Source organism: Dysidea avara, chromosome 4, assembly GCF_963678975.1.
Source record: "Dysidea avara chromosome 4, odDysAvar1.4, whole genome shotgun sequence".
Lineage (NCBI taxonomy): Eukaryota > Metazoa > Porifera > Demospongiae > Dictyoceratida > Dysideidae > Dysidea > Dysidea avara.
Window position 1 is genome coordinate 27,946,704 of NC_089275.1, and position 144,179 is coordinate 28,090,882.

Genomic DNA, 144,179 nt, shown 5'->3' on the forward strand with positions numbered 1-144,179 from the left:
ACAAGGTGATTTCTTCTAGCTGAACTATCTCTTTCCGTAGTTGAAATCCCTACAAGGTAGCTGATCTTTCTACAGGGTGGATTGTTTGTAGCTGATCTCTCTACAGGGTGACTTGTATGTAGCTGATCTCTATACAGGTTACTTGTTTCTAGCTGATCTCTTGAATTCTCTTCAGGATGACTGCTCTATTAGGATGACTGCTCTATTAGAGTATCTCGATCTTTCACTTGCTACACCAAGTTGGATTCCGTGTTATAACTCCGTGGCTTTAACTCTGATTCTTCTACATCATTGAAGAGCCTTTCTAAGATGATTACTCCATCTGTACAGTGATTTTCAAAGCATTACCCCAAGCGGTTTTTCTGGTAGGCGTGACAAATAGTCTTTTGTTATTAGCTAATCTCGATTGCCTAATTGTTACACACTGTTAGTTTTTTCATTGTATCTTCCTGGTTTTTAGCTCGATTTCTTTCAAACCACAAAAGGTTTGAGGTTCAATAGTTAACCTATTCACCCACCGATTTTCAGCTTCTTCCCATACGCGGTTTACCCTGTAGGCGTGACAACATATTGGTGTTATTTTTCGTGAATAATCGCTGATAACTTATTGCCTGTTTATCATATTTCAGCCAATGTTGGTACCGAGATGCACCTTTATACCTCCCTTCTGTGTGCCAAATTTCAAGGCAATCGGATATGGCGTTTGCGTTTTATAGCAGTGTTTGTAAGTTAAGACAAGAGGAAGAAAAATAAGAAGAAAAAACGAAGAAACTAAGCCAATTTGTGAAGTCGCATATCTCTGAAACACTTGAAGCGATTTCACTCAAATTTGGAATATGGAGTGCTGAAGTTGGAGGGCGTGTCCACAGCAAAAATCGTCTTGTTTCATTAAGGCAGCACAGAGCTACGGAGGTGCGAAACGTGCGTTTTCGTTCTTCCTGTCAATATACTCACGGGTGTTGCGCGCCGGCTTCTTGGGCCACATGACATACTACCGTGTGTCTTGATGTACATGTGTTATGATTATTCATGAACAGGTGGACAAAGTTGTGTTGATACAGTCAATGTTAACCGACCAGGAAATGATAGCCAACTAGGAAATTTTGATCGTTTACAAGTGATACTTCCAAACACTACATTTTTATGTAATGGAACAATAACTGGTTATACCATTAGTCTGAATCGATTTGGTAACGGTAATCTTTATCCTACTATTCAACTATGGCGTCCTACAAGTACAACAACCTATGATCGGATAAGTCTATATCAGCTTGTTTCTGGTAATATACCTAGTATTAACAATGGAGATTATTACTTGGCTAATGTGTTTCTTACTGGTGATGACAGAGTTGAGTTTCAGTCAGGTGATATTATTGGATACACTCTGCAACAGCATGGGAATAACTATTATACTGTTTGGAATATTCATAGAGATGAGTATATTTCTTACACCACAACATTTGATGGCAGCAATATACCCGAAACATTTGCTATCACAGATAATACAAAGAGTTATCATTTGCAGCCTTTAATTAAAGTGATATTTGGTGAGATCTTATGGTAGAATGTAGTAATAATAATTACGTATAGTAAATTATTTTATTTTGTTCCACTGTTAAAATATAATTGTTGGTATTTTATTACAAGCTTGTATACAATGATAAGTCTGACAAGGTTTTGTATAATAACCACATTGTCAATCTTTTAATTTTTGTGACCACAGTAAGGCATTGTGGACTGATATCAAACAATTTTGCAGTGAACAAAACACACCTCTATAGTCAGTACCATCAATTACAGCAAATATTGATTTCATCCAGTACACAACTTATGTAGTTGTAGCTCAGTAAAATTAATTGTAAAAGTTGGAGATATTAACATCGAGGAGATGAGCCTTTGCAAGTACAATAGATACAATATTTACTTAAACCCCAGTGCGTGGGAGTATCAAAGCGCCGCGCTGGGTTATAACTACCATACAGCTAGACAGAACGGCGCTGCTACTGTGCGATATATTAGTTATCACCCAGTGATAACTAACTTATCACCCTGTTGCGGAGCCACTCAGTCTCTTTCGTGACATCATAATAACCGCGAATGGCATTGTTTACCGATGGAACAAAGAGCCAAACAAGGAAATATTGATACAAAACACACCAATACAGCACTTAAAACTACCTAAATCTTACAAGAAAACTGTTAATCCTTTACACAATAACACTACAAGTTACCAATACGATAGTTTAACAAATGTCAAGAATATAGTACGTGACGATTTTCGCTCCAGCAATCAATCCCAACGGTCACTATGGTGAAGAACTAACTTCCTCTAGCTTCATCGTTCTATCGTGGACTATGGTAGCCACTTGTTGGTCTTTATTTTTCTCTTGCCCACCACGCCACACCATACCAATTTCTGACGAAAGCGAATCGTACCTGGAACCGCTGCTTCATAACACCGCCCTTCGCTACAGTTTAGTAGGCAGTATGTAAGGTCTCTCTTGTAGCTACGAAGTAGAATCTCCACACAATTCGGACGAAATCTTGAGCACAGTGACAGGAACTCAAACCGGAACTTAATTTACTATCCGTAAACTTCTGCGCACTCCCGCGCACTGGGATATAAAACAGTTATATCCCGTATACTCGGATGATATCATTGTTATTACACTCGTCCTCGGCTCCGCCTCGGATTCGTGTAATAACAATGATATCACCCTGTACCGGGATATAACTATAACATATGATACTAGTTACAGTATACAAAGGGGAGAAAAATGCCATAAACATGCACGTACATCAAGGTTGCTGTACATGTGGCATTCCAGCTCTCTTGGCTGCACGACTCACCACCATGTGTCTTGATGTTTCTAATGCAACCTTTTTAATACCCATGGCATTTCAAACTAGCCAATTAATTACATCAATTACATTCTGTGGCTTTTTGTTAAGTGCAAAGTACTTTGACACCTTTTATCCCAATTTAATGGTCCCTCCATTATCTGGCCATCAAATATCTGAACTTTCTGTTATTCGAACTGTGAATTGACTGTTCTATTAGAGTATTTTTCCTATAGTGTATTATTAGGGTACAAGAACACAACAATATTTGGAATTTTCAACTAAAGTAGGGACCATAGTAAATCAATAAAAAGTACTGAAACAAGCTGGAGTAGTGCACGATATTAAATCACAGTAAAACAATAACAAGTGTCATATGCTACATGAGTCATTGTTTAAGTCTGAGCCCTTGTAACTAGGTTAAGTAATCCTAAGGCTGTAGCACAAGTTGCTGTCAGACCTTCTGTGCTGGTCACTGTAAAGTGTTAATAATAATAAAAAAAAATTAAAATAAATCCCTATTGTGCTCAAGATACCATAATGGAAATGCACAGTAGGGATATACCACTTCTTATAGTTTTACTGTGATTTAATATCGTGCACTACTTCAGCTTGTTTCAGTACTTCTTATTGATGTGCTATGGTCCCCACTCTAGTTGAAAATTCCAAGTTCTTTTGTGTACTTGCTATAGTAGCAATGTATGGTCTTACCAGATAATCCAAAAAAATGGATTTGGATAAATTAGGCATATTAAACATCCTTTCAAACAAGGAAAAAAGATTCCTGAAAAAATCCACAGAACAAAAAGGATTGTTACATTAGGTCATTGAGTAAACCTATACTATAGTGAATCATTAGTGTTACAGTAAGCTCAAAAAAGTAGTGTGTAACCGCATTATGCTTTGACCTATTCTAGCAATACAATCATATTTTGAAGGCAGTCCCTACTCTTTACCTCCTTATTATTAAAATTTTAATATGTTTGTAAATACTTTACCTTACTGTGTGCACAGAAAATTCTAAGGAAAGTAGCAGCACTAACATAGTTGATTGTGAGGATTCCAACTCCTGTATGAATGGTGGAACTTGTACCGAAGTAGACGATCATAATCATTGTATATGTGTGGAAGGTTTTTCTGGTATACGTTGTGAAACTACCATAATATATTGTAATCTTCATCCTTGTATGAATAATGGAACTTGTACAGATAGAGTTAACTCTTTCACCTGTAATTGTGTGGATGGTTTTACTGGAGAGAATTGTACAACTAACATAGATGATTGTGATCCTAATCCTTGTATGAATAATGGAACTTGTACAGATGGAGTTAACTCTTTCACATGTAATTGTGTGGATGGTTTTACTAGAGAGAATTGTACAACTAACATAGATGATTGTGAGCCTAATCCTTGTATGAATAATGGTACTTGTACAGATGGAGTTAATTCTTTCAACTGCAATTGTGTGGATGGTTTTACTGGAGAGAATTGTACAACTAACATAGATGATTGTGCTCCTAATCCTTGTATGAATAATGGCACTTGTACAGAAGGAGTTAACTCTTTCACCTGTAATTGTGTGGATGGTTTTACTGGAGAGAATTGTACAACTAACATAGATGATTGTGCTCCTAATCCTTGTATGAATAATGGAACTTGTACAGATGGAGTTAATTCTTTCACCTGCAATTGTGTGGATGGTTTTACTGGAGAGAATTGTACAACTAACATAGATGATTGTGCTCCTAATCCTTGTATGAATAATGGAACTTGTACAGATGGAGTTAATTCTTTCATGTGCAATTGTGTGGATGGTTTTACTGGAGAGAATTGTACAACTAACATAGATGATTGTGCTCCTAATCCTTGTATGAATAATGGAACTTGTACAGATGGAGTTAACTCTTTCACCTGCAATTGTTTGAATGGATTTACTGGAGAGAATTATACAACTAACATAGATGATTGTGAGCCTAATCCTTGTATGAATAATGGAACCTGTACAGATGGAGTTAATTCTTTCATGTGCAATTGTGTGGATGGTTTTACTGGAGAGAATTGTACAACTAACATAGATGATTGTGCTCCTAATCCTTGTATGAATAATGGAACTTGTACAGATGGAGTTAACTCTTTCACCTGCAATTGTTTGAATGGATTTACTGGAGAGAATTGTACAACTAACATATATGATTGTGAGCCTAATCCTTGTATGAATAATGGAACTTGTACAGATGGAGTTAACTCTTTCACATGTAATTGTGTGGGTGGTTTTACTAGAGAGAATTGTACAACTAACATAGATGATTGTGTTCCTAATCCTTGTATGAATAATGGAACTTGTACAGATGGAGTTAATTCTTTCATGTGCAATTGTGTGGATGGTTTTACTGGAGAGAATTGTACAACTAACATAGATGATTGTGCACCTAATCCTTGTATGAATAATGGAACTTGTACAGATGGAGTTAACTCTTTCACCTGCAATTGTTTGAATGGTTTTACTGGAGAGAATTGTACAACTAACATAGATGATTGTGCACCTAATCCTTGTATGAATAATGGAACTTGTACAGATGGAGTTAATTCTTTCACCTGCAATTGTGTGGATGGTATTACTGGAGAGAATTGTACAACTAACATAGATGATTGTGCACCTAATCCTTGTATGAATAATGGAACTTGTACAGATGGAGTTAATTCTTTCACCTGCAATTGTGTGGATGGTTTTACTGGAGAGAATTGTACAACTAACATAGATGATTGTGCTCCTAATCCTTGTATGAATAATGGAACTTGTACAGATGGAGTTAACTCTTTCACCTGCAATTGTTTGAATGGATTTACTGGAGAGAATTGTACAACTAACATAGATGATTGTGAGCCTAATCCTTGTATGAATAATGGAACTTGTACAGATGGAGTTAACTCTTTCACATGTAATTGTGTGGATGGTTTTACTGGAGAGAATTGTACAACTAACATAGATGATTGTGAGCCTAATCCTTGTATGAATAATGGAACTTGTACAGATGGAGTTAACTCTTTCACCTGTAATTGTGTGGATGGTTTTACTGGAGAGAATTGTACAACTAACATAGATGATTGTGCACCTAATCCTTGTATGAATAATGGAACTTGTACAGATGGAGTTAATTCTTTCACCTGCAATTGTGTGGATGGTTTTACTGGAGAGAATTGTACAACTAACATAGATGATTGTGATCCTAATCCTTGTATGAATAATGGAACTTGTACAGATGGAGTTAATTCTTTCACCTGCAATTGTGTGGATGGTTTTACTGGAGAGAATTGTACAACTAACATAGATGATTGTGCTCCTAATCCTTGTATGAATAATGGCACTTGTACAGAAGGAGTTAACTCTTTCACCTGTAATTGTGTGGATGGTTTTACTGGAGAGAATTGTACAACTAACATAGATGATTGTGATCCTAATCCTTGTATGAATAATGGAACTTGTACAGATAGAGTTAACTCTTTCACCTGTAATTGTGTGGATGGTTTTACTGGAGAGAATTGTACAACTAACATAGATGATTGTGATCCTAATCCTTGTATGAATAATGGAACTTGTACAGATGGAGTTAACTCTTTCACATGTAATTGTGTGGATGATTTTACTAGAGAGAATTGTACAACTAACATAGATGATTGTGCTCCTAATCCTTGTATGAATAATGGAACTTGTACAGATGGAGTTAATTCTTTCACCTGCAATTGTGTGGATGGTTTTACTGGAGAGAATTGTACAACTAACATAGATGATTGTGCTCCTAATCCTTGTATGAATAATGGAACTTGTACAGATGGAGTTAATTCTTTCACCTGCAATTGTGTGGATGGTTTTACTGGAGAGAATTGTACAACTAACATAGATGATTGTGCTCCTAATCCTTGTATGAATAATGGAACTTGTACAGATGGAGTTAATTCTTTCATGTGCAATTGTGTGGATGGTTTTACTGGAGAGAATTGTACAACTAACATAGATGATTGTGCTCCTAATCCTTGTATGAATAATGGAACTTGTACAGATGGAGTTAACTCTTTCACCTGCAATTGTTTGAATGGATTTACTGGAGAGAATTGTACAACTAACATAGATGATTGTGAGCCTAATCCTTGTATGAATAATGGTACTTGTACAGATGGAGTTAACTCTTTCAAATGTAATTGTGTGGATGGTTTTACTGGAGAGAATTGTACAACTAACATAGATGATTGTGAACCTAATCCTTGTATGAATAATGGAACTTGTACAGATGGAGTTAACTCTTTCACCTGCAATTGTGTGGATGGTTTAACTGGAGAGAATTGTACAACTAACATAGATAATTGTGATCCTAATCCTTGCATAAATAATGGCACTTGTACAGAAGGAGTTAACTCTTTCACCTGCAATTGTTTGAATGGTTTTACTGGAGAGAATTGTACAACTAACATAGATGATTGTGCACCTAATCCTTGTATGAATAATGGAACTTGTACAGATGGAGTTAATTCTTTCACCTGCAATTGTGTGGGTGGTTTTACTGGAGAGAATTGTACAACTAACATAGATGATTGTGATCCTAATCCTTGTATGAATAATGGAACTTGTACAGATGGAGTTAATTCTTTCACCTGCAATTGTGTGGATGGTTTTACTGGAGAGAATTGTACAACTAACATAGATGATTGTGCTCCTAATCCTTGTATGAATAATGGCACTTGTACAGAAGGAGTTAACTCTTTCACCTGTAATTGTGTGGATGGTTTTACTGGAGAGAATTGTACAACTAACATAGATGATTGTGATCCTAATCCTTGTATGAATAATGGAACTTGTACAGATAGAGTTAACTCTTTCACCTGTAATTGTGTGGATGGTTTTACTGGAGAGAATTGTACAACTAACATAGATGATTGTGATCCTAATCCTTGTATGAATAATGGAACTTGTACAGATGGAGTTAACTCTTTCACATGTAATTGTGTGGATGGTTTTACTATAGAGAATTGTACAACTAACATAGATGATTGTGAGCCTAATCCTTGTATGAATAATGGAACTTGTACAGATGGAGTTAACTCTTTCACCTGCAATTGTTTGAATGGATTTACTGGAGAGAATTGTACAACTAACATAGATGATTGTGAGCCTAATCCTTGTATGAATAATGGAACTTGTACAGATGGAGTTAACTCTTTCACATGTAATTGTGTGGATGGTTTTACTGGAGAGAATTGTACAACTAACATAGATAATTGTGAGCCTAATCCTTGTATGAATAATGGAACTTGTACAGATGGAGTTAACTCTTTCACCTGTAATTGTGTGGATGGTTTTACTGGAGAGAATTGTACAACTAACATAGATGATTGTGCTCCTAATCCTTGTATGAATAATGGAACTTGTACAGATGGAGTTAACTGTTTCACCTGCAATTGTTTGAATGGATTTACTGGAGAGAATTGTACAACTAACATAGATGATTGTGGGCCTAATCCTTGTATGAATAATGGAACTTGTACAGATGGAGTTAACTCTTTCACCTGCAATTGTGTGGATGGTTTTACTGGAGAGAATTGTACAACTAACATAGATGATTGTGATCCTAATCCTTGCATAAATAATGGCACTTGTACAGAAGGAGTTAACTCTTTCACCTGCAATTGTTTGAATGGTTTTACTGGAGAGAATTGTACAACTAACATAGATGATTGTGCACCTAATCCTTGTATGAATAATGGAACTTGTACAGATGGAGTTAATTCTTTCACCTGCAATTGTGTGGATGGTTTTACTGGAGAGAATTGTACAACTAACATAGATGATTGTGATCCTAATCCTTGTATAAATAATGGAACTTGTACAGATGGAGTTAATTCTTTCACCTGCAATTGTGTGGATGGTTTTACTGGAGAGAATTGTACAACTAACATAGATGATTGTACTCCTAATCCTTGTATGAATAATGGCACTTGTACAGAAGGAGTTAACTCTTTCACCTGTAATTGTGTGGATGGTTTTACTGGAGAGAATTGTACAACTAACATAGATAATTGTGCTCCTAATCCTTGTATGAATAATGGAACTTGTACAGATGGAGTTAATTCTTTCATGTGCAATTGTGTGGATGGTTTTACTGGAGAGAATTGTACAACTAACATAGATGATTGTGCTCCTAATCCTTGTATGAATAATGGAACTTGTACAGATGGAGTTAACTCTTTCACCTGCAATTGTTTGAATGGATTTACTGGAGAGAATTGTACAACTAACATAGATGATTGTGAGCCTAATCCTTGTATGAATAATGGAACTTGTACAGATGGAGTTAATTCTTTCATGTGCAATTGTGTGGATGGTTTTACTGGAGAGAATTGTACAACTAACATAGATGATTGTGAACCTAATCCTTGTATGAATAATGGAACTTGTACAGATGGAGTTAATTCTTTCATGTGCAATTGTGTGGATGGTTTTACTGGAGAGAATTGTACAACTAACATAGATGATTGTGATCCTAATCCTTGTATGAATAATGGAACTTGTACAGATGGAGTTAACTCTTTCACATGTAATTGTGTGGATGGTTTTACTAGAGAGAATTGTACAACTAACATAGATGATTGTGAGCCTAATCCTTGTATGAATAATGGAACTTGTACAGATGGAGTTAACTCTTTCACCTGCAATTGTTTGAATGGATTTACTGGAGAGAATTGTACAACTAACATAGATGATTGTGAGCCTAATCCTTGTATGAATAATGGAACTTGTACAGATGGAGTTAACTCTTTCACATGTAATTGTGTGGATGGTTTTACTGGAGAGAATTGTACAACTAACATAGATGATTGTGAACCTAATCCTTGTATGAATAATGGAACTTGTACAGATGGAGTTAACTCTTTCACCTGTAATTGTGTGGATGGTTTTACTGGAGAGAATTGTACAACTAACATAGATGATTGTGCTCCTAATCCTTGTATGAATAATGGCACTTGTACAGATGGAGTTAACTGTTTCACCTGCAATTGTTTGAATGGATTTACTGGAGAGAATTGTACAACTAACATAGATGATTGTGCACCTAATCCTTGTATGAATAATGGAACTTGTACAGATGGAGTTAACTCTTTCACCTGCAATTGTGTGGATGGTTTTACTGGAGAGAATTGTACAACTAACATAGATGATTGTGATCCTAATCCTTGCATAAATAATGGAACTTGTACAGATGGAGTTAATTCTTTCACCTGCAATTGTGTGGATGGTTTTACTGGAGAGAATTGTACAACTAACATAGATGATTGTGCTCCTAATCCTTGTATGAATAATGGCACTTGTACAGAAGGAGTTAACTCTTTCACCTGTAATTGTGTGGATGGTTTTACTGGAGAGAATTGTACAACTAACATAGATGATTGTGATCCTAATCCTTGTATGAATAATGGAACTTGTACAGATAGAGTTAACTCTTTCACCTGTAATTGTGTGGATGGTTTTACTGGAGAGAATTGTACAACTAACATAGATGATTGTGATCCTAATCCTTGTATGAATAATGGAACTTGTACAGATGGAGTTAACTCTTTCACATGTAATTGTGTGGATGGTTTTACTATAGAGAATTGTACAACTAACATAGATGATTGTGAGCCTAATCCTTGTATGAATAATGGAACTTGTACAGATGGAGTTAACTCTTTCACCTGCAATTGTTTGAATGGATTTACTGGAGAGAATTGTACAACTAACATAGATGATTGTGCACCTAATCCTTGTATGAATAATGGAACTTGTACAGATGGAGTTAATTCTTTCACCTGCAATTGTGTGGATGGTTTTACTGGAGAGAATTGTACAACTAACATAGATGATTGTGATCCTAATCCTTGTATGAATAATGGAACTTGTACAGATGGAGTTAATTCTTTCACCTGCAATTGTGTGGATGGTTTTACTGGAGAGAATTGTACAACTAACATAGATGATTGTGCTCCTAATCCTTGTATGAATAATGGCACTTGTACAGAAGGAGTTAACTCTTTCACCTGTAATTGTGTGGATGGTTTTACTGGAGAGAATTGTACAACTAACATAGATAATTGTGATCCTAATCCTTGCATAAATAATGGCACTTGTACAGAAGGAGTTAACTCTTTCACCTGCAATTGTGTGGATGGTTTTACTGGAGAGAATTGTACAACTAACATAGATGATTGTGAACCTAATCCTTGTATGAATAATGGAACTTGTACAGATGGAGTTAACTCTTTCACATGTAATTGTGTGGATGGTTTTACTATAGAGAATTGTACAACTAACATAGATGATTGTGAGCCTAATCCTTGTATGAATAATGGAACTTGTACAGATGGAGTTAACTCTTTCACCTGCAATTGTTTGAATGGATTTACTGGAGAGAATTGTACAACTAACATAGATGATTGTGCACCTAATCCTTGTATGAATAATGGAACTTGTACAGATGGAGTTAATTCTTTCACCTGCAATTGTGTGGATGGTTTTACTGGAGAGAATTGTACAACTAACATAGATGATTGTGATCCTAATCCTTGTATGAATAATGGAACTTGTACAGATGGAGTTAATTCTTTCACCTGCAATTGTGTGGATGGTTTTACTGGAGAGAATTGTACAACTAACATAGATGATTGTGCTCCTAATCCTTGTATGAATAATGGCACTTGTACAGAAGGAGTTAACTCTTTCACCTGTAATTGTGTGGATGGTTTTACTGGAGAGAATTGTACAACTAACATAGATAATTGTGATCCTAATCCTTGCATAAATAATGGCACTTGTACAGAAGGAGTTAACTCTTTCACCTGCAATTGTGTGGATGGTTTTACTGGAGAGAATTGTACAACTAACATAGATGATTGTGAACCTAATCCTTGTATGAATAATGGAACTTGTACAGATGGAGTTAACTCTTTCACCTGCAATTGTGTGGATGGTTTTACTGGAGAGAATTGTACAACTAACATAGATGATTGTGCTCCTAATCCTTGTATGAATAATGGAACTTGTACAGATGGAGTTAACTCTTTCACCTGCAATTGTTTGAATGGTTTTACTGGAGAGAATTGTACAACTAACATAGATGATTGTGATCCTAATCCTTGTATGAATAATGGAACTTGTACAGATGGAGTTAACTCTTTCACATGTAATTGTGTGGATGGTTTTACTGGAGAGAATTGTTCAACTAACAAAGATGATTGTGATCCTAATCCTTGTATGAATAATGGAACTTGTACAGATGGAGTTAACTCTTTCACTTGTAAGTGTGTGAATGGTTTTACTGGAGAGAATTGTACAACTAACATAGATGATTGTGATCCTAATCCTTGTATGAATAATGGAACTTGTACAGATGGAGTTAATTCTTTCACTTGTAAGTGTTTGGATGGATTTACTGGAGATAATTGTACTACTAACATCGACGATTGTGATCCTAATCCTTGTATGAATAATGGAATTTGTACAGATGGAATTAACTCTTTTACATGTAATTGTGTGGATGGTTTTACTGGAGAGAATTGTTCAACTAACATAGATGATTGTGATCCTAATCCTTGTATGAATAATGGAACTTGTACAGATGGAGTTAACTCTTTTACATGTAATTGTGTGGATGGTTTTACTGGAGAGAATTGTTCAACTAACAAAGATGATTGTGATCCTAATCCTTGTATGAATAATGGAACTTGTACAGATGGAATTAACTCTTTCACATGCAATTGTGTGGATGGTTTTACTGGAGAGAATTGTACAACTAACATGGATGATTGTGATCATAATCCTTGTATGAATAATGGAACTTGTACAGATGGAGTTAACTCTTTTACCTGCGATTGTGTGGATGGTTTTACTGGAATGAAATGCAGCAATAGTGAGTTGAATGGTTTTGTTTTTTTCTCATTTATGCAATTAGTAGTACTTTTGTATATTTGCATTTTAGTATTGACAAAATTATTCATAGCAAGATAAATTGTGACTGAATTTAACAAAACAAGACTTCCACACACATCCAATTGTCTGACTTTTAGCAACTGTAACTTGACTACTCAGTAATCCATAATTCTAAAATTTTGACATAATTCTGCCATAGCATAGTAAAATAACTAGTCAAAATTTGAAACTGATCAAGACTCACGGTAGTGAGTCGTGTCGCCAAGAAACTGCAAAGTGCACACCCAATTAAAAGACGCGCGGCCACTACTGTGAGTTATTTACGTGTAGGGCCAGTTTTGCAATATTATTCCTAGATTATGCAACATCTCTCAATAGATTTGTATTGCGTTACGTGATAAAAAAATCTTTAGGAGTAGTTTTCTTGCGACCTCGCTAAAATAAAAAAGTAGCCATCGCAAAATAAAAAAAGGCGTATTTCACTTTATTTCTCTACCTTATGTTACAACTACTGTCATGTTATACCAGTCAACATAGCCGTGTTTGTACAGTCGATCTAACACTGACATTATCCAATTTAGGCCTGCGCCGATTATGCCAGCATAATTTGGAGCATAATAGGAAGCCAAAAGCATCAGCATAATGCCAACATATTAGGCAAAAAATTTGTACATTGGTTATGTGAGAAGCTGAAACTCTGCCTATTTTGTATGATGCAGAATAGGATAGTGTGCAAACATGGTAAAAATCAGATTTACAGCTACGTTGTGAAGAAAAGATTAGTTGAAGATCGATATACTCTAATAGAACAGTCCCTGCCTAATGAATGATCCTAATAGAACGTTCACAGATGCATTGGGTACTCTAATAGAGCAGTCAAGACACAATTTTATATGACCATATTTGGAGCATAATGGTACACAACTGGGCATAATTGGAGCATAATAGGGGAAATTTTGGAACAATGCTCAAAAGCATAATAGGCAATTTCAAAAGCATAATAGGCTCAGGCCTAATCCAATTCTGGTTTGCCTATACGCGTATTTTCTTCAATCAATCCTCTAATCCCTACAATAACTTTTAAAGACATGACGTGGACACAAACTCTAATGCCTGATAAATACGTTGTGACAGCGTGCTGAACCGTAAGTTCCCTAGGGGTGGCGTTTTAAGCAGAATCTTTTAAATTCTATTTAGTGCCACACCCCATGCGAGCGTTTATAGATCGCCAGATATCTTATGGTGTGAAGAACAAAATCACTAGCGAAGGAGCTTTAAGCATACTCTTCAATTCTCTATTTACATGTAATTTTTAATAGATTAACCACAAAGGCCGGTACAGTGAATACAAAATGTAACAAGCCTTTAGGGTTACCACCTCTATGTAGTGTGTACCATGGAGCTTGTGTTGTGGCTTTCATTAAGTATTATGCACACACAAATGGTGCAACAAAATTTTGTAATGGATTGCTCGAATATGGTTGGTGGTGTTGTGGCTCGTGGTTTGCCAGTGACCGTGTATGAATTGAGGTTGTTCCACACAACTCACACAATATTCAAATTTCATGATGGCCATGAAAATTGCTTTCCATATGGTAAACATACAACAATGTGTAACAACGTTAATCAACATCACATCAAGACATTACTAAAAATAGTTCAACAATAGTGATGATCTCTTGTATGTCAGCATGACGATACTGAAACCTGTAAAAGAATAAGAAGGCACTGAAGTTAACCTTAAATTAAACACTCATGCAACTGACCTGGAACATTGGTCGCAACACCAAAAACACTTGTTTCGATATCTGATGACACAATCCAGCAGGCACTGAATTAATAAGAGAATGTACAAAAAATCAATATGCCGGGCTGTATCAATAATAGCATGGATAATTAAAATGAACAAAATTATATCTCAGGCTAAGTGCATGAATAGCATAACTGTTGGGTAAGCATGTTAAACCAGAACATTAGTCAAACAAAAGTACACTATCACAACTTGGTCATAATACAATGTTTGTACCACTGGACTTCACACTGGTTGCCCAAAAATTGTGCCATTCCGGGACAACAGCATAATTATGAAACAAATAGTTACTACAACACAGAAGGCTTACTGTTGCACTGTCCACACTGATATACCATAATTTAAAAACATAACAGGTGGGCATTAAATACAATACACTTAACATCTGGGTACTAGAAAAAATCACTAAATCACAACATGTAAACTGACCTGGAAATTAACACCCTTGATGCCACTACAGTCTATACTGGATATTTGTTTGGACCCATCAACGCTATGTCCGATACATCTGAGTAGACTGACCTGCAAATTCACACCCTTCATGTCACTAGTATGCAATGATAATTGATAACTACAAAAACAATAATTGTAATAATACAATTCTTCTGTACGTCACCTGACCTGGAACATCGGTCACAACACCAAAGACACCTGTTTTGATATCTGATGAAACAATCCAGCAGATACTGAATTAAAAAGAGAATGTGCAAAAAATCAATATGCTAGTCTGTACCAATAATAGGATGGATAATCAAAATGAACTAATATATATATATATATATATATATATCCCATATGAAGGTTAAGTGAATGACATAACTGTTGGGTAAGCATGTAAACCAGAACATTAGGACATTAGTCAAACAAAAGAACGCTATCACAACCTGGTCACTGATAATTGATAAATACAAAAAGAACAATTACAATAATACAATTCCTCTGAATGTCAACTGACCTGAAATTCATGACACATGTATCTTTGTTCCTGCATGGTCTCAACTTACATATGTACCACGATCACATTCAACTGCTAGTGGATAAACCAGTATGACCAGATGGCCTGCCAAAACCAACAAGCAGGTATTAAATGCAATACACCTAAAGCCTGGAATATGAAAAATATTATATAAGCATTATTCCACACTGATATAGTAATCGATTATAGGAGGTTGTGGAACTTGCCTAAATGTGTAAACTTGAACATGAGGACAATTGCATAATCTGGACACTTGGAATTGTCCAATACCTGATGAACAAGTTGGTACTAATGACATTCACTTCAACATTTTATCCCAGCTGGGTGAATCTCTTGTAACTGAGTAAAAAGGTGTTTATTTTCCACCTGCAACCAAAGTTCTACATTTCTGTGGTTGAGTGTAAACTGACCTGGAAAATCAGTATGCCATAGGGGTATGGAAATGGTTCCTTTCCTTCTGTTGTGACATTACTTACAGCTGACTGGTAAATAATCATCGATGTCCCCGTGGACCCCAACACTGAATGAGTACATCAATAACTTCACAAGTTGGAATGAATTTCCTTTCAACATGTGGTGGAATGAGTTTCCTTTCAACATCTGGTGGACAGGTCCAAAAATCCTATCGCACAAACATGGTGAATTAGTGTGTGGCAATGTGACACGTTGCACAAACTTCACTCCTCGTTTCGTTAGCCTTCAAGACCGGAATATACCATAGAGTACCTCAGTATTCTTGACTCTTACTTCTTCAAGCGTTGCTCAAACGATGTAGTTTCTCATGAGGGGCTCGAGTTTCTCATTAAAATCGAGCCGATTAAAGTACACCTCACCATCCAGTTACACCACATATCACGTGTGCCCGCTTAAGGTAATTAGGGATTTTCCATGAGATTTCCCCTAAATAGATCACATGCTAGTTGTCAATCCGGTGGATTCTGGTGGTATACATGGTTCAACAACGCAGTAAGTGTACTTTAATATAGTATAAGCTGTCAATAATTGTTTGTGCACTGCTAAACTTAGTTATTTTTGTGTGATAAGCATGCTTGAGGAAGGGACTGGGGGATGAGACTAATGTTTTGACAGCAGTTGATGATGGATAGGCAAAGAACTGCGAAAAGAACTACTGTGATAGTAGGGAAAAATTCCCACCCCTATAGCTCTGCCTAGGGGCATTAACTAGCATTATCTACAGCTAGTCAGCTACTATTATTATGTTGCTGATATGTACATCCGGGCCAAGAATAAAGGTGAAAGTGGTAGTAAGGCTCAATCCTATTATTCTGCCAAACAGGCAAGGGAGTCTGGGACTTTGGGGCCATTACTCCCTCAGGAAAGTATAAATACTACAACTTTTTTGTTTTAATTGCTTCATCAAGTATAAAAAATTCAGTCAAAAGGTGATGATCGAGGCTCTGGTCTTATGCACTGGTTGGAGTGGTTGCATCAATGCTGCACTGTGACATCCTTGAAGGGTTAGTGCTGGCATTGTCCATGGCAATACTATTCCATCTCCCCGAGTCTTGATGACTGAGTCTTCCATTCCTTTCTCTGCTGCTCCAATCCTGAAGTTGTGACCACAGTCAAAAGGTGGTAATCGAGGCTCTGGTCTTGCATCTATACTGTACTGCAACACCCTTGAGGGGTTGGTACCAGCATTGTCCATCGCAATACTGTTCCATCTCCCATATACAAGTCTTGATGTTTGAGTCCTCTATTCCTTTCTCTGCTGCTCTAATCCTGAAGTTGTGACCAAAATATTAAGAAATGGTTATAACATGATAAATGATTATGATGATAACAATTACAATATATGTATTTATAGCTGTGTAGCAACTGTGAACTAATTAGGCACTTGCAAGTTTAATTAGGTGTCTGAAGCATTTAACATGCACAGATATGAGATATATTTGTCACACGCAGTAAAGATAGATTTACTCTAATAGAACAGTCATACTACACTGTAAATTCATACTTCCGAATTTATGGTGTTATGAAACACTCGTTATAATGTATGGATTTTACTGACTCTCCAAGATAATATTCTGCATTAATGTTAATTGCTCATTTCCAAAAAAATTCCTTTTAAACCAATTGTAGAGTCAATCACTGACAAAAATGAGTGATATCCACCCCAAAAACACCTTCGCTGTAAAAAAGGCGCGCCCAAGAAACTACAAGTACCTGGAACCCAATGTAAAAAAAACAACAAAAAAATAGCTCAGCTGAAATGAAAAGTAACTGGTAACTTAAAGAGCTGATATCTGAAGTGGCCAAGAATATAACTAACTACAATTACTAACGTTTAATCCATGCAAGAACACCTTGGTTATAAAACAGGTGTGTACATGAAAGTAACTGGCAACTGAAATGGCTGATATCTGAAGCAGCCAAGAATGAATGGTCATATACAACTAATTCAAAAATTTAACACTGAGCCTTTATAATTCAGCTGTGTTCTATATTCACTCTTGCTGCATCATAAAGTAATTTCTTTTAACTCTAATTGGCTGGTAATTTGGCCGCCTTTTTTTGTTCTGTTAAACTGACTATTAAAAAAAGGTGGCCAAATTACCAGCCAATTAGAGTTAAAAGAAATTACTTTAGGATGCAGCAAGAGTGAATATAGAACACAGCTGAATTATAAAGGTTCAGTGTTAAATTTTTGAATTAGTTGTATATGACCATTCATTCTTGGCTGCTTCAGATATCAGCCATTTCAGTTGCCAGTTACTTTCATGTACACACATGTTTTATAGCTGAGGTGTTCTTGCATGGATTAAACTTTTATTGTAGTTAGTTGTATTCTTGGCCACTTCAGATATCAGCTCTTTAAGTTACCAGTTACTTTTCTGAGCTGTTTTTTGTTTTTGTTTTTTTACATTTGGTTCCAGGTACTTGTAATTTCTTGGGCGCACCTTTTTTACAGCGAAGGTGTTTTTGGGGTGGCAGCATACTCCTACATTGGGTTATAGTTCTTCAACATCGTAAAACTGGATGTGTGTGGAAGCCTTGTTTTATCTTATTTGATCGTAATTTAAATATGCATCATTCTCGCTTTTAATTTTGCTACTTTTTGGTTATCAAACAGTACGATAGTACTGTTTAAGTAGGGATCCGGGTGGATTTGGCGCGCGCCTCAAATTTCGACCCCTCAAAAATCATCCTAGAATTATCTCACACAGTAAATAAACCTTTTACTAAAGAGTCTTCAAGTTTCTAACTTTATTTCTAGCGTTATATATCAGGAAACGACTAGAAATTTAAATTGCTGGAATTTTATTTCTAAAAAATCGCTAAAACAGAAATTTTCGTCTGCCTGCCAGCCTGCCTGCCTGACCACATTCGCAAGGCTACAGGCCAAACGAAGAGGCGAAGGATCACCATTCTTTGCCACAATATTTAACTCGCTGCTGGGATGTGCCTTTTCGGGTTCCGACGAGTGTCTGCCTTCTGCGCTTTGCCTTTCCTTTTATCTTCAATTACGGATCGTCTTCTTCTTTTCCAGTCACGGAGGCGTTAATAATTCGTATCGACACTTTCCTTAGAGCAGCCGTATTCGGACGCCACAAAACTAATAACGGATTCCGTACTGTAAGGGCAAGTAGATGCCTGAATAGCAACACTTGCAAAGCGATCAAACAGCCTAGTGAAGTAAGAACACACTGCCACGCCCTTATCAATCAGAGCGCGCGCTCGTACTTAACGATCAGTGGACCACGCCCATTATTAATGGTCCAGCTGTAACTAATTGTAGAAAACAGGAGATAGAAACCCTGCATGCCTTTCAATTTAGTAATTGAGCAGCTTGCATAAAGCAAGCAGCAAGATCGAGATACTCTAATAGAGCAGTCAGTGCCAAAGATCAATAATAGCTATATACCTATACCAAAAAAAGTTAACAAACTAGTGAATTTAAAAATTGTTAATTTAGAAATGGAAGTAGGGATCAAGCGATAAAAACTACTGAAACAAGTGATTTGAATGATGGCAACTATTACAACATAGCTTTGTGGGGAAATCCCTACTTTGGCATTGAACATATATGGTGACGTGGTGAGATACCAATGTAAGGATTTCCCCACAAAGCTATGTTGTAATAGTTGCCATCATTCAAATCACTTGTTTCAGTAGTTTTTATCGCTTGATCCCTACTTCCATTTCTAAATTAACAATTTTTAAATTCACTAGTGTACATATCATAACCCCACAAAACAGTTAACCTGAGAAAAAATGGTGTGTTCTTAAAAAGCCTGGATGAGGAAAGTTGAGAAATCAAAAGCAGTGGACAAAATTGGTTGCAATGATGTTAAAGGGACAGTGTGTCAGTATTGTTTACATGGTGAAGCCATTTAAGTTTATGATGCAACATTACCTAGCTAATTGCATGATGTGGAATAGCTAGGTAATGCCAACCTATTTTCACAACCAGGTGAATGATCAGACCGCTACCACCATCACTGCTGAAGCGCTACACAGAGATTTTCATGAGACGCCTGTTTATCATCTACTACAGTGCTGTGCAGCTGGAAAACGTATTAGACTATATCTTACGTGGCTAACTAGTAATGCACAAGCGTGGATCCTATTCCTGGTATACTTGCCGTAAAAGTGTGTATAATTCCGGGCTTTGATACCGGTGCACTGTCCCTTTACAGCCAGTAAATTTTACAATACACACAGCCTTTATTAAAGTTGATTAGCATCAACATCATTGCAAACATTTCTTTGGCCACCACCTTTTATTTCACAACTTTTTCACATAACACCACATTGTTTTATAGCTTGGCTGTTTTTGTTTGGATATCATCAAACAGTATGGTAGTACTGTTTAAGTAGGGATCCCTCAAAATTGTCATGCACTGCCTAATATTTTGTGTTTAAAAGATCATCTTTTACTCAGTGAAAATCACCTTTATGAAATAATATTAGTCCACCTAACATCAAATACAGCATTAAAACACAAAAACACTTACAGGTAGCTGAATATAGAATTATAAGAAATCACCAATACTCAAAACAACCTACCTGACCACACTTGCTAGGCTGGAGACAAAACGAAACTGCGTATGGGTGCCATTTTATACCACAATACAAACCCGCCATTGGCATGTGCTTTTTGGGTGCGCTTTGTCTTTCCTTTTATCTTCTATCAGGCTGGTCTTCATCTTTCTTCATGCAATGAAACCATAATGAGGTGTTAATTTTCCCTATCAATACTTTCCTTCAGCAGCATATTTAGATGCTTTATACTACATACTTATTTAAGTGTTTACACTCAGTAACTTCAATACCACACAATCTTGGTTGATTAATAAAGATCGAGCTACAAGACCACACCTCTTAGCAATCTATTTATTCGATCATGATGACACACCCCATCATTATTATTGATGTAGTTATATTCTTAATTGTAGCACAGTGAAAATATGAAATAGTGACACACACCCTGGTAGGTGAAAGTCTGACTTGAGATACTCTAATACAGCAGTCGCCCTAGTAGAATAGTTACATGTGCATAACTACCATATAGCTGGGTTTTGTCGCAAGCTTTAAATGTTGCTAGTACAAAAATTGCATAACTAATTTTCGCGAACATCTTGTTGCCACGAAAATAAAATCTCGCAACTATTTACTTACAATCACGTGAGATACGCACGAAAGGGGACTGAGAAAATGACCTTGGTATTCTGCAAAAGCTCTTGTATTCGTGGCTTCCACGTTTACAATGAAATATGGACTGCAGTGTTTGGAGAAAGATTATTTACTGAGAGGGAATTACACAACGTTGTAGATCGATATGCAGTGGCGGTGACAAAGGATTCAGGCGAAACTGTGGGACACCTGCCAAGAAAAATATCGAGATTATGTAGTATGTTTATAGAGCAAGGTGGTGATATAACGTGTGTGGTAGTGGGCAACAGAAGATATTCCTCTGACTTTGTTCAAGGAGGTTTGGAAATTCCTTGTACTCTAATTTTCCGCGGCAAAGAAAAGTTACTTCTGCAGCTCAAGAAATCAATGAGATTGAAGGAGCAGCTCATAACTGGTGGACATTAGTAGTAGGACTATAGCACTTAGGAAAACTATGATAACTTTCATATAATTGTGCTCAATGTGCTGGTATTTATTAAACTGTGAGAATTAGCTATTGTTTTACCGTATTATAGCTAGACATACTATGATGCATGCTATACTGCTTGCAAAAATTAGTGTATGTGTAATGCTTTTGGTTATCACTAGGTAGATACTGGCTGGTAGTCATGTTGTTAAAATGTGAAGCAATAATATCTCAAGTAGGTCTCCAGAACCATTTCTCTGGAGTTGTGCTAAAGGGCTGGAGATAGGCATAATTTTTACAGCATGAATTATTGTAGACATGATCACTAAACTAATAATATTTAACAACACAAACGATCACCGTAATTACGGTATTTAGCTTTATGATGTCAACAGTGTCAGTATATATGATATCAGTAACATCCTACGGTGTCCTAATCTAGACTTAAAATAATTGGATCATCACTTTGGATACATCTAGCAGTCTGAGCAGTATGTGGAACAACTTCCTCTTCTGATTGAGAATCACTATAAACATCCAACACTGACAATTGACGTTTCTCATTTCTCACTAGTATATCAATGTCAGTGTCTGATTCATCATCATAATCATCATCGCTTGTGGGATATTCTGGAAGGTCATCATCTTCATCTATCAGCCTTAGAGCATCATATATTCCTGCGTGATGGAAACCATGCACTATTATTTGTGGATTGTCCTCCAAGTGCTCATATAACTGCACAATCCACCTGCCACTCACGCACTTCATCCTGGCAGTCAACAAATCCACTGGTTCATCATCATCTTCAATGAACAATTCGGTCAATTCATCTGAGTACTACTCAGAAAATTTGGACCTTAAGAAAGACTTTACTACCTTATTGACCGAATGTCCATCGATTGCAACTTGCCAGTGTACGCAGCTGGTACAAGGACTGAGTGGATGTGGTTATCTTCTAGAGATTTCCTGATTTTATCTGTCAATTGGCCTTTAACATGGTCAAAAATTACAAGAGCCGGGTGATCATAATCCCGACCCAAGTCTTCACGTTTCCGGTTGACAAATGGTACGATGATCTCATTAATATACTTGATTATTGTCTATTCATTGGACCAGTGGTTATCGGTATGGACAATCTGCCAGTCTGCAGGAAACTTGTAAGTGGGGTGGCACCTGCTAGTTTTACCACCATACACTAGCTGAAAGGGAAGTAGTTCACCCACCAAACTACTGCACATTACAGCCGTAATTTGCCGTTTGTCCTGATACCCAGCTACATCAATTCTCTTTTTACCTTTCTTGTCTAATGTCCACAACGGTGTTGAAACCTGATTCCAGTGTGATCCCAGTTAAAAATGAGTTCAGGTGGTATGTCATTAAGTGCAACTGTATCCAGTATTTCCATAAGGAATGAATGCTTTTCCTCATCAAGGTCATGAGCTGGGTGACTACTTGGTGGACACTCTCCTCTTGGTGAAGTTCATTCTCTTGAGTAGTGATTTGGCCCATGAAATGGTCAGTGTTGCAGGTCCACCAGCTTCAGCTAGCCTAGTCCGGTCCATTGCTTGTGTTATTCCCTTAGCAGCAGCAACTACCAGGTAGGTATCAACTGGACATCCATACTCCCTCAGTTTTAAAACGTAATATTGTACAGCGGTATCAAGTTTCTTACCAAGCAGTAACTTTCTACCTCTCTTCTTAGGGTGCAGTTCGGTAACAGTAAGATCTTCCTCTCTCTGTCTTTTACCTTGGCGTTCATCTACACATGCTTTCTTAAAACTGCACACTGTACTTTCATTGATTTTAATTCCAGTTTTTCTTTTGTAGTATTTTGCTGCAACTGTTGGCCCATAAGTACATCCAAGTTTACCGATTTGGGTGCGTTCTCTGGAAGAATAAACTGTGTGTTTTATTCCTTTTCTTGACCCTGACCCTTGTGACCGTTGGGAAATGACATTTTCCACTGCTGCATTGGCTGATTCTATCGCTGAAGAAGGCATTACTTTCGGCAAAGGCCCTTTAGGATGGGATAACTGTCCTTTTTTACATTTTAAGTATTCTAACATAGACATTTCACTCAGTTAGTAAACATTCAACCCGATAAACTGAATGTACGCGCGTTTTTGTCACGTGATCATTACTATAAATAGATACACGCTTTGTGATAATAGTGGCGAGATTTTAATTGTAGTAGATTAAATTTTCGCGAATTCGTACTTGACGCAAAAATAAATTCCACGTGACAAAAACCAGCTATACGGTATATGCTATAGCAAAGCAAAACTAAACAAACAAGTGTATTAAAAGTCATTTAAAAATGAAGTAAGTATCCAAGTGATAAAAAGTAGTAAAGCAAGAGATAGATGATGGTATTGCAGCATAGCTCAGTAGTACAATTCCTACTTTGGCACTGAACAAAAGTATATCAAGATACACGGTAGTGTGTCGTGCGGCCCAAGAAGCCGGCGCGTAACACCCGTGAGTATATTGACAGGAAAAAAGAAAACGCAATTTTCGCACCTCCGTAGCTCTGTGCTTCCTTGATGAAACAAGACGATTTTTGCTGTGGACGTGCCCTCCAACTGCAGCACTCCACATTCCAAATTTGAGCGAAATCGCTTCAAGCGTTCCCGAGATATGCGACTTCAAAAATTGGCTCAGAGAGAGAGAACCATCACTAATAATTGATGAGAAAACATGCATGATTACAAACAAATTATATATGTGACCGGGCCTGCGATAATAGGGCATGTGGGCACATGATTTTTGCCTACTTTTTCACAGTTTCATCACTCATAACGTTTTGTACCATTATGCTATGGCATTGCAATTTTCAGCTCTTAGTAAGCATTTAATTGGCATCATGATGCAAGTTACAGAATGGAAATCAAGACACACGGTAGTGTGTCGTGCGGCCCAAGAAGCCGGCGCGTAACACCCGTGAGTATATTGACAGGAAGAAAGAAAACGCAATTTTCGCACCTCCGTAGCTCTGTGCTTCCTTGATGAAACAAGACGATTTTTGCTGTGGACATGCCCCCCAACTGCAGCACTCTACATTCCAAATTTGAGCGAAATCGCTTCGCGCGTTCCCGAGATATGCGACTTCAAAAATTGGCTGAGTTTCTTCGTTTTTTTCTTCTTCTTCTTCTTATTTTTCTTTTTCTTGTCGCACACTTACAAAAACTGCTATAAAACTCGAACGCGTTATCCGATTGCCTTGAAATTTGGCACACAGAAGGGGGGTATAAAGGCGCATCTCGGTACCAACTTTGGCTGGAATACCATAAACAGACAAAGAGTTATGAGCGATTATGCACGAAAAATAACACCAATATGTTGTCACGCCTACAGGGTAAACCGCGTATGGGAAGAAGCTGAAAATCGGTGGGTGAATAGGTTAACTATTGAACCTCAAACCTTTTGTGGTTTGAAAGAAATCGAGCTAAAAACCAGGAAGATACAGCGAAAAAATCAACAGTGTGTAACAATTACGCAATCGAGATTAGCTAATTTTTAATATTTTTATTTTATTATTATTATTATTATTATGCTTGCCACGCCTACCAGGTAAACCGCTTGGGGTAATGCTTTCAAAATCGCTGTACAGATGGAGTTATCATCTTAGAAAGGCTCTTCAATGGTGTAGAAGAATCAGACTTAAATCCACGGAGTTATAACACGAAATCCAACTTGGTGTAGCAAGTGCGAGATCGAGATACTCTAATAGAGCAGTCATCCTAATAGAGCAGTCACCCTGAACAGAATTAAAGAGATCAGTTAGAAATAAGTAACCTGTATAGAGATCAGCTACAAACAAATCACCCTGTAGAGAGTTCAGCTACAAACAATTCACCCTGTTAAAACATCAGTTAGAAGAAGATTTCTTGTAGAGAGTTCAGATACAAACAAATCACCCTGTTGAAAGATCAGCTAGAAGATGTCACCTTGTAGATAGTTCAGTTACAAAGAAACCACCATGTAGAGAATTCAGCTACAAACTAGTGACCCTGTAGATACATCAGCTAGAAGAAGTTACCTTGTAGAGAGTTCAGCTACAAAGAAACCATTCTGTAAAGAGCTCAGCTGCAAACAAATCACCTATACAGAATTCAGCTACAAACAAATCACCCTGTAGAGAGATCAGCTAGAAGAAGTTACCTTGTAGACAGTTCAGCTACAAACAAATCATCCTGTAGAGAGATCAGCTAGAAGAAGTTACCTTGTAGATAGTTCAGCTACAAACAATTCACCCTGTACAGAGCTCAGTTAAAAGAGGTTTCCTTGTAAAAAGTTCAGCTACAAACAAATCACCCTGTAGAGAGATAAGTAAGAAGAAGTTACCTTGTAGATCGTTCTGCTACAAACAATTCACCCTGTAAAGAGATCAGCTAGAAGAAGTTACCTTGTAGAGAGTTCAGCTACAAAGAAACCATCATGTAGAGAATTCAGCCGCAAACAAATCATGTATAGAGAGTTCAGCTACAAACAAATCTCCCTGTAGAGAGATCAGCTAGAAGAAGTTTCCTTGTAGAGAGTTCTGCTACAAACAAATCACCCTGTAGAAAGATCAGCTAGAAGAAATCACCTCGTAGAGAGTTCAGCTTCAAAGAAACAATCATGTGAGAGTTCAGGTACAAACAAATTGTCCTGTAGAGAGATCAGCTAGAAGAAGTTACCTTGTAGAGAGTTCAGCTACAAAGAAACCATCATGTAGATAGTTCAGGTACAAACAAATCACCCTGTAGAAAGATCAGCTATAGAAGAAATCACCTTGTAGAGAGTTCAGCTACAAAGAATCTATCGTGTAGAGAGTTTAACTACAAACAAATCACCCTGTAGAAAGATCAGCTATAGAAGAAATCACCTTGTAGAGAGTTCAGCTACAAAGAAACCATCATGTAGAGAGTTCAGCTACAAACAAATCGGCCTGTAGAGAGATCAGCTAGAAGAAATTACCTTGTAGAGAGTTCAGCTACAAAGAAACAATCATGTAGAGAGTTCAGCTGCAAACAAATCACCTGTAGAGAGTTCAGCTAGAAACAAGTCACCCTGTAGAGAGATCAGCTAGAAACAAGTCACCTTGTAGAGAGTTCAGCTAGAAGAAGTAACATTGTAGAGCTACAAAGAAGCTACCATGTAGAGTTCAGCTGCAAACAAATCACCCTGTAGAGAACTCAGCTACAAACAAATCGCCCTGTAGAAAGATTAGCTAGAAGAAGTTACTTTATAGGGAGTTCAGCTATGAACAGATCACCCTGTAGAGAGTTCAGCTACAAACAAATCACCCTGTAGAGAGTTAAGTTACAAAGAAACCACCATGTAGAGAGTTCAGCTGCAAAAAAAATCAATCACTCTGTAGAGAGTTCAGCTAGAAGAAGTCACCTTGTAGAGAGTTAAGCTGCAAATAAATCACCCTGTAGAGAATTCAGCTACAAACAAATCACCCTGTAGAAAGATCAGCTAGAAGAAGTTACCTTGTAGAGAGTTCAGCTACAAAGAAACCACCATGTAGAGAGTTCAGCTGCAAACAAATCACCTGTAGAGAATTCAGCTAGAAACAAGTCACCCTGTAGAGAGTTCAGCTAGAAACAAGTCACCCTGTAGAGAGTTCAGCTAGAAGAAGTCACATTGTAGAGAGTTCAGCTACAAAGAAACTACCACGTAGAGAATCCAGCTGCAAACAAATCATCCTGTAGAGAGTTCAGCTAGAAGAAGTCACCTTTTAGAGAGTTCAGCTACAAAGCAACCACCATGTAAAGAGTTCAGCTGCAAAAAACTCAATCACCTTGTAGAAAGATCGGCTAGAAGAAGTTACCTTGTAGAGAGTTCAGCTACAAAGAAACCACCATGTAGAGAGTTCAGCTGCAAACAAATCACCTGTAGAGAGTTCAGCTAGAAACAAGTCACCCTGTAGAGAGTTCAGCTAGAAGAAGTCACATTGTAGAGAGTTCAGCTACAATGAAACTCCCATGTAGAGAGTTCAGCTGCAAACAAATCACCCTGTAGAGAACTCAGCTACAAACAAATATGCAGTGAAAAAGATCAGCTAGAAGAAGTTACCTTGTAGAGAGTTCAGCTACAACGAAACCACCATGTAGAGAGTTCAGCTACAAACAAATCACCTGTAGAGAGTTCAGCTAGAAACAAGTCACCCTGTAGAGAGATCAGCTAGAAACAAGTCACCTTGTAGAGAGTTCAGCTAGAAGAAGTCACATTGTAGAGAGTTCAGCTACAAAGAAACCACCATTTAGAGAGTTCAGCTGCAAACAAATCACCCAGTAGAAAGTTCAGCTATGAACAGATCACCCTGTTGAGAGTTCAGTTAGAAACAAGGAATCCTGTAGAGAAATCACCTAGAAGTATCGCCTTGTAGAGTTCAGCTACAAACAAATCACCTGTAGAGAGTTCAGCTACAAACAAATCACCCTGTAGAGAGATCAGCTAGAAGAAGTTACCTTGTAGGGATTTCAGCTACAAACAAATCACCCTGTAGAGAGTTCAGCTACAAAGAAACTATTCTGTAAAGAGCTCAGCTGCAAACAAATCACTTGTACAGGATTCAGCTACAAACAAATTGCCCTGTAGAGAGATCAGCTAGAAGAAATTACCTTGTAGATAGTTCAGCTACAAACAAATCACCCTGTAGAAAGATCAGTTAGAAGAAGTTACCTTGGAGAAAGTTCAGCTACAAAGAAACCATTTTGTAAAGAGCTCAGCTGCAAACAAATCACCTGTACAGAATTCAACTACGAACAAATCACCCTGTAGAGATCAGCTAGAAGAAGTTACCTTGTAGATAGTTCAGCTACAAACAAATCTCCCTGTAGAGAGATCAGCTAGAAGAAATTACCTTGTAGAGAGTTCAGCTACAAAGAAACCACCATGTAGAGAGTTCAGCTGCAAAGAAATCACCCTGTAGAAAATTCTGCCAGAAACAAATTGCCCTGTAGAAAGATCAGTTAGAAGAAGTTACCTTTTAGAGAGTTCAGCTACAAAGAAACCATTCTGTAAAGAGCTCAGCTGCAAACAAATCACCTATACAAAATTCAGCTACAAACACATCACCTGTAGAGAGATCAGCTAGAAGAAGTTACCTTGTAGATCGTTCAGCTACAAACAATTCACCCTGTAGAGAGAGCAATTAGAAGAAGTCACCTTGTAGACTGTTCAGTTACAAAGAAACCACCATGGAGATTTCTGTAATCAATATATGTGACCGGATTTGCGAAAAGGGGTCTTCCACACACATCCAATTCCGTAAATGTTGGAGACCATAACTCAGTGTTCAAGTAACATAATTATTAACCTGAACATTTCACCATGTATTCAGCTATAGTGGTGCTCACCACTGCCCAAATATCAAGGCAATAGCTCTTTCCAATCTGAAGTTATCAATTGTCAAAGTTGGCAAATTGGACCCCTTTTCGCAAATCCGGTCACATATGTATTATACAGTATATATAATTTGTACATTTACTGATAAAATATTTAAAGTACATCTACTTCATCTTTTCTTCTTCCTGTAGTAAAGAAAAAAACATAGGTTAAAAAAGTCCCAAAGCTGGCCATAGGCCGGCTTTGGGGTATACAAATACAAAAAGAAATGAAATCTAATCCAAAACAGCCAAGCTGTAAAAAAAGTGTGCGGCCCTCAGAAAGGCTATGGTGAAAAAAGATGTGAAATCCAAGGTGGCGGCCAAGAAATGGCTGTGATGGTAGGTTAGTGGTAAAAATTTTAATAACGACAATTCAGGTGAATTTTTGTGAAGCGGCACAAAAATTCACCTGAATTGTCATTATTAAAATTTTTACCACTAACCTACCATCACAGCCATTTCTTGGCCGCCACCTTGGATTTCACATCTTTTTTCACCATAGCCTTTCTGAGGGCCGCACACTTTTTTTACAGCTTGGCTGTTTTGGATTAGATATACTTTTCCAGCACTGAGATATGACCTGTATAGTGATGGAGTGTAGTTTGTGCCCACATGCCCTGTTTTCGCAGGCCCGGTCACATATTATGTGTCCTCGGACAACATGCGACCACATGTCTGACCAACAGTGGACAGCATTTCTTCTTTCTTCTTCTTCTTATTTTTCTTTTTCTTGTCGCACACTTACAAAAACTGCTATAAAACTCGAACGCCATATCCGATTGCCTTGAAATTTGGTACACAGAAGGGGGATATAAAGGCGCATCTCGGTACCAACTTTGGCTGGAATACGATAAACAAGCAAAGAGTCATGAGCGATTATTCACGAAAAATAACACCAATATGTTGTCACGCCTACAGGGTAAACCACGTATGGGAAGAAGCTGAAAATCGGTGGGTGAATAGGTTAACTATTGAACCTCAAACCTTTTGTGGTTTGAAAGAAATCGAGCTAAAAAACAGGAAGATACAACGAAAAAACCAACAGTGTGTAACAATTACGCAATCGAGATTAGCTAATAAAAAACGACTGCTTGCCACGCCTACCAGATAAACCGCTTGGGGTAATGCTTTGAAAATCGTTGTACAGTTGGAGTAATGCTCTTAGAAAGGCTCATCAATGGTGTAGAAGAATCAGACTTAAAGCTACGGAGTTATAACACGAAATCCAACTTGGAGCAGTAAGTGCGAGATCGAGATACTCTAATAGAGCAGTCATCCTAATAGAGCAGTCACCCTGAAGAGAATTCAAGAGATCAGCTAGAAACAAGAAACCTGTATAGAGATCAGCTACACACAAGTCACCCTGTAGAGAGATCAGCTAGAAGAAGTTACCTTGTAGGGAGTTCATGCAACTATGGAAAGGGATAGTTCAGCTAGAAAAAATTAGCTTGTAGAGTTCAGCTACAAAGAAACCACCATGTAAAGAGTTCAGCTACAAACAAATCGCCCTGTGGAGAGATCAATAGAAGAAGTTACCTTGCAGAGAGTTCAGCTACAAAGAAACCATCATGTAGAGAGTTCAGCTACAAACAAATCTCCCTGTAGAGAGATTAGCTAGAAGAAGTTACCTTGTAGAGCGTTCAGCTGCAAAGAAACCATCATGTAGAGAGTTCAGCTACAAACAAATCTCCCTGTAGAGAGATCAGCTAGAAGAAGTTACCTTGTAGAGAGTTCAGCTTCAAACAAATCACCCTGTAGAAAGATCAGCTAGAAGAGGTCACCTTGTAGAGAGTTCAGTTACAAAGAAACCACCATGTAGAGAGCTCAGCTACAAACTAGTGACTTTGTAGAGACATCAGCTAAAAGAAGTTACCTTGTAGAGAGTTCAGCTACAAAAAAACCATTCTTTAAAGAGCTCAGCTGCAAACAAATCACCTGTATAGAATTCAGCTACAAATAAATCACCGTGAAGAAAGATGAGCTAGAAAAAGTTACCTTGTAGAGAGTTCAGTTACAAAGAAACCACCATGTAGAGAATTCAGCTACAAACTAGTGACCCTGTAAAGACATCAGCTAGAAGAAGTTACCTTGAAAGAGTTCAGCTACAAAGAAACCATTATTTAAAGAGCTCATCTGCAAACAAATCACCTATACAGAATTCAGCTACAAACAAATCACCATGTAGCGAGATCTGCTAGAAGAAGTTATCTTGTAGATAGTTCAGCTACAAGCAAATCACCCTGTAGAGAGATCAGCTAGAAGAAGTTTACTTGTAAAGAGTTCAGCTACAAAGAAACCATCATTTAGAGAGTTCAGCTTCAAACAAATCACCTGTAGAGAGTTCAGCTACAAACAAATCTCCCTGTAGAGAGATCAGCTAGAAGAAGTTACCTTGTAGAGAGTTCAGCTACAAACAAATCACCCTGTAGAAAGATCAGCTAGAAGAAGTCACCTTGTAGAAAGTTCAGTTACAAAGAAACCAAGATGTAGAGAGTTCAGCTACAAACTAGTCACCTTGTAGATACATCAGCTAGAAGAAGTTACCTTGTAGAGAGTTCAGCTACAAAGAAACCATTCTGTTTAGAGCTCAGCTGCAAACAAATCACCTGTACAGAATTCAGCTACAAACAAATCACCCTGTAGAGAGGTCAGTTAGGAGAAGTTACCTTGTAGAGACTTCAGCTACAAAGAAACTATTCTGTAAAGAGCTCAGCTGCAAACAAATCACCTGTACAGAATTCAGCTACAAACAAATCACCCTGTAGAGAGATCAGTTAGGAGAAGTTACCTTGTAGAGAGTTCAGTTACATAGAAACCATCATTTAGAGAGTTCAGCTTCAAACAAAACACCTGTAGAGAGTTCAGCTACAAACAAATCACCTTGTAGAGAGATCAGCTAGAAGAAGTTACCTTGTAGATCGTTCAGCTACAAACAAATCACCCTGTAGAGAGATCAGCTAGAAGAAATTACTTTGTAGAGAGTTCAGCTACAAAGAAACCACCATGTAGAGAGTTCAGCTGCAAAGAAATCACCCTGTATAAAATTCTGCCACAAGCAAATTGCCCTGTAGAAAGATCAGTTAGAAGAAGTTACCTTTTAGATAGTTCAGCTACTAACAGATCTCCCTGTAGAGAGATCAGCTAGAAGAAATTATCTTGTAGAGAGTTCAGCTACAAAGAAACCACCATGTAGAGAGTTCAGCTGCAAAGAAATCACCCTGTAGAAAATTCTGCCAGAAACAAATTGCCCTGTAGAAAGATCAGTTAGAAGAAGTTACCTTTTACAGAGTTCAGCTACAAAGAAACCATTCTGTAAAGAGCTCAACTGCAAACAAATCACCTGTACAGAATTCAGCTACAAACAAATCACCCTGTAGAGAGATCAGCTAGAAGAAGTTACCTTGTAGATAGTTCAGCTACAAACAAATCTCCCTGTAGAGAGATCAGCTAGAAGAAATTACCTTGTAGAGAGTTCAGCTGCAAAGAAATCACCACTGCCCAAATTTCAAGGCAATAGCTCTTTCCAATCTGAAGTTATCAATTGTCAAAGTTGGCAAATTGGATGTGTGGTAGGCATGAGGCTATTATGCTCCAAAAATTGAGCATTATGCTTTTGAGCAGTGCTCAAAAAATCACCTATTATGCTTTTGAGAATTGCCCATTATTCCCAAAATTATGCCACCATAATTGGCTAATAATGCCAGTTCATTGCTGTATCAGGCCATTTTCATTGATGTTTAAGCTTCAAATAGTCTTGAATTCTTTAGCTGGTTGCTGTATTAGAGTATTTCATTTCAATGTGACTGCTTTATTAGAGTAACTAATATTCAGTGACTGTTCTATTAGCGTTTCTGACTGCTCTATTAGACTATCTCGATCTTTTTTAATGGAATTGTGCAATCTGCAGATTTTCCTACTGTTAAAGCTTTATAATCACCTCAAAATGCTAGCATAATTCCTGATTCCCACACATACCTATTATTCCCGAAATTATGCCGGCATAATCGCCGCATCCCTAATGTGTGGAAGGCCCCTTTTCGCAAATCCGGTCACATATGTATTATATGTGACCGGATTTGCGAAAAAGGGTCTTCTACACACATCCAATTCTATGAACTTGAATGACCATACCTTTGTGCTCAAAGAAGATACTAACCTGAAATTTTGTTCATGTATTAACCTATGTTGTTACTCATCACTGTCCAAATTTCAAGGCAATACTATTTTCCTATCTGACATTATGAACTGCCAAAGATCGTAAATTGGATGTGTGTGGAAGACCCCTTTTCGCAAATCCGGTCACATATATATAATTTGTACATTTACTGATAAAATATTTAAAGTACATCTACTTCATCTTTTCTTCTTCCTATAGTAAAGAAAAAAAACATAGGTTAAAAATGTCCCAAAGCTGGCCATAGGCCGGCTTTGGGGTATACAAATACAAAGAGAAATGAAATCTAATCCAAAACAGCCAAGCTGTAAAAAAAGTGTGCGGCCCTCAGAAAGGCTATGGTGAAAAAAGATGTGAAATCCAAGGTGGCAGCCAAGAAATGGCTGTGATGGTAGGTTAATGGTAAAAATTTTAATAACGACAATTCAGGCGAATTTTTGTGCCGCTTCACAAAATTTACCTGAATTGTTATTATTAAAATTTTTACCATTAACCTACCATCACAGCCATTTCTTGGCCGCCACCTTGGATTTACATCTTTTTTCACCATAGCCTTTCTGAGGGCCACACACTTTTTTACAGCTTGGCTGTTTTGGATTAGATTGTTATAACATCCCACCTGTAATACCATCATTTATCTCTTGTTTCACCACTTTTATCGCTTGGATCCCTACTTCATTTTTAAATTAATAGTTTTATGTGACCGGGTTTGTAAAAAGGGATCTTCCACACACGTCCAATTCTATGAACTTGGAAGATCATAACTCAGTGCAAAACATATCAATCTGAAAAATATTTCCATCCACTAAGCTGTGTGAGTGTTCACAACCAACAAAAATTAATTTCAAGTCAATAACCTATTTGTATTTTATAAGGCCCCAAAACCAGCCTATGGCTGACTTCGGGGTTTGTTTTTACTCACATTTATTCAGACACTGATAATCAAGACACATGGTAGTGTGTCGTACAACCAAGAAAGCCGGCACATTGATTTTTTTTGCATACTTTGCAAAAATTGCTAAAGGTACCAAATGCAAATGTGTAACTCAATTGTCTTGATCTTTGGTACAAATGAAGAGCATGTAACAGTGGATTCACTTACCAAGTTTGCTGTGAATCTGAGGAATATCCAAGGAGTTATGAGCATTTATTGACGTAAAAAAATATCAAACATCTGTCATAGCTACAGGGTAAACCAAGTATAGGAATAACTTGAAATTGGTGTGTAGATAGGCTGATCATCGTAGCAGTGCCTTTTGGTAGTTTGAATACAACAGAGTTGCAGTGACAAAGTTATAAAGCAAAAACCAAACAAATATAAAGTTGTGGGATCAAAATACTCTAATAGAGCAGTCACCACGGAGTTGTACAAAAAATGTCATTAAAAAAACTTACCAGAGTGCACACTAGGGACCTCCATATCTAACATCTACATCCTTAACCACTGAACCACTGCTACCTTGGCTGATCACCTCATTTAATTTCTGCTTTATAAATTTGTGACAAAACAAGGCTTCCACACACATCCAATTGTCTGACTTTAACAAACTGTAACTTGACTATTCAGCAAGCTATTGGCCTAACATTTTCACAAAGTCCTTCCCTAGTATAGTAGAATACCAGGTTAAAAGTTGAAACTAATGGCATACTCCTACATTGAGTTATGGTACTTTATAAAGTCATAAAAGTGGATGTGTGTGGAAGCCTTGTTTTGTCAAATTAGGTGACATTTTATAAGTCTGTCTTCAATAATCATCATTGTATCTGCATAGAAAAGAAGAAATCTGAGTAAAAACAAACCTCAAAGTCAGCCATAGGCTGGTTTCAGAGTTTTATAAAGTACAAATCCACACAAAAACAGCCAAGCTGTGAAAAAATGGTGCAGCCTTAAAATCCTGTGTGAAAAAAGTTGTGAAATCAAAGGTGGCAGCCAAGAAACGGCTGCAATGATGTTAATGCTAATAAAATTTAATAATGGCTATGTGCATTGTTAAAATTAGGCTGTGCCTAGAGTCACGGCAATCACGTGAATAAAAAAAAACTTAGACAAAAAACCTAAGAAAATGAAAAAAATAAAAGTTTGGCTAAAGCTAGGATTGAACCCAGGACATCCTATACTCTAGCCCAGCGCTCTACCAGTGTATCACTGCGGTTCCAGCTACCCTACTCCCTTAGTTTGTACCTTATATATGTTATTCATGAAGAAGCCTATATAAATAACACCAATAAAGAAGAAACTAAACCTGAACCCTTACCCTAACCCTAAAGTACAAGGCGCATCCCCTAAAGTCGAATGCTCGGGGCATACTACCAGGCGCATCCCCTAAAGTTGAATGCTCGGGGAATACTACTAGGCGCGTGCCCTAAAGTCGAATGCTCGGGGAATACTAGACACTGCCAACCCTAGCTCGCCTCAAACTCAACAAAAACTTACCTTCATACAACTACTGTGTGAATTCTGGTTGACTGTGCCGTGACTTTAGCACCTGTCATGGTGCCGTGACTCTAGGCACAGCATTAAAATGAACATCATTGCAGCCATTTCTTGGCTGCCACCTTTGATTTAACAACTTTTTTCACCCAGGTTTTTTAAGGCCACACCATTTTTTCACAGCTTGGCTGTTTTGGTGTGGATTATTGAAGACAGAATTATAAATGTACCAATATTGGCACCTACTCTACTTACCTCACATAAAACATTTTAATCAGTGGCGTATCTAGACATTTTACTTTACCTGGGCACTGGGTGGGCACACCACTTAGCCAAGCAACACACATACACATGCTCATCTTCATATGGACATCAATATAGCGTCTAAAATATGTTGTGCATCACTATCTATGTGCTATACCTACATTAACCAGTGGTGGATCTAGGATTCTTAAAAGGGGTTTCTGAAAATTGGTATAGCTAAATAAGGCATCTGATAGCAATTCTCCAGAAAATTTTTGAGACTTTAGAAGCTTTGAGAGGGATTTTAAGCTATTTTTGGTTAGCAATTACAATATATTCAATGCTTTAAACTGTAAATAGTTACTAAGTACTATAGCTAACTATAGGGAAAATATGGTGACTACAAGCTGTAGCTTTGATTGCTCTATTAGAATAGTTACTTGACTGCTCTATTAGAGTATCTCGATCGTTTTTAATGTAGTGGGAGATGAAAAGTGAAGTGTTGCTGAGGGTTTAATAACTATAAATGGTGTTAGTTAAGTGCAACTGCATGCATGCTGCTGGTATATAGTTGTTTGCTATGACAAATTGTCAATACAATAATGTTTATGCATTGAGAATGCCACTAAGCTAAATTTAAACGGGGGTTTCTGTCGAAACTCCAGAAACCCATCTAAATCCGCCACTGTTAACTGCATGCAGGATAGCTAATAACACCCTACTTGATACAAACGTTAGCTACTATCGTCTTCTTCACACACAGTACGCTGGAGGAAACTTTGAAGTTTCACACAGCCACATCTCAAAACGTCTCAAAAGTTGCTCTTGTCTGTTCACATCTTCGTCTTGAATGGGCACTATTCACCACACATTCATTTGGTCTGTCACGATGCTGCAGTTGGTAGTCATGTGATCTTCCTTCTATTAAGTGCCATACATTGCCAATACCACAATCGAAACCAATGCAAGATCGCCGTTCTCCTCTGAAAAAGGCTTGAGTTGACATGGATTAGAGCTACGTAAGTTGTGCTAGTTATTCTTTACAATCAAAATTGCTATAAATGGTTACTCAACATTGATGTTGAATATCTTTTACCAGGGCACGATTCAAATTAACTAGGGCCCAGGCCTGGGTAGGCCCGGGTGTAGATACGCCACTGATTTTAATGCTGCCATGCATTAAACACCAGCACTGGTCATGTAGCTATGTAGCATGCAATGTTATCTAATCCAAAACAGCCAAGCTGTAAAAAAGGAGTGCGGCCCTCAAAAAGGCTATGGTTAAAACAGATGTGAAATCCAAAGTGGCGGCCAAGAAATGGCTGTGATGGTAGGTTAATGGTAAAACTTTTAATAACGACAATTCAGGTGAATTTTTGTGCCGCTTGGTCTTGGCACAAAATTCACCTGAATTGTTGTTATTAATTTTTTTACCATTAACCTACCATCACAGCCATTTCTTGGCCGCCACCTTGGATTTCACATCTATTTTCACCATAGCCTTTTTGAGGGCCGCACTCCGTTTTTACAGCTTGGCTGTTTTGGACTAGATTTCATTTCTATTTGTATATCCCAAAGCCGGCCTATGGCCGGCTTTGGGGCTTTTTTAACCTTTTTTTTTTCTTTGCCACAGGAAGAAGAAAAGATGAAGCAGATGTACTTTAAATATTTCTGATTTATCAGTAAATGTACAAATTATATAATTATATAATTCATATATTTATCGCATAACTTTCCATGGTGGTTTCTTTGTAACTGAATACTCTACAAGGTGACTTCTTCTAGCTGCTTTCTCTACAGGGTGAATTGTTTGTAGCTGAACGATCTACAAGGTAACTTCTTCTAGTTGATCTCTCTACAGGGTGATTTGTTTGTAGCTGAACTATCTACAAGGTAACTTCTTCTAGCTGCTCTTTCTACAGGGTGATTTGTTTGTAGCTGAATTCTGTACAGGTGATTTGTTTGCAGCTGAGCTGTTTACAGAATGGTTTCTTTGTAGCTGAACTCTCTACAAGGAAACTTCTTCTAGCTAATCTCTCTACAGGGAGATTTGTTTGTAGCTGAACTCTCTACAGGTGATTTATTTTCAGCTGAACTCTCTACATGATGGTTTCTTTGTAGCTGAACTCTCTACAAGGTAACTTCGTCTAGCTGATCTCTCTACAGGGCAATTTGTTTGTAGCTGAACTCTCTACAAGGTGACTTCTTCTAGCTGATCTGTCTATAGGGTGAATTGTTTGTAGCTGAACTATCTACAAAGTAATTTCTTCTAGCTGATCTCTCTACAGGGTGATTTGTTTGTAGCTGAATTCTGTACAGGTGATTTGTTTGTAGCTGAGCTCTTTACAGAATGGTTTCTTTGTAGCTGAACTCTCTACAAGGTAACTTCTTCTAGCTGAACTCTCTACATGGTGGTTTGTTTGTAGCTGAAATCTCTACAAGGTAACTTCTTCTAGCTGATCTTTCTACAAGGTGATTTGATTGTAGCTGAACTATCGACAAGGTAACATCTTCTAGCTGATCTCTCTACAGGGTGATTTGTTTGTAGCTGTCACGGATACGCGAAATAACTTGCCTACTGGCATAACTGATGTGAGTGATCAGGCCCAACAACATGAACAATCATGCCCTGCACATGTCAGCAATGACTCAGCAGAACAGTACATAGTGTAAATTTTTACTTTGTACTTAGTCAGCTTATTCTAGAATATTCTTTGTAAATAGTAACTAGTATAAAAGCAGAGTTGTATTGTTAGGAGTAGTGGAGAATCAGAGTGTATGACAGTGTGTGTAAGAATAAGAGAAGAAATATATGCTGACAATAGATAAGAAGATATAGATAACAGGCTTGATCGGGGCAATTCCTGTCGAGATCGCGACAGTAGCTAAACTCTCTACAAGGAAACTTCCTTCTAGTTGATCTCTCTACAGCAAGATTTGTTTGTAGCTGAACTCTCTACAGGTGATTTATTTTCAGCTGAACTCTCTACATGATGGTTTCTTTGTAGCTGAACTCTCTACAAGGTAACTTCTTCTAGCTGATCTCTCTACAGGGCGATTTGTTTGTAGCTGAACTCTCTACATGGTTGTTTCTTTGTAGCTGAATTCTACAAAGTAATTTCTTCTAGCCGATCTCTCTACAGGGTGATTTGTTTGTAGCTGAATTCTGTACAGGTGATTTGTTTCTAGCTGAACTCTCTACAAGGTAACTTCTTCTAGCTGATCTTTCTACAAGGTGATTTGTTTGTAGCTGAACTATCTACTAGGTAACATCTTCTAGCTGATCTCTGAACATGGTGGTTTGTTTGTAGCTGAACTCTCTACAAGGTAACTTCTTCTAGCTGATCTTTCTACAAGGTGATTTGTTTGTAGCTGAACTATCTACAAGGTAACATCTTCTAGCTGATCTCTGAACAGGGTGAATTGTTTGTAGCTGAACTCTCTACAAGGTAAATTCTTCAAGCTGATGTCTCTACAAGATCACTAGTTTGTAGCTGAACTCTCTACATGGTGGTTTCTTTGTAACTGAACTCTCTACAAGGTTACTTCTTCTAGCTGATCTTTCTACAGGGTGATTTGTTTGTAGCTGAACTCTCTACAAGGAAACTTCTTCTAGTTGATCTCTCTACATGGAGATTTGTTTGTAGTTGAACTCTCTACAGGTGATTTATTTTCAGCTGAACTCTCTACATGATGGTTTCTTTGTAGCTGAACTCTCTACAAGGTAACTTCTTCTAGCTGATCTCTCTACAGGGCGATTTGTTTCTAGCTGAACTCTCTACAGGTTGACTTGTTTGTAGCTGATCTCTGTACAGGTTACTTGTTTCTAGCTGATCTCTTGAATTCTCTTCAGGGTGACTGCTCTATTAGGATGACTGCTCTATTAGAGTATCTTGATCTTGCACTTGCTACACCAAGTTGGATTTCGTGTTATAAATCCGTGGCTTTAAGTCTGATTCTTCTACACCATTGAAGAGCCTTTCTAAGATGATTACTCCATCTGTACAGCGATTTTTCAAAGTATTACCCCAAGCGGTTTATCTGGTAGGCGTGACAAGTAGTCGTTTTTTATTAGCTAATCTCGATTGCATAATTGTTACATACTGTTGGTTTTTTCGTTGTATCTTCCTGGTTTTTAGCTCGATTTCTTTCAAACCACAAAAGGTTTGAGGTTCAATAGTTAATCTATTCACCCGCCGATTTTCAGCTTCTTCCCAAACGCGGTTTACCCTGTAGGCGTGACAACATATTGGTGTTATTTTTCGTGAATAATCGCTCATAACTCTTTGCCTGTTTATAGTATTTCAGCCAAAATTGGTACAGAGATGTGCCTTTATATCCCCCTGCTATGTGCCAAATTTCAAGGCAATCGGATATTGCGTTCGCATTTTATAGCAGTTTTTGTAAGTGTGCGAAAAGAGGAAGAAAAATTAGAAAAAAAAATGAAAAAACTAAGCCAATTTTTGAAGTAGAATATCTCGGGAACGCTTGAAGCAATTTCGCTCAAATTTGGAATGTGGAGTGCTGCAGTTGGAGGGCGTGTCCACAGCAAAAATTGTCTTGTTTTATCTAGGCAGCACAGAGCTACGGAGGTGCGAAAATTTCGTTTTCTTCCTGTCAATATACTCACGGGTGTTGTGCGCCGGCTTCTTGGGCCGCACTACACACTACCGTGTGTCTTGATGTTACTTTTAAAGATCACGAGGTATATATTGAAATTAATGATGCAATGTTTGTATGTAAGAGTTTAGCTCAATTATTCAGTGAGTCTTCATTACCAGTGCCTTCAACATGCTATAAAGAACAAACAAAAGCATTGGTACTTGCTTTTCATGCAGGACAACTAATGTAACATAATAATACATTAGGAACCAAAATTAATGTCCTATATTGTTGTGTAGCATGCATGTTGATAGTGCTTTAAAGTGAATATGCAGAGTTAGCTAAACTCAGTACATGCAAGCTGAATAGAGTTTGTGCATAAAAAATTGCATGGAACAAATAGAACAACAAGGTGCATCAAAAAGTCCTAAAAGAGAAAACATTATGACCTAGGTGGGGATCAAACCCAGGTTGGTTATGGGGTTAAGGAAGTTGCACAAATCACCACAGTTGTTTGTCTGTGGGTTTTGTCTGGAATATAGCTCAACGTTTCAGAGATCCTTATATACACCAGTACCTTCATTGCTTTATAAAGAACAAACAAAAGCCCATACTGATTTGCTACTGCAACACTCAAGCTGCCCGGCATGTAATTTCACTGAAATCCTGCTTTGAAATGTGCTTTGCTTGCCAAGATACTATCAGCTAAAAGTTGAGTTTTAAAAGATGTGTACAAAAGGTACTGAAAAAAATGTGCCAACATGAAGATTCGAACCCATGACCTCCTAGATGCTAGTCAGGTGTTGAACAGTTTGTGCTGTAGTTTTCAAAGGAATGTTGCTCAAGTTTTCTTTACACCTTGACCTTCTACATGCAGTAGAGAATGAACAGAAACATGCACAAACTTGTGACAATTTGAAGAGTAGCTGGATGATGAGTGCTTCATTATTAGAACTGATTGTGTTGATCTGAACTAAGTTTGGTGACTTAGCAGTATGGCAGTCAGACAGACAGACAGACGGATTTAAGCTTTATAATAGATAGTATTGCATGCTTTAGTTCAATATTTTTCTGTGAAAAGGGGTCTTATAGCCTTTCCAAATTTCCAAGTTTGACAGGTCATAACTCATCATGTGTTTAATCTATTGTCTTATCGCCCATGTCAGCAGATTCGATTTTTCACCAAGAGTGCAAAGCTACATGAATAAACTATCAAATTTCACAATCAGAACGAGGTGGTCTGCTTTTGCTGGCTGCTTTTCCCAAGCCCAGTGGAAATCTGTATGTGCGGTGTGGGGCCTTAATAGAGTTCTGGTCAGCCTGGGGATGGTTGTATAGCTCTGTGGTTTTGAATAAAGACCTGTGGTGTGAATTTCCTTTCATTTAACCCAGTTTTGATACCTGAATAGCCCATAACTTGGTCTAATTCATCTCTATGCCTTCCTTTACATTTTAAACAGCCTTCAGATCCCTGCCACCCTCCCCTTTTGGAGGTCACCTGATACATATTTAAAATGGTAGGTTGGCTATTTGCACAGTGGATTTCCTGGAAAGTAAGGAATTGGTGTAAACGTGTGAAAAATTAGTACACATAGCTTCAACCACTGGCGAGCTAAATACTTAAAACCAGCATTTCTTGATACTTTTAAAATGTTGGTTTTCCCAAACTGGGTCACAAATACAGTCTAAAGCAGTTATACAGGCACAATATGTAGTCTATAAACTCTCAGGTCTAAATATCTTGGTACCAAGTTTGGCTGGAATATGATAAACAGTCAAGGAGTTGTTAGTGATTATTCACAACAAAAATTATACCAACATGTTGTCATGCCTACAGGGTAAACTGCTTATGGGAAGAAGCTGAAATTCAGTATGTGGATAGGTTAATTATGGAGCCTCAAACATTTTGTAGTTTGAAAGAAATTTAGTTAAAGATCATGAAGATACAGCGAAAAAAAACCAACAGTGTGTAACATTTATGCAGTCAAGATTTGCTAATAAAAAGTGATTACTTACCACGCCTCCCAGATAAACTGCTAAAGGGAATGATTAGAAAATTGGAGTATAGATGGATTAATCATCTTAAAAGGGCCCTTCAACGGTTTAGAAGAATCAGACCTAAAGCCACTGAGTTATATGACAAAATCCAACTCCATGTAGAAAGTGTAGAGAGATCAGCTAGTAACAAGTCACCCTGTAGAGAGTTCAGCGAGAAACATGTCATCCTGTAAGAAAATGAGCTAGAAACAAGTCACCCTGTAAAGAGATTGGCTAGTAACAAGTCATTCTATGGATAATTCAACTACATTTCAAATCATCTTGTAGAGAGATCAGCTAGAAACAAGTCACAATGTGGAGAGTTTATCTGTATGCAAACACAAGTCAAAATGTAGAGAATTCAGCTAGAAACAAGTCATAAACAAGTGAGAGTCCAGTTACAGAAAGTCACTCTGTAGATAGTTCTGCTACTTACAAGTCAACCTTTTAATATAGAGAATTCAGCTAAAAACAAGTTAGAGAATTCACGATAACCTTTGGAAAGAGATAATGTGATTTGATATAGTAATCATTGTTAAAATGCATAAAATTTATTAAATTGCAGTTATCAACATATTAAATATTCAGCTCTTGATCAATTCCTCCTTTCTGAAGTAAAGAAAAAAGACAAGTAAAAGAAGCTCCAAAGCCACCAATAGGTTGGCTTTGGAGTATACAAATACAAAAAGAAGTGATATCTAAACAAAAACAGCCAAGCTGTGAAAAAAAGATGCAAAATTTTGGTTCCATTTGCTCTTGGCACCAAATTCACCTGAATGGTCATAATTAAAATTTTTAACATTTACCTGCCACAGGAGCTCTTTCCTGCCATCACAGCCATTTCTTGGTCACCACCTTGGATTTCACATTTATTTTACTCTGGATTTTTGGGGCTGCATCCTTTTTTCACAGCTTGGCTGTTTGTTTTTAGATAAAAATACATACATTGCTATCACCTTAGATTGTTTTGTAATTTCTTTATTGTTGCATTTCATTGCTGTTGAAGTGTAATATGAACAAAACAATTTTATTATCATTTTTGAATTCATAATAAGCATTTTAGTACCATTTACTTATGCTTATCTTTGTACAGTAGGCTGCTTGATGGAGCAAGATAGTACATGGAATATAAAATGGCAAGAAACTTTTGCTGGTGAAGAAGATAGTCAAACTTGCTCAGGTAATGGTAAGTGACCATTAAGTACTACGTAAATGTATATACACATTCAGCAATGTTAGAATAATTATTTTAAAACAACCTGTTTATTATAATTGCCAGATATGTATGTACCTAGTAAAGCCAAATACATGTTGATTCTTGCAGATGTGCTCGTTCATGGCAATATTGCACACTGACTACCTAATAGTTTTTAAAATACTTTTCATGGGCAACGTCAACTGAAAAAGTGTACTTTATTCTCCATTAGATGTTAAGTGTATTATTAACATGCTGATTGGTGTGGTAGCACCCTGGTGTAGTGTGCACTCGGAATATTCGAGCAGTGCACACCCCGGGTGCAATTACCACTTACCATGTATTTAGTATGTGTGCATACAAAATAGACATGACTGTATAATGTTTTCCTAACTATACAACCACCCTACGACCACACCTAGCTCTATTGCCTACTTTTTCTTAGTTCTAACCACAATAACATTTTCCACAAAGCCATAAAGTGTACGTAACAACACCAAACAAACAAACAGTCATGCAAATATCTACCATATAATACTGCACCATTGCCATAAATATATATACATAACAACACAAAACACAAATAACATTCATATACACAAGTACTTTGGGGAAAGGGCAACTGAGGAATTGTTGGAGTAGGGTGTAATAACCTTTGCACAAGCCACGCAGACAAGCATTGTGGATATGGCATAACTGGATTTACAGTTGACCACAAAGCAAATATGTATTCCAATTAGTACAAGATTGCAGCAACGCACCATATATGCATAGCAACACAACGTGATAGCAGCAACCAATGAATAATCATATAAGTTAAATTTAGCATAATTGGTTTGGTTTGGCCATGCACAGATAATTAGCACTTCATCCACCCAATTTCTCCCCAAACTTCCTCAGTTCCCTATCACTCTGTTATGGCAACACTATGCCATATTAGTTGGTAATGCACACACATAAAAGGGAAACAATGCATATATCCAATGGGCAAATACCTATAAAGCATGCATGGTGAAAATTATGCGCATTGCGAATATGTAACAGTCATAAGTAATGATGCTTGTTGCAGCAGAATGTGATTTATGTGAAATGAAATGATAAGTAGCTCTTAGTTCAACACATATTGTGCCAAAATGTGTATTGCGAAGGTCACAAATAACAAAAGCGAATCAGCAACACAAAGAGCAAAAGTCAAGTCATCCGTCTAGCCCAGAAACATGGTTGCTGACCACACGCATGCAGTATATAGGTAGCTGGAAATAGTATATTTATATGAGAGAATAAACTGCAGTAAATGTATTGCTAATGCAACAATTGACAAAATACAATGTGATTACGTTGCCTGGTAGGATGTAGCAAAACACAAGCAAACAGCTGGAGATCCCTGCAAGCAGGATCAAATATTGATGTCCTAATGATGTAATTTGTAGTCTAGTATGTATGGAAGTGAACAGATCATACTCATACTGCTAAAAGCAGAACATCACACATGCCAACGCAAATGAAGCAACATGCATGCCAACACAGTACAACAGCACACATGCAACAATACACATGCAATGACACACCTGCAGCAACATGCAGGAATGACACACCTGCAGCAACACGCAGGTAATAACACACCTGCAATGTCATGCATGTAATGATACGCTTGCAAAAACAGTACTGGAAGAAGTTATAGGAATGAACACGTAACATAGCTCACAAAAAAATTGCACTTAATTTAATGAGCGAAATCTGCGGGTATTGAGTTGGTGTATTATGCTCATAGATACTCGGAGAAGAGGTATGAGTGAATCACATATGCAAAGATAACATCAATCAGTTGTGTGTTTAGTGAAAACGGGAAAATTCAACACGGATAATCCAAAGCACTATGTAATTGACTTGCATAACCATATTGTGCAGTCCACATAGTGATGCAAGTGCGTGTATGTACATACACAAATATTTATTGTGTATGTGCAATTAACAATTATTTATTGTGTGTATTGTGTATGTACTATGCTTCCTAAACATGAATCAAGTAAACCATGCCTCGTGAATGCATGATTTATCTGCGTTAGAAGGAGGAATAACAATGCTCTTGCAAACACCTCTCATGCATTATTGAGGATAAATGACTGAGAGATATTCATTCGTTTACCCTAATGCCTGATCTCTTAAGCTTGATAAATATCAGGGAATGAGTGTAGTAAGACACCAATGCTAGCAGGAATGACAGAGAGCCTAAAAGCATATCCTGATGGTTCATATGTATCCCTTAGGACAGCTGCTGTAGGATATAATTAGCCTTCATCAGTCACAGGGGCAGACAAGGGCTGACAGCAGGCTGGTGTACCTGTTAGCACTCATGGCAGAGAGACAACAGGTTTTCCAATTGTAATTACATATTGAAATATTTAATAATACTTAAGACTAGTACATGATGTCCTGTGATCATGCCAGTTGTATGCTGAAATGTATGAAGAATGTGTGAAGAACGTGTGCTATGATGTACAAAAGTTGGGAACTGAGGGCATTGGATGGCATAGTGGTTGCACACAAAGGAAGTTGAATGCACAAGCTATCAAGTTTTTGTATCCTGTAAAACACCAAACACTTGCTATCACAGATAAAGCTAAACATGTAATAACAACGGTAACAGCGTACGTATAAGCAAAGAGGCAAGCAGCAGCCATAATAGCTTGTGATTATAACATTGATGAAGTATCACGCATGCAATAACACGCATGCAAGTATCATGCATGCAAATAACACGTATGCAAATACCACGCATACAAATAACACGCATGCAATATCATGCATGCAATAACACGCATGCAATAACCCGCATGCAAATAACATGCATGCAATAACACGCATGCAATAACACGCATGTAAATAACACTTATGCAAATAACACACATGCAATAACGTGCATGCAATAACACGCATGCAAATATCATGCATGCAAATAACACGCATGCAAATAACACGCATGCAAATAACATGCATGCAATAACACGCATGCAATAACACGCATGTAAATAACACTCATGCAAATAACACACATGCAATAACGTGCATGCAATAACACACATGCAAATATCATGCATGTAAATAACACGCATGCAAATAACAAGCATGCAATAACATGCATACAGATAACACGCATGCAATAACATGCATGCAAATAACATGCATGCAATAACACGCATGCAATAACACGCATGTAAATAACACTTATGCAAACAACACACATGCAATAACGTGCATGCAATAACACGCATGCAAATATCATGCATGCAAATAACACGCATGCAAATAACACGCATGCAAATAACACGCATGCAAATAACATGCATGCAATAACACGCATGCAATAACACGCATGTAAATAACACTCATGCAAATAACACACATGCAATAACGTGCATGCAATAACACACATGCAAATATCATGCATGTAAATAACACGCATGCAAATAACAAGCATGCAATAACATGCATACAGATAACACGCATGCAATAACATGCATGCAAATAACATGCATGCAATAACACGCATGCAAATAACACGCATGCAATAATACGCATACAGATAACACGCATGTAAATAACACTCATGCAAATAACACACATGCAATAACGTGCATGCAATAACACGCATGCAAATATCATGCATGCAAATAACAAGCATGCAAATAACATGCATGCAATAACACGCATGCAAATAACACGCATGCAATAACATGCATACAAATAACACGCATGCAATATCATGCATGCAATAACACGCATGCAAATAACACGCATGCAATAACATGCATACAAATAACACGCATGCAATATCATGCATGCAATAACATGCATGCAAATAACACGCATGCAATAACACGCATACAGATAACACGCATGTAAATAACACTCATGCAAATAACACACATGCAATAACGTGCATGCAATAACACACATGCAAATATCATGCATGCAAATAACATGCATGCAATAACACGCATACAGATAACACGCATGCAATGACACGCATACAGATAACACGCATGCAATAACATGCATACAGATAACACGCATGTAAATAACACTCATGCAAATAACACACATGCAATAACGTGCATGCAATAACATGCATACAGATAACACACATGCAATAACACGCATGCAATAACACGCATGCAATAACACGCATACAGATAACACGCATGTAAATAACACTCATGCAAATAACACTCATGCAATAACGTGCATGCAATAACATGCATACAGATAACACGCATGCAATAACGCGCATGCAAATAACATGCATGCAATAACACGCATACAGATAACACGCATGTAAATAACACTCATGCAAATAACACACATGCAATAACGTGCATGCAATAACACGCATACAGATAACACGCATGTAAATAACACTCATGCAAATAACACACATGCAATAACGTGCATGCAATAACATGCATACAGATAACACGCATGCAATAACACGCATACAGATAACACGCATGTAAATAACACTCATGCAAATAACACATGACACCTTTATAGCTATTCCTAGAACACCCTTAGGGAGTGTTGCAATGCCCTTGTAACACCTTTTAGTTGCTCCTAGAGCACCCCTGGGGAGTACTACAACTCCCTTCAAAGGAGTTTAATTTACACAGCAGTTAGAACTCCCCCAAGGGTGATTGGATTACACCCTATTTTTAACAGTGCACACTAGCACAGCCATTTTGTTTTGTGACGTCAGAAAACGTCATTGCGGATATCATCCATACTCCCATGTAAAGTACAATTAACATGCTGATTGGTGTACTGTTAAAAATCAGTTCTGCCATGAATACCCATCTGGGTGTTATAAGTGCTGTTACAATCAAGACCCTCAGTTGGTGTTCCACTTACACCCTTTAATGGTGTGAATAAAACACCCATAGGTGTTTCATGACCTTTAAAAGAATTGAATTACAACAGTTTCATCTTTGGTGCAATACGAACTGTAACAAGTATGAACATGTATGTCTGTATAATTATGGCAATTGATAAGCATTATAACTTTACAGTAATAACATTGTAACACATAACACATTTACTTGAAATGTTTCCTTACTCTATGTATGGTTTTCAGTTTGTATTTGAAACCTAACCACCAAACATCACTTCAATTGTGGGTTTCAGAACTTATTTACAAATTTTGTCACGTCAAACTGCAATAAGTGCCGTAAGGTTAGTATACTTCAATTATACTGTCATGATACATATTCTCACAACAATTAGCACCTAGGGTGTAATCTAACACCCCATTTCTGCTTCCATGAACACCCATTTTACTAATCACCTCAGAAGTGTACAATAATATACCCTAAAGGTGTGGGTGTATATAGAACTCCCGCATTAGGGTGTACTGGAACACCCCATTTTTAACAGTGTGTGGAAACACCCCCAAGGCAGTGTGCACTCGGCATATTTGAGCAATGCACACCCCCGGGGTGAAATCACCGCTTACCATGTATTTAGTATGTGTGCATACAAAATAGACACAACTATATAAATAAAGTTTAAGTTATTAAACACAGTTAATGTTGTGAAGCGTAGGCCATGCAAGTATCCAAAATATTAGCATGCAACTGTGGGCTCTAATAAGAACAACGCATGCGCAGCATCGTGAGCAGAACACGTTGGCAGTAATTCATACCTGTTGTAAGAAATCTCGCCAGTTGCAGTGGCTTTGAGTCTTCAAGATGGGTACTCGTTGTTCTCGCCTGCTGAGGAAGGAGAGGGTTGTCGTCCTTGGGAAGCTCGACTGCTGGATTGAGCAGGCGAGGAGCCGGCTTTGTCACGCCGGGGGAAGGACCGCCTCAAGGAACGGGTGTTCCGGGCAAGACAGCAACGCGACAGGATGTGACATTACAATACTAGTGGCTACCGTCAGGGTCGTCTCTAGAACTGGGTCACTTGCCTCGGCCCACGCACGGTATCACTGTCACCTGGGACAGCTCCATCGTTGCTGGACTCGTTGCTAACATCAGTGACTACAGCTCCACCTCGTGCCATAGCCAGTTCATCGGACGCCACCTAATCCACACAAAATGTAGAGAGATCATGTGGCGGGCATCAATCAGAATCTTCGGAAGGGAACTAGAACGCCCCGACTATCGCGAAATGGCCTCAGACGAGATGCTGCATCGGGTAAGCAACAGTATAACACCAATTGGTGTACTAGTATAAGCTTACACACTGTTCCCACACACCCTGTATATATATATGCATGTAATGAGTAGGGATGTACCGATTCATATCGTATCAGTGGCCAATATGGAGATTTCTGCCAATATCAGTTGGTCTCAATATAACCACCAAAACCGATATGATATATCGAAATAGTCTTTGCCATGGTAAAGCCACATTTTACCCTCTGTTATACAGCAAACAAGGCTGTGGAAATAGTAGTTTTTCTATATCCTTGAAAAGAAGCGCATATACTACGAGAAGCAATAGAAATACGCGCTTGACAAACATTCATTGTTACAATACTTACCAACCATACAACAAATGATCATAGTGGAGAGCTATAAAAAAGCAACCATGGGATGAATAAACTAGAAACACAGCTTGAAATAACCAGCCATCATTACAAGCCATTAAAATATGGAGTAGGTAATGTGGACTCATCTTGGTGGGAGCATGCATTAAAAATATATATATATATTTTGTGGGTGCCTCACTGTCTGGGCTGTTAATTGAGGCCACACCACCACAGGCAATCAAGCATTGTCAGTGATTATTAGCACTTGGAACTGCTTACTAAGTATATCTTATGCAAGTTAAAGTTTCCCAGTTTCTTCTAATCTAAATGTATAGCTACACTTTATTATATTGTGTCGGTGTCGGTGTTCTGACTCAGTATATCACTTTATATTGGATCAGTTCAGAAATTTCTCTATCGGTACACCTCTAGTAATGTGTGAAATAATAAGAGTTGCTTTGTACTGGTGAGCTTAGTAGTGAGCTCATACATAGATACAGTTTAGCCACCAATCACTGATGCTACTTTCAAAAAAAAAAAAGAAACGACTAAGTACCTGAATTCAGTGACATTAATTGTGCTTTTGAAGTCAAAAAATTCTATTTTGTGCAATTAAATTTAAAATAAATAAATAAATAATGCAACCACAGATGTGTATTAAATGTATTAATAGACTTCTGTATTCTACAGCATACTATATTGGTTTCTTCATTGCTGCTTATTGGCTTGTAGTCAGCATCAGCAGGACTTGGATAGTCAACTAGAGAATGCAGAATACAATGAAGTGTCAGCAAACTAGCTACATACATGTATATATAGCTAGTCACCGGCCTTAGAGGGTGACTGCATTAATGGTGGTATGAAGGTAACTTGGTACCAAAAAAAATAAAATAAAATAAATAAATCATAATAAAAAAATAAAAAAATAAAAATACGGTAATCATAAATTGTATGCAGAAAAGCAGCCAGGTGCATATTAGAACTTTGCATAGCAGTTTCACCGTGTTGTGTCAGCTTCTTGCACACCATACCCTTGAGTCTTATAATAGTCACAAAGAAAAGTCCATTTTATTGTTATTAAAGGAAACTTCAACCTATACAATTGCAATAGGAATCATTTCAAAACATGGTACTTGTTCTAATGTGTACATGATACAGTGTCTTCGTTATATATCTGTAGTTCTATGGTTAGGATGTGCTCCACAATTTTGCTAGGCAATTGGCATGGGACACACCATTGTGTTGTTAGTTGCATGTTAGTTTGCTTGTGTGTTATGTCTTCCTAATATTTATATTGTCACATTTGCTTGATATGCATGTCATCACCATTGCTTGTTTGTATACCAACGTATGTCACTTCCACTACTTGTTTCGTATGTTACCGTGGCTCGGTTTGCACATCATCTTCTGCATGTTGCAAGCATAGCTTATCGTGCATATTGCTAGATGTTGTCACCATCAAATTTCTGCACATTACATGGTCTAAATTAAATAAATAACCTTGATGCTTGGGGGGGTAGATCACCATATATATCTGTATATATATATAATATATTGTGACCTACCTATGGCCTCTATTGTAAAGAGTTTAGGACAGAGACACTTCTCTGCTCTAAACTCTTTCATTACCCAAGCATCAATAATCCAAAAGTACTTCCTACTTTGGCCCCGCTGGAATTACATAACCTTGCATAGGTCATATACCATGGCAGATGAGGCCCCTAGCACTTACCAAACCCCCTCCTCAATCAATGGATTGCTGGAGGTGAATAATGAAGATCTGAGGAACAGACCACATAAGTAGGTGAGTGGTAGCGTAACTAAGCATTAAATAAAGTTTAAGTTATTAAACACAGTTAATGTTGTGAAGCGTAGGCCATGCAAATATCCAAAATATTAGCATGCAACAGTGGGCTCTAATAAGAACAACGCATGCGCAGCATCGTAAGCAGAACACGTTGGCAGTAATTCATACCTGTTGTAAGAAATCTCCCCACCCTGTCCCTACCCACTGAACAGTTCACAAACTTCACTATAAGCAGGTGCTCTATGTTAATTGGCATTGTATGCCAGCAGATATCAATTCTAGTTAGTATTCCACTGTCAATAGTGGTACATATGTACATTTGTAGTGTAAGCAGTGGAGTAAGTAGACACATAATGTTGTTGTACTCTGTACTTCACTGTGCCTGCATTCAATTACTCAGAAACATTTACATGAAAGACTATTTGCTATTATATGCATTTTGTTGTGAGTTCTTCAGCTGCAGGTCTGACTGGATTCCTTCACCGTGCCAGCTGCTACCACAAGTAGAGATTGCTATTGAGGGATGCTCGCAGTTTAAATTTTTGTCAGGAGAGATGCTCTTTTATCCTACCTGCAGTCACCGACAGGCCCTCTAGTTCAGAGTGTCATCAGGAAACCAGGTTGCTAACAGCTGCTTGCCTCTCCCACCCAGATCAGTATTAGGAGATGTCTCCCCATCCAAATTGCTAACTAGAGACGCTCTCTCAACCAGATCACTAGCTGAAGATGCTCTCCCATCCAAATCAGTATTAGGAGACACTCTCCCATTCAAATCACTAACTAGAGATGCTCTCCCAACCAGATTGCTAGCCGGAGACGCTCTCCCATCCAGATCACTATCAGGAGAGACTCTCCCATCTACCAGAAGACACTTGCTGTCATGAACACTATCAAACATGACCCAGCTATAGAGTACCAACTAGCTAACCACCATAGAGGGACCACAGTGCTACTATCAAGTGTTGATGCTATTTCAGACAGTGCCACTCTCAACAGTGGATTGTGACAACTCTGAGAACAATGGTCACGCTCTGACTATTGTATCACCTGCGCACAGGTGTTGATGCTGTCACAATCTAGCTAAAGCCACGTGACACCAATTAGTGTTGCTAACAGCTGCTTGTCTCTCCCATCCAGATCAGTATCAGGAGATACCTTCCCATCCAAATTGCTAACTAGAGATGCTCTCTCAACCAGATCACTAGCCGAAGACGCTCTACCATCCAGATCAGTATTAGGAGACACTCTCCCATTCATATCGCTAACTAGAGATGCTCTCCCAATTGGATTGCTAGCTGGAGACGCTCTCCCATCCAGGTCACTATCAGGAGACACTCTCCCATCTGCCAGAAGACACTTTCTGTCATGAACGCTATCAAACATGACCCAGCTATAGAGTACCAACCAGCTAACCACCATAGAGGAACCACAGTGCTATTATCAAGTGTTGATGCTATTTCAGACAGTGCCACTCTCAACAGTGGATATTGATAACTCTGAGAACAACGGTCACGCCCTGACCATTCCATTGTATCACCTGCGCACAGGTGTTGATGCTGTCACTATCTGGCTAAAGCCATGTGACACAAATTAGTGGTGACCCGCAGGTCAACACATCACCTACCACTGCTATAAGCAGTTCGTCCATTCTCCTTAGAGGAGTCTGAGACAGCAAGGGGCCTCACTTAGGATATCTGCCTTATCCACTAGGTTCTCCCGTTTGCCTCTATTGTAAAGAGTTTAGGACAGAGACGCTTCTCTGCTCTAAACTCTTTCATTACCCAAGCATCAATAATCCAAAAGTACTTCCTACTTTGGCCCCGCTGGAATTACATAACCTTGCGTAGGCCATATACCGTGGCAGATGAGGCCCCTAGCACTTACCAAACCCCCTCCTCAATCAATGGATTGCTGGAGGTGAATAATGAAGATCTGAGGAACAGACCACATAAGTAGGTGAGTGGTAGCGTAACTAAACATTAATGTTTTCATAGCTATACACACCACCCTTCCACTGCACCTAGCTCTATTGCCTACTTTTTCCTAATTCTAATCACAATAACATTTTCCACAAAGCCATAAACTGTGCACAACAACACCAAACAAACAAACACTCATGCAAATATCTACCACATAACATTGCACCAACTGCCATAAATATGCATAACAGCACAAAACACAAATAACATTCACACAGATATCTATACACAAGTACTTTGGGGAAAGGGCAACTGAGGAAATTATTGGAGTAGGGTGTAATAACTTTTGCACAAGCCACACAGACAAGCATTGTGGATATGGCATAACTGGATTTACAGTTGACCACGAAGTAAATATGTGTTCCAATTAGTACAAGATTGCAGCAACGCACCATATATGCATAGCAGCAACCAATGAATAATCATACAAGTTAAAATTTAGCGTAATTAGTTTGGTTTGGCCATGCACAGATAATTAGCACTTCATCCATCCAATTTCTCCCAAAACTTCCTCAGTTCCCTATCACCCTGGTATAGCAACACTATGCCATATTAGTTGGTAATGTAATCACATAAAGGGAAACAATGTATATATCCAATGGAAAAATACCTATAAAATACGCATGGTGAAATTATGCACATTAGGAATATGTAACAGTCATAAGCAATGATGCTTGTTGCAGCAGAATGTCATTTATGTGAAATGAAATGATAAGTAGCTCTTAATTCAAACACATATCGTGTCAAAATGTGTATTGCGAAGGTCACAAATAACAAAAGCGAATCGGCAACACAAAGAGCAAAAAGTCAAGTCATCCGTCTAGCCCAGAAACATGGTTGCTGACCACACGCATGCAGTATATAGGTAGCTGGAAATAATATATTTATATGAGGGAATAAACTGCAGTAAATGTATTGCTATTGCAACAATTGACAAAATCCCATGGGATTATGTTGCCTGGTAGGATGTAGCAAAACACAAGCAAACAGCTGGAGATCCCTGCAAGCAGGATCAAATAGTGATGTCCTAATGATGTAATTTGTAGCCTTGTATATATGGAAGTGAACAGATCATAATCATACTGCTAAAAGCAGAACATCACACATGCCAACACAAATGCAGCAACATGCATGCCAACACAGCACGACAGCACACATGCAACAATAGTTACAATACGCATGCAATAACACACCTGCAATAACGCACCTGCAATGTCATGCATGTAATGATACAAACAGTACTGGAAGAAGTTATAGGAACGAACAAGTAGCATAGCTCACAAAAAATTACACCTAATTTAATGAGCAAAATCTGTGGGTATTGATTTGGTGTATTATGCTCATAGATATTCCGAGAAGAGGTATGAATGAATCACATATGCTAAGATAGCACCAATCAGTTGTATGTTTAGTGAAAATGGGAAAATTCAACACGGATAATCCAAAGCACTATGTAATTGACTTGCATAACCGTATTGTGGAGTCCACATAGTGATGCAAATGCGTGTATGTACAATTAACAAATACTTACTGTGTATGTGCAATTAATAACTGTTTTCCCAACACAATAGTACTGTACTTCCTAAACATGAATCAAGTAAACCATGCCTTGTGAATGCATGGTTTATCTGCATTAGAAGGAGGAATAACAATGCTCTTGCAAACACCTCTCATGCATTATTGACTGAGAGATATTCATTAGTTTACCCTAATCTAATCCAAAACAGCCAAGCTGTAAAAAAAGAGTGTGGCCCTCAGAAAAGCTATGGTGAAAAAAGATGTGAAATCCAAGGTGGCGGCCAAGAAATGGCTGTGATGGTAGGTTAATGGTAAAAATTTTAATAATGATAATTAAGATGAATTTGGTGCTGCTTGGTCTTGGCACAAAATTTACCTGAATTGTCGTTATTAAATTTTTTGCCATTAACCTACCATCACAGCCATTTGTTGGCCGCCACCTTGGATTTCGCATCTTTTTTCACCATAGCCTTTCTCAGGGCCGCAATCTTTTTTTACAGCTTGGCTGTTTTGGATTAGATTTCACTTCTTTTTGTATTTGTATACCCCAAAGCCGGCCTATGGCCGACTTTGGGGCTTTTTTAACCTATCTTTTTTTCTTTACCACAGGAAGAAGAGAAAGATGAAGAAGTTTTTGAATACTTTAACTAATTCTGATTTTATCGGTAAATGTACAAATTATATATATAGTAATACATTTATTACATGTTAATTATTCCCTACACATAACTTGTTTGCAACTCTCTACAGGGTGATTTGTTTGTAGCTGGACTCCCTACAAGGTAACTTCCTCTAGCTGATCTTTCTACAGGGCGATTTGTTTGTAGCTGAGTTCTCTACAGGGTGATTTGTTTGTAGCTGAACTCTCTACAGGTGATTTGTTTGTAGCTGAACTCTCTACAAGGTGATACTTCTAGCTGATCTCTCTACAGGATGACGTGTTTCTAACTGAACTCTCTACAGGGTGATCTGTTCACAGCTGAATTTTCTACTGCGTGATTTGTTTGCAGCTGAACTCTCTACATGGTGGTTTCTTTGTAGCTGAACTCTCTACAAGGTAACTTCTTCTAGCTAAACTTTTTACAGGGCATATTTGTTTGTAGCTGAGTTCTCTACAGGGTGATATGTTTGCAGCTGAACTCTGTACATGGTAGTTTCTTTGTAGCTGAACTCTCTACAATGTGACTTCTTCTAGCTGAACTCTCTACAGGGTGACTTGTTTCTAGCTGATCTCTGTACAGGGTGACTTGTTTCTAGCTGAACTCTCTACAGGTGATTTGTTTGCAACTGAATTCTCTACATGGTGGTTTCTTTGTAGCTGAACTCTCTACAAGGTGACTTCTTCTAGCTGATCTCTCTACAGGGTGACTTGTTTCTAGATGAACTCTCTACAGGGTGACTTGCATGTAGCTGAATTGTCTATCAGATTAACTGTTTGTAGCTGAATTCCGTACAGAATAACTTGCAATGTAATATAATTCTATAATGGAGTAAGTTGTAAACGTAGCTGAATGCTCTATTAGGGTGACTGTTCTATTAGAGTATCTCGATCTCGCATTTGCTACACGTTGTTGCCTTTCGAATCACAACTCAGTGGTTTGTAATCTGATTCTTCTGTACTACTGCAAGGACTTTCTATGATGATTATTCCACCTACGTACTGATTGTCAGCTCATTGCTCTAAGCGGTTTGCCTCGTAGACGTGAAAACTAATGGTCTTTTTATTCATAAAAATCGATCGCTTAATTTTGACACAGGTTGGGTTATGTGTCATATCTCCATGGTCGTTATCTCAATTCCTTTCAAACCACAAACGGCACTCCTACGATAGGTACTCCATCAATTTTCAATTCATTCCTCCAAGGGGTTTACCCTGTAGGCGTGACAGACCTTCGACCTTATTTTACGCACATAATCGGTCATCACTCCATGAACCTTCATCGGATTCCTACCAAAGGTGGTACTGAGATCCGCCTTAATGAGCCCTTCAATTGTGCAAAATTTCAGCCTGATTGGAGTACGCATTCGTGTTTTATGGCGAATTTTGCGAAATATGCGAAATGAAAAAATTTAATCGAAATTTGTTTGCTCGTATCTTGGAAGGCTGTTGCTATTGTTCCAGCAGTCACGTGAATAAAAATAAAACTTAGACAAAAAAAGGTCCTCAAACGAAAAAAGAAAAAGAAAAACACAAAATGCCTTGAGCAGGAATCGAACCTGGACCTCCAGTGCTTGAGCCCAGAGTCCTACCCACTGTGCTACATGGCTCCCAGCTACCCAATTCCCTTAGATTCTACCTTATATGTCTCTGAGTGGAGTAACTTCTATATAATATATATTGAAGGTGAAGAAGAAACTAAACCTGAACCCAACCCTAACCCTAACCCTAACATTAGAACTGCTTTTCGCGTTCCCTAAAGTTGAATGCTCGGGGCAACCTACTAGACGCGTTCCCTAAAGTTGGATACTTGGGGCAACCTACTAGACGTGTGCCCTGAAGTCGAATACTCGGGGCATAGCATACAATTAGTGTACTTGATAGTGAGAAATCTAGTGGACTGCCGGAACAATAGCACTGACAAAATATTTCCGGCTGCCGGAACAATAGCAACTTCGATCTCGGAAATGGCTGGACCGAGTTTCTTCAAATTTGGTATGTAGATTCCCTTAACTGGTCAGCATATCTGTAGCAAATTTGGTTCCAATCGGATAAGGGATCACAGAGCTACATAGGTGTGATAATTGCATTTTCTTTCTTCCTGTTAATATACTCACGGTGTGGCGCGCCGGCTTCTTGGGCCGCACGCATACTATCGTGTGTCTTGATGTAATTCAACTGTTCCATCAAAAGCATCCCGATCTCTTAAGCTTGATAAATATCAGGAAATGAGTGTAGTGAGACACCAATGCTAGCAGGAATTACATATCCTGATGGTCCATAAGTATCCCTTAGGACAGCTGGTGTAGGGTAGAATCAGCCTTCATCAGTCACAGGGACAGACAGGACTGACAATAAGCTGGTGTACCTGTTAGCACTCATGGCAGAGAGACAACAGGTTTTCCGGTTGTAATTGCATATTGAAATATTTAATAGTACTCGAGACTAGTACATGATTTCCTGTCATCATGCAGGCTGTATGCTGAAATGTATGAAGAGTGTGTGAAGGACGTGTGTTATGATGTACAAACATTTGCAACTGAGGGCATTGGATGGCATAGTGGTTGCACATAAAGGAAGTTGAATGCACAAGCTATCAAGTTTTGTATCCTGTAAAACACCAAAATTAATACTTGCTATCACAGATAAAAGCTAAACATGTAATAACAACGGTAATAGCATACGTATAAGCAAAGAGGCAAGCAGCAGCCATAATAGCTTGTGATTATAACATTCATGCAATATCACACATGCAATAACAAGCATGCAAATATCACGCATGCAAATAACACGCATGCAATAACATGCATACAATAATACGCATGCAGATAACACGCATGAAATAACATGCATGCAAATAACACACATGCAAATAACATGCATGCAATAACACGCATGTAAATAACATGCATGCAAATAACACACATGCATATAACACGCATGCAATAACACGCATGCAAATAACACGCATGCAAATAACAAGCATGCATATAACACGCATGCAATAACACGCATGCAAATAACACGCATGCAAATAACACGCATGCAAATAACACACATGCAATAACCCACATGCAAATAACACGCATGCAAATAACAAGCATGCAAATGACATGCATGTAAATGACACGCATGCAAATGACACGCTTGCAAATGATACCCATTCAAATGACTCGCATGCAAATGACACGCATTCAAATGACACGCATGCAAATGACACGCATGCAAATGATACGCATTCAAATGACACGCATGCAATCACATGCATGCAATCACACGCATACAGATAACACGCATGCAAATAACACGTATGCAATAACACGCATGCAATAACACGCATGGAATAACACGCATGCAATAACACGCATGGAATAACATGCATGCAATAACACGCATGGAATAACATGCATGCAATAACACGCATGGAATAACACGCATGCAAATAACACGCATGCAAATAACACGCATGCAAATGACACGCATGCAAATGACACCCATGTAAATGACACCCATGTAAATGACACGCATGCAAATGACACGCATGCAAATGACATGCATTCAAATGACACGCATGCAAATGACACGCATGCAAATGACATGCATGCAAATGACACCCATACAAATGACACACATTCAAATGACATGCATGCAAACGACACGCATGCAAATGACACGCATGCAAATGACACGCATGCAATAATACGCATGCAAATGACACGCATGCAAATATCATGCTGAATAAGCCATAAAGCAAATACAAGCTGCGTAGCTTGTGGTATTTATCGAAGCCACTGTTGAGTATTAAAGTTCCCGATAACACCATCCCTAACCCTCAGTAACCAACTGTACAATGATGTAGCAACAGTCCATGCATTAGTGTTGGTCAGTCACAACATTGGTCACAAAACCATGAGATGTGATATCAACAAAAAAAGTGCTTGTGGACTGATATAGGTGCTTACCTACCATGTGGAAAGTTAAGAAAGGTGCAGACCATGATGAACATAGCCGTATGCCTAACTATAGATAAGCCTGGCTGTAGGCTTGTGGAAGATAACGATAGTCTATATCTTCAAATTTACTATGAATGGTATGCTGAACTACACATCTACAACCAGTGTAGATAAATACCAATATGTACAATTGTTATGCATATGGGAGGCTTTTGCTCATCAAACAGTAATTGTATGTGTGGGCGGCTGACGAACGACCTTATTTTTCGAGCAGAGGTAAGACAACTTTGCACTACGCTACATAACGCTAAATTTGCTGACCAGTATAGATAAATACCAATTGTATGCATATGAGAGGCTTTTGGTCGTTAAACGCTAATTATATGTGTGGGCGACCAACGAATGACTTTATTTTTCAAGCAGAGGTAAGACAACTTTGCACTACTCTACAATAATGCTAAATTTGCTGAAAACACTGAAAACGCTCAGCCACAACAATACATTGTGTCAAACTAGACGCCAGCTCATTTTTGATTACACAATACTGATGACAGTTTAACATTTTGTAACCGCAACAGCACGTGGCAATTATATAAAAGTTTTATAATGGAACGGACTCATCGGGAATCATCAACGGTAGCCATCGCCTAACTGAGAAAATCTTATTCATCATTCATGGAATCGGTAGAAGGCTCTGCCTGCTCATCCTTCGCGCAGCCGAGCAACCACAATGTCCGTTTGATCCAGGTTTATCGCCGTGCCGCCTCCGCTAGACTTTACCAACTCTGCTCCAAATCGATCTTGAGTAGTAGTGACTCTCCATTGACACCAAGGACAAAAGTTTTTCTGTCCTCGAACACGCCATGCACTATGGCATGATCTCATGATCTCAAACCTGTCAAACAAGTTTATTACAATGAATCATTATGATGTCATTACATCTCATGTATCCTACAAGATTGGTTCAACTTTTACCTGAAACAAAAGTGTTGATTTCAGTTTGTGGTGCTAGCACTGCTAATATACAATGCCTCTCTAATGGACCTTACAGTCAACTCAAGGATTCTGTGTTGCTGAATTTAATTACTTTACTCAAAAGGCTAGTTTATCACTAAAGGATGCTGGCTTCATTTACTATGATATGGTACGTAGATTTGCACTGTATCCATTCTACACCCACACCAAGGCATGTTAATTTATTGCAATATACATTAAAGTTAGATACAGTAAGAAATAAATAGAGAATACTTTTGGGTACATAGTAATTTGATATTAACATGCATGCCTACTGTAGCTATACACACCAATCATCCAACTCTCAATGCTCTATCATGTATCAATAATGTTCCCTAGCCTGATGCACTACATATTGGGTCTTTATACACTTACTTTAAAACGTTGGCGTTGCCTTAGTTTTTAATCCACAAGATTCTCATGCTAGATCTCCGTAATTAGCATCGAGGCCAAGCATCAAGCACTCTATTATCTGTATAACACAAGCAAGATGGTACTTTGTAGTGGATTGAAGCTCAGTACATAAACGTGTTAACATGGCACATTTGCTGTACACTTACACATGTTAACGGTAGTCCAGGTGAGTGTAAAATGTTCAGGTCCATAATTATTGCTAGTGTTTCAGCTTACAACAAGCCTGCAATAACCATAAACCTCAGTAACTATCTGTGAATCAAGCTGATGATTACTGAATTCAAGTAGTAATGTTGATGGTGTCCAGCTGTCCTGAAGGTTGTTAACAACTGAATCTTGTGTATTTTAATTACTGTCATAACTACATTTCATTAAGCTTTGAATTTTCATAAAGTGCAGTTACTGGACAGTGAAGTACAGTACTGTTCACACCTCAATTGTACCTGTAAGTGGATTTTGTAAAGGAAAACTAGACTTATATTATGTCATATGCACCTGTTAAAACATTTCACAGAATTTCTTGTAATTCGAGGTACTGACTACTGATTCTAATCACTGTAAACTGTAATGCTGAGTAGAAGTTTGTAATGCCTTATTTTGTAGATCATAAATATTCCGGTTGTACATTAAGGCTGATTTTCCAAATTCTGGTCACAATGTATGGAAACTTTAGTACACTTTTTCATTTGTTGTTGCCCACACAAAGTTCTATTAAGTACATTTATATAACATTTCAGGAACTGCATACAGAAAATGCCTTCAAAATGGTCAGTGGGAAGAACCAGATGTGTCAGAATGCCATACACCAGCGATAAAAAAAATTGAGGCAGAAGTTGAATCATCACTTTGTAATGAAAACAGATCAGAACCAATAAGAGCAAACACTATCATTGGCATCACTAATGATTTGAGTAGTAGTTTGAACACTACACAGATGATATTTCCAAATGATGTTAATTCTGTAGCAAACATTTTGGAAACGGTTATTTTGTAAGTTGAATGGCCTCATGATAATTCACAACAATAATCCACCATTATGCTTGGCCTACTTTATTCCACGGACTGGACTGGACTCGCGGACTGGACTGGACTGGACTCGCTGACTTAACTGGAAACAGCCTTTAAACAATAATCCAGGAATTATCCATCTCTTGCAACCCTGGAAACACCACTATTGAGCTACAACTGTGCTGCTGCTGGCTCTTCCTTATAAGTCATGACACTAGAGCATACACGGACTGGACTTGTGGACTGAGCTGGAAACAGCGTTAAACAATAATCCAGGCATTATCCATCTCTTGCAACACTGGAGAAACCACTATCGAGCTATAACTGCTGGTACTGCTCTTCCTTACAAGTCAGATGACACTAGCATGTGCACTAATTGATTAGAATACACTTACGATAGACGTGTACTCGCAGTGATAAAGCGTGACAGAGGCTATTTCTGTAGCGTACATGTTTTCCTTTGTTGCTTCCATACTTAACACTAGCGTTAGGGTTGTAGTGATGAGCCATGTTATTTGTATAGCCCATCACCTTGCCTGGTGGTGCCACCTAGCTACCTGCTAAGAATAATTACTGGCTCATCTCTACAGCTGTAACACTAGTGCTAAAGCAAAAAAGGAAAACATTTATGCTACAAGAATAACCTCTATTACGCTGTATCACTGCTAGTACTCATGTATCGTAAGAGTATTCTAATTAATTAGTGCATACGCTAGTGTCATGACTTCTGAGGAAAAGCCAGCAGCAGCACAATTGTTTATTTTATTTATTTATTTATTTAGCTTTACAGCATGCATGCAAGTAAAAATCTAAATTGCATGCTGAAGGTATACCAGCAACAGGTGCTGACGTCCAAGGTGAAAAAAATAAATAAATAAATAAACAATTTTAGTTACCATTAATTACAGAATTATAGTTACAGTTCATTGAAGTTAACGGAGATAGGCAAACTGGAGCAATGATGGCATGGACAAAGGATGTGAAAAGTGCAGGCTCGATCAGAATTGAAATTATTTGGAAAAATGTGTCCATAGGTGTTGGATTAATTAGCGTTTGATAGTGCTAGCTAGTTGGTAATGAAATGTTAATAGCTGGGAGATAGTATGTAAAGTCGTATGATTCTATTGAAATAAAAGTGACGCTGTACCGCTGATGTTGTTCTAGGATGGGTTAGTTTGTGATGTGTCCCTGATCTAGCAGAGTTACTGGTACAGATAATATGGTCTCTGATTTCAAAGTTGTCTGATGGCGATTTCAATGATTTTATTAAGAACATAAGGTCATTTATTTCATAGATGTACATTAGTGGAAGGAGGTTTAGTTGTTCCAGTCTGGATTTATAGGTAGAGGTGTAGTCATTTAAAACATACTTAGTTGCTCTTCGCTGTATGCATTCTAGTGATGTTATGTCTTTTATTAATTGCGGTCTCCATATTTGCGAGCAGTAGATTAGTTGGGATGTTACTAATGAGATGTACAAGTTTTTCTTGGCTTCCATACAATTGGTTTTAGCTCGATAGTGGTGTCTCCAGTGTTGCAAGAGATGGATAATTCCTGGATTATTGTTTAATAGCTGTTTCCAGCTTAGTCCGCAAGTCCAGTACAATTCAGTCTGCGAGTCCAGTCCAGTCCAGTCCGTGGAATAAAGTAGGCCATTATGCTGTGTCATTTTACATTATTCAGTTACTAACACACAGGGTGACTGTACAAATTGATGATGAGGATGATAATAGCTCAATAGTACAGGAAGTGACTAAGGTATGTATTACATTTAGTATAGAGCCCTCTAGTTTTGTAATATTCAGACATTCATATCTATATAGCAGATGTAAATATCCTTGGGTGATTTTCAGTAGTTACTATAAGGTGCAACAGAGGAAGCGCCTATTCCAAGACTTCAGCCATATAGCATGATATTGGTCATTATACTTGATGCATATTAAGTTTTGAGGCTTCACTACAACCAACTACCTGCAAGTTATTTATTTAGTATTGCATTATTTTGTAAGTACATGCAGGTATCATGTAATGAGCAAGATCAACAGGCATTTACCTTTTATTACTTGTGTGATTAGTTTTATTAGTATTAATATTATTATTATGGAGCAGGACTGTCTGTGTCTACCAATGATGTATATTTAGGCAAAACAGTAATGATCTTTTTCAAAGCAACAGTCAGCAATGATTTAATCTCTTTTGAATATGTTACTACAAAGGATTGTCTAAGTACAATTTCTTTGTTGCAAATGACTTTTTACTTTGGTTTTAATTGATGAGTATTCCTACATAAGACTAACTGTATATCTGAGTCTCATTGTGGGTGTTGCTGTACATTTGTAATCCTTTACTGCACTAACATTTATGCACGTACTGTATCTTGTACATGAAAACTTACATGCTATAGAGTCTGGTTGTTAAGTACACATATATATAATTATTTTAAGAACATCATAGCATACTTGTTTCATAATCATGGTTGATAAGCGTAGGTGCACAAACATCAAATGAGGTGCAGCTATGCAAGAGAAAACTGTTAGAGGTTTGTCAATTGTGCTAGACTTGAAATCTCATGTGGTACATGGCCAATAGTAATGTGGATTTCACAAGCAAAACAGTCTTCTGCAGCATAGAAATCATGCACCATATGAAGGATTTACAGAGGAACTGGACTCCAAATAATATTATCAGTACACGTGGTGACTGCAAATCAACGCCATGCCAAGAGAGTTAATCCATGAACACTCACGATGAGGTTTTCTTATTAGGAACATTGCTTAACACATGCATGTTAATACTAAATTTTTCAGGAATTTTTTTTAAGCACATGTGCCTAACAGCCAGACTCTACAGTACTTTAGTACAGAATACCTCAGTTGTTTATGACCATAACTATTCCATTACTTGTAGGATATTACTGATGTGTTGGATATTCTATTTGATGAAGGAAATGATGCATCTTTTCAGCAATTAAGAAATAAGGTTTGATTACTTTTGTACCAATGTATGACAGCAATCCACACTTGTTACAGTACTATACCTTTGTATATACAGCTAGTTTGCATAATCTGTATAAAGTGAAACATCATGGGCTTCCTATATAATCAATGATAGCTTGATGGCCTTAAGAGGTGTATGCTAAATGAGGCTTTACTGTAATTAAAAGCTTTCATGTTGTGACTACTATTACATAGAGTATTGGAAATTTAGCAATGAATATGGCTATTATAAAAAGAAATTAGATGAGACATTTCTTTGTGTAATTCTGTTTTACCTTCATAATAGCCTATTCAAAACATGTGATTACTATCACATGATCAATTCCATGATCATCAGTTATCAATCATGTAGTCAGTTGTGCAAGAGCATATTTAAGGTTATCATTATGATCATCTGCACTTTAAATGTGCCTATGTTGGAATTAGGTAACTTATAGCTAATATGATGTGATCTCTCTGCAGGATGTAGTACAAACAACAGCAACAGCTAGTGAAAGATTACTAGCAAACTCTGAACAAACTAGCAGATTGTTAAGTACTACCCTAGATGTTAGTGATAATGAAACTGCCAGGACCAGTCTAGTAGGAAGAAGGAATAACATTGGTTAGGGAAATATATTTGTTGTGCACATGGTGGACACATAATAACACAGTTATCCACATCAGCTATAGAGCAATATACTCTCTTGTACCAATTTGAAGACAAGTTTCAATTCATCATAATTATTGTTTATGGTTGCCAACTAAAATCTATACCTATAAGCGATAGTTTCCTTTTAACTTTACCTCTTGCACTATGCTGCAGTGCTCAATAATCTGTTATACTCAAAATTATGTTCAATGTTCTGTTCTTAATATCCATGTTTTGTTACCTTATGATTATCTGTTGCCCACCGAAAATGTGTTGATTTGGCTTCTTTAAAACAGTCATAGTTATCTGGCTGACTGATCTCCATTAGCTAGGCCATGTCTTATGTTTTACAGATGTAGTGGGTCAGTATTTTCCAAAACTAGAAAGTTAATATAAATCACATAATCCCTTAGAGAGAGTTAAAATGGATGTAGACTCATGGATGTTGTGCAAAAAGATTTGCAATAAGGCTAGCAGAAAAGTGAAGGGAATTTAGGGAAATATAGTAGTACAGGTGTATATGGTTCCCCACAAAACATTTAGACCCTTTGGTGGTGGATTTTGGAGGTGTCTAAGTTACTTGGACCCTTTTCTTGTTCATTACATACATCAACAATGGTAGCGCTGGCAATGCATTACCACCTAAAAAATTATTTTAAACCCATAGTCACAGTTACGGGTGGAGTTTCTACTATATTTCCCCATTACAAGCAGCTGTCAAGAATGTTAAATATATAAAGGGTCTAAATAAGACCACAGGGTTCTACATAATTCAGTAACCATCAGGCCCTGCTGTATAATAATTATAGCACCTTTGCTTTACTTAGGCCCCACAACACCGGGCCATTGGGTTACTAAATTATGTGGCCTGAAGTCTAACTATTATACTTGGACGTTGACTCATAAGGTACTATGGAGTTTAGTAACCTGAAGGCCCTGTGTTGTGGTGCCCAATGGCAACTAAAGGGAGGGCACTACTACAGGGCCTGGGGGTCACAACATTTTGCAGAATCCTGTGTTTCAAAGTATAATGGATGTAATGTACACTTCATCTTGTTAAGAATGGTCTCTATAGGACATGAGTATTGTACTATGGGATTTAGAGACCACGTTTTCAGCCAATCAAGTTTCAGCAACAAGCTTATTGAATTCTAATTTAAGGTTGCATTTTAAAAAAATCAAATACTATACTCTGATAGAGCAGTCATATATACTCTAATAAAACAGTCAGTGGTAGATGATATTGATTCCAGTAAATTTATAGTTTTGTTTTTTTCAACCTGCTGGGTCACCACTAGAGGGTAAATAATTTGTGAAACATTTGGCATGGCCTGACTTGAATTTTACATTACTATGTATAAGGCTTAATTAGTCTACCTACCTATAATATGTTAAAATAATGCATGATGCTTCAGGTGCCTATAGCCAGCACAATCAACAGGTGCTTACAAAATTCCATACCATGTTTAAACATCCAGTATCACCACACACAAAGTGAGGGTATCTGGTTGGGGGCTGCATATTATAATCATTAAGCTAACTGTCACTTGAAGAAAGTTAAGCTTAGACTCCATTTAGGCTGTTTTGGGTGGGTAATAAATCTCATATACTCCACCTGGTTTTCTAATATACTCCACGCCTTCAGGCACAATATAACATATGCTCAAAACTAAGTGCATCCAATCAGTATGCATTTTTCATGTGCAGTGATGTAACAAGGGCACTTGTTTTGTCACGTGAGCATGAATATTTGCCATGGTGTTAGCATTATCATAAGAAAACCAGCTGCTTTTGCCAAGCCTACAGTAGAAACAGCCATGGCTGAAATGAGAAATAGAGTCTAAAACAATTATTCGGGCACAATGTGGAGTCTATGAAATTTATAAACCCAAAGGCCCGAGCTGTAGCACCCTCGCTTCACTCGTGTGCTACTAAGGGGCCTTCAAGTTTATAAATTTTGTAGACTCCACATTGTGCCAGTACAACTGCTTTAGACATTACACTCAGATTACTTACCTCATCGATGGTTGTTTCTGCTGTAGGCTCAGCAAAAGCGGCTTGTTTTCTTGTGATAATACAAATGCCATGGCAACTATGTATGCTCACACGACAAAATTAAGCACCCTCATTACATCACTGTATGTGAAAAATTCATACTGATTAGATAAACCTAGTTTTGAGCATATGTTGTATTGTGCCTGAAGGCATGGAGTATATTAGAAAACAAGGTGCAGCTGTGGAGTATATGAGATTTATTACCCACCCAGAGCAGCCTAAATAGAGTCTAAATAGTACTATTCCTACAGCATCTGATATATGATATCACATTATATATCCATATCACACCATACAGTAAATGTATGTACAGACTACAAAAAACTGTTGTGAGTTTGCTTACTTATCTTGTCACAGCTTGATCATTTATACATGTAATTATCTACTATTTTAGCAATTGAAGTAGTGATACCAACTGAAGAAAGTTTGATGACAATGGAAAACATCATGTTACCTAATACAAGCTCATCCACTTTTGAGAAAATGACACCAACGTTTCAAATACCAAGTACTGTGATATTAAACCAAATGAATAAAGAAGGTACTATTTTAGTATGGGTAACTAATAGAAAACTGTCCTTGAAATGCACAATGGAGTATAATTCTATAAAAATTTTTAAAGAAATTGGAATGAAAATACTTACTCTAAAGTAACAAAGCAATTGTGTTCAGATATATAACTAGGTTGTCACTAAAAATTGTTATAAGTTTAGTAATTTAATTATAATTTAGTAATTTAACTTTGTATCACTTTATTACACACTTAATACTTGTAGTAAACATGACAAATTTTCTTTGTTTGTGCATATAGGAAGAAGAGTTCCAGTCATTAGCACTGTTACTAGAAATTCACACCTACCTACAGATGAGGGGTATGCTGTCTTGAATACACAGGATATGATATCATACACATTTTCATGCAGGGTGAGATTGGAAAGCTTGATACTATCTATTCAAATATCAAGTAATGAACGGCCTAGAACAAGTCTTGGAAATGAAACTGTGTCTATGATATTTCATATTGGAAGTGTAAGTACATATTACAGTATGTACAGAAATATTTTCATGGAAACTTTACTGATGTACTGTATACATACATACTGTAACTTTGTTAACTGCTTGTGACATCTCACAGTGTGTGTAGTTTACTTTTAAACATTTGTATGTTTACATCATTACAAATGTTTTCTTTTTGTTCACCTCTGCAATGTAGCCGGGGAATAACACACGATTTAATAGTCGCTGTGCTTTTTTCGACTTATCAAAGTATGTACAGTATATCATTAAATCTTTTTCTACAAATATATATTTCACATCCTTAATGTAGTACTACCAATCAAAGTGGCAGGTTCTCAACTGATGGTATCATACAGAGTGACACAACTAATAACACATTTGTTCAGTGTTCTACTACCCACTTGACCAGTTTTGCTGTTCTGGTAGATGTGTCTGGAGTGAGTGCTACTTAAACTTGTAGCTCCTTTGTTATCATACATACACATGGGAAAGTGATCTGTATTATTTACCAATAACAACAAAATGCCTACATGTATATGATGTCATGGGAACATGGGAAATGTGTCAGAGCTCAAAATAACAGTCGGAAGTCTGCAGTTTTCCATTCAAATCCCTCCTACAACCGACCAATATTTGTTATGGTCAGCAGTTACTGCCTAGCATGTGGAATAATAACTTAGCTATTCATGTGTCATAATAGTGTAAAGCAAACATTCACAGTATTCTGCTGAAGTCACTCTCAGATTTGGCATGCCTCCAGGCCCCCTAGCTTAGCATCTGTAACACTGGTGTATGCCATCCTGGCTACATCCCTCATTATGCATAGTTGATAATGTAGCACCGCAAATCAATAGCCAGCAACCGCAGGGCAAATTTGGTTTTGATCTGCAGTCACTGCAGTACATATCTTTTTCATTATTGTGAGCACTGGTATGTAATATTAAATTTGATTATAGACTTCTAATTAAAGGCCTTAGGATGATGACTGCTAATTAGTGGTATGCGATATCAGGATTTTTATTTCGATATTATATCAATGCGATATTGGGGTAAATATCGAAATTTCGATACGATTTTCGATAATTTTTAATTATGTGGGTGGTGTAATTGCGTGGGCGGCCGATATTTATAAATATGCTTGAAATACAATTTGCACACAAACCATTGCATAAAACTAATAATAAGCCTAGAAAACTGGCAGACAAGTTTTAAAGTGGCTAGATAGTACAGAACCAACCTTTATTTCTAGCGTGATTGCAAAATCACACACTAAATGCTGTAGATTTATCGAAATATTCTTCGATATTTCGATAATTATCGCAAATTATTACATTTTTGATAAATATTGAAATCTGCCGAAGCAGTATCGAAAATCGATACGATAACGATATCGACAAAATTATTGCAAAATCGATATTTTTTCGATATATCGCACATCACTACTACTAATGTTACTGATATTGTGAACTACTTATACACTCTTTTGAAATGTTTATGTAATAGTTGTATCATGTACCCGAGTGATTTGCCTGATATGTACATCCAAGATCAAGGACCATCAGGCCCAAGAGCGTGGGTGTACATATCAGGCAAATTACGAGGGCATGTGATACAACTAATAGGTACCATGCCAATGCAAGCTTAGTCTGGAGGCGATTAATCACCCAAACCAATACGAGACCGACCACTGAATTCATTATATGGACCAACTTATTGAATTCAATTATGGGACAGCAGCAACGTTGTGACTACGTTTCTTAATATGAATGGGTAAGTCCTAACAGTATCACAGAAAGAGAGAGAAACCATCATTATTGATGAAAAAGGCATAAACAATATAAAAATTAATAAAGTGTGGTGTGTCCTCGGACTCATGCGACCACATATATTTCAATTAAGCAATTTTACAAGTATTTTAAAGCCACTGCATTGTTTACAGATCGTTTGCTACATTTACTAAACATCTATAGGGGTAAGCTTCGCTGTAGCGTGTTTATCTCATGTTACTCGAAAAGTGGGCATGTCCATATTCAAAAATGCAGTAAACCACTTATTATGCTATGGCACTTGTTCTCGCCTTAAACCAACGTTTCTCGACTCATAGGATGGCAAGGGTGACAAATCGCTTCCATCAGAGTGCTGTAGGAATGCAAAATTGAAAGCATGGTTTTCATCACGTGACCAATAATAAATTCCCTCAATCGATTTCGGCTCGAGTTTTTACATAAACAATTTGGCTATACTGCTCCCACATCAAGGGATGGTAGATTTAAAATGTACCATAGCCAGCTATGTTTTAACTTAAATGTACCATGGCCAGCCAAGGTTTATAAGACATGTATCCTGAAATTTGCCTTTGAAGTTAGGTGGCTTCATAATACATTTTATATTATGCAGTAATACTGTACAGAAAACAGACTGAGGCAATGAGAAAAATAATCATGTAATAGTTTCCTATCCAATAGAATAGCAATTTCACTTCTCCAAAATCTTGCTAAACATTATGATTGCATGCAGACATTATAGAAACTGTGAATAATTTTGAGAATAATACACAAACATTGGGAATAATAAAAAAGTAATGCGAACTTTTGGAATAGAATAATGAGGAAGTTTTGAGCATAATTCCCTGAGGTCTAATCATTAAGAAGTGTACATTGCTAAATAATAGTTAGACATCAAGAACCAGGGTTCTACAGGATTTAGAAAACTCAAAGGCCCTGCTTGGGTACAGCAAGGGTGCTATTAAGGGTCTGAGGGTTTCTAAATCCTGTAGAACCTATTGGTTCTTGACGTCTAACTTATTACACTACAACTTTTTATTGGGAGTGTATAAACAGTGGAATGGACTACTGGATGGTGGAATACTGGAATGGTGGAATGGAATTTTTTAAAGTTCAATATCATTTTTTACATCCAAATAAGTACAACTCCTCCTCTTAAGGTTACGGAATAGTTTAAAATGCGTGGGCGGAACAAATTACAAAACCTGCTTTAACAAAGCAGGGATAAATAATTTCACCAACTGTGTTGTGTTAGCAATGCAACTAATTGTACTTGTTTGTTTATACTGCAGAACAATGACTGTTCTTGGGTGTGTGGTCCACAAGAGAGCGATGTTTTATAAAAACACGCCTCCGAAAACCAGACTAACAGATTACCGAATCCTTATAATTTCAACACAAGTGATTAAACAACTGAAATACCTAGGTCCTGTGGAAGCGGTTTTTTAAGTTACTTATTGTATAGACGCTTTATTGAACTTTTAGTAGTTTTTTTGAGTGAAACAAGCTCTTTGAAGGCTTGTATCTAAGTCACTGGGAAGAAACACGCCAAAACGCTTCCACAGGACCTAATAAATTTAATACACAGTATCACTATGCCCCAGAAATGCCAATAGAGCCTACAGCTTTTGCTGTATTTGGCGGCGGAAAAACATGGTAGTGACAGCTGGGGCTGAGCGATGTACGGGCTGGCTTACTTGTGTTACTACAACAAATTGTAGTGTTTCACCTGCCTCAAACTACACTGTAGCTACATAAAAACATTAAATATGAAGGGCTTCACCTTCATTTAAAACTTTTCACGCTGCTAGACTGGTTTTATGGGCTTCTTAAAAAGTTTCGATAGGCATTCAAAATTTTGAATGATTGCCCGTGACTATACCGTAACCTTAAGTATGAAAAAAAATAGGATTCCTCATTGAAGTCAGCTCATTTAGCATACTTTTCCTCACCACAACACTTGTATGACTTATAATTCAATACTTTATTACTTGTCTGAACTAACTGTCATAATGAAGGTTCAGTTCAGTGTGCAATGTGGTACTGCCACAGCTTTCAAGATAGTCACGTTTCACTTTACCCAAAGATTTTTGCTTAGGCTTCTAGGTTAGTGGTAAACCCTGGTACAGGCTCTGACTTCTGTGTTTGCACCTAACTAGTAAAGTTGATAATAAATAAATGAATACTTCATTATACAGTGAATGTACTTTTACAATGCATACGTGTAATCAGCTAGCTAGCTAACTTTTTATCATTAATTGGGAACAAGGGTTAAGTCAGGAGTCTTCTTGGTATTCTCAATAAACTGCTATTGTGCATGTTCATAACTGACTTTACGGTACATTACATTGGTAAACTTTGTCTATAGTGAGGTGAATTATGCTAAAAGAGTTGACTTCAAGGGGAATCCAATTTATTTGCTTACTTAAGGGGAGGGGTTGTACTAAATTTGGATGTAAAAACTGATATTGAACTTTTAAAAATTCCATTCCACCATTCCAGTAGTCCATTCCACTGTTTATACACCCCCTTTTTATTGTACCTTGAGTTGACAGCTGCTTGTAGTGTCTTGTTAATTAGTACAAACAAACCCTCAACACCTCCCTCTAATTCAGCATGGCTGTTGCTATCCATTTAAACACCCATGCGTAGCCAATGTTACAGGTGGGTGCTTGCCATGTTTATGCTTTGAAGTATAACTAATTGGACTACAACTCATTGTTGTGCCTTAACAGCTGCTTTTAAATAGGAAATGTAGTGTTGATTAGTATAAACAAGCCCATTACACCTCCCTCTAATTCAGTACAGCTGTTACTACATATCTTTTAAATGCCCATGCATTGCCAATGTTACAGGCATGTAATTTTTGTCATGTTTCATATTGCCTCATAGTGTGTCCTCTATTGGACATGCACTACGGGATTTAAAGACCATGTTTTCAGCCAATCAAATTTCAGTATCACACTTGTTGTAGTCTAATTATTGGGAAGAGTAACAGTTTTGTGGTGTTTATTGTTTATAAATCTTCACTGAATAAAATACTCCAATTAATTATACTGTGTTGCACTGATAAGTTAAACAATTGTTAATAATATGCTATAATGCTAGAATGCATCTCCACTCTGCTGTGTTACAGGAAAATTCTGAATCTAAAGCTTTGACCATAATCAGCTACATCGGATGTACTGTGTCTATAGTGTGTCTAATAATTGCGGTGATTTTGTTCATTGCTCTAAGGTAATATGGTACAATACCATGTATTGGGAATGATTTGATGAAGAAAATATTTGCAAATACTCTATCCTTTTCTCATTTACATGTACCAGAAAACAATAGCAATTTATTGTGTAAAACAATTTGGGAGTCATGCCTACAATCGGTCAGTCATGGCCGCACATCTCATTGTGACATGTTGACTGTAAATTAAAGACTGTGACTTGTTGCATGGATGGGTATCACACATAATCTGCGACTTCTGATTTGTGCAGATAGAATTCACAATACTAAACAGATGATAGGCAAACCACTCTACAAGTTGATGAGTGAATCGGGTACAGTATATTTGCCCCATTTTCTCTTGAGTAACACCAATTTCCTTCCAATGTCACTGTATTAATACTGACATTTGCTTCTCTGATTGAATCACATGGTATTGTTGTGCATGACTGTGTAGCATTGTACACAGCATGATGTAAAAACTTAGTTGTTTGCGGTAATGATCAAAGCCAGCTACAATCATACTCACACCTCATGATGGGAAAAATATGCAAGACAATATTCCCAAATCAGGCCCATAGCCAGGGGGAGTTCAGGGGGTTCTGAAGAACTGCCCTCTTCGAAAAAAGTCCACAATTTCAGTAAAAGGTTCACAATTTTAGCAAAAAGGTCCATAATTTAACCAAAAGGTCCACAATTTTAGTATACAAGTCCAAATTTTCAGGAGCAAAAGTCCATTAGCTACAGTTTACTATAGATACTACTAATAAGAAGCTAAATTAAGTGCTCCGAGGAACTAATTCAGTGCTTATATTAAATGCAATGCGAGATCGAGATGCTCTAATAGAACAGTCAACCACTCTAATAGAACAATCACTCTAATAGAACAGTCACAATTACATTTTCTTTTAAAAACTACATGTAGATTGTCTAAACTGAGCTTTCATTAAAAATATAAGATCATGGTGGACAAACCCCTCCATGTAGAGCCCACCAATAGCATCCATGCTTCAACTCCATGCAATGTGTAAATTTCATTGTTTAAGACACCCTTTGTTCTGCTCCACTACCCTGTCGATCATGGCAGAGTGCTCAACCTTTCCCATTCTTATTCACTGTGACATTCCAATATATTATACTTAGATACATGCATGTGCAGATGGTATAATTACAGTAGCAGTAGAGATATTTTTCCAGATATCATCCATACAGCTGGTCTTCAGCTTACCTAAAAATTGTGATTTTTATTGACTGAAATGCCACTAAATTCAACCTTTTAGCATCTATTTTCAAAACATTTCCTGGGGGGGATGCCCCCAGACCCTCCTAGTTCCTGCATGCAAGTCTGAATCATGTCATATAAAAAGGTCCACTTTTCTTCTAAAAGAACCTACCCTGATAAAAGTCTAGCTATGGCCCTGCAGATACATCTGAAATCATGAATTCTGTGAACCTTTTCTTCTATGAATGATTCCCAATATGTGGTATATTTTATCTGTAAGGATTGTATCACATGCATTAAATATTTTGAACAGGAAAAGAGTGTTTAAACTGAAACAACACTTTATTCACACAAATCTTGCTATTGCACTACTGCTGGGACTTGTAGTTTTTGTTAGCGGTATTGAAACTGCTAGTGAGTACAGGGTAAGAGCATGTGTTTGTACTATGCATTCATGACAAGGTAGTCCACACCAAAAGGGTACATTAGTAAAACTTAAGAAGATGGTTAATTATATGTAGACTAAATGTAGGTAATAGCATTTTAATGTGATGTACGAAGCACTTAAGTATGCTGTTGTTATAGAGACTATAGGAACATGTCTTAAAATGTGGTGGCAAGCAATTTAGGTATCAGTGTAAGTTGCAAACAAATACATACTTGTGCGATCATTCAGTCATGACAAGTGTAGCTGATATAATCCTGGGTGTTCAGTGTGTAGTTAACTGGTTCAAATCCATATTGTAGCTTTTCAGCAATACGACTGATCTCAAAGGATATCCATACCAATTCAGCTAAAATTTTGTACAGAGGATTTCTCATACAACGATGTATTCTAGAGTGTGTGATAAGGAGAAACCTTTATCATGATAAGTGTTGATAGTTAGCAATGATAATAGCATACTAATAAGATAATACCACAGAATCAAGACACACAGTAGTGTGTCATGCAATGTTAGAAGCCAGCATGTCACACTAGTGTGTTATTAACAGGATGAAGAACAACAATGTGATTTTCATTGGTACATAGCCAGTGCTACCTTTACAAAATGGGACAGCTTTTCTATGGAAATTCCCTCACCTTTAGTAGTACACTTACCAACATGCGAAATCGCTCCAGGAATTCTTCAGATAAAATAGCTACTCCAAAATTGGCTTACAGGTTTTGGCAATTGAATTTGTCACTTTGGCAATTGAATTCATTACTTTTGCAAATGAATTTGTCCCTTTGGCAATTGAATTCGTAGCTTTGGCAATTAAATTCATCACTTTGGCAATCAAATTCGTCGCATTGGCACAAGAATTCGTCATAATTAAATTGTCTTCAAGAAAGCAACCACTCATCACTAAATGAATCATTTTCGCCATGGAGAGTTACGCTTGAGACACTAGAAGGTAACAACATTTTTTACAAAATAAAAATTTTTAAAAGCAAAGTAATAAATATTAACAATAAAATGTTACAACTAGCTACACTAACTAAACCTGTTTCGCTTGTAAAATAAAACAGAACTGAGTATTTGCAACCTATTTCGCTTGTGAATACTCATTCCATTTCATTTGGGATCAATACTTGCAAGTGAAATGGGTACCACGCCCTTTGATGAGTGAGCCACGCCCTTTGATGAGAGAGTTTTCTCTTACTCTCATGAGATGACTTTGCATTTGAGAGGTACTGTATATGTAGTGTATATATATGATCACACAAAAACAGCCAAGCAGTAAAAATATTGGTGCGGCCTACAGAATACTTGGTGAAAAAAGTAGTGAAAACAAAGGTGGTAGCCAAGAAATGGCTGAAATAATGTTATTGCTAATAAATTTCAATAGCAACTATTACTAAAATTTATTGCAATAACATCAATGCAGCCATTTCTTGGCTGCCACCTTTCTATTTTTTCACTAAGGCTTTTAAATGCTACACCTTTTTGTTTTGTGTGTGTGTGTGTGTATGTGTGTGTGTGTGCGTGTGCGTGTGTGTGTGTGTGTGTGTGTGTGTGTGTGTGTGTGTGTGTGTGTGTGTGTGTGTGTGTGTGTGTGTGGATTTTGCACTTCATAAGGCCCCAAATTTGGGATTGATTTTTCCCACATTTATTTTTATCTATACAAACATTATGATGATCATTGAAGACAGAAATATTAATTGCATGTTTTGTTTGAATATGTGTTGATCTAATAGAGCACACATTTTTTTGAAGACATCTAATAGAATGCATAATAATAAATGTTCTAGAACAATCTAGAATTTCCATTGGTAGATCTATGAAATTATACGTACAGTAAGTGTTTACTAGTAAGCAGACTTTAACTAGAATTTTTATTTGTAAAGTAGAAATTTGATTAAGTGAACAGCCAAGATAGCAGTGGCTCAGTGGTAAAGCATTTGGGTGTTAAGCCCTGGTTTGAACCCTAGTACAATTTTATTAAACTTTACCCCACAGTGATCGCTCCATTACAGTATCTTGACACCGCAATTTTGCACTCATTTGAGTTTTGTTTATATCCATTGTTTTTCAAACCATCAAAGGCACTGTTATAATCATCAGCCTATGTACACACCAAATTTCAAGTTTTACCCTATATATAGTAATGGCAAAAAGTTCAATCTCTTTTACATAAATAAATGTTTATAACACCATTATATCAGACTCATATCAAACTTAGTATGTGAATTTACCACTATTAACACCAAAGTTCAAGGCAACCAGGTTTCACATCAACAGTTTATAGCCATACATATTTGCAAAGTGTGTCGAAAGAAATCTAGACCCTTAAGGCTTTTCGAAGTAAAAATGAAGAAAAAAACATAATTATATATATATATATATATATTAAATTCCAATGTTGTGCAAGTGACCAGTATGGATTTAATCAAATTTGCTCTATGACCTGCCCTACCTGGCAGACAGCTACAGTACTACAGCATGCAAAATGGAGTGCTATGGAGAAGGGGCCATGGAACTATGCATGCATGAAAATTGTGTTTTCTTTTTTTTTTTCTGTCAATATACACATGATGTAGCATGCCAAATTTCTTGCTTATACAACACACTGCCATGTGTCTTGATACATACAAAAAACTGTTGTAATAGTCAAATGCATGTAACATTTTTTCTTCTTTTGTAGTAAAGGAAAAAGGCTAGTAAAAACCTCAACAACTTTGGAATATTATACAAATACAAAAAGTGATATCTAAATCAAAACAGCCAAGCTGTGAAAAAGGGGGTGGCCCCAAAAAAAAGCCACAGTGAAAGGTACCAATCATTTTTATGACCACCTTCACTAAAAATAATTGGCAATAACAACATTGCAGCCATTTTTTAGTTGTCATTATTGATCTTACATCTTTTTATCCTAGCTTGCATACCCCTATTCACAGTTTGACTGTTTTGGTTTAGATAGTTTTACAAACATAGTTCAGTTCAGTTCGCTGATTACATTAATATACTTTCTGAAATGGCTACTATTATCAAACGGCACGGTGGTACTGTTTAAATAAGGATCCCCCACCACAGTTGTAAGGCTGAAGGCCAAACGAAGCAGTGCACGACCACCATTTTATGCCACAATAAAAACTTACTAGTGGGATGTGCCTTTTGGGATTCCGATGAGTGTGTGCCTTCTGAGGCTTGTCTTTCCTTTTATCTTCAATCAGGCTGTCTTTGTCCTTCTTCATGCAAGAAAACCATATTGAGGCATTAATTTTCCACTTTGTGTGAGCAGCATATTTAGATGCTGCAAACTTATTAAGCATTTATGCGATACCAGTAACTTCTCAATAGGTTCAATACCATGCCTATTATCATGATCTTGGTTGATTAATAACAACCAAGCACCACCTGAGACTACACCTCTTAACAATATATTTACTCGATCACGATGACACACTCCGTTATTATTAGTCTAGCTGTATTCATAATGCTAACACAATGAAAATACCCCCTGGGTAGATGAAAGGCTGACTAGAGATACTCTAATACAGCAGTCACCCTAATAGAACAGTCATGCATGTATAGCTGTATAATACAGCAACAACAAAAAAAACTACTATATTAAAAAGTATTAATTTAAAAATGATGTAGGATTCAAATGATAAAAAGTAGTGAAACAATAGATGAATGATAGTATTACAGCATAGCTTGGAGGGAATTTCCTACTTTGGCATTGAACAAAATGATTGTTAAAACATGCCAATGTATAGGGATTTTCCCACTGAGCTATGCTGTAATACCATCATTCATCTCTTGCTTCACTACTTTCTATCACTTGGTTCTCTACCTCATTGCTAAATTAATATTTTTTAATATATATATTAGTATAATTATGTTATAACTAGTTGCAGACTTTATCACAATTGTAACTTGTGACTACCACTCATGCAACAATAGGGCTAATTTTTGTTGTTTCTGTTTTTTATTTGTTTTGTTTTTTCATCTATTTTTCCAGTAATTCTTTCTGTCACCTAATAATACTCAAAACGTATCTGTTTTTGTTCAACGTTTATAAAAGATTATCAAGGTCAAAAGCTTGTGTGACTGCTCTATTGGAAAATCTCATGATGTGTTCATTGTACTGTTAGAGTTCATGTTTTAGTTCTTCCTATAGCAGCAAGTTTCACGTTCTACAGTGTGACTGTTCTATTAGAGTAGTGTTTCAATCTTGTTTATATAAGTAAACAATACAGATGTTCTGTTCCCCAGTGTCCACTGTACGAAAAATTTACCATTTACTTTGCTTTTAAAAGCCTATTATATCCTGCACACTCTATACACAGTAGCCTAAAACAGTTTGCCATTATATTGTTATCTCAATAATATTAGATATGCATCATCACTTTTATTTAACAGTTTTATCCAGTTAAACTGAAGAGGAAGGACTACTGCTCCATGCTAATTATCTTGCTCTAGTCCTGTTTAATAACACGTGTGTCTATATTTTGTGGCATCACACACTACCATGTGTCTTGATATAATTAATACAAATCATGTGCGTGTTGGACTAGGTTAATAGTTTCCAATTTTACTTAGTTTGTAATCTTTACTGTCATACTAATTTTCTTTAAGGTTACCTGTCTCACTGTGGCCATCTTACTTCACTACTTCTTCATGGCTGCATTTAGCTGGATGCTTTGTGAAGGAATCCTCATGTTCATTATGATCAAACTTGTGTTCTATAATGGATTTTTTAAAAGTAAAAAGTTTTTCTCAGTTGTTGGCTGGGGTAAGTTTTACTATACTCAAGTGTCCAAACAGCCGAACATTGAATACATTTTATTATATATAGGTCTGCCTATTCCAATTGTTGCTGTATCAGCAGCAGTATCACATGAGCAGTATGGACTCAATGACAGGTACGTATATGTGCATACTATATAAGCAAAGAAGATTACTACTAATCAGTTGCTATGTACATACATCTATGAGTAGTATTACATAATTATGTATTGTATATAAAAACAAATAACCCAAATATTTAATTAAACGACTGATAAATATGTCATCACTATACATCATAATGTTGAATTGAAATCAGAACTTAAACATGGAATTAAATTAATTTGATTTGTTAAGCTCCACACAATTGACTAAGCTGCTCTTACTTGTAAGAGTGATAACAACGTATAGTTACAAAAAATACAAAACAAGACATAAGTACAATGTAATATCATGTAATTGAACACACAAGTACAAAACCGGTAGCAAGCACACAAAACCAGATAATTAATATACTGTAGATAATCACACAATTTGAGTACAATTATGGAATAACTGCATGAGTAAAAGCAAGAGTTCGTAGGGATCCACCTAAAATGATGCATGTTACCTAAAATGGTGTCTTTAAAAATCACCCTAGTACACGATGAAAATCACCTTTACAGAATAATATTAGTCCATCTAACATCAAAGAACAAGAAAGCACTTACAGGTGGCCGAATATAGATTCTTTTTTAAAAATTGCCCGAACTCGAATTTTTGTCTGCCTGACTGCTAGCCTACCTGCCAGCCTATCTGCCAGCCTACCTGCCTGCCTGACCACGGTCGCAAGGCTGGAGGCCAAATGAAGCGGCATACGGCCACCATTTATGCCACAATAACAAACTCACCAGTGGGGTGTGCCTTTTAGGGTTCTGATGAATGTGTGCCCTTTGCACCTTGTCTTTCCTTTTATCTTCAATCAAGTTAGTGTTACAGCTGACTGGTTGTAACGTTCTCAACTACCGATTCTAGTTAACACCCACTGCCCATCTGGGTGTGCACCCTTTATAATAATCAGAACATACAATAGTCAGTGTGTTGTGCAGCCAAAGACAGCCAGCATGGGCATGTGACACACAAGTGTGTGCTTTACAGTAACCAAGAAAATGCTGTTTTCACCTCGGTTTTCACCTCGGTTTTTACCTCGGTTTTCACGCATCCGTAGCTCGATAGTGCCTAACTAGAAATTAACCATTTTTGCTGTGGAAACTCCCTCAGGGTGGGACACCTCCCATTTCAAATAATTATGAGCAAACTACCACTGAAATATGCACCTTCAATGTTTGTCTTAGTTTCTTCGTATTTTCTTCTTCTACCCTCTTATTTTTCCTTGCAACACACTTAGAAAAACCTCTATAACTCATACATGCTTTAGTAAATTTTCTTCAAATATGGAGAGCAGTGAGACTGTAATGCAGCATGTTTATCGGGCAATCCAAATTTTGTACTGAGCTTTTCATACACATTGGATAACAAGGAAGTTATATGCAATTTTCGAAAAATGCGATAGCAATATTTTGTCACGGCCACAGTGTAAACCACTTGAAGGAATGACTTGAAAATTGGTCTGTACATGGAGTAACCATTGTAGTGCAAACCTTTTGTGGTTTGAAAGAAATCACACTAACAGTAATGGAGTTATAACAATATCACCAACCACCTGTAAAATTGCAGGATCGAGATACTCTAATAGAGCAGTCACCGCGGGGTTAAAAAAGGTGCACGAAAATTTTCAACAAAAACGTTTACCACCAGAGTTCAAACCAAGGACCTCCATACCTAACTCCCACATCCTTAGCCACTGAACCACTGCTATCTTGGTTGATCACCTCACTTAATTTCTGCTTTATAATGAAAAATTCTAGCTTATAAAATGTTTGTAATTCATAGAACTTGTAGATCTATCAGTGGAAATTCTAGAGCATTCTACATGCTTTGTATTGAAGTGCTCAGAAAAAAAATGTGTGCTCTATTAGAGTAGCTACTACAAAAATTATGAAAATAGCTTATATACGTAGCTATACCAGGTGTGTCATGCGGCCAAGTACAGCTGGTGAGGGTGGGAAACTTACTCATTTTACGGAACCAGAAAACGACGTTTTCATGTATCTGTAGCTCCATATAGTCTTCAACGGTATAATTAACCTTTTTAATGCTTTACAGAATAATACTTCTTAGGGTCTACCAGTGACCTACACTGATAGCCTAACATACATTAAATAATAACTATACACTAACGTCTATTATTTAATTACAAGTGGCTAAAATTGTTAGATGCAGGATTCTTGGAACAGGGACAAAGGTAATGGAAACAACAAGGAGAATTGTCAGAGTTAGCTAAGAAATGATTCCATATCAATTCCTTTAATTTCTGTTTTATTGTAGCTAATGATTGTATAAGATCAATTATTTGCAGAGAGTTCCATAGTCTACAGTGTAGGTAGGTGAAAAAATAGTTCATAGCTGCATTGGTATGGGCTGTCTTGTGGTGTAGTTTGGTGCCAGAAGATCTAGTAGAACCAGTATTGAAGCTGACATAGGCAAAGATATTGAACTTATCTGTAGGAGTTTTAAGTGATTTGATGAAAAAATGATGTCAGATATTTCATAAATATACATCAATGGCAACATACCAAGTTGGGTCAATCTAGTCCTGTAGTCTGAAGTGTAATCAGGGAGTATGAATGTAATAGCACATTCAGTGTCTTTCAACAAATAAGGTCTCCACAATGTGTTGAAAGACATTGAATTAATAGCATCCTTAGCCACCTATCCAGCTACAGCAGCTACCCAAGCACAGGTAGCAGAGGAAGAAATGTATACAAGCAGGCTGAGTAATACTGTGGATAGAGACATCAAAATAGGCAAAACTACCATGTTGATAATCAGGATGAAATATATCTCCTGCATTTATTGCATTCTACACTGTAATTAGGTTTGCACTAACATGTGGGATTCTTGCAGAATCAGTCACTTGTAAATTATTGTACTCATTTTTTTAGAATGATAGCTTTTAAGAGAAGGAGGTGATTTCATTCCATTATGGAATCTTTTGTGGTCTGGGCACCTTTTGCACTGTCAATTCTTAGATCCATTGCTTTTAGTAGTTCCACCTAAACTGGCTAGGAGAAACTTACATCAACAACTTTTCAGTGTGTTTATGTGGGAAAAACAATTATATGCCAAGATAATTTTATGATATTGGGCTCTACAAGGTTTGGATGATGACTTTCCCTCTTCCCCATAATCGTACTCTCTTAATTTACTATAGTTATGTATGTGTTTGTTATAGTTTGTAGTTATTATAGTCATACTTTGTTTGTAATTTTATGTTTCATCATGTAAAATAGGCGTGGTTTCCCCAGTAAATGCAATGCCAATATGGTTATAGGAAGGGTCTGGAAGATAAACTTACCCAGCAATGGATTCGCCTGCTTATGGAAAATCTGATGACACAAGTTGCATCTTGGCAGAGGACTACAACCATAAGTTATAACCATTTAATTAAGCACCTGTAGTTTATATTCTGTATTGTCTCTGGTTTCAGTTCTGTTATTACCACTTTGTAGCGCTGTAACTTCAACAGTGCTTGGCATGTAGAGCTGAAACTTTGGTTTACCATTCCTTTGGAAATCTAAAGAAAATGGGAATTCAAGAAATGTGACCGGATCTGCAAAAAGGGGTCTTAAAGCATTTCCAATTGCATGTACTTGGCAATTCATAATTTTACTTTTGAGTATGGTACCAGCCTGACATTTGGTCACGTTACTCTCCTAACATAGTACTATTCCTGGAAATAATTTTAAGACAATAGATTAAAAACAAGATGAGTTGTGACTCTCATCAAACTTGGAAATTTGGAAAGGATATAAGACCCCTTTTCACAGATCCAGTCACAAATGCACTAGTACTAATATCTGGGGTTCTTGCAGATCCGGTCACAATAATTGGCAACTGCTTGTTCTTTGCATGTGCTGATTGAAAACACATGGAAATCTTACACTGATATAAAACAAATTCTCCAAGGGGGATTTTTTTGGGACTTTGGATATGTTGTTCTGTGAGAAAAGGGCTTTAAAATGATACCAAACTTTCTGTTATACCATTTTTTTCCGGGTTGCAAGTGTCATCTATCAGACTACAGTATAAGTACAATAACAAATATAAGTACAACAACAAAAGTATCTACAGTCCTCTTGACATGGCATCTGCTAATACAATGTCCTTGCCTGGTTTGTGCTTAATAACCAAGTCATACCCTTGGAGTATTATGCTTCATCTTAACAATCATTGATTCTAGTCCCTGAGTCTATTCAAAGGGCTATGATCCGTAAATACTAATATTGGGTGCTAGGCAGCAGATAAGCAAAGCTCGAAGTGTTGGAGAGCTAGTATAAGTGCCAATGTTTCCTTCTCACTTGTACAACAATTTTGTTGGCTTATGTTGAACTTCTGTGAAAAATAAGCAATAGGGTGTTCTACACCACGATGATCTTCTTGTACCAACACAGTACCAACTCCAAGATCACTGGCATCAACCATCAACACGAAAAGGTTTGTAACACAGGTGCAGACATAAGCAAACTCATTATCTGCTGAAAAGCTGTGTACACTTCATACCCCAACCAAACTTCTGATCCTCATGAAGAAGATGTGTAAGTGGTCTGCCACAAGTGAGAAATTCTTACAAACTTTCTATAGTAGCCGGCCATTCCCAGAAAACACATTAGCTCTCATCCATTTGAAGGAACAGGGAACTTTGTAAAAGCCGCTACTTTAACATCTACTGGTATGACATGGCCTTGACCAACATGATCTAGTCTAGATGTTCTTCCCAGCTCTCTGCATAAATCATCACATCATCAATGTACCCTTCACATCCCTGGAGACCAGCAATGACCTTATCAGTCATTTGATCGGTCATTTGTTGAAATATTGCTGGGGCTTTTTTCATCCCGAATGGCATTACTGTATACAGAAAGAATCCATCTGGAGTTACAAAACAGAAATTTCCTACGCTCTAGCAGTTAAGGGTACCTGCCAGTAACCCTTAGCAGGTCAAACTTGTTTACAAACTTTGTGACACCAATTCAATCTATACAATCTTCTATTCTGGGTATTGGGTATGAATCAGATTTTGTCACAGCATTAACCTTCCGAAGGTCAGTGCAAAAATGGTAAACTCCATTACTCTTTGGAACAAGGACACAAGGTGAGCTCCATTTGCTACTGCTAGGCTCAATGATTCCATGGGCTCCTCACAAACTGAAGCATAACAGGGTTAACCCGGTTTGGATGTTGCTTGATTGGTGTTGCATCCATCACATCTACATCATGATGTACACAGGCTGTAATATCTCACTTCTATGCCCCTTGGGGACCACAATATGATGGACTATCTGCCATTTCTCATTGCCTGGTGCTGTAGCAGTTCACCACTTTCTCATTATCATAATAACATATACCCACATCTGATGCTTCTTCAGAACTAAATGCTTTGTCAGCTAATTTACACAGTTCGGGGTCATTATTCTGATCAGTCATCAATTGATCTCTTGATAGTGGTGAGCTCTGAGCTATTTCTGGAACAATCACAGCCTCTAGGTAGATCAGCAACAACAGTATCCAGGGATTGTTCCTGAGGACTGATCTCATTAGATTGTGGTAGTACTGTCTTCTTCATCTCTTCATTGTCTCTAGCCTTGCGTGCAGCATATCTTGATACAACACATGCTGGATAAATATCTGTCAGCTCAGTCTCTAGTGATGCCTGCAGCTTAGGCTGCTCTGGTTCATCAACAACTTGCAATTCAGGATGCAGATCAACTTTTCCACCTGCCAAGTCATTCCCCAGAATAAAGGCTTTGGATTGGTGACGTAGGTCTAATACCCACTGTAACTACTCCAGACACAAGATTGAACCTGAGATACACTTTCAGAACACCCAATTCAACTCCTTGGACTAACACACTGGCTCCTGTAGAAGACTTTTCTGGGTGGCCCCAGTATCACATAGTATCTTAACAGGTACAGAGGTTCCATCTGCAGTTACTGAACCACTGGACACAAATGGAAGGTAAATACTATCAGATGTAGTTCCCTGTGACTAACTTTCTGGCACACCTTATTCAGGTGCTATTTTGTATGCCTTAAGAGCAGCCTTCTTGACTAGGTCATATTGTAAAGTGTGTTCAATTGACATGGCAGAATAAACTTCACGGACTTTTCCCACTAAAATGCTTTGCAGCAATAACTTTCGAACATCTCTTGGCCACTCAAGACTGGTGGCAATTTTCTAAAGTATTTATCCACTTTCTTCTCTTGGAAAGGAGGTACGAACTTTATCTGCTTACTGACACCAAAAGCAGCACTAGTAGATTCTACAGGAATTCTTGGTTCCTTTGTCTTCTCCAATTCCTTCAATCGTAATTGAATACACAACTCTATCTCCAGTTCTTTCATCTTCAACTGGCTCTCTCTCTCTCTCTCTCTCTCTCCTTCTCTCACTTCTGAAACTCTAGGTGCTTAAGCTCTAGGATGTTGACTGAAGGTAGAGACAACTCTTCATCTTCTTCGGCCACTAACTCTTCATTAATTAAATATTCCTTAATTAGTTTCTTAATCTCCTTGAACCAGTTACTGATGACAGTTTGTAATGTTTTGCTATGGCTAACAATTCTTCCTTATAAAGGGAATCAAATGTGAGCAAAAATGGCTCCTCAGCAAATGATTCAACAGTAAATGCAGCCATCATGCACAAATTCTGTAAGTAGTACTTATACAATACTCACGATGCTGAAGACTATAGATATATGTGGCTGTCTCAATGAAACAAAGGTAGCCAGCGGCGACAAACAAAAATCACAACAAATCCTAGTAAAGAAATATGACAACAGACAGAACAGCTGATTAAGATAGGTGTACCTGCCATTTTTTTCCCGGTACCAAGGATTTTGACTTGTGGTTAAATTAAAATTGGCAGACTGCTACTAGAATCCTCTGGCACACTACAACTACGTACTCCACTCAATGGTGCCCAAATATGTCTCTTATTGTTGTCCGTCGTTTTCCTTCTGTCTTCATCCTTCTTGTAGCTTGTCTGCTTTCACTACTCCTCGGACAAGCCCCCAAGTTTATTACAACCAACTGGTCACCACGTTCTCAACTACCAATTCTAGTTAATGCCCGCTGCTCATCTAGGTGTGCACCCTTTTATAATAATAATATCACATGCAATACTATGCCCTATTACTTGTCGGCTTCTTCATGTAATGAAACCACATCAAGGTGTTAATTTTCCCTATAAACACTTCCCTTGAGTAGCATATTTTGATGCCACAAATTTATTGAAAGTGCTTACACTCAGTAGAATCTTCAACCATGCCCATTCACAATCTTAGTCGGTCGAGCACAGAGACCATACCTCTTAACAATCTATTTACTTGATCACAATGACCACACTCCTTATTATTGTCCTAAGTGTATTCATAAAGCTAGCACAGACACGTCCCCAAGTAAGTGAAACAAGGAGTCGAGATACTCTAATACAGCAGTCACCCTAATAGAACAGTCACACATGTATAGATAACAACAAAAATAACAAACAAACTAGTATATTAATTTAAAAAATGAAGTAGGGATCCAAGCGATACAAAGTAGTGGAACTAGAGATGAATGGTGATTATTGGATTTTCCACCGAACTACGCTGTAATACCATCATTCATCTCTTGTTTCACTATGTTTTATTGCTTGGATCCCTACGTCATTTTTAATTGAATAGTTTTTAATATACTAGTATAATACTGATGAGAGTGTCCTATTGTCATATACAAGGTACCCCTGTATGAAGGGTGAATCTTAATGTGATGATGTACCACTTCCGAAATCATCCATATCATTTGTATAACTAACCCTGTACAAAACAGTTTGGCTGTATAACAAGGTGCATCCATGTGAGTAAAAGTAATTGGAGACTAAAAGAGCTGCTATCTGGTGTGATAAAGAATGAATGTTAGTACAACTATGTAACTATACCTGTATTTTTCAAAATTCTAACATTGTTTTTTTACTGTTGGCTTGTGTGGTCTTGCTGCATTCCTAATTGATTCTTTTACTCTGTTATTGGATAGTACAGTATCTGGTCAGTAGGCAGTGTAGAGAATAAAATGTGGCAAAATTACTAGCCAATTACAGTTTTAAGGAATATTATATGGATGTAGCAAGACTGCACAAGTCTAGGACTAGTCTAGGACCAAAGTAAAGGACCAATGTTAGATATTTGTAAAATACAGGTATGGTTAGTTGTATTATGTAACATTCATTGTTGACCACACCAGATATCAGCTCTTGTAGTCAACTTTTACTTTTGTGGATTTGCCATTCTGTACAACCAAGACATTTTTGCATGAAGATTTCACTCATTATTTGTGAGTATCACATAGTACCCAAGAGGTAAGGTAGCTAATCAAGACACACAGTAGTGTGTCGTGTGGCCCAAGAAGCTGGCTCGCAACACCCGTGAGTATATTGACAAGAAGAAAGAAAATGCAATTTTCGCACCTCTGTAGCTCTGTGCTGCCTTGATGAAACAAGACGATTTTTGCTGTGAACATGCCTGCCAACTTCAGTACTCCACATTTCAAATTTGAGTGAAATCATTTAAAGCATTCCTGAGATATGCAACTTCAAAAATTGGTTTAGTTTCTTGGGTTTTATTTTCTTCTGCTTCTTATTTTTCTTCCTCTTTTCGCACACTTACAAAAACTGCCATAAAATGTGAACGCATTATCTGATTGCCTTGAAATTTGGCACATAGAAGGGGAGTATAAAGGCGCATCTTGGTACCATGTTTGGATGGAATACAGTAAACAGTCAAGGAGTTATTAGTGATTATTCACAAAAAATAACATCAATATGTTGTCACGCCTACAGGGTAAACCGCTTATGGGAAGAAGCTGAAAATCGGTGTGTGGATAGGTTAACTATTGACCCTCAAACCTTTTGTGGTTTGAAAGAAATTGAGCTAAAAACCACGAAGATACAGTAAAAAGACCAACAGTGTGTAGGTGGCAATTATGCAATCGAGATTAGCTAATAAAAAAAATGACTACTTGTCACACCTACCGGAAAAACCGCTTGGAGTAATGCTTTGAAAATTGCTGTACAGATGGAGTAATCATCTTAGAAATACTCTTCAATGATGTAGAAGAATCAGACTTAAAGCCACAGAGTTATAACACAAAATCAAACTTAGTGTAGGAAGTGCGAGATCGAGATACTCTAATAGAGCAGTCATCCTAATAGAGCAGTCACCCTGAAGAGAGATCAGATAGAAAGAAGTAACCCGTATAGAGATCAGCTACAAACAAATAACCCAGTAGAAATATGTGTTGGAAACAAATCACCATGTAGAGAGATCAGTTAGGAACAAGTCACCCAGTAGAGAGTTCAGCTAGAAACAAGGCACCCTGTAGAGAGATCAGCTACAAACAAGTTACTATAGAGAGATCAGATACAAGCAAATCACCCAGTAGAAATATGTGCTGGAAACAAATCACCATGTAGAGAGATCAGTTAGGAACAAGTCACCCAGTAGAGAGTTCAGCTAGAAACAAGTCACCCTGTAGAGAGATCAGCTACAAACAAATCACCCTGTAGAAGGATCAGCTGGAAACAAGTCACTCTGTAGAGATATCAGCTAGAAAAAAGTTACCCTATAGAGATATCAGCTACAAACAAATTACCCTGTAGAAATACGTGTTAGAAACAGATCACCATGTAGAGAGTTCAGCTAGAAACAAGCCACCCTGAAAAGAGTTCAAACTACAAACAATGAGAGTTTCAGCTACAGTTCAATTATGTAAAATCGCCTTATTACATACGTGATATCATTCAGTGTAAAATATACAAATATTTTAATCAGACAAAAAGGTATACACATAATTGCTTCTGGCTTTTGTTCCACAATTCCTGCAGTGAAGAAAAACAAACAAGTTAAAAGGAAGCACCAAAGTCTGTTGATGGCTGGCTTTGTGGCTTGCAATACAAAAAGAAGTGATATCTAAACCAAAACAGCCAAGCTGTAAAAAAAAGTGTGTGGCCCCCAAAAAGGCCAGGGTATGAAATCCAAGGTGGTGGCCAAGAAATGGCGGTTAATGTCAAAAATTTTAATAATGACAATTCAGGTGAATTTGGCGCTGAATCCTAGTGAAACGTGGAGGAGGCAATGCAAATTCAGCTGAATTGTCATTATTAAAATTTTTGCCATTAACCTACCATCACAGCCATTTCTTGGCTGCCACCTTGGATTTCACATCGTTTTTCACCCTGGCCTTTTTGGGGGCCGCACTCTTTTTACAGCTTGGCTGTTTTTGATTAGATTGTATAATTATAGAGAAATAACAAAGTACAGTACAAGTCAATTTTAATTACTCATGTAATGATATTTTGATCAAATGTGTGTTCCAATTCACTTGGATAGGCCACTCCAATTAGATTTTTTTCTGGTCCACTGCTGCATCCTTTCTGTAGGTGTAAAATTCCGTTCAAAATGCATGGCAAAATTCCCAAAGCCAGATTTCAGAGATTCACATTGGATATAGCTTTAACTTAGTCATATGTGACTGACTGAGCAATACCTTGTCATTTTCACGCATTCTTTTAGTTGCTTCTCTGTGAAATATGTTGAGACTTTAAATGATGTACAAAATCATTCATGGACCTTACTTTTACCAGAATACATCACATTCAATAGAGGCATTAACCATGGCCATGAGTACAAACTTACCGTGCCATTCACTAGAATTGATTCAGATAGATTCAGCATCTTCCCTTCCACTGTTATACTATGGAACAATTTACAACCAGAGACCATCCATGCTTCATCCACTACAGTGTTCAGCAACCTGCTAATTGTAAAATTGTAATTAGCTAGCTATATTGATTTGTTGAATTATTGTGTTTATACTCATGTGTGAGGTCTTGCATTTAAAATAATAATAAAAGTAATTAATGACAAAGGAGTGACAGTCAAAGTTTTAGCCTTTTATGATGAATAGTCTTGGAGTTATAAGGCTAGACAGTTGGAACAGGAATAAATTTAATTTGTACAGCAACAATACAGCAAATAAATTACAGGCGCTTATTTGATTGATCATAACTCATGATTGGAACATGTTATAAAGGCAGGACTTCGTTCAATCTGTTTACTATGAACTGGCAAATCCATCATAGTATAGTGTTTTCCCAGTACTTCCCCATGTGGACAGAGAAGAGGCCATCCCAACAAAAAATGATACCGGTAAACTTTATTTCTACCGCATTGTAAATAAGCATCCATAACTGATATGCTTTTTGCTGTACAAACACAAAGCAAAGATTTTCTTACTAACAAGCGAGTGTGATGTTGTTGTGATGTTGTGCTGTATTGTTGAAAAGAAGCGCACACCCCTAAGAGGGGTAGGGAATTAACTAGAATGTGGAGCGAAGTGAAACATGCACTGGCCATAACAGTGTATAGATATTATTGATTTGAATTTGTTTCAGTGTTCCAAAGCGATTAATTTTTTATGTAGCATTACCCAATAACAAAGTAGAATTTTGTGTAAAAAAACTTTCTTTTTTTCAGCCAGCCAACCTTATATATCATTAAGTAAATAAAGAAGAATGGTTCCATGATGGGAATTGCTAATAATAGAGGTCCTTAATGACAGAATGAAAAGAGGATGTGCTAGCAAATTGTTTCAAATTATTATAATCAATTAATTTCCTACAAAATATCTATCAACAATGCATTATACAGTAATACACAAGCGCAAAATTTTAATAAACTTAAGAATCTAATTGATTCCATATAGATAAAATATATACATACGTACAATATAGTGCTGAGCGACAGTAAAAATTTTACTATCACGATAGTTACTCATTAAATATCGCGATAGTGAATACTATCCCAATAGTTTATGAAACACTTTACTCTTAACAAAGTCTTAGTGGTATAGCTATGATTTGCAGTCATATAGAAAGTTATTTTGCATGTACAGGACATTTGTTAATTAACTGTGTGGGCGGCCGATGAATATGGACTATTGGTAAAGCATTTACAGGCCACTCCTTTGTAAGAAAGCTGGTAATACCAACTGTAAAACAGTATAGAAGGGTTGTTAATACCATTTTAATACAGATCTGAGGTTATCATAACTATCACGATAGTGATATCCCTACTATTACGATATCGATAGTGATTTACTATCTCGATATATCGCACTATCGATACTATTGCTCAGCCCTAGTACAATACCTGAGGATTGTTATGAAGTATTGTACTAATTATGTTGGTATTAATTTGTTCCACTTTACACAGATGTTGGATATCTGAAGAAAATGGTGCTATCTGGGCTTTTATTGGTCCTATGTTAGCAATCATACTGGTTAGTAAATTCTACTAACAATTTTGTACAGTGTAATTCACCTGAATAAATTTATTTGCAGGTGAACATGTTTTTTCTAATTATAGCCATTTATGAAGTATTTAAAAGTAATTACAGCAATATGACAACTGAGAAGATAACTAAACGTGAAACTGTGAAGTAAGTACTGTAACTTCACAATAGTATAATGCATTAGACCTTATGGGTTTATACATTAACCACCAGCAACTCAGCTAAAAAGCTACAGTGAATTATTCTGCAGAATGTGGTCTATTACAATAATGCACTTGATTTTTGTATGTGGAAAGATTGTACTGTGTATGCCAATATTTATCAACTGGCAACACTAACTAATGGTAGTATTGTAAAACAGGCAGCCTTAGAAGTCATTTCAAAGGTATAGAAAGAAACTCAAGACCTCCTCCAGCAATACAGTACCTCTGGCTAGATCAATTTAGTGGGAGAAATGCTTTTAATATTATCAAAATTCAACTAACGATGATAATAATCATGATACCATGTTATTTAGCCATAGAATATTAACACACTGGCTGCTTTTTTGCTTTAAAACATCAATTTACTCTTTTGTTGTCTTATTATCATGATGCTACTGGACAAGGACAATGCATTCAACAAATCATACTACAGCGTACTTTAACAAAGCAGTCAAACACTCTAACAGAACAGTCAATTATGTTATATAGTCAAGTGCAGGCTCACATACATGTATACATGTAGAATAAAGAGAGTGCTGGGGTGGGCACCAGTTAGGGATTGTACAAGGATAGCAGTAGCAAGCTCTAGGCCAAACTCTCATGGATATTGCTGGATGCCTTGCAATAACAAAATATTCAACTTTGCAGGCTGGCTATGCCAATAACGTTGTCTCCAATCATGTAGAGACCTGTGTGAGCTTTAGCACACACACACACACACACACACACACACACACACACACACACACACACACACACACACACACACATATATATCAAAGTCCAGTTTTAGGCAATGTTGATGTGAAAATCAGTGACCAGATGGTGTAGCTATCTGGTGGTCTTCAATATCAGTTCATGTTTTATGACTGGTTTCATAATACACTCACACTGCTTCATAATATAAAGACATTGTAATAATAATACTGCACACCATAATTAAAATTTATTAGCATTAATACCACTGCAGCCATTTTTTGGCCACACCACTACATTATAATTAACAACATAAATAAGTCAAATTATATTCCTGTAGATCATTACTGAAAGCAGCTGTATTATTTGTTCCCCTACTTGGAAGCACTTGGATTTTTGGAATATTATCTGTGAATGAAGACACTATTGTCTTTTCCTGGATATTTACAATTCTTAACTCATTACAGGTAAACATGATTGAAGTAAACTTACTTGTAAGTTTATAATTAGTGCTCTCAACAGGGTTTGTTCATCTTGATTCTACATGTGTTAAGAAATGAAAAGGTACAGTATGTAATACAGTTAGCCAGCCAAAAAATACTACCAAGTATAAACCACAAAAAACCTAGCCTACAATGAATATAATCATTAAATGCACCACATATTGAAATTTATATGACATTATTTTATAGTTTATAAACTTTGTTCAAAGAAAGTGGACCAGTGTTTCAAGAACTGACAGTTCACATGTATCTGTAAGTAAATATTCTGTATAGTACTAAAAGTATTAAACTTTTGATCCAGAGTAAGGAATCTACTTTCCCAACAAAAGCAAAGAAATACAGTAAGATTATTGATTAGCAATATTGTATGTCTAAATTAGTTTGTACAGCAATAATATTACAGAATGCTTTTATGGTTATTAAATAATAAATCTTTCTGCAGGTATTGTATTATATTGCTTGTATTCAATGTTGGCAAGAAATTAACTTCCTTGTTTCCTCGTAAGGCTGTAATTAAGTGATTAATGATTAATTCAATTAATGTAAGTTTTGGTCACTAGTACAGGGTACCAGTGGACCATCAGTGGTTTTAAACCAGCACTGTAAAGTTTTTAAGTATTAAAAGCGAGTTTACACATCATGCAACTCTAAAAACATATGATTTTCAAACTGATTGCATGATTTGTTGCATGAAGCAGGTACTCATGTGATCAAAATTTAGTATACAAACAATGACGATATATAAATCTTAATGGGTTGTTATCCAATATTTATTGCTTATTTGCAATGCAAGTTTTCTAATGAACTGATATTAAAGACACTCAGAATAGTAACCAGAGCATTTTACAGTATAATGGTTGGCCATTGGACCTTTACCGACCAATTAGCTTGAAGACCGACTGATATATCTACTAAACTGGTCAAAGATGGCTGACCACTTTCTGCTAAAAAGATTGATATCCATACAGTGTACTCTAATAGAACAATCAGCCACTCTAATAAAGCAGTCAAAGAGAGCATCCTGATCTAAAAAATCTTAAAAATGAAAAAAAAATCATTCCATTGGGGAATCGAACCTACAATACACCCTTTGGCAAAACGTATATTTTGCACCTTTATACCACATGTCCACACACTCTCCAAGTGACTTCAATAGCCTTTTTATGTCAGGTAGATTGTAATTGTTCACATCCTTACTAATTTCAACCACAGTATAACTCATGCTAGTGAATTTTATATTTTCTCTGTCAAATTCCAGCATAGATCTAGCTACTGTAACTACTCACAACTTTTATAACATGAGTAGTGAATTCATTCATAATAATGTTATCATTATTATTATAAATTCATTATACATCTGTGTGGCTTAACAATGATGCAGTGCATGGCTGCTGAAGGGATTTTGTGTGTCATAATACTCATAATTTGCAGTCTCAGAACATTGTAAATTTCCTGAGATACATGCCTCCAGATACCCCTAGCTTAGCATGCTCATGCATGCTTGATGTACTTTAAGCATTCATTGTTATACAATGTCAGGTAATGTCAGATCAACTTAAACTTTGATCTGACATAAAATCAGATCAATGGAAGCTAGTTATAATCAGCTCTGAGTGGAGCCAATAAAGTATTTATTAATTTGAAATACAGCAAATAGCATAGGTTGTCTTAAATTTGCTAAAATTCCTCTATCCAATATCGCCGCTTGATAGAGATGTGTCAATTTTGCCAGAAAAATACTTTTGGAATAATAGGTGGGTAATAACAAAAAAATTGGTACAGCTTTTTTTTGAAATGGATACTAGGGAATATAAACTTAGCAAAAAATTGAAATACTCTAATAGAACAGTCACATGTAATAACTACCTATTATACCAAAAATATTTTTTCAGGTTTGTGGCAAAATCGACACATCCCTATCAAGTGGAAATATTGGATAGAGGAATTTTAGCTGATTGTTATGGGAAGAACAAGATACTCCAATAGAACAGTCACAAATGATAAGAGCATAATGAAGATTACAATATTCTAATAAAACAATCACTTTGAAATGAAATGTGACCGGATTTCACATAACAAGGCTTCCACACACACAAAATCAAACTTACGATTTTACCATAAATGGATTGCTGGTCTAACACACCATCATATTTCACACTGTACTTCCTTCAGCACTAACAAGTCTGGTTCTGTAGCAGCTTTCTTCCGACCCTGTCAAAGCCACGAGTGTGAGATTGGCACCATTAAATGGCCATGGCTTTGTGATAATGGTGTGTAGTGAGCTGGGACTTCACAGAGAGCTCGCCAATAGTGTTCTCAGTGAATTTGGAGTAATTTGAGGGCCATGGAGGGCCAAGGAGAGCCCAAACTTGGCCTCTGGATTCCAATCGTCTTCTTATTTCATTTTATACCCGTATATTAAGACCGCCATCCACCCCCACCCTCCCACCCTATTACTATCACCTGTGATATTATTACCCGCTCGAAAAAAGCTGCTCAAAACAGGGCAAACTTTGGGTATCAGAAATGTATACACCCACTCAGTGATAGCTAGTGAACAGACGAACAATTGGTGCAAATTTTGTTTGCACAGCTGTAGGCACTGGGAAGTTATTACACAATGATTCCTTAAAATCGCCATATCTCCTAACAAAGCTTTGTGCGTCGAAGCCTTGTTTTGTCAAATTCAGTCACAAATTGTAGCTATGAAGTGTAGGCTTGTGTCAACTATACCAGTATAATTTTAGGCATAATAGGGGATGAAAAGCATAAAGCCTAATGCTGGCATAATGGAGCATAATTAGTAGCATAATAGGGTAAGTTTCTGCCACAATACAGTGTAAATATAACTTCTGCTATAACAGTAACTAAGTCAAGGGCTAACCTGTTTTGGATGGTGAAATGATTCCTGACAAGTAGAAACAATACACTGCAGTCTTGTTACAAGTTTACACTTGGCAGAATGTGTGTTTTCATTGTGGGTCTGCATTTTATAGGAGTCATGTGCCAACTAGTACCAAGGCATGGCAGCAGTTTATTTGAGCTTCGACCATTGAATTTGGCAGACCTCTCAACCTGGGAACAGACCTAGTCATGAGATTGTCAATCCTCATGCAGCTGTGAATCCTACCATCTTGTTGATGGGGTTCATGCACATACATTTGTTTTACCAAAATTGTTGAAAAGGCACAATTAACTAGTTACTGAGATGCTATACTGTTGTTTGCTGCAGCTTATTATAATATACTATGCTATGGTGTAGCCGTAACTACGATTTATAGTTATTGTAAACCTACGAACTTCATCTGACACACCTTGCTTAGTCACTTGATGTCCACAAATCCTTCATTCAGTATCACAACACATCACTGTCTCCACCATTCCATGACTTCTTGTGAGCTTCATTGTGGGTAATTTGTTTGTAGTTGAATTCTGTACAGGTGGTTTCTTTGTAGCTGAACTCTGTACATGATGGTTTCTTTGTAGCTGAACTCTTTACAAGGTGACTTCTTCTAGCTGAACTCTCTACGGGGTAATTTCTTTGTAGCTGAACTCTCTATATAATGGTTTCTTTGTAACTGAACTCTCTACAAGGTAACTTCTTCTAGCTGATCTTTCTACTGGGTGATTTGTTTGCAGCTGAACTCTCTACATGGTGGTTTCTTTGTTGCTGAACTCTCTACAAGGTGAATTCTTCTACCTGATCTCTCTACAGGGTGATTTGTTTGTAACTGAACTCTGTACAAGTGCGTTTTTGTGGGTGATCTCACTGCAGGTTGATTTGTTTGTAGCTGAACTCACTAAAGGGTGATTTTGCTTGTAGCTGAACTCCTTGCATTGTATCTAGTTTCTAGCTGATCTCTCTACAGGGTGATTTGTTTGTAGCTGATCTCTCTACAAGTTGATTTGTGTGTAGCTGATCTCTCTGCAGGTTGATTAATTTTCAGCCGATCTCTCTACAAGGTAATTTGTTTGTAGCTGAACTGTCTGTAAAGTGATTTATTTGTAGCTGATCTCTCTGCAGGTTGATTTGTTTTAGCTGAACTCTCTACAGGGTGATTTACTTGTAGCTGAACTCCTTACATTGTGTCTAGTTTCTAGCTGATCTTTCTACAGGGTGATTTGTTTGTAGCTGATCTCTCTACAAGTTGATTTGTGTGTAGCTGATCTTTCTACTGGTTGATTTGTTTGTAGCCGATCTCTCTACAGGGTAATTTGTTTGTAGCTGAACTCTGCACAAGGTGCTTTTTTGTAGGTGATCTCACTGCAGGTTGATTTGTTTGTAGCTGAACTCACTAAAGGGTGATTTGCTTGTAGCTGAACTCCTTACATTGTGTCTAGTTTCTAGCTGATCTCTCTACAGGGTGATTTGTTTGTAGCTGAACTCTCTATAAGGTGATTTGTTTGCAGCTGAACTCTCTACATGGTGGTTTCTTTGTTGCTGAACTCTCTACAGGGTGTTTTGCTTGTAGCTACTCTCTACAGGGTGATTTGTTTCTAGCTTATCTGTCTACAGGTTGATTTGTGTGTAACTGATCTCTCTACAAGCTGATTTGTTTGTAGCTGAATTCTCTGCAAAGTGTTTTGTTTGTAGCTGACCTCTCTTCAGGGTGATTTGTTTCTAGCTGATCTCTCTACAGGGTGATTTTTTTGTAGCTGACCTCTCTTCAGGGTGATTTGTTTCTAGCTGATATCTCTACAGGGTGATTTTTTGTAGCTGACCTCTCTTCAGGGTGATTTGTTTCTAGCTGATCGCTCTACAGGTTGGTTTGTTTGTAGTTGAACTCGCTACACGGTGATTTGCTTGTAGCTGAACTCCTTACATTGTGTCTAGTTTCTATCTGATCTCTCTACAGGGTGATTTGTTTGTAGCTGATCTCTCTACAAGTTGAATTGTGTGTAGCTGATCTCTCTGCAGGTTGATTTGTTTGTAGCCGATCTCTCTACAGGGTAATTTGTTTGTAGCTGAACTCTCTACATGGTGGTTTCTTTGTTGCTGAACTCTCTACAGTGTGTTTTGCTTGTAGCTGATCTCTCTACAGGGCAATTTGTTTGTAGCTGATCTCTCTACAGGGTGATTTTTTTGTAGCTGACCTCTCTTCAGGGTGATTTATTTCTAGCTGATCTCTCTACAGGGTGATTTTTTGTAGCTGACCTCTCTTCAGGGTGATTTGTTTCTAGCTGATTGCTCTACAGGTTGATTTGTTTGTAGATGAACTCTCTACAGGGTAATTTACTTGTAGCTGAACTCCTTACTTTGTGTCTAGTTTGTAGCTGATCTCTCTACAGGGTGATTTGTTTGTAGCTGAACTCCTTACATTGTGTGTAGTTTCTAGCTGATCTCTCTACAGGGTGATTTGTTTGTAGCTCATCTCTCTACAAGTTGATTTGTGTGTAGCTGATCTCTCTACAGGTTGATTTGTTTTTAGCCAATCTCTCTACAGGGTAATTTGTTTGTAGCTGAACTCTCTATAAGGTGATTTGTTTGTAGCTGATCTCACTGCAGGTTGATTTGTTTTAGCTGAACTCTCTACAGGGTGATTGCTTGTAGCTGAACTCCTTACATTGTGTCTAGTTTCTAGCTGATGTCTCTACAGGGTGATTTTTTGTAGCTGAACTCTCTACAGGGTGATTTGTTTCTAGCTTATCTCTCTACAGGTAGATTTGTGTTGATTTGTTCATTTTATCTCTCTACAGGTAGATTTGTGTTGATTTGTTCATTGCTGATCGCTCTAATGGTTGATTTGTTGTAGCTGAACACTCTGCAAAGTGTTTTGTTTGTAGCTGATCACTCTAAAGGGTAATTTGTTTGTAGCTGAACTCTCTCCACAGTGACTTGTGTGTAGCTGAATTCTGTGTAACTGAATTCTCTAGAGAGTGACTTAATTGTAGCTGAATTCTCTACACAGTGCATGACTTTTTTATAGCTGAACTTTCTTCAGTGTTACTTGTAATGTTCTGAATCTCTATAGTGATATATTTGCTTAACTCTCCACATGGTGACTGTCTTCTTGCTGAACTGTCTATAAGATTAACTGTTTGCAGCTGAACTCCCTACAGAATAACTTGTGATGTAATAAAATTCTATAATGGAGTAAATAAATTAGCCGAATGCTCTATTAGGGTGACTGTTCTATTAGAGTATCTCGAACTTGCATTTGCTACACGGAGTTGGCTTTCGAATCATAACTCAGTGGTTTGTAATCCGATTCTTCTGTACTACTGCAAGGACTTTCTATGAAGATTATTCCAGCTATGCACCGATTTTCAGCTCATTGCTCTAAGCGGTTTGCCTAGTAGGCGTGAAAACTAATACTTTTTTATTCATAAAAATCGATCGCGTAATTGTGACACAGGTTGGGTTTTGTGTCATATCTCCGTGGTCTTTATCTCGATTCCTTTCAAACCACCAAAAGGCACTCCTACGATGGTTACTCCATCTACATAGCAATTTTCAATTCATTCCATGAAGCGGTTTACCCTGTAGGCATGACAACAAATCGATCTTGTTTTACGCGAATAATCGGTCATAACTCCTGAACCATTCATCAGATTTGTACCAAATTTGATGCTAGGATTCGCCTTTGGACTCCCGTTCTGTGTGCCAAATTTCAAGGCGATCGGAGTACGCGTTTGCTTGTTATAGCAATTTTTGCAAGTGTGCGAAAAGACGAAGAAGAAGAAAAAAAAACGAAGAAAAAAAAACGAAACTTTGGCAGCTCGTATCTCGGAAATGGCTGGAGCGATTTCCTTCAAATTTGGAATGTAGACTTCCTTGGCTGGCGGGCAACTGTGTAGCAAATTTGGTTCCAATCAGATAAGTGATCACCGAGATACAAAGGTGTGAAAATGACGTTTTCGTTCTTCCTGTCAATATACTCACGGTGTGGCGCGCCGGCTTCTTGGGCCGCACGACACACTACCGTGTGTCTTGATTTCAGCTAGATAATTGGATTTGTAAACACCACAATTTAGCATATTCATAATTCATGAATTATTTTGTAATTCTGTAATTATGTTGCTATGTGCTGCTAACAAAGCGTAACTATAGTCCGTACGCATTCAGCTGAACCTACGCCAAATATAGTAATATCAAAGAGGCGAACATGTGCTCACTCCCAATGGTTTTATACTGGAACAAGCATGTTTTCATGTTGTAAACATGTTTGCATGCCTGAATCATCCATACTAAATGTATGGGATATTTTAAAGCCTCATAACTCATTTGTTCTTGCCCATATCAAAGCGCTTTTTGATTAACAGTTCTGGCATTTAAAGGGCCTCACAGTACTACTAAATGTTTGGGAAGCTGGCCCGTGTAACACTGAAGAGTTATATAAATGAGGGATCAGGTGAACTTGACACGAACAGACTATATAACAAACCACTTTAAACAGCAAATTAAACACAGCAGTATCTTCTCATTTGTTTTATAGTGTGGCTATCGTGTTTTCTCATGCATATTGTTTAGAGAAAGCCTTGAGGCTACCCTTCATTTTCGTTTGCATAAGTACGGGTAGCTTCCCTGGCTTTCTCAAAGGATACGCTATCTCCGGCAGCCTAAGAGGCCTTCAACATTGTTTTGAAGTTGTTAAACATCCATAAAACCAAAAAGGAAGACCGTTCATGAAGAATTGCCATACCCATATTTTGAATACACTTGCTTTTCTCAGGCCTGGGAGGAGTCAAACATTATTATCGTCATCTACAGCATCACCTTCACTGGTCACGACATGCTTGTGAAGTGCAGACGACTGCAACTCAATACAACTATCAGCACCTTCCTCACTCTCTTAATCACTGGAGGGTATATATACTTATTGAAGAACAGTCTTGTTTAGAGTGCATCACAATAAATACAACATGCAATATATATGACCACTAAAATGTACCGCGAAAATGAAGTTTGGATTACATGACACTTAGTAGTGACGTCACGGTAGTGTTTTGGGGGTGCGGTTAAGAATATTTCTGACTAATTGTGAAATGAACAAGCAGTCGTGAGATTAAGGCTGAAATTGTGTGTGTCATAACCAAATCGTGAAGGTTGAGAGGTCTGAATTTGGTATTATCTAATATGTCTCACCATAGATTTTGAGTAAAATGTGATATATGATGTTTATGATTATTGGAAGGCAATAGCTAGCTGGCTACGATGGAAGCTCTGATGATAAATTTGACCTACCGTGATTAGCTTTTTTTCGTCCTAAAATGATTTTCATATGCAAAACTTGTACAAAAACTATTTACACAAAAAAATTACAAAAGATCAAACTACTCTAATAGAGCAGTCCTTCATGTGAATCATACGAAAATAATTTTGCATAAAAATTTTTATTAGTTTTTTGTTATCTATAGGAACTGGACTGGCTAAGTTTCAGCTTCATAAGTTCAGCACTGTGGGAAATTATTATATTTTTATTTTATTTTATATTACTGGACAGACAGACAAGGTCTGATGTATCCAGGGGACTAGCCCAAAACAATACAATCATGATACATACAGTAGGAAGTCAACAGTGTTATTCACTAGTTAATTAAGAATTAATTGGTGCAAGCAGCCTGGGTCCGAATCAGAGAGAGGGATATGATTTCTTATCAATGCTATTAGAGGACCTGAGGTGGACCTGGGTTGAAGTGTAAAATTATGCTGCATGGGCTCAGTGGGAGGACGACGAGACACCATGTTTCTATTGCATATAATGAGATTAGTTTTACCACTTGATCTTCTTCTTTGAGTTCTGCAACAACTTTCTTGTGTCTTTCAAAATACAGCACTAGACAACCAAATGAGCAAATAGATCAATATATACAGCAGTCTTTGAGAAAAATATCTACAGGCACTTTCATAACTCACTGATACAATGGTGTACAGTATTAAATCTTGGCTGATTGTGTTTGTGATAAATTTGTGAATCCACCAAGGTAGAGTTTTTGCCCAAGGTATGTTTGTGTGTTTGAGAAGGAGGGTGAATTCACAGAAGAAAGATCATTGATAACTTCTTTCTTCACCACAACATAAACAAACATTTGTGACTCAGACATGGAGATAAAACAAGGATTTGTGAACTCCCTATGAACAGGTGAACACGTTGATGCCTAGGATTTATACATTGGAGTGTCAATTCATCCACCAATGAGGAAAAAAATGCTTGCATAATTGTTTTTCTGGAACTTGCATTTTTTCCCATTGTTTTTAAATTACAAAAGTACTATCGTGTAGAAATTAATGATTTTCCCAAGTTTAATCACTTAGTGTGGATTCAGATAACTAGTGAATGTATGGATATTGAAAATAGTTATGTCTGTAGTGAGACTGAAGTTAATAAAAATATTCCAAGATTCTGTAAAAGAACAGTCAAACACTCTAATAGAAGTCATTGCATGTAACAGAGAAAATGAAAATCATTTAAGTGTAGGAGGTTCTTGGCATGGTGCCGAAAATGTCCTTTGAATACCAATTGCTACAACGCAGAAAATTGATCAGAATTATACAGAAGCCATGCAAAATATTTTATAGCTACATAATTATTTGCATATAATACAAAACGATGATATTAGACAATAAATGCCTACAGCTTCTGAGGAACTATAGATATGCCACCAGGCTTCCTGCTCTAATATGCCTGTTAGTCTATATAGAGCGCATCCCCTTTACAAGCTATTGCTATTGTTTGTATGTTGCAGTTGGAGTGACACTTCTTCTCTGCACCAAGATAAACACACAAAATAAAAGCTTAATGCATTTTTGAAAAGCATAAAAATCATAGTAGGCAGAAAAATTTGGGAAATGCCAAAAACCATAATAGGCAAATTCTAGAGCATAATAAACTCAAGCTTAATGCAGTTAGAAGTGGTCAAATCAGTGGCGATCCTAGACCTGACCTACAGGGGGGCCAAGTAGGGAATAACAACATGACTATTGTTGTATGGCTGTAATATTAAGTAGAATGTCAGGGAGGTCTGAGAGTCCAACCCCCAGAAGCTGCAGGATTTTTGCAATTTGAAGGCTTCAAAACAGCCTAAAATTTATGCTAAAAACATGAAAAGTGCTAAAAATAACAATGCCAATCTATACTGCAACTTTTCCTCAAGATTTAAAAAAAGTTATTTTTCATCAGGGTAGCAATGGCCTCTCTGCCCCCCCCCCCCCCCCATTAGAATTACCTATGGGTCAAATAACATAAAGCAAAATGAATGTTTAAGCAAAATATGGAGTATAGTACGTAGATAAAAATAAAAGAATTACTGGAAAGAAAATAATTTTGAAAATAAGCAAAATAGACTCATCCCTATCACTTGGCTGCACAGCCATTTGAAACATTTCAGTGCTTTCATTGTACTTAATGTATACTACATTTCATATATTATTCAAGTGAAATTCCTGTTTAATAGACTTGCAATTGACCAATACTGATATCGGTAACAATACCGATAATCAGTCCTACTTATCATGTATAAAATTACAACATAATTGAGGGTATTTATTAGTTAATGGTTATTAATGTCCTACCATATTTCAAGCTTCTTATTCAGCATAGGTATACTCTACACTACAAACTACCAAGTGTCAAATTCAACTGTAGTATGCTTCACTAGTATCTTGTGAGAAAACAGCATCACAACCTCAATGATATGTACTTTTTAGATGACTTGTAGGAATGCATCAATTATGCTGGGAAATTTTTGGTGTAATAGGTGGGTAAATACAATGAGAAAAATGCTGGCATAATAGGTGCATTTTTTGCTCCATATGTTGCTGAAGATTTTCTGCATTAATTTTGTTTATCTGCACTAACTTTGTTAATTGATCATTTCTAACTGCATAGCTACATTCACCTTAAAGTGACTGTTCTATTAGAGTATCTTTGTCAGTATACAGTAGATTATAGCAAGTTACAGGCTTGTCATAAGTGACTGTTCTATTAGAGTATCTTGATCACCACTTTCTCTTCTAACAATAGTTAGCTATGAATCACTGATTAAGTTATAATTATTGTGTTGACATTAAGTTCACTTATTTATAGTGCACAATTTCTGTGTATTATTACAGCAAGTGACAACAGTAAATCAAGTGCAACAATCAAATCTGCAATACTACAAAGTTATCAAGATGATGTCCTTCAAAATAAATATGCTCAACCAGCTGATGATAATACTCCCACACAAGTGCAGTCATCCAATATTTGTGAGTGTAAAAGTAGTTGATGTATTGAAATTATATGCAATCATCTAGCTAACATGTACAGTGTTGTTGATCATCGTGAGACCACGTTTGTATCAGAGCATAATGATTCAGAACTTGATTTGGTATGGGAAAGCTCAAAGCATCATGAAGAATCTACTAAAGATACTTATCTTTAACTGTAATAATTTACATACCTTGCACTTGCACCAATCATGTAAGATAATTTAAGCTTATGGCTATTATACACATATGCACATATATACTTATTATGATTACAATGCTTTGTATCTGTACAATGTGTACTATGGACATACAATTTCAATGACTACCAACCAATAAAATTCAATACATTCATCACAGATTCCCAAGGTGAATTTATCAAGTTTATATCTCCAAATTTACTGATAAAATTCATGCCTCTTACTTAAAGCACAGTAGTTGTATTAGAGACTTTTGTAACTATGCATAATGCATTGGATTACTTTCATCTTTCTAATTTTGCCTTCTTCTGTTTAATTGATGTTGCAGAATTTACTTGCCCAATCAGTGACAATAATTTTAATCATAACCTGAACTAGTGAAATGAACCAGAATTTGATTATCACTTGTAAATTATACCTTTGTCTTTACGGATAAGCCTGTTTGTATTATAAACAGAACATTATCTAGCTAGAAATGGAGCAAAAGATTTTGACTAATGCTTGTCTAAGGTGATCAAAAGGCAACGTGGCATAATGTACAAGTACATATTTCAGTACAAAATTGATTAGCTGGCTATGGAGTCCCAAATTGTGTTGCAGAATCGTGTACCATACAACTGAATGAAGCAAATTGTTGTGATTGAGGATGAAACACTGAAAACATTAACATTACTTCAACTCATGATGGATCTGTAAATTCAGACTTCTGTTTGTGTGGGTTTTCTTTAGATTGTTGCTGATCATGCATGATTACCCAGTTGTTTTTGTTTTGGCTGGCTTACTTTGGAACATTTTTTATTATTTTTATGAAGGCTTTACAGCACAAGTGTTGAAGGTCTGTAGGACACCTGGTCCTACAGCCTGTTTAAAGTTGTTACAGAAAGTGTGTTTGAAAACGTGGAGAAAGGACAAAAAATCCATGACTGGACCTAGGCAGCCTCGAACCTGCAGCCATCCGATTAATGCTCAACATGACAAGTAGGTGTTTATACTGGAGTGATAAAACTCTCCCTAAAGAATTCCACCATTTTTTTCAGGCAATGTTACACACCACTTTATGCAAACCAGTAGCAATGCCGACACCTTAACCAACAAGAAATATGCAAAGTCAACACACTGAAAGTAAGTCGATTCAACTATACTACAAAAGCTATCTTGGTAAAAACAGAGTTGCTATAATATTTTCTTGAATTGTGTCAATATGTACTGCATTACTTTTCATGGAATGGCATCCTCAAATACAAGTAGGCCACACAATGCATTGTAAAAGTACATGTGCTCCTGATTTCACATAACTTTCAAATCATTTCCATGTAATTTTTTTGCTATCAATAAAAATTTTAGATGTAAATTACTACATAAATTGAATACTATTGTGATAGACTAGGGTCAAAGAAATAATAGGTAAAGGTAATAGCAGGGCCATGTGTCCACTGTAAATAGTATCCACACAAAAACAGCCAAGCATTGTTAAAATTTATTAGCATTAACATCATTGCAGCCATTTCTTGGCCGCCACCTTTGATTTCACAACTTTTTTCACCCAGGCTTTTTAAGGCCGCACCATTTTTTCACAGCTTGGCTGTTTTTTGTGTGGATTTCACTCCTTTTTGTACTTTACAAGGCCCCAAAACCAGCCTATGGCTGACTTTGAGGTTTGTCTTTACTCACATTTCTTCTTTTCTATGTAGATACAATGATGATTATTGAAGACAGACTTATAAATGTATTTCATTGCATGATTTAATTCAATATTTGATAATATTATTGTAATACTCTAATAGAGTGCACATTTTTTTGGAGGACTTCTAATAGAACATACATAGAATGTTCTAGAACAGTATAGAACTTCTATTGGTAGATCTATGAAATTACAAACGTAGCAGATTTCAACTAGAAATTTCATTTATAAAGCAGAAATTAAGTGAGGTGATCAGTCAAGGTAGCAGTGGTTCAGTGGTTAAGGATGGAGGTGTTAGGTATGGAGGTCCCTGGTTCGAACTCTGGTAAGTTGTTTTTTTTCGACATTTTTTGCACACCTTTTTTTACCCCGTGGTGACTGCTCTATTAGAGTATCTCGATCCCGCGATTTTACACTTGCTTAGTTTTTGCTTTATAACTTTGTCGCTGTAACTCTATGCTATTCAAACTATCAAAAGGCACTGCCACGATGATCAGCCTATCTACACACCAATTTTCAAGTTATTTCTATGCTTGGTTTACCCTGTAGCCGTGACAGAAGTTTGATCTGTTTTTACGTGAATAAACGCCCATAACTCCTTGAATACTACTCAGACTTACAACAAACTTGGTACGTGAATCCACCGTTACACGTTCTTAATTTGTGCCAAAGATCGAGGCAATCGAGTTACACGTTTGCATTTTATAGCAATTTTTGCAAAGTGTGCGTAAAGAAATCGAAGCCCCCGTACGGCATAAGAAGAAAAAAACGAAGAAATTAAAACGAAATTTTGGACGCCCATATCTCGCAAATGGCTGTTGCGAATTTAATCTACTTTGCTGTGTGGCGTACCCTACCTGGGGGACAGCTATAATGCAAAAATAGTGTGCTTTGGAGAAGAGGCCATGGAGCTATACATGCGTGAAAAAGCTGTTTTCTTTCTTCCTGTAAATATACTCACGGTGTGGTCGCCGGCTTTCTTGGCCGCACGACACACTACCGTGTGTCTTGATCCCATCCAAAAACAGCTTATAGCTGTAAAAAAAAAAGTGAACGTCTAAGTAAAGCAGAGTTAACTGCGACAAAAAGTAATGATATCATAATGCAGCCATGTGCGAGGTGTGCAAGTTGTAAAATTAATATTAGCTAATCAGATAATACAATGTTATTGTTAAAGTGTTAATGAGAACTATGTGATGCTGCTATTTTTAAGTGTGTGAGCATCTTCATAAATGCCACACAAATATAATTCTCAATAAAGCAATGTGTATAGATTCTCTGATAGCAATAAATAGTTTGAGTTTGGCCGTCTTTCCTGTATACGGCAATGCTACGAACAAAGGAAAGGTGGCCAAACTCAAACTATTTATTGCTATCAGAGAATCTATACACATTGCTTTATTGAGAATTATATTTGTGTGGCATTTATGAAGATGCTCACACACTTAAAAATAGCAGCATCACATAGTTCTCATTAACACTTTAACAATAACATTGTATTATCTGATTAGCTAATATTAATTTTAAAACTTGCACACCTCGCACATGGCCGCATTATGATATCATTACTTTTTGTCGCAGTTAACTCTGCTTTACTTGGACGCGCACTTTTTTACAGCTATAAGCTGTTTTTGGATTGGATTTCAATACTTTTTGTTAGAATAAGCAATGCACTGTTGATAACAGTGGGTGAGTTTCCATGGTTTTTACAGAAACCCCAGATTACAGTGACAGAATATAACTGTAATTTTAGTGGCCATGGCTGCCCACATGGGGGGGTAACTGTGGTATTTTTCCCCCTGTCCCATCCCGAAAGGGGCCCCTTGAATACCTGTTTAAAGAAAGATCGATATACTCTAATAGAGCAGTCAGGATCTAGACCCTTCCTTGCCCATGGGCCCCTCTTTAACTCTTTTCCCTGGGCTCTCTAATTTCTCTGGACGGCCCTGTTAGTGGCATGCAACTGCAGTCAACTACCACCCATTTTAACTAGTAAACCCTTAATAACACTTTGCCTTTCATCTTGCACTGCATTAAAATGATCAAGAATTAGATATTCTATTAGAGCAGTCACAAAACAGCTGTAACACAGCAATCAATATTATTTTAGCATAGTTACAACTTCTGCTTTTCATTGGATTGTATAGTTTAAATTACTAGCTACTTACAGACTTTACAGTATAAAAATATGGCACTTGTAGAAATGTGACTGTTCTATTAGAGTATCTCGATCTACTTCAAGCATTGACTAATTCAAGTGAAGAAGCTACGCCCCTGCCAAGAGGTCTTGTGAAATGAAATGAGAATAGTAAAGAAAAGGCAAGTATGTACAGAGACAATAGAAGGGCGCGTAATTATGTCCTGTTGTAAATAAACGCCTTTAAAATTTATATTACTACTAAATAAGCGCACCAGAATAGGCTTGTGAGGCTGTTGTCTCCAAGGTTGTCTCATTATTTGTCTTTTCGTGTTGAAGGGATTTAGTCACAATTGGTGAGTTTAACTATACATGTATTTGTGTTGTAAAACTTAATTGTAAAAAGGCGATTAGCACGTATCATGATAAACATGTACGTAGTTGCCATTCATCCGGTCCCGGAGCAACAGTTATTCTTCCGGCACTCATCACGTAATCTGTTGGGGTATTAATTACACTGAATTACGTGGCCCTCGAGGATCATGTGTGCTATTAACTCCGAGATGGACTTATTGTAGATTATCGTTTGTTCATGAGCGTAAGAATGGCCCCCCTTCATTCATTTTCTTGGAAGATTGAGATTCTCTAATAGAACAGTCAAGGGATATTTTTTTAATTCAGGCCATAATGGCACTCCCCTCCAAGAACTTTTCACATTCAGATGTGATTTATTGAATGATAAATGGACTGACATGAAATTTAGGTTGAATATTAGGGTAGATTCTGGCTATATAAGCTACTGCAACTGGGCTGCTAGGGGTGAATCTCAGCTGCTGCATGGACCATGCAAAGATGCTACAGTTACTACCCTTCATGTAGTTATGTAATTAGCTGACCATGCACTTTCTGGCTACAGTATGATTTTGATTGCAGTGAAACTCATCCAGGATACATGTATATTTTATTCATAATAAGGTGCCTGAATCCCATAGCTAGTTCAAATTACTATTGTAGAAAAATCCTAAAACCTTCGTTACAAAAACATGTTCCAAAGATGTTTGTTATGTTTGCTGAGTCACTAACGAATACCACTAGCACATGTACAAATAGAGCAAAACCACACAGAGGATGTAGTATCATCAAAAGTAACGCAAGAACGATGAAATGGCTTGGAACACTTAGAACATCTGATCATGGGATCTCCACCATCAGGTAAACGACACAAACAAAAAACATTTACTCTCCGCAGTATTGCCTTGCCTGGAACCTTCATTATATCTTCCTGTGGAAATTTATCGATTACTCTATTCTTTAGACATTGTAAAAAATGATTGCGAAACTCAGTTTGCTTGTATACTATTTTGGCAGGATCAATTCCACTGCACAGTGAATAGGCAAATGCCAAAGAAAAAGACCGCAACAAGAGCCACCATCCTGCTGTTGAACATCTTGAAATGTCAAGAAGAAATATGATTGTGGTGTCCTAATCATGGATCCGAAGCTATCGCTCTTTTCGTGTCCAAGGAAACATCTCCACTACGATTGCTATCATAAACCATGACTTGCTTTTCTTTGCAATCCTTATTTGTCACCAACACCCAGTGAGATTCATAACAATGTAATACCTGTATGAACTCTCCATCTTCTTGCTCAAAAGTGTTTGTTTGCATTTTCCCAACATCTCGAAAACCACCAAATTGAGGGAATTTCTTTTTAAGCAAATCCTGTCCAGCATTAACTAATCGTCTATTAAGCCAACCATTGGGATTTTTAAGAATATCAAAATCAGAATACAATACCCTTGACCCTGAGGTGACATTAAATGCTTCTTCTTTGTCACTTTGAGAACCTTCATCTGAACTAACTGTGATACAGCTGTCTGTTGCAACAGCTGGTGATCTATCAATTTGGATTTCTTATTGTCTTGCTTTGAGAAACGTTTATGTATTGACACTCCACCTCTGCTGCATTGGTGTTCTGCATGCACAGAACTTCTGCACAGATAGCAAAACCACTCCTTCTGTTTTGGGACTGCTTTTAATCCCGCACAACGCAAGTGTGCCAATTGTAAACATCCATCGCAGCAAATGGACAGTGATCCTTCCTCTTCCTCCAAATCACATTTGCACACAAGGCAATAATACTTCATACTTCTTTTTGATTCAATGGCTTGTAATACCTTGCTCCATGAAAGATCGGTGAAGTACTTTCTAATTCTAGATATGTTAATATTCTCATCAATACATGTGCTTGGTAAAATCATGGGTCTAAATTCAATCTCGTCTTCACTTAAGGGTAAGCCTTCATTCATGGCCTTGACAACAGAAGACTTGGAGACAAACCATTCCAGCATTGCTAAACAAAGGAAAATGAAAGTACATGCATCCATGTTTAGCAATTTAGAATACACAAATTTAGAATACACAGATCATGTTTCCATGAAAAATTTCAAGCAGAAATATAGGTCTATACACTGAAAGCATACAGTAACAATAAATTATGTAACTGCATGCATGCATTTGACAAAACCCAGCTTCCACGTACAAAGCTTTGTTAGTATTGTGGTATGCAAGCAAAAGAATTTACACCATTTATAAGCTGTGGGTGTATAAGTTTTTTTACAGACTGTTTTTCAAGAGGCATTGATATCACAGGTGTGGTGGGCTTGGGAGGACTTTATATAGGGGCAAATGAAGTGTCAAAGATGATTGTACTACTGAGGTCCACGTTTGACTCTCTACGGACTCTCCTTGTACTTCCAAATGATAAAGGACAAGACTGACAAGTCACACATAACACTTTTCCAGCAGAGCCATGGCCATTGAATGACACCAAACAACTACTTGTGGCTTCTACGGGGTCTGATGAAAAAACCAGACTCGTCACAACTCAGACAAGGACACAGTGGGAAATGATAGTCCAGTAGATTAGCTATCCTAAAAACGTCAGTTTGATTTTGTGTGCATGGAAATCAGGTTATCTTAAAAAGTTCAATTATGTAATAAACAAATTTCAGGGATTTTATTACTCAGCTATACTTTGGGTGGAATTATAATTTGTTGAACTCTGCCCCCTGAATATTTAGAAGAAAGAAGTCTGTATGTTTTAAGTCACATCTCACATGTCTCATAAACCATAGAATAAATACGAATAACTCACAAATGCTTGAATTTTAACACAAGGAGTGTACACGTGTTTAGAGAAAATGTGTGCCTTATGTTGTGTACAGTGGTGAAGAACTCACAATACACCTGCATATGTACCAAACAAACTGTAATATAACAGAAGGCATGCATGTGGAAATTAACTTGTAATATTACATCATTAATAGTACTCAATCATTAACCAACTTGCTTTAACCATTATTGGCTGAAATAAAAATTTTTACAAGACATCAGTCACAAAGTTTATTTTGAGTGAGCAAAGTGAGACTTCAAAGTGAGACGTCTTCTCCTATAATACATGCCAGCATGCTATATTTGATCACAACTCCTAACATAAATTACGTATAAAGTGTTGGATGTTAAATCAAAACAGATATCCAGTGGCTTCATTATCCTTGACATACTATGGATTTTTCAATATCTGGGTGGAGACTGATGAGTTTACTTCAAATATCAACACGTACTCTCCATCACCTTCACTCTGCCACCTGTATAATTTGACTATAACTGACAAACCTGGCATTGACACACAAAGCTTTGAGTATATGCTTAATTACATGCTTTGGGTAATTGTTTTATGCTGGTAGTAAAATAACACGTGGTAGAGATGGCGGTGGGTGTTCTATAGCACTAAAATAAATTAAAAGGCAAAAACCAAGAAGACAAATTTAGATTTTCTTTGTACTCATTCACTCAAACATAAAAAAGGATTTAATACGTGCTGGTCATTTCCATTATGTTGAGTTGTTGGGGAACCTACATTAACATTTTACATAACATTATACCTCTCTCTTGATCTCTAGGATGCATCTTAAGGAATGCAACAGGCTTGTTAAATGCTTTCTTCTTCTTTGGTAAGCCAACAACCGTCAAATCTCCACCTTTCGGTCTTCCCCTTTTCTTCATGGCACTAGGTAGCTGTACGGTAGATATGTCTATGGCTATGAAAAAAGTAGTATGCATGCACTGATGAATTAAATAAGGTATGCATGTACCTCCAGAACAATCGAGAGACTCAACAACAGTAGTAGCATCAGATGGATCTGTTTGAATATGCTGTTTCATAGTAACACTTTGAGACACTTCTGGATAGTCATGAAGGGAAATCTCATAACTTTGTTCGTTTGTAGAATCTTGTCTTGCAGCACTTCTTTCATTTTCTTCTGCAATGGATATATCATCAGGTGTGTCGTCATGGTCACTGTCGTGGTGCTCATTCGCACCATGATCCTCCACATTAGCTATCTCATCTAAAGCATCAACAGTGCTCAAATCATCTAAAATATCACACAAATTATAAGTTCAATGTACATAATATTGACTTTTTGAGTATGAAAATAAGAAGTAATTAATCAGGTAGCACCTAGCATAGAGTAATTAATAAAATTGTTAGAAATGGGTTGAGGGTTATGATTGCCTTAAAGATGTTTCTGTGTTGATTATCCATAAACAATTCTGCAAAATGTTCTAATAGATGAGCCTCGAACATCCACGATTCCTAAATACAGTACAGTAAATTTTATGAGTGATCATGTGAGTAATTACACGTGACTTGGTGGCAATTTCAAAAGTGTTAATATAGAATTAGTACACCAAAGCTCAAATTGAAAATTATTCACTCTAACAGAGTATTCATCACAATGAATATTCAAGTTCTCATCTTTACTTATTAGGTTACTAATCAATCACAAACAGAGCTTTATGGGGGTGCCACCAGCTCTAGAGACATTTTTTTCCTACAACAGTATATACCTTCACGGTATTCTACAACTTGAGCACGATTGTACTGTAGACATACAAATTTTCAAGGTGTATAATTATCAGTGTCTTAGCCAGGTAACTAACTTCCACAAAATTTTTATAACTAACCATCATTAGCTATACTTTCTACTCCATCACAACATTCCACTGACACATGATCCCCTCGCTCCCAAATTTTTGCAATCTCTTCTAAACAAGCAAGCCTTGAGTTGAAGTCCTTCATGGATACTTCCGATGCTAACGTAGCCAATCTCTGAGTAATCCTATTCGCTTTCCTAAACTTCTCATGCTAAGAAAGCACTGCACGCTTTGGCTGTGTAACCATGCTAACAGGGATAGAATCTCCATCCGTAAACACATAGTGTTCATTCTGATCCTGTAAAATAAGCTGGTTTGATCTGTAGTACTCTAGTGTCCAACGCTCCGCACACAATGCAGGCTGGAACAGTGGCAAATTAGACTTTTGGCAAACGGCTAATATATGCTTACATGGCAGCTGCATTGCTTTTCTAAAAGAACAATTACAATCTTCTGAAGATGTAGAAATGTGAATTTTGCTTGATGATTCACACTCGTATGTATCACCTTCCTCTGGTTTCAACTTAACCTTACTATCCAAATCAATCTGCTTTACTATGTAAGAGAGGGAGTGACCACCTGCATGTACTAACTCTTGACAGAACCTTTAGGAAATGGCTGGGAAGGAGTCTTCTGAAATAGTGTAATGGCTCTGTGGTCTCGTTCTACATGAAGACTTGACAGAACCTTCAACAATTCACGGCAAAACTGAGGGAGACGTGCAAACTTTGACATAACAGACTTCAACTTCTGGTTAATGCTCTCCACACGATTGTTGGTATGGTTTTGAAACATCAAGTTTTCATCTTTTAAGCCACACACCCACTCATCTCTTATTTCATGTCAATTGTCATTGAAATAATCCAGCACTATTTTGAGCTTAGTTTGTTTTAATTCTTCGTAAACACTAAAATAGGCTTCTTCGTTAGTAGCATATGACATTCTTTGCAAGATGTCTAGCACATGTGACCTCTCTGCTGCTGTAATGTCCATTTTGTTACTGGTGATCTCTCTCCGAAAGGTCCTTAAAACATGATACAAGCATATCAACAATTTAGCACCGGGGAACTCTTGCAGAAGCATATTTCTTTCCATAAAATCTTTGTCGGACATGATAGTTAGTGTTCTTACCCAATCTTTATTGTGGTTCTTGAATATCAATGCCATTGCTGTAATGGTAACTGCATCTTCATTTGCAACCAACCACAGTGATACAATCTGACTTTCTCCATTTCCATCTTCAACTAGTAAAACATATAAGGGCATTCTGAGTTCATTCAGTTTGTGTGTTGCATCGATGGACAACATCTCTGGGAATCGCTTATAGTTTTCAACCATATAAGCATCTTGAAAATAAATTCCAGATAACACGTTATCATCATTTACCGTGACTTCAACTATTGCACCTAGAAAAAGTTAATAAGTTATTTTAAATCAATACTATTACCAACCTGAGGACTTCTTTAATTCCTGTATAGCGTCTTCTAAGGCTTTGCTTTTGTCTGTTGCTGCTTGCGCACGAGTGGCTAAATTATGTATATCCTTCAGTATCACCACATTTCCACTCTTCGCCGACATATGTGACCGGGCCTGCGAAAACAGGGCATGTGGGCACAAACTACATCCCATTGCTCTACAGGTCATATCTCTGTACTGGAAAAGTATATTTCCATTCTGTAACTTGCATCATGATGCCACTTAAATGCTTACTAAGAGGTGAAAATTTCAATGCCATAGCGTAATGGTACAAAACATTATGAGTGATGAAAATGTGAAAAAGTAGGCAAAAAACATGTGCCCACATGCCCTATTATCGCAGGCCCGGTCACATATGTTGTTGCACTAGTTTCTTATCCGCTTTTAATTCTACTACCATGGTGGTAGCCTCATCTTGTAAAGTAACATCTAGTCGCCTCTGCTGGGGATAATGTCCAAATAACACCTAAAGCATGAAACAAGATGACAGTAAAAATGCAATCTAGAGCTTTCTCATACAAACTGCAGCGTCAAAACACTATCCATCAGCATTGTAAGTGGGTTGAGTCATTCAGATTATCTGGGACATTCGGGTCATATTTTGCTTGGGTCAAGTGGGTCTCTCATGCTTCATAGAATACATGAATGAAATCACATGCAATGACAAATTAGGAGCCACCCGCCACCTTACGATTCAAGAATGCATTTTGTTATTCTTGGAGATATGTACAGCCACACCCACTTATTGAAAAATGTGCTGCTCTACAGGTATATGCATGGAACTACCCCCACTTATCGTGTTGTTGTTTGTACATAACTATAGTGTGCCATCAAGTTTGTTGTAAGTTATGCTAACATGGAGCCACACCCAATTATTCGAGTACTAATCTAGTTATGTTTTGGTTGTTATGAATGATATTCTGAATAATGTATGGAATAAATGCATCATAATCCTGGGGAGATGGGAAATTTAACTTCAGATTTTGCTTAGGATCTACTACTCTTCCAAATTAATCTGGTCATACCCGGATCACTATATACCCTTTTGCAAATACGATAACAAGCCAAAGTAAAATTACTGACCTTGCTAAGTTTATGATTATGGTTGGAGTTGATTGAAGTCACTACCAGGTGCCTTCCATCCTGTGATGCCCGTATCTTAATCTCAGCTGGGCAATCCTTTTTAATAGTGCTAAAACAAAAATGCATTTAAATAATAAATAAGGCACCATAAAGTTATTTAGTTTGTCATCCTCTTTGCAACATTACAAGTGGACAGATTGAGCTGTATTTTTGTAGTCTAGTTGGATATCTCACATGACTCAGAATGCAAAATTCTTGTCTGTTCTATATAGCTAGTTACAAACTTTAAAGATGCCAAGAGGCTGCACTGAGACACCATTTCGGTAAACTTTCTGTGATGAGGTGGGAAATAGCAATGTGAATGGGAATGAGAGACTAACAATTAACTTTGTCTAACTAATTTTGCAATTAAATTTCTTGCCTTACGATAAAACATATATATTTACTGTATAGTCCAAATTAGAGCTGAGACAAATGGTTCAAAACTTCGAACCTTTGTTCGGTTTCACAACATTCGACTACTGCTTTAACCTTCCAAAGCTTTGTTACCATGGATACTAGCATGTTAAACTACGTAGTTCCTTGAGTATAAAACTTTAGTGGGTAACTTGTATTACATGTTGGTATAATTATAGAGTTTAAAAGTGGTTCTGCTAGAGCTGTAACAAAGTGAGAGCTTGTACTACAGTATACAAACTAATAACCATCAATTGTGTTCATTAATTGCTGACACTACATCTTCGAAGCTTCAGTAGCATTTCCAAAAGAAGCTTCGGAGAGTGCATTTGGACATTTATTTCAGCCCTAGTCCAAATCAAGATAGATATCTATGGAAGAAGGATAACAGCACTTGACTATTAAAAGATTTTCAATCACTCTTCAAATTTTATGTGCTTACACAAATTCCACAAACGATCTGCATTATTGTACCTTGCAAGTACAAATCAAATAAACCTGAATTCGCTTTAAGAACTCTAAAGTAGAGTTCACTACTCAAGACTAGCTACTTTTTCTTCCTTCTGCAAATAAATTCTAAAGGAGGCAACCACTTGACATTTTTGAAGTCACTAGTGGGGTAAATTTTAAGTTCAAATTAGATCAAACCCCCACTATTCTCCCATGTATGCCTGGGAGGGGGGGTAGGTGTATAAACACTGATGTGGACAGAAAGAAATAAAGGTGGCCTGTAATTTACAGCATTTTTCACTCAGATGCAAACTAATTTGCCCAGCAGAAACTAGTTATTCTATCATGATTATGTCATACACAATACAGCTGTGTGTCTCTTTCTCTCACTCTCACTCACACGCAAACTATGATAGCTACTTGCAGTAGCAAACATGATGTGCACAGTGAATAGCCACCGAGAGCCATGATGGCAACTTACAGTTGGTTAGGGCGCTCTCCTTTGCTTTCACTTCTGTACTTCTTTCCTCCTTCAACACAACAATAGGTGATTTCAGAATAGACCAAGCTGGGGTTAAAGGTTCTATTGGGTGCTCTCTGCTTGGCTGCTTTAATCGTTCTGCTGTCTCTAGTAGAAAACTGAACAAAATGCCGCTTCTGATAATTTTTATCTCCTGTTCTAAGGGCTGAAAATGACCCAAATTGACTTCCTACTTGTATATCGGAGCTTGTGTTGGTCATCACCTGCCTGGGAAATCCTTGACAGCCACCACGCGGTAAATCTCACGGTAAATAATAGATCACGTGAGTAAATTATAGATCACGTGATGAGTGCCGAAAGAATAACTGTTGCTCTGGGACCGGACGAATAGCAACTACGAAACACGTATTTGTCACAATAGTCGAATAGAGTCTCTCACGATTATTATACGAGACATTGGACCAGAGTAAAAAATTTACTGCTATATTTAGAGGTTGTAGCATTTGTATATCTTAGTATCTTAATAAATAATCCTCCATGATCACTAATTACTAATAGTACAGTGAAAACTGGTCATTATTCAGGCTGTAGGGACAAAAATTTTCTGACCTAGCTTTTTAAAGAGGTGACTGCATTTTGCAGCCTTAAAAAAGGTAAGAAGCATGCTGTTCTAACTGGCTATAGAGATGGATTTAGTGTGTGACAGCGTATGAGACAGTGAGTGCTGGCAGCAGGGGGCAGCCAATCTGTTAGAGCACCAAAGGCACTGCTTCAGACTTAGGCAGTTGGCTGTCAGCCCAAAGTGTAAAAGTTTCACTATTGGTCCTTATAAGCTCCTCATGAAGAAAGTGATGAAGTCATTATCCATAGGATATATTTTTCAGAGTATCCATTTCAGTTCTACAATACAGTAGCCAAGCATACGATGAACATAGCACAGCATTCCGGTGATACTCCCTGAGGTAAACTGTGGTGAGATTTGAGACTACCGGAAGCCCTGGAATGCCTTCAACACATGAAATATCAAATATCTAATGCTTGGCTTTCATCCACAGTGGACCTGTCTTGGTGGCCACTTGTACAGAAGGAAAACAGCTGCCACACAGTCTTTCGAGCGAACAACTAGTTTCCACACCTCTTAATTATCAATTTGTAAAATCTTGAGCAAAATTGTGTGTGCGAGCAAGTGTGATGTTGTGCATTGGCAGTGCTGTGTATATGGTTGCTGCCTAGCATTGACACATCACCAGTATTGAAGTCACAATGTGTTACTGTATCATCCATCTAAATACAATCTCTGAATGTGTCATTTAGTGTAAAGAGCAATCTTCCACAAGAAGTGACCTGCAGGTTTCAGTGTATATTGTTAACCATTAATATTGTTCACCATTGTGATTGTGAACTATATTATTATTATTTATTATTATTATTAGTGCTTTACAGTGACCAGCACTGAAGTATGTACAGTGAAACCTCACTTAGTGGCCACCTCTTTAATAAGACCACCTCATTATATTGGCCACCTCTAGTATATCCCAAATATAGCTAAGCAGTACTTTATGACCTCATTAATAAGGCCACCTTGTTATTCAGGTCAAATTTTTTGGTTCCACAGCTTTCACTCAATAAACAGGTAACAGTGTATAAATTCTCAATTGGAATTAGCTTTTCAAGAGAGGTTGTCTTTCTATACTGGTGGCTATTAAGACAGGTTGTACTGATAGAGTGTACATACTAGAGATGCAACAATATCCTCCACTTAGTGTTGTTTGATAGTGATGCAATGGAGACTATTGTATTGCAACTCTAGCACGTATTTATAACAGGAATGTTTGTTAACTGTTTAGACATACTGGAGCAACATCCACTCATCTGGATTCTACAAATGGAGTTATATCAACTTGTCATCGTATTTACTTGTTACTCCCATTGTGCTTGGAATAATATAGCTACATGCCGTCATGTGAGACTTGCTACCATGGCGGGCCACTGGAAAACATTTTCATAGCAGTTATATTAGTCATTATTGTACAATTCTTACATTATTGTTGTGAAAAGTGTTTGGTATTTATGTGTCCTCTGTATGTTGTAATTACATGTGTAATTTTTGTGTGGGGGTGCTATAAAATGCAATAATGCATGGTGACAATTGGCTAGCTACATGTGCTAATTACTCGCAGTTTGTGTCAACAACTGGTAACCGCAGTTGTACTCTGTGTCATTCTTTAAGCCGCGCCCCGGCTTAGAGGGACAAATTACGTCACGGTGGGGGCGACTAAATTTAAAAACGAACGATGGTATGCAGCACCATAGATTATATCTGTGGACTATAATCTATGGCAGCACACTTCTTTGTGGCTACATGCACTGATTAACTACATAGAGCGCTAGTTCATCAATACCCAGTGACCGCAGTTGTGCTCTGCGTCATTCTTTAAATTCCGAGTAAAATTCTTAGAGAGCAAATTACGTGGGGGCGACTAAATTCAAATTTCAAACTAGCCATTCTCGAAAACGTATGTTTCAATCTGAACGAAACTTTTAGAAATACATTGCCCTACATGCTAAGCGAGTATTGCGGAAAACACAACAATCTGGGATTTGTATTTGGCCTCTAGGTCGACTGAGGACGACTGAAACTTCGTTTGGTGCTGAAATTACGACTGTAGGTAGGCATTCCAGACCGATTTTTAAATTTTGGAAAAACGGGCTTTTTATATGCTCAATAGATAGAGTATTGATTGTCGATCTCAGAAATATATAGTTTGTTGGGTTGGAATTAGCTACTTTGGCATGCACAGTGCTTAAAAACTGAAAAAAGGTACATTTTTTCTCCAGGGCTCCCCATACATTTTACAAGGAAAAATGGCACAATTGAATCAGGAAGCCATCTAGCAATCTGGACTATCTTGAAACTGCAGTTGCTCCTAGCTGCAAATTTGTACATGTAATGAGAGTAACTTCAGGTCTTATTGGATCTCAGCGATCTTTGTATGCTTTGTGGTGAACAAATATGTTTCACCTACTGCACACTTCTCAGTACAGTGGTGTATACCCATAGGCAAGTGGCTATCTCAAGTTGGTAAAAACATCAAGTTAGCAACTTATAAAGTAAACAACTGCCTTCAGCTGAGACGTAAAATATCCAGATTACAAGCACTTTTTAAAATTATACATCAAGATTATTCACTGTCAATTCCTCCTCATTTTATTTCAATGACAAGATCCACCAGAATATATCACCCACATCGTTTTATTCTACCAAATTCATCTACCTATTCATACCAACAGAGCTTTTTCTCCAGATCAATTAAGGATTGGAACAACTTACCATCTTCCATCATTGAGAGCAACAATATTGACTCTTTTTCAGCGGAACTGCAAACATTGTATGGAACTCAATAACTGTAATCTTTGTAACTACGTAGCTAAATTCATTTTATGATTGCTTTTTTTTCCTGAGCATATCAGCTGTGCTGTCTGCTCAGTAACAATAATAATAATAACTAAAGTGGAGGTGCCACAATGATGCAACAATACCTAAGGTGGAGTTGTGGTTTCAATTATGGCATTGTTATGCCGATTCTGAAGTGGTTTATACTTTTGAGCTGATGACACAGCCATCAGAAAATTGCTCTGGAGCTGAAAATCGCTAACCCGAGTGAAGTAACTACGCACTTTAAAGTAAGCACCAGTGACTACCTTCCACCCGACAGTACGTTTCTTAAAGTGTTAAAGTATTCTACATACATTACAAGGTTTGAAAAGATTACAAAACAACACAGAACTTACTTATATGTAACGCGCACGATAAAACTAAGATTTTCATGATGATCAGCGTGTGGACAAACCCCACAGCGATTTTCATCCTCATTGGAGCTCGGACGACGGAACAATCCCAAGTTAAACACGAGTGCCATTTTGTGCCAGGGTTCTATTGGGGAATATACGGAGAATTTTTTTATTAAAAAATTTCGGATACTGGAATGCCTACTGTAGGGTATTAAATCATGTATGGTGAAATCGATGATGTGAATCTTGAGGCGATTAAATATTATTATTATTATTTAAATATTATTTATTACAGGTAATTTATAAGGCTAAACAGCCTGTTACACCTGATCAACAGGTAAAAAAAAGTACAAGTAGACTAATTACATACATTTATACATAGTGTTAGATGAATATTGGTCAATCAATTTCTTAAAATCATCAACTGATGCTGCACATGCTACTTCTTGGGGTAAATTATTCCATGGTTCAACAACTCTTGTAAAAAAATATTTCCTGGCATCTGTTCTTGAAAAATATTTAAATAGCTTAAATGTATGACCTCTGGTATGGGTAATGGGTGAAAAAGTAAAAAAATCAGAATGGTCTATATCATACTTATCATGTAGCATATTGTAGACAGCAATCATGTCACCTCTATAACGTCTATAATGTAATGATGGCAAGTTAAGTACTTTCATTCGTTCCTCGTAGTCAAGATTTCTTATAGATTTGATCATTCTAGTTGCTTTCCGTTGGATTTTTTCTAATTTTTGGATGTCTGTTTTATAGTGAGGTCCCCAAACCAAGTTACCATATTCTAAAATAGGACGTACTATTGATTTGTATAAACATGTAAATGAATCTACAGAAATATCCGAAAAGGTCTGTTTAATAAGGCCAAGAAGTCTATTAGCCTTATTAACCACTGCCGAACACTGACTATGAAACTTGAGATTGCAATCAATCAACACCCCCAAATCCTTTTCCTCATTTACCTTAACAATATCCATCCCATCCATCTTATAACAATATCTTGGATTAAACTGACCTATATGTAGTATTTTACATTTAGAAATGTTGAAAGGCAACTGCCACATTACTGACCATTCAATGCAAGCATTAATATCATCTTGCAGGGAGGATATTGGGTTAGCACGACTAATGCTGGAATATATTTGTGTCATCTGCAAATAAAAGAACTTTATTCCTTAATAATGATGGCAGATCATTGATAAAAATTGCAAAGAAGAGAGGACCCAAGACTGATCCTTGAGGTATTCCACTTATTACATCACTCCAACCAGACATTGAACCATTCACAGAAACTCTTTGTCTGCGTCCTTTCAAAAAGTCTTGTATCCAATTAAACAGATCACCTCTAAAACCATATGCATAAATCTTTTTGAGCAACCTTTCATGAGGAACAGAGTCAAAAGCCTTCTTAAAGTCAAGGTACAAAACATCTACTTAAGTGAATACTGAAGTGATAGCAGGGCAATCAATGTTTGGAATGCACAAAGGAACGCAAGGCATACACCTGCGGTTGCGTCTAACCTCATGCGATTAAAAAAAATGAAACTTCCCCTTTGATGTCGGCAATCTCGATCACGAGGGGTCCGCCACGCTTTAAATCTAACTTATCCGAGATTCAAATCTCTTGGAATCCCCATGCAATCTACAAGAATCTTCTCAAATCTCTGAATCTCTGTGAAATCTGCAAAATCCATGGAATCTTTAAAATCTTCCTAATCTTCGTGACAATCTTTTACAATCTTTAAAATCTCGCTGAAATCTTTGAATCTGAGACTACCACAATCAAATCTTAATCTTCTTGTTAGTAAATTTCAGTAAACGTTTGGATATTTTACTCAAGCTTTTGCTTGTTAACACGTATTCTTGCGGCTGTCTTGCACCTAGGCCTGTTCGTCCACGTGTACTGTGCTATTATTGGGTTCTTGCAGTCTACGTATATTGCCAGAGATATAGCCAGTTGTTCCCGAGGTTGTTTCTTCTTCGAAACGCCTTTAGCTACTTGACGAACTCGTTGGGACAAGCTAGTTAGTGACCCTGACTCGGATCTTTGTTAGGTGAGTCTACATACTGAATTCGCACCTGTGAAAAGAGTGAGCATGGTGCATGTATGGATTCATATTGCTCCTGACATAATAGCCAAGATAAAACTCCAATAGCTAACAGCTACATCTCTTTAGTGAGCTCTTTAGCTAAATCAGGAGTAGCTATAGCACGTCTCGTCAATATTCACATTCTTGAAAATCATCATGCAGTAATTATAATCAACACATCTCAATCTCTATATTCTAGATATAATATAGACCTCGATATAGACTAGCCAACATTCATGCAGCAAATTAATGAAAATTAAGTTTAGCTACACATGTGGGACCCCTGCTTTTAGTGATACGAGTAGTGATATTTGCTATGTAGTTTAATTTGTTATCCCACTCATATGGGACCTCAGCTGTGAAGGCTACTGAAAGCGAGACTGAAAGCCTTTGTCAGTATAGGGAGTCAGAGACGTGCTGGCAAGAAGAATACAGAGAAGACTAATAATCCCTGCTATGGCTCCATAACCATAGGCACATGTCTTGATTGTATGTGGCTGTGGATCAAGTCACAACACGGCTGGCTGGAGTCTCTGAAATCTTAAGGTTTGGGTTACAAAGAATTTGCATGCTTTGAATATTCCTGTACTGGTATCTTGTGCCAGCATCCCACAACATTAAGCTCAGGTATGAAAGCTTAGTCCAATTATAATTAGCTATGTAGCGACATGCACTATGTAATGTGTAAGCTTAACTCTACCATGCCAGCAAGTAATGTGTCCAAATGATATCACACTCTTAGCTGAACAGATTCGAGCAGATTAAATTACTATCTCATCTATTATTGTTTAGTGAAAGATAACAGGAGATGGAGCAGCAACCTCAGGAACTATCCACTACCAGTTTGGAAGTTGATATACTTGCACTGAACGCATGAATGCATCGATACCATCTGATACCTGATACCTTGAAATGTATGAACGCATCTGATACCTTTGCTTAGCTGAGTTTATGTACGTATGTATATACATACAATTTACAATACACGCACAAACTTTAACAAGTATGCTAGCTAATAATTTATATCTCAATGGGTCAATGTCCATATCACTTTGCTAACTCAGGTAGACAGTCTCAAAGACAGTTGCACTATAAGTTATATTATATATAAGTGTGGAATCTATGTGTAAAATCTAATTGTGTGGTATCTTTGATATATTATTCCACATTTGCTGAAGTCAACTACACCACTGATATGCTGAAGTTCCTGTACACAATTATCAAGACAATTATGCAGTCCAACTGTCAGCAGTTGCAAGAGATGTCTAAATAATGATATAGCTAAAATGTACACAACTTGCATGGACAAGGCAAAACATGATGATTTTAGACATATTATTTGATGCATACAGTATTATAATACAGCTATACATGTGCGGCATGAAAAGCTAGGGCAAAGTAGTAGTTAATAATAGTATTTGCCAACTCTAGTGTGAGATTTACTGAGCTTATGTGCGCATGCAGGGCTATTTGATTTGATTGAATGCTTTAGCTACGGTGACCAGCACTGAGGTAGTTTGCTATGTCACTATCTTGGTTGCTCAGTACAAATGAAGTATGTACAACTCAAGATCTAGGCATTTTCTCATCACTACTGAGATCACCATAAGGAGAGCTAGCTCTTAGTCATGATTACTTACTACGTGAGCTAACTGTATAAATGCATTGGGAACAGTGCCATTAGCTATAGGCTAACTTGCTACGTGTCAGCGAACAAAGCCGCCAATTTAACTAGGCAAATCAGCCACATATACTAAGCTCTATTGCTGGTAGTATGCAGTATTGCAATAGCTAAAGAGTAGCCTCTTCAGTAGACTCGTACCTCGACTCATACCAGGCACAGAACACGGCTCCACAGCACTACAACATAGTATTTAAAAGTATTTCAAATCTTAACTGAAATCTTAAAATCTTGTAAAATCTTTTTAAATCTCAGTCAAAATCTTGAATCTTTCTTAAGATTTCTCAAATCTAAGTACTGCGTTACGGACCCCTTGCTCGATCACGAAACAATCGGCATGGATTTGCTTCACTGCTTGTGTGGTAGTTACTAGTGACACGATGAGTTCAACTCTAGAGTTTCAGAGGGATAGCGTAAGTGGCGGGTGAGTTACAGGAAGGCCGAATTTGACAACGTTCGTTCCTATAAAATCCTCACATAGTGGTCGCGTCATTTATTGTCTGTGGCGCGCGTTTCTGCTTTACTGGCCACGCGACTCACTACCGTGAGGCTTGATAATTATGAAATTATATGTATAGACCCTATAGGTATAAATGTAAGGAAATTTTAGATATTTACATTTGAGTATGAATCACAAAAGCAATGAAACAAGGGAGGTTATATACACATGCAGTTATACTAATTTCAGTCATACTGTATGCAGTGTATATATCAGGACACTCAAAAGTGTGTTATGCTGCCAAAGAAAGCCAGGCGTACAGCAGATGGGTGTGTAATTGTTTGTATACAGGAACCAACTCAACCAAGAAAATGCAACTTTTATACAATTGTACCTCAGTATTAATGGCTAAACATAAATAGCCCATTTTCTATGAAATATTTATCTGGACGGGACATCTTTCATACCAAATATGAGCTAAGTTGATCTATTCATCTTCGAGATACACACCTTTAAAGTCCATATTAGTTTCTACAAGTTTTTCTTCATAATATATAATTATTCTGTTAATTTTTCGACACTTACAAAAATCACTATAATTATCTAACAAGAACTGAATTCAAATTTAGAGCACATAAAAAGCAAAATGCAGACTTATGCAGTGCATTTACCTTCCAATTTACGTACAAATTGTTGCAAAGCTACAAGCAAATTAAAAAAATACAAATGATATCCTGCAGGGTACAGTGTAAACAACTTGCAGAAATAGGTGTAAAATCGGTCCGCTAATAAATATGGCCATTCAGGGACGGATCTAGGGGGTTTCTGAGGTTTCCAGAAACTGGTCAAGTGTATTCAGGTAATCAAAATTATATTTACAGTGATTTGCAATGGTACAAAAGTTCAGATCGAAATACTCTAATAGAGCAGTCAACCGCTCTAATAGAACAGCCACATTTTGTATTTCTCTTAAGAGCTGTAGATAGCTAGCTAGCTACTTTATTTACCTGTGCCAACACAATAAAAAATAGTCCAAAATCTTATAACAGAGTATTAAAATCTGAAAATCTTCCTGGAGGCATGTCCCAAGACCCCCAGAACAAAATCCATGTCTGTTGTATGCTTCAAATGTCAAATTTGTTCTGTCCCTTAACTCTTTAGTCTACACCTGATACTGTATCAGAAGCAAGCACAATTAAGCGGCCTACAATATACCTAACATCAAGACACACGGTAGTGTGTCGTGCGGCCCAAGAAGCCGGCGCGCAACCCCGTGAGTATATTGACAGGAAGAAAGAAAACGCGATTTTCGCACCTCCATAGCTCTGTGCTGCCTTGATAAAACAAGACAAATTTTGCTGTGTACATTCCCTCCAACTTCAGCACTCCACATTCCAAATTTGAGCGAAATCGCTTCAGGCATTCCTGAGATATGCGACTTCAAAAATTGGCTTAGTTTCTTCGTTTTTTTTTTCTTCTTATTTTTCTTCCTCTTTTCGCACACTTACAAAAACTGCTATAAAACGCGAACGCGTTATCCGATTGCCTTGAAATTTGCACACAGAAGGGGGTATAAAGGCGCATCTCTGTACCAACTGTGGCTGGAATACCATAAACAGGCAAAGAGTTATGAGCGATTATGCAGGAAAAATAACACCAATATGTTGTCACGCCTACAGGGTAAACCGCGTATGGGAAGAAGCTGAAAATCGGTGGGTGAATAGGTTAACTATTGAACCTCAAACCTTTTGTGGTTTGAAAGAAATCGAGCTTAAAACCAGGAAGATACAGCGAAACAATCAACAGTGTGTAACAATTACGCAATCGAGATTAGCTAATTATTATTATTATTATTATTATGCTTTCCACGCCTACCAGATAAACCACTTGGGATAATACTTTGAAAATCGCTGTACAGATGGAGTTATCATCTTAGAAAGGCTCTTCAATGGTGTAGAAAAATCAGACTTAAAGCCACGGAGTTATAACACGAAATCCAACTTGGTGTAGCAAGTGCGAGATCGAGATACTCTAATAGAGCAGTCATCCTAATAGAGCAGTCACCCTGAACAGAATTCAAGAGATCAGTTAGAAATAAGTAACCTGTATAGAGATCAGCTACAAACAAATCACCCTGTAGAGAGTTCAGCTACAAACAATTCACCCTGTTCAGACATCAGTTAGAAGAAGTTTTCTTGTAGAGAGTTCAGTTACAAACAAATCACCCTGTTGAAAGATCAGCTAGAAGATGTCACCTTATAGATAGTTTAGTTACAAAGAAACCATCATGTAAAGAATTCAGCTACAAACTAGTGACCCTGTAGATACATCAGCTAGAAGAAGTTACCTTGTATAGAGTTCAGCTACAAAGAAACCATTCTGTAAAGAGTTCAGCTGCAAACAAATCACCCATACAGAATTCAGCTACAAACAAATCACCCTGTAGAGAGATCAGCTAGAAGAAGTTACCTTGTAGGTAGTTCAGTTACAAACAAATCATCCTGTAGAGAGATCAGCTAGAAGAAGTTACCTTGTAGATAGTTCAGCTACAAACAATTCACCCTGTACAGAGCTCAGTTAAAAGAGGTTTACTTGTAGAAAGTTCAGCTACAGACAAATCACCCTGTAGAGAGATCAGTTAGAAGAAGTTACCTTGTAGATCGTTCAGCTAAAAAACAATTCACCCTGTAAAGAGATCAGCTAGAAGAAGTTACCTTGTAGAGAGTTCAGCTACAAAGAAACCATCATGTAGAGAATTCAGCCGCAAACAAATCATGTATAGAGAGTTCAGCTACAAACAAATCTCCCTGTAGAGAGATCAGCTAGAAGAAGTTTCCTTGTAGAGAGTTCTGCTACAAACAAATCACCCTGTAGAAAGATCAGCTAGAAGAAATCACCTTGTAGAGAGTTCAGCTTCAAAGAAGCAATCATGTGAGAGTTCAGGTACAAACAAATTGTCCTGTAGAGAGATCAGCTAGAAGAAGTTACCTTGTAGAGAGTTCAGCTACAAAGAAACCATCATGTAGATAGTTCAGGTACAAACAAATCACTCTGTAGAAAGATCAGCTATAGAAGAAATCACCTTGTAGAGAGTTCAGCTACAAAGAAACTATCATGTAGAGAGTTCAACTACAAACAAATCACCCTGTAGAAAGATCAGCTATAGAAGAAATCACCTTGTAGAGAGTTCAGCTACAAAGAAACCATCATGTAGAGAGTTCAGCTACAAACAAATCGGCCTGTAGAGAGATCAGCTAGAAGAAATTACCTTGTAGAGAGTTCAGCTACAAAGAAACCATCATGTAGAGAGTTCAGCTGCAAACAAATCACCTGTAGAGAGTTAAGCTGCAAACAAATCTCCCTGTAGAGAGATCAGCTAGAAGAAGTCACCTTGCAGGGAGTTCAGTTACAAAGAAATAAACCATGTAGAGAGTTCAGCTGCAAACAAATCACCTGTAGAGAGTTCAGCTAGAAACAAGTCACCCTGTAGAGAGATCAGCTAGAAACAAGTCACCTTGTAGAGAGTTCAGCTAGAAGAAGTCACATTGTAGAGCTACAAAGAAACTACCATGTAGAGTTCAGCTGCAAACAAATCACCCTGTAGAGAACTCAGCTACAAACAAATCGCCCTGTAGAAAGATTAGCTAGAAGAAGTTACCTTATAGGGAGTTCAGCTATGAACAGATCACCCTGTAGAGAGTTCAGCTATAAACAAATCACCCTGTAGAGAGTTCAGCTACAAACAAATCACCCTGTAGAGAGTTCAGTTAAAAAGAAACCACCATGTAGAGAGTTCAGCTGCAAAAAAAATCAATCACTCTGTTGAGAGTTCAGCTAGAAGTCACCTTGTAGAGATTTAAGCTGCAAATAAATCACCCTGTAGAGAATTCAGCCACAAACAATTCACCCTGTAGAAAGATCAGCTAGAAGAAGGTACCTTGTAGAGAGTTCAGCTACAAAGAAACCACCATGTAGAGAGTTCAGCTGCAAACAAATCACCTGTAGAGAGTTCAGCTAGAAACAAGTCATCCTGTAGAGAGATCAGCTAAAAACAAGTCACCCTGTAGAGAGTTCAGCTAGAAGAAGTCACATTGTAGAGAGTTCAGCTACAAAGAAACTACCACGTAGAGAGTTCAGCTGCAAACAAATCATCCTGTAGAGAGTTCAGCTAGAAGAAGTCACCTTTTAGAGAGTTCAGCTACAAAGCAACCACCATGTAAAGAGTTCAGCTGCAAAAAACTCAATCACCTTGTAGAAAGATCGGCTAGAAGAAGTTACCTTGTAGAGAGTTCAGCTATAAAGAAACCACCATGTAGAGAGTTCAGCTGCAAACAAATCACCTATAGAGAGTTCAGCTAGAAACAAGTCACCCTGTAGAGAGTTCAGCTAGAAGAAGTCACATTGTAGAGAGTTCAGCTACAATGAAACTTCCATGTAGAGAGTTCAGCTGCAAACAAATCACCCTGTAGAGAACTCAGCTACAAACAAATATGCAGTGTAAAAAGATCAGTTAGAAGAAGTTACCTTGTAGAGAGTTCAGCTACAACGAAACCACCATGTAGAGAGTTCAGCTACAAACAAATCACCTGTAGAGAGTTCAGCTAGAAACAAGTCACCCTGTAGAGAGATCAGCTAGAAACAAGTCACCTTGTAGAGAGTTCAGCTAGAAGAAGTCACGTTGTAGAGAGTTCAGCTACAAAGAAACCACCATTTAGAGAGTTCAGCTGCAAACAAATGACCCAGTAGAAAGTTCAGCTATGAACAGATCACCCTGTTGAGAGTTCAGTTAGAAACAAGGAATCCTGTAGAGAGATCATCTAGAAGTATCGCCTTGTAGAGAGTTCAGCTACAAACAAATCACCTGTAGAGAGTTCAGCTACAAACAAATCACCCTGTAGAGAGATCAGCTAGAAGAAGTCACCTTGTAGAGAGTTCAGCTATAAAGAAACCATCATGTAGAGAATTCAGCTGCAAACAAACACCCTGTAGAGAACTCAGCTACAAACAAATCGCCTTGTAGAAAGATCAGCTAGAAGAAGTTACCTTGTAGGGATTTCAGCTACAAACAAATCACCCTGTAGAGAGTTCAGCTACAAAGAAACCATTCTGTAAAGAGCTCAGCTGCAAACAAATCACTTGTACAGAATTCAGCTACAAACAAATCACCCTGTAGAGAGATCAGCTAGAAGAAATTACCTTGTAGATAGTTCAGCTACAAACAAATCACCCTGTAGAAAGATCAGTTAGAAGAAGTTACCTTGGAGAAAGTTCAGCTACAAAGAAACCAATTTGTAAAGGGCTCAGCTGCAAACAAATCACCTGTACAGAATTCAACTACGAACAAATCACCCTGTAGAGAGATCAGCTATAAGAAGTTACCTTGTAAATAGTTCAGCTACAAACAAATCTCCCTGTAGAGAGATCAGCTAGAAGAAATTACCATGTAGAGAGTTCAGCTACAAAGAAACCACCATGTAGAGAGTTCAGCTGCAAAGAAATCACCCTGTAGAAAATTCTGCCAGAAACAAATTGCCCTGTAGAAAGATCAGTTAGAAGAAGTTACCTTTTAGAGGGTTCAGCTACAAAGAAACCATTCTGTAAAGAGCTCAGCTGCAAACAAATCACCTATACAGAATTCAGCTACAAACACATCACCCTGTAGAGAGATCAGTTAGAAGAAGTTACCTTGTAGATCGCTCAGCTACAAACAATTCACCCTGTAGAGAGAGCAATTAGAAGAAGTCACCTTGTAGAGTGTTCAGTTACAAAGAAACCACCATGGAGATTTCTGTAATCAATATAATATTATGTGACCGGATTTGCGAAAAGGGGTCTTCCACACACATCCAATTCCGTAACCGTTGGAGACCATAACTCAGTCTTCAAGTAACATATTAACCTGAAAATTTCACCACGTATTCAGCTATAGTGGTGCTCACCACTGTCCAAAATTCAAGGTAATAGCTCTTTCCAATCTGAAGTTATTAATTGTCAAAGTTGGCAAATTGGATGTGTGTGGAAGACCCCTTTTCGCAAATCCGGTCACATATGTATTATACAGTATATATAATTTGTACATTTACTGATAAAATATTTAAAGTACATCTACTTCATCTTTTCTTCTTCCTGTAGTAAAGAAAAAAACATAGGTTAAAAAGTCCCAAAGCTGGCCATAGGCCGGCTTTGGGGTATACAAATACAAAAAGAAATGAAATCTAATCCAAAACAGCCAAGCTGTAAAAAAAGTGTGCGGCCCTCAGAAAGGCTATGGTGAAAAAAGATGTGAAATCCAAGGTGGCGGCCAAGAAATGGCTGTGATGGTAGGTTAATGGTAAAAAATTTAATAATGACAATTTAGGTAAATTTTGTGAAGCGGCACAAAAGTTCACCTGAATTGTCGTTATTAAAATTTTTACCATTAACCTACCATCACAGCCATTTCTTGGCCGCCACCTTGGATTTCACATCTTTTTTCACCATAGCCTTTCTGAGGGCCGCACACTTTTTTTACAGCTTGGCTGTTTTGGATTAGATAATTATATTTTTAAACTGTCAATATTGCTACCATGCAGATTCAATTTCAAATTACACAATTTTCTGGAAAATCTTGCCCCCATACCCCCTAGATATAAATTTGCAAGTTTGGAAACCAGTCACCAAAATTCCTGGGGCTGCCCTTTCCATTGTAGTGAAAACCTTTGGTAATTGAGCGTATTAGCTAAAGAAGTAAAACCTGAACACATGAAACAAGATCAATCGACATACTATATAATAGAACAGTCATCAAGACGTAAAAAGAAAAACATGCATGGACAGTACGTGGAAATGGAAAATGGAATGCTCAAATTTTCATGCACATGTATGTTAGGGTAAAACCCTTGCTTAGTGACCACCTTTTAAAACCTGTGTGCAAAACACCACATGGAGTCCTAAAATAATGGTAAACTGAAAACAGTGTAAATGAACACCGAGAATGGGAAATGGTCTAATCTTCATATACGTGTATGCTAGAGTAAAATCCTTGCTTAGTGGCCACTTCTTAATAATGATCATCTTGTTACAAAGACCACTTCTATAAGGTGTACTGCATTACCACAAGAGCACCTAACTGTAGTGAAATGTGGTATACTAATCTATGTACTGTATCAAAATACAGTCTTTAGGTGTCTTGTTAACAAAGTCACGATCAAGACACATGGTAGTGTGTCGTGCGGCCCAAGAAGCCGGCGCGCCACACCGTGAGTATATTGACAGGAAGAACGAAAACGTCATTTTCACACCTTTGTATCTCGGTGATCACTTATCTGATTGGAACCAAATTTGCTACACAGTTGCCCGCCAGCCAAGGGAGTCTACATTCCAAATTTGAAGGAAATCGCTCCAGCCATTTCCGAGATACGAGCTGCCAAAGTTTCGTTTATTTTTCTTCGTTTTTTTTTCTTCTTCATCTTTTCGCACACTTGCAAAAATTGCTATAACAAGCAAACGCGTACTCCGATCGCCTTGAAAGTTTGCACACAGAAAGGGAGTCCAAAGGCGAATCCTAGCATCAAATTTGGTACAAATCCAATGAATGGTTCAGGAGTTATGACCGATTATTCGCGTAAAACAAGATCGATTTGTTGTCACGCCTACAGGGTAAACCGCTTCATGGAATGAGTTGAAAATTGCTATGTAGATGGAGTAACCATCGTAGGAGTGCCTTTTGGTGGTTTGAAAGGAATCGAGATAAAGACCACGGAGATATGACACAAAACCCAACCTGTGTCACAATTACGCGATTGATTTTTATGAATAAAAAAGTATTAGTTTTCACGCCTACTAGGCAAACCGCTTAGAGCAATGAGCTGAAAAGCGGTGTATAGCTGGAATAATCTTCATAGAAAGTCCTTGCAGTAGTACAGAAGAATCGGATTACAAACCACTGAGTTATGATTCGAAAGCCAACTCCGTGTAGCAAATGCGAGATCGAGATACTCTAATAGAACACTCACCCTAATAGAGCATTCGGCTAATTTATTTACTCCATTATAGAATTTTATTACATCACAAGTTATTCTGTAGGGAGTTCAGCTGCAAACAGTTAATCTTATAGACAGTTCAGCAAGAAGACAGTCACCATGTGGAGAGTTAAGCAAATATACCACTATAGAGATTCAGAACATTACAAGTCACACTGAAGAAAGTTCAGCTATAAACAAGTCATGCATGCACTGTGTAGAGAATTCAGCTACAATTAAGTCACTCTCTAGAGAATTCAGTTACACAGAATTCAACTACACACAAGTCACTGTGGAGAGAGTTCAGCTACAAACAAATTACCCTTTAGAGTGATCAGCTACAAACAAAACACTTTGCAGGGTGTTCAACTGCAACAAATCAATTACCTTTAGAGCGATCAGCAATGAACAAATCAACACAAATCTACCTGTAGAGAGTTCAGCTACAAAAAATCACTCTGTAGAGACATCAGCTAGAAACTAGACACAATGTAAGGAGTTCAGCTACAAGCAATCACCCTGTAGAGAGTTCAACTAAAACAAATCAACCTGCAGAGAGATCGGCTACAAACAAATCACCTTATAGAGAGTTCAGCTACAAACAGATTACCTGTAGAGAGATCGGCTACAAACAAATCAACCTGCAGAGAGATCAGCTACACACAAATCAACTTGTAGAGAGATCAGCTACAAACAAATCACCCTGTAGAGAGATCAGCTAGAAACTACACACAATGTAAGGAGTTCAGCTACAAACAAATCACCCTGTAGAGAGATCAGCTACAAACTAGACACAAAGTAAGGAGTTCAGCTACAAACAAATCACCCTGTAGAGAGATCAGCTAGAAACTACACACAATGTAAGGAGTTCAGCTACAAACAAATCACCCTGTAGAGAGATCAGCTACAAACTAGACACAAAGTAAGGAGTTCAGCTACAAGCAAATTACCCTGTAGAGAGTTCATCTACAAACAAATCAACCTGTAGAGCAATCAGCTAGAAACAAATCACCCTGAAGAGAGGTCAGCTACAAAAAATCACCCTGTAGAGAGATCAGCTACAAACAAATCACCCTGAAGAGAGGTCAGCTACAAAAAAATCACCCTGTAGAGAGATCAGCTACAAACAAATTGCCCTGTAGAGAGATCGGCTACAAACAAATCAACCTGCAGAGAGATCAGCTACACACAAATCAACTTGTAGAGAGTTCAGCTACAAACAAATTACCCAGTAGAGAGATCGGCTACAAACAAATCAGCCTGTAGAGAGTTCAGCTAAAACAAATCAACCTGCAGAGAGATCAACTACAAACAAATCACCTTATAGAGAGTTCAGCTACAAACAAATTACCCTATAGAGAGATCGGCTACAAACAAATCAACCTGCAGAGAGATCAGCTACACACAAATCAACTTGTAGAGAGATCAATTACAAACAAATTACCCTGTAGAGAGATCAGCTAGAAACTACACACAATGTAAGGAGTTCAGCTACAAATAAATCACCTTATAGAGAGTTCAGCTACAAACAAATCACTCTGTAGAGAGATCAGCTAGAAACTGGACACAATGTAAGGAGTTCAGCTACAAGCAAATCACCCTTTAGTGAGTTCAGCTACAAACAAATCAACCTGCAGTGAGATCACCTACAAAAAAGCACCTTGTACAGAGTTCAGCTGAACTCTCTATATGATGGTTTCTTTGTAACTGAACACTCTACAAGGTGACTTCTTCTAGCTGATCTTTCTACAGGGTGAATTGTTGTAGCTGAACTATCTACAAGGTAACTTCTTCTAGCTGATCTCTATACAGGGTAATTTGTTTGTAGTTGAATTCTGTACAGGTGGTTTCTTTGTAGCTGAACTCTGTACATGATGGTTTCTTTGTAGCTAAACTCTTTACAAGGTGACTTCTTCTAGCTGAACTCTCTACGAGGTAATTTCTTTGTAGCTGAACTCTCTATATGATGGTTTCTTTGTAAATGAACTCTCTACAAGGTGAATTCTTCTACCTGATCTCTCTACAGGGTGATTTGTTTGTAACTGAACTCTGTACAAGTGCGTTTTTGTGGGTGATCTCACTGCAGGTTGATTTGTTTGTAGCTGAACTCACTAAAGGGTGATTTTGCTTGTAGCTGAATTCCTTGCATTGTATCTAGTTTCTAGCTGATCTCTCTACAGGGTGATTTGTTTGTAGCTGAACTCTCTACAAGTTGATTTGTGTGTAGCTGATCTATCTGCAGGTTGATTAATTTGCAGCCGATCTCTCTACAAGGTAATTTGTTTGTAGCTGAACTGTCTATAAAGTGATTTATTTGTAGCTGATCTCTCTGCAGGTTGATTTGTTTTAGCTGAACTCTCTACAGGGTGATTTACTTGTAGCTGAACTCCTTACATTGTGACTAGTTTCTAGCTGATCTCTCTACAGGGTGATTTGTTTGTAGAAGTTACCTTGTAGATAGTTCAGCTACAACAATTCACCCTGTAGAAAGATCAGCTAGAAGAAGTCACCTTGTAGAGTGTTCAGTTACAAAGAAACCATCATGTAGAGAGTTCAGCTGCAAGATCAACTGGACGAAGTCACCTTGTAGAGAGTTCAGCTACAAAGAAACCATCATGTAGAGAGTTCAGCTGCAAACAAATCACCCTGCAGAGAGTTCAGCTACAAAAAATCACCCTGTAGAGAGTTCAGCTAGTCGAAGTCACCTTATAGAGAGTTCAGCTACAAAGAACCATCATGCAGAGAGTTCGGCTATAAAGACACCACCATGTAGAGAGTTTAGCTGCAAACAAATCACCTGTTACAGAGAGTTCAGCTACAAAGAAACCATCCTGTATAGAGTTCAGCTACATTTCAAGTCACCCAGTAGAGAGATCAGCTGCAAAACAAATCCTGTGGGGAATAATGAGCATGTAATAAATATATGTATATAATTTGTATAATTACTAATAAAATCAAAAATAATTGAAGTACTAAAATTCTTCTTTAAGTTCTTTTCTTCTTCCTGTGGTAAAGAAAAAAACACATGGGTTAAAAAAGCCCCAAAGCCAGCCATAGGCCGGCTTTGCAGTATACAAATACAAAAAGAAGTGATATCTAATCAAAAACAGCCAAGCTGTAAAAAAAGGTGCGGCCCCCATAAAGGCCATGGTGAAAAAAGATGTGAAATCCAAGGTGGCGGCCAAGAAATGGCTGTGATGGTAGGTTAATGGTTACATTTTAATAACGAAAATTCAGGTGAATTTTGTGCCGCTTGGTCTTGGCACCAAATTCACCTGAATTGTTGTTATTAAAATGTAACCATTAACCTACCATCACAGCCATTTCTTGGCCGCCACCTTGGATTTCACATCTTTTTTCACCATGGCCTTTATGGGGGCCGCACCTTTTTTTACAGCTTGGCTGTTTTTGATTAGATATATATATCAAGACACACGATAGTGTGTCGTGCGGCCCAAGAAGCCGGCGCGCCACACCGTGAGTATATTGACAGGAAGAACGAAAACGTCATTTTCACACCTTTGTATCTCGGTGATCACTTATCTGATTGGAACCAAATTTGCTACACAGTTTCCCGCCAGACAAGGGAGTCTACATTCCAAATTTGAAGGAAATCGCTCCAGCTATTTCCGAGATACGAGCTGCCAAAGTTTCGTTTTTTTTTCTTCGTTTTTTTCTTCTTCTTCGTCTTTTCGCACACTTGCAAAAATTGCTATAACAAGCAAACGCCTACTCCGATCGCCTTGAAATTTGACACACAGAGAGGGAGTCCAAAGGCGAATCCTAGCATCAAATTTGGTACAAATCCGATAAATGGTTCTGGAGTTATGACCGATTATTCGCGTAAAACAAGATCGATTTGTTGTCACGCCTACAGGGTAAACCGCTTCATGAAATGAGTTGAAAATTGCTATGTAGATGGAGTAACCATCGTAGGAGTGCCTTTTGGTGGTTTGAAAGGAATCGAGATAAAGACCACGGAGATATGACACAAAACCCAACCTGTGTCACAATTACGCGATCGATTTTTATGAATAAAAAAGTATTAGTTTTCACGCCTACTAGGCAAACCGCTTAGAGCAATGAGCTGAAAATCGGTGTATAGCTGGAATAATCTTCATAGAAAGTCCTTGCAGTAGTACAGAACAATCGGATTACAAACCACTGAGTTATGATTCGAAAGCCAACTCCGTGTAGCAATTGCGAGATCGAGATACTCTAATAGAACACTCACCCTAATAGAGCATTCGGCTAATTTATTTACTCCATTATAGAATTTTATTACATCACAAGTTATTCTGTAGGGAGTTCAGCCGCAAACAGTTAATCTTATAGACAGTTTAGCAAGAAGACAGTCACCATGTGGAGAGTTAAGCAAATATATCACGATATAGATTCGGAACATTACAAGTCACACTGAAGAAAGTTCAGCTATAAACAAGTCATGCACTGTGTAGAGAATTCAGCTACAATTAAGTCACTCTCTAGAGAATTCAGTTACACAGAATTCAGCTACACACAAGTCACTGTGGAGAGAGTTCAGCTACAAACAAATTACCCTTTAGAGTGAACAGCTACAAACAAAACACTTTGCAGGGTGTTCAGCTGCAACAAATCAACCTTTAGAGCGATCAGCAATGAACAAATCAACACAAATCTACCTGTAGAGAGATCAGCTAGAAACAAATCACCATGAAGAGAGTTCAGCTACAAAAAATCACCCTGTAGCGACATCAGCTAGAAAATAGACACAATGTAAGGAGTTCAGCTACAAGCAATCACCCTGTGGAGAGTTCAGCTAAAACAAATCAACCTGCAGAAGATCAGCTACAAACAAATCACCTTATAGAGAGTTCAGCTACAAAAAGATTACCTGTAGAGAGATCAGCTACAAACAAATCACCTTATAGAGAGTTCAGCTACAAACAGATTACCTGTAGAGAGATCGGCTACAAACAAATCAACCTGCAGAGAGATCAGCTACACACAAATCAACTTGTAGAGAGATCAGCTACAAACAAATCACCCTGTAGAGAGATCAGCTAGAAACTACACACAATGTAAGGAGTTCAGCTACAAACAAATCACCCTGTAGAGAGATCAGCTACAAACTAGACACAAAGTAAGGAGTTCAGCTACAAGTAAATTACCCTGTAGAGAGTTCATCTACAAACAAATCAACCTGTAGAGCAATCAGCTAGAAACAAATCACCCTTAAGAGAGGTCAGCTACAAAAAAATCACCCTGTAGAGAGATCAGCTACAAACAAATTGCCCTGTAGAGAGATCAGCTACAAGCAAAACACCCTGTAGAGAGTTCAGCAACAAAGAAACCACCATGTAGAGAGTTCAGCTACAAACAAATTACCCTGTAGAGAGATCGGCTACAAACAAATCAGCCTGTAGAGAGTTCAGCTAAAACAAATCAACCTGCAGAGAGATCAACTACAAACAAATCACCTTACAGAGAGTTCAGCTACAAACAAATTACCCTATAGAGAGATCGGCTACAAACAAATCAACTTGCAGAGAGATCAGCTACACACAAATCAACTTGTAGAGAGATCAACTACAAACAAATCACCCTGTAGAGAGATCAGCTAGAAACTACACACAATGTAAGGAGTTCAGCTACAAATAAATCACCCTTTAGTGAGTTCAGCTACAAACAAATCAACCTGCAGTGAGATCACCTACAAAAAAGCACCTTGTACAGAGTTCAGCTACAAACAAATTACCCTGTAGAGAGATCGGCTACAAAGAAATCACCCTGTAGAGAGATCAGCTAGAAACTAGACACAATGAAAGGAGTTCAGCTACAAGCAAATCACCGTGTAGAGAGTTCAGCTACAAACAAACCAACCTGTAGAGCGATCAGCTAGAAACAAATCACCCTGAAGAGAGGTCAGCTACAAAAAATCACCCTGTAGAGATATCAGCTAGAAACAAATCACCCTGAAGAGAGGTAAACTACAAAAAAATCACCCTGTAGAGAGATCAGCTAGAAACAAATCACCCTGAAGAGAGGTCAGCTACAAACAAAACACTTTGCAGAGAATTCAGCTACAAACAAATCAGCTTGTAGAGAGATCAGTTACACACAAATCAACCTGTAGAGAGAGATAAGCTAGAAACAAATCACCCTGTAGAGAGTAGCTACAAGCAAAACACCCTGTAGAGAGTTCAGCAACAAAGAAACCACCATGTAGAGAGTTCAGCTGCAAACAAATCACCTTATAGAGAGTTCAGCTACAAACAAATCACCCTGTAGAGAGATCAGCTAGAAACTAGACACAGTGTAAGGAGTTCAGCTACAAGCAAATCACCCTTTAGTGAGTTCAGCTACAAACAAATCAACCTGCAGTGAGATCACCTACAAAAAAGCACCTTGTACAGAGTTCAGCTACAAACAAATTACCCTGTAGAGAGATCGGCTACAAACAAATCAACCAGTAGAAAGATCAGCTACACACAAATCAACTTGTAGAGAGATCAGCTACAAACAAATCACCCTGTAGAGAGATCAGCTAGAAACTAGACACAATGTAAGGAGTTCAGCTACACAAGTAAATTACCCTGTAGAGAGTTCAGCTAAAACAAATCAACCTGCAGAGAGATCACCCACAAAAACGCACTTGTACAGAGTTCAGTTACAAACAAATCACCCTGTAGAGAGATCAGGTAGAAGAATTCACCTTGTAGAAAGTTCAGCAACAAAGAAACCACCATGTAGAGAGTTCAGCTGCAAACAAATCACCCAGTAGAAAGATCAGCTAGAAGAAGTTACCTTGTAGAGAGTTCAGTTACAAAGAAACCATCATATAGAGAGTTCAGCTACAAAGAAATTACCCCGTAGAGAGTTCAGCTAGAAGAAGTCACCTTGTAAAGAGTTCAGCTACAAAGAAACCATCATGTACAGAGTTCAGCTACAAAGAAACCACCTGCACAGAATTCAACTACAAACAAATTACCCTGTATAGAGATCAGCTAGAAGAAGTTACCTTGTAGATAGTTCAGCTACAACAATTCACCCTGTAGAAAGATCAGCTAGAAGAAGTCACCTTGTAGAGTGTTCAGTTACAAAGAAACCATCATGTAGAGAGTTCAGCTGCAAACAAATCACTCTGAAGAGAGTTCAGCTACAAAGAAACCGCCATGTAGAGAATTCAGCCTCATACATACCACCTTGTAGAGAATTCAACTACAACAAATCACCCTGTAGAGAAGAAGTTACCTTGTAGAGAGTTCAGCTACAAAGAAACCATCATGTAGGGAGTTCAGCTACAAAGAAACCACCATGTAGAGAGTTTAGCTGCAAACAAATCACCTGTAGAGAGTTCAGCTAGAAACAAATCACCCCGTAGAGAGATCAGCTGGACGAAGTCACCTTGTAGAGAGTTCAGCTACAAAGAAACCATCATGTAGAGAGTTCAGCTGCAAACAAATCACCCTGCAGAGAGTTCAGCTACAAAAAATCACCCTGTAGAGAGTTCAGCTAGACGAAGTCACCTTATAGAGAGTTCAGCTACAAAGAAACCATCATGTAGAGAGTTCGGCTACAAAGACACCACCATGTAGAGAGTTTAGCTGCAAACAAATCACCTGTAGAGAGTTCAGCTAGAAACAAAATACCCTGTAGAGAGACCAGCTAGAAGAGGTTACCTTGTAGACAGTTCAGCTACAAAGAAACCATCCTGTATATAGTTCAGCTACATTTCAAGTCACCCAGTAGAGAGATCAGCTGCAAAAAAATATCCTGTGGGGAATAATGGGCATGTAATAAATATATGTATATAATTTGTATAATTACTAATAAAATCAAAAATAATTGAAGTACTAAAATTCTTCTTTAAGTTCTTTTCTTCTTCCTGTAGTAAAGCAAAAAACACATGGGTTAAAAAAGCCCCAAAGCCAGCCATAGGCCGGCTTTGCAGTATACAAATACAAAAAGAAGTGATATCTAATCAAAAGCAGCCAAGCTGTAAAAAAAGGTGCAGCCCCCAAAAAGGCCATGGTGAAAAAAGATGTGAAATCCAAGGTGGCGGCCAAGAAATGGCTGTGATGGTAGGTTAATGGTTACATTTTAATAACGACAATTCAGGTGAATTTTGTGCCGCTTGGTCTTGGCACCAAATTCACCTGAATTGTTGTTATTAAAATGTAACCATTAACCTACCATCACAGCCATTTCTTAGCCGCCACCTTGGATTTCACATCTTTTTTCACCATGGCCTTTTTGGGGGCCGCACCTTTTTTTACAGCTTGGCTGCTTTTGATTAGATATACATTACAAGAGCTACAATGAGGGCTACTAAGCAAGGGTTTTACACTAACATACATGCATATAAAGATTTGACCATTTTTCATTTTCTTCTATATTTTCCATTTCCTGATTCCATTTCTAAATGCCTCGAACATGTCAAAAAAATTGTCCAGGGTTTAAACCAGTTATACTTTACCACTCAGCCACTGCTGTCTTTGCTCACCTCATTGAATTTCTATATACCTCATATATGAAATTTCTAGTACACCAGAATTTCATAGATCTATCAATGGGAATTCTAGAAAATCTATTACATAATCATATCTCAGTAATCTGTATGTGGGAGTTCATTGCACTATATTATTGCTACATTTCCAATGGCTATACTAAGCACAAAAGTAAGAATATTATCTATGGAAGCCATATGAAATAGCTAGCTGCCCACTTACAATGCATACATGTTACATAGAACTTAACATTTGGTGGAACTTTTAAGCTGTAGAATGGATAAAATCATTGCTGCTAAAGAGTAAACATCGCTATGCTTCTAAATGACATGTTATCATTTAATGATAGGCTTCTTCTAAGTGTACAAAACAAAGTCCAAAGGAATGCAAGTTGTTTCATACATAAAACTGTTTGATTTATTGTATGATACAGTAGATGTCTTACTGCCAAACAAGCATCGTAGGTCTTGATCAGTTCACATACCAAAGAGTGTTAGCATTTTACCATTGTATAGAAACATTAGAAACCATATAGTCAGTATAGTTCTATGAAACATATATTTTGAGTAAATGAAACTCAATCCTTGCATACTTTCTCACTGTCTTCAGTACATATGTAGTCACTTCCTATGTAATTGCTAATACTGAGTAAGTGTGAAAGTACATCTTTTAAAATGGATTAGTAATGACTGAATCAGGTTGGTGTCAAATTCATGAAATCATTTAAGTTTTGGAAATTTGTAACAGAAGCTAAATTAAGAAACCTCATTTGATTTTGACACCTTATGTCCGTATTGTAACTTGTAGTAGTGCAGTACACTCATTATGTGACCTGGGCTGACAAAATCAATTTCCAAGTACAGTAACATACATGATTTGACAAAATATTAATGATAATTTATCCTGTGAA

General features: G+C 37.5%; 3 protein-coding genes and 1 long non-coding RNA gene across 4 annotated transcripts; 2 read left to right on the forward strand and 2 right to left on the reverse strand.

Annotated features, from left to right (window-relative positions):
* Positions 1 to 696: 696 nt before the first annotated feature.
* On the forward strand, positions 697 to 10,277 carry LOC136253725 (fibropellin-1-like; the record flags this gene model as incomplete). The annotated part of the gene is made up of 6 exons (XM_066046383.1): positions 697 to 724; positions 1,038 to 1,547; positions 3,856 to 4,044; positions 4,690 to 4,809; positions 4,918 to 6,194; positions 9,618 to 10,277. Coding segments are annotated over exons 1-6 (2,784 nt in total), but the record flags the coding sequence as incomplete, so codon positions are not given.
* A 1,617-nt stretch (positions 10,278 to 11,894) lies between these two features.
* LOC136253728 (adhesion G protein-coupled receptor L4-like) lies at positions 11,895 to 106,118 on the forward strand. Its single transcript, XM_066046384.1, has 25 exons — positions 11,895 to 12,006; positions 12,214 to 12,393; positions 12,601 to 12,777; positions 43,608 to 43,700; positions 62,316 to 62,568; positions 64,284 to 64,344; positions 65,494 to 65,565; positions 66,045 to 66,186; positions 68,663 to 68,809; positions 69,080 to 69,140; positions 69,192 to 69,297; positions 69,482 to 69,534; positions 69,596 to 69,722; positions 74,206 to 74,306; positions 75,821 to 75,932; positions 80,571 to 80,727; positions 80,791 to 80,857; positions 93,128 to 93,194; positions 93,256 to 93,353; positions 94,446 to 94,572; positions 94,628 to 94,669; positions 94,798 to 94,860; positions 94,910 to 94,949; positions 105,662 to 105,796; positions 105,845 to 106,118. The coding sequence occupies exons 1-25, from the start codon at positions 11,895 to 11,897 to the stop codon at positions 105,970 to 105,972; spliced, it is 2,721 nt and encodes a 906-aa protein (XP_065902456.1). The 3' UTR covers positions 105,973 to 106,118.
* Positions 14,449 to 15,341, reverse strand: LOC136253008 (uncharacterized). Its single transcript, XR_010699893.1, has 4 exons — positions 15,229 to 15,341; positions 15,037 to 15,178; positions 14,564 to 14,628; positions 14,449 to 14,504 (listed from the first exon to the last, which is right to left on the reverse strand). It is a non-coding gene; the product is annotated as an uncharacterized lncRNA (long non-coding RNA).
* Positions 106,119 to 111,552: 5,434 nt separating the features above from the next.
* LOC136253729 (uncharacterized) lies at positions 111,553 to 115,612 on the reverse strand. Its single transcript, XM_066046385.1, has 6 exons — positions 115,423 to 115,612; positions 115,071 to 115,372; positions 114,848 to 115,028; positions 113,974 to 114,255; positions 113,764 to 113,919; positions 111,553 to 112,169 (listed from the first exon to the last, which is right to left on the reverse strand). The coding sequence occupies exons 1-6, from the start codon at positions 115,610 to 115,612 to the stop codon at positions 111,553 to 111,555; spliced, it is 1,728 nt and encodes a 575-aa protein (XP_065902457.1).
* Positions 115,613 to 144,179: the final 28,567 nt, after the last annotated feature.

Bases quoted from the DNA above. Each gene is read 5' to 3' on its own strand.
- LOC136253728 (XM_066046384.1), top strand. From the start codon at position 11,895: ATGAATAATGGAACTTGTACAGATGGAGTTAACTCTTTCACCTGCAAT. The intron at 12,394-12,600 runs GTAATTGTGTGG...GAACTTGTACAG, and splicing joins TGGAATTAACTCTTTTACAT to ATGGAATTAACTCTTTCACA. The intron at 94,670-94,797 runs GTACAGTATGTA...ATTATTTTATAG, and splicing joins ATGTGTTAAGAAATGAAAAG to TTTATAAACTTTGTTCAAAG.
- LOC136253729 (XM_066046385.1), bottom strand. From the start codon at position 115,612: ATGTTTCAAAACCATACCAACAATCGTGTGGAGAGCATTAACCAGAAG. The intron at 115,373-115,422 runs GTTCTGTCAAGA...TCTCTTACATAG, and splicing joins TTCCCAGCCATTTCCTAAAG to TAAAGCAGATTGATTTGGAT. The intron at 112,170-113,763 runs GTATAATGTTAT...TCCTTTGTTTAG, and splicing joins TCCTAGAGATCAAGAGAGAG to CAATGCTGGAATGGTTTGTC.